We start from the raw sequence: 114,430 nt of genomic DNA, 5'->3' as shown, positions 1-114,430 counted from the left end.
GTGTTAGGGGTTGGGTACTTCTCCCGGACTGCATCTGCTAACACACTCTGCACCTCATGGTATGGCAGGTCATTTGCGTATCTGGTTGTTTGCGTTATCTCCTCTACATCTGCTAACCCACCACCCAGCATACAACGTCCGGCTAAGGCACGAAAATCGCCAACAGCGAGTTCTTCTCCTTCGGTCAGTGCGCCCAGCTTTCTCAGCCAGCTAGCTCCTCCCTCAGTTATTGGTGGAAGTTGTTTAACCAATGCTTCCAAATCTCTTACCTTATAGGCGCGATAAACTGGTTCGTTCTTTGGACCTGCTATTAAAGGCAGATTTAAAGCAGGGTCAGCAGCTCCTCGTTCAAAACTCACTTTTCTACTCTTCCTCAACTTTCCCTTTCCCTTTGAGCTCTCAAACATGGGCCGTCCCTGTGCTCGGTCTCTCTCCACACTTCTTCCCCTCAAATCTAGGCTTGTACCTGGTTGGGACTCAGCTCCTCCTCCGTCTCCGTCCTCCTCATCGGCCTCTTCTTCCGATGAAGTCACACACTCTTCATTCTCCTCTTCTGACACTCCCTTCATTACTCTCTGCTTTATGACATCCAGTGCCTTCAATGCCTCTAATAGCGCACGTGGGGCCTCATGCATTCGTCCATACACTTCTCCTTCCCAGGGTTCCCCCTTGGTTGTTATCTCAGGTCTTGCTGACCTACTGGTTTGGGCCTGCCCTTCTTTTGCCAATTTTGACAACTCGTGAGACGTTGGGTGTGCCATTGCGTCCCCTGGTGGTATCATGTCCTCCATTCTAGGGGTCCTTTTGGCCTCTCTCTCCTGCCTTGGCTGTTCCACCATTGACACTTCGGCCCGTATCATGTCTCCACCATCCAGCAAACTGGGAGGCGAGGTCGAGCCTTCATCTGCAGCTGAGGCTATCATTCTCCCTCCCATGTTTTGGGACTGGCCTTCCACTGCCCTTGTCCCTTCTTCGGGGATAGTTTGGCGTGCGCTAGTATATTCTACGTCTACTACTCCTCCAAGAACAACTCCAGTTTGTCCGTCTGGACCACGAACTTGTCCCCCTCCAAGGGTCATTACAGGCATGACATACGGTGGTGGTGGGGCACTAGGCGTCAATGCGGCCCAAGGATATAGTTTCGGTGTGTGATACCTGTTAGCTTCTTCTACCTTCGGAGTCAAATCCGTCATTCGGTCCTCTAGCTTCTTATTTTCCTCCTTCAAGTGTTTCAAAGACTCCATTATACTCACCATGTCTCCTGATTTTCCTGTGTCATCCTCCCCCTCTCTGTCTGGTCCAGTCATCTCCGCCTCTTCCTTCATCCAGAAAGAGGCTGCCTTCCACAGGAACAGCCACTTACAGCACTTGGCATGATTTTCTTTTAGGTCCTTAATTTCTCCTTTGGCTTTCCTGTTCACTGAACGTCCCTCGGACTCCTCTTCTAATTGTTTCAATCTCTGTTCGCATCTCTCTCCTTCAGTTTTTAACACAAAGCTCAGAGCTATTTTGCCACCCAGCCCTTTCTGTTGGGACATAATGAGTTTGCTTACCTCAACCTCCATCGTTTGGCGCTCCTTCTCTGCTGATTTTAATGCTCCAGGGGAAGCCAAACAAATAGCTTTCTTAAGAGAATATGGCCGTGCAGTCTTTCAGTACAACTTTGTCCAGCCACTGGTAGGATTTCTGGATATCAGCCATCTCCTCTATCTGCCGGTGGTACATATTGTGCATGGGCCTGTCCTTCCATGATAGTTCCTCCTTTTCCTCCTCTTTCTTGGGTTTCTGCTGCCTGAGGTATTCACTGAGCATGCGGCCGGTCAGGGCCATCTTCCTGATGTATTAATGGATGTTCGTTGTCTCATCCCGGACTATGATGCGGACACTCACTAGTCCCCGGCCTCCTTCCTTCCGTGTAGCATACAGCCTCCAGGTGCTGGACTTGAGGTGAAACCGTCCATGGGGAAGAGCTTCCTTGTTTTGATGTCGATGGCTTCTATCTCCTCCATTGGCTAGCTTATTATCCCAGCAGGGTACCTGATCATGGGCAGGTTGTAGGTCTGGATAGCCCGGATCTTGTTCTTACCATCCAGCTGACTCCTCAGGAGTTGCCTGACCGTCTGCAGGTACTTGGTGGTTGCAGCTTTCCTAGCGGCCTCTTCATGGTTCCCATTTGCCTGTGGGATCCCCAAGTACTTATAGCTGTCTATCACAGGTGCAAAATACCAAGGGCTCAGGGAAGAGTTCGAGAAGATGTGGAGGTTGAAGGTAATAGTGGTCCCAGTGGTAATCGGAGCAATTTAGTGTTTCCAATTAACCTAACCCTACTAACTGCATGTCTTTGGACTGTGGGAGGAAGACAGAGTACCCGGAGTGAACCCACACAGACACGGGTGTAAAACACCCAGCACGCCCCTGCGGGCGGTTTATCCTTCAAGCTCGGGTCCTCTACCAGAGGCCTGGGAGCTTGAGGGTCCTGCGCAGTATCTTAGCTGTTCCCAGGACTGCGCTCTTCTGGACAGAGATCTCCGATGTTGTTCCCGGGATCTGCTGGAGCCACTCGCCTAGCTTGGGAGTCACCGCACCTAGTGCTCCGATTACCACGGGGACCACCGTTACCTTCACCCTCCACATCCTCTCGAGCTCTTCTCTGAGCCCTTGGTATTTCTCCAGCTTCTCGTGTTCCTTCTTCCTGATATTGCTGTCATTCGGAACCGCTACATCGATCACTACGGCCGTCTTCTTCTGTTTGTCTACCACCACTATGTCCGGTTGGTTAGCCACCACCATTTTGTCCGTCTGTATCTGGAAGTCCCACAGGATCTTAGCTCGGTCATTCTCCACCACCCTTGGGGGCATCTCCCATTTTGACCTCGGGACTTCCAGGTTATACTCGGCACAGATGTTCCTGTACACTATGCCGGCCACTTGCTTATGGCGTTCCATGTATGCCTTGCCTGCTAGCATCTTGCACCCTGCTGTTATGTGCTGGATTGTCTCTGGGGCATCTTTACACAGCCTGCACCTGGGGTCTTGCCTGGTGTGATAGACCCCAGCCTCTATGGATCTTGTGCTCAGAGCTTGTTCTTGTGCTGCCATGATTAGTGCCTCTGTGCTGTCTTTCAGTCCAGCTTTGTCCAGCCACTGGTAGGATTTCTGGATATCAGCCACCTCCTCTATCTGCCGGTGGTACATACCGTGCAGGGGCCTGTCCTTCCATGATGGTTCCTCGTCTCCCTCCTCTTTCTTGGGTTTCTGCTGCCTGAGGTATTCACTGAGCACTCGGTCAGTTGGGGCCATCTTCCCAATGTATTCTTGGATGTTCCTTGTCTCATCCTGGACTGTGGTGCTGACACTCACCAGTCCCCGGCCCCCTTCCTTCCGCTTAGCGTACAGCCTCAGGGTGCTGGACTTGGGGTGAAACCCTCCATGCATGGTAAGGAGCTTTCTTGTCTTTATGTCAGTGGCTTCTATCTCCTCCTTTGGCCAGCCTATTACCCCAGCAGGGTACCTGATCACGGGCAGGGCGTACGTGTTGATGGCCCGGATCTTGTTCTTACCATTCAGCTGACTCCTCAGGACTTGCCTGACCCTCTGCAGGTACTTGGTGGTTGCAGCTTTTCTAGCGGCCTCTTCATGGTTCCCATTCGCCTGCGGGATCCCCAAGTACTTGTAACTGTCCTCTATGTCTGCAATGTTGCCTTCTGGTAGTTCAATCCCCTCAGTTCTGACTACCTTCCCTCTCTTTGTTACCATCCGACTACACTTCTCCAGTCCGAACGACATTCCAATGTCATTGCTGTATAGCCTGGTAGTGTGGATCAGTGAATCAATGTCTCGTTCACTCTTGGCATACAGCTTGATGTCATCCATGTACAGGAGGTGGCTGACAACTGCTCCGTTCCGTAGTCGGTATCCGTAGCCAGTCTTGTTAATGATCTCACTGAGGGGGTTCAGGCCTATGCAGAACAGCAGTGGGGACAGAGCATCTCCTTGGTAGATCCCGCACTTGATGGTGACTTGTGCTATGGGCTTGGAGTTGGCCTCTAGTGTTGTACGCCACATCCCCATTGAGTTCCTGATGAAGGCTCTTAGGGTCCCATTGATCTTGTACAATTCTAGGCATTCCAGTATCCAGCTGTGGGGCATTGAGTCATAGGCCTTCTTGTAATCAATCCAGGCAATGCACAGGTTGGTCAGTCTGGTCTTGCAGTCTCGGCTGATTGTTCTGTCTACCAGTAGCTGGTGTTTTGCGCCTCTGGTATTCTTGCCAATTCCTTTCTGCATCCCGCTCATGTATTGACCCATGTGCCTGTTCATCTTAGCCGATATGATGCCTGACAGGAGCTTCCATGTAGTACTGAGGCAGGTTATTGGTCGGTTATATATATATATTTATATATATTTATATATATATATATATATATATATATATATATATATACATACAATTTTTTGCTATTTTAAACTCAAAAGTAAACATTTTCAAGTATCTAAATCCTGCTTCAAATGTTTTTTTGATCCAGTGGTTTACCTCAGTACCTCCAGTCTACAGTTTTTGTTCTTCAGCCCATCTGAGAGGATCTTCATTTCCGAGTCTTTAAACTGGGTGTAGTTTAGTTCCAGTTCTCTCAGGTAAAAAGGTTTGGATGTGAATGCTGTCACCAGCATTTTGCAGATTTCCGCAGTCCTATAATGTCGGTTCATTCTTTTGGCACAGAGGATAAAAAACATTAGATTAGATATAAACATAGATTATACTATCCAAGTTTTAGCAAACGTCCTTCTAATCTAAGAAAACAAGACACTAAGTTGTGAATTTTAGTGACTGTGGGGGGAGACACTTTTACATAGAAGATTTTGACTAATTGTTAATCTTTTAAACACTGTTTACAATTAGAGTTACTGTATGGTGTCACCTCACATGTATCCACTTAAATCAGCAAAGGCTGTTTCTCCTCTGCCAAACAGGACCCACTACTGCAGATTAGTGCTCCTATTCTGAGCCAAAGCACTTTACATGAACACAAAATTCATTCATCCCCAGAAAACTTGGTGATCCACAATCTTCTCCTTTAGCTACAGGGAAGAAGAAGCTCTAATTCTGACCACTGGGTATTTTTAGAAGGTTCAATTCAATTTCACTATCTACACCCAGGCCTGGTTACTTCCGGACCTGTTGAATCAAGACTTCCTTTAACTAGAACCTGTCCGACAAAGTAAAGTAGGCTAAAAGATTTCAAAAAGCAACACATCATACCACGATATCTTAAACTGACCTGAGCTTCTCAAGTTTAGGGCAGCCTAGACCAACAGACAGTACAGAGAACAATGAGTCCTCAAGTATGTCACCACTCAACTCTAGTTCTCTTAGATTTGAGATGACTGATTTTATGGCTGATGCAAAATCTTCCATCTCTCTTTCTGCAAGCCCTTTGCCAGAAAGACTGCAAGACCAAAGGACACAAAATCAAAAGAAATCAGTACAAGATGTTACAAAACAATCATATAAATATGATAATTTTACTAACCTTAGAGCTTCTAGTTTACACTGAGAATTTTTCAGTCCATCAGCCAAGGTTTCTGCACATTTATCCGCCCTACTGCCAAAAGTACTATTCACTATGTGCAATTCAGTTAACACAGAGTGTGGCATGCAAAGAGCTGAAGAGATAGTTTTATATTCCCAAACACCAACATTTACACCTGAGATTCTGTAGAATTAATAAAAGGACAATTGTTTAAATATCAGATACAGTTTTTAAAAGCATACATTATTTCTTAACTTAATAGAAAATTGTGAACTCAATAAACCCCTTTTCCATCTGCACCCTGACACAGTCCAATATTACGGGATTTCCATAGGGGAAAGGATTTAGTTTTCCCTAATTGAACATTTAAAAAAAAAAAAGATCAATTAGATCTTACAATTTCATTTTACTTATATAGAACCAGTCCACAACAACATACCAAATCAAAATAAGCATTAGATGTTTCAAATATTCCTTTTGTGGCACACAAAATGGTAAAGGCGCTGATTAGCTAACTGTAACACCTCCTCCAGCGTGAAAAGAACAATATTTTAAACAGATGATTGATGTCAAAATGCCAGATAAATCAGTTAACATGAATGTATGGATTAAAAAGTCCGGTCCTAGGTAAAACTGCATAGGACAGGGTATTCAGGAACTGAGCATAAAAGTCACATAGTTGGTATCTGGTTCTGTTCAATAACAATAATTGTAAAAAACAAAACAAAACAACAACATACAATTATAGATAAAGTGCGGTAAACTGAATAACATTCTTGTATAAAGCACCAACTCACCTTGCTTTTCTGCAGTTTCTCACAGCTGGAAGAAGTCTAAAGATACCTTTTCCTGATGGTCTGTATTTCTTGAGATTGAATTCATCCAGAGGTGTGTTTGACATCAGAATCAAGTCAGCCAGAGCTGAACACTCAACAGGAGAGAGCGGTGATTCAGGAAAACAATTTGGTTTCAGATACTTTCGTACTGAATCATGTAGGGAATTGTCTTTCAACTCAGTCAGGCAGTGGACAAGGTTTAGACATCTTTCAGCTGAGCAGTCAAACAAATCTATTTCTAATAGACTTGACCGAATTTCCTCAATATTTGTTGAATGCTCTTCAGTCTGCTGAATCAGGCTTTGAAGTGGTTCTTCTGATGATTGTAGAGACAAGCCAATAAGGAACCTGAGGAACATGTCCAGTTCTCCGGTCGTTCTAGGAGCCGAATTAGCTATTGTAATTTCAATCAGTTCATTCAAAGGTAGATCCACTGGAACTGTTTCCAAGATAGACTTGAGCTCTTCATCAGACCCTTTTAGCATGAAATCCTTGAGACTTTCAGAATCAATTTTTTTATTTACAAAACTGTGATATACAAAGAGAGCAGCAAAATACTCTTGAACTGTGAGATGCACAAAGCAGTAAAGTTTCTTTGTTAGGAACACACTCTCTTCTTTGAATATTGCTGTACACAACCCACATTAAACTCCAGCTTTCGTTATATCTATGTCATACTTCTTCAGATCTTTAGCAGTGAATATGATCCGGCCTTTTTCTAGTTGCTCAAAAGCCAACCTGCCTAATTTCAAAATGAACTCTTCATTTGACTTAAAGATCTCTGCTGTATCAGGCTCTTCCTGGTCGCCATATTTTCCATTAGCTATCGTTGTCTGAATAAGAAGGAAGTGTGTGTACATCCCAGTAAGAGTTGTGGGTATTTTTTGGTTTCCATCTTTGGTGTTTCTCATTTTACGCATCAAATACTCAAAAACATCTACAGCAATCCAACAGAAGATAGGTATGTGACACATAATGTACAGGCTCCGTGACATTGTCATGTGTTCAATTATTTTTTTCAGCGACTGCTTTGTCTTCAACTCTCTTTCTATTTTTTGTGGATCATCAAATCCTCTGACCTCAGTCCACTGGTAAACATACTCACGAGAAATGCGTTGAACTGCTCCTGGTCTTGAGGTAATCCAAACAAGTGCAGAGGGAAGAAGATATTTCCTGATAAGGTTGGTCACCAGAGTGTCCACTGAGGACACCTTCGTAGCATCATCCAGTATTGTGGTCGTTTTGAATTTCAGCTGAAGTTGACTTTCATCGAGACCATCAAAGATGAACAAAACTTCACGATCAGCCAAAGCTCTCGCAACTGCTATGGTTTTAAGTTCTGGATGGAATGTTTTCACAAGGTTCTCAAAGCTAATCTGATAATCTTGGACCAGATTTAGCTCCCTGAATGGAAACATAAAGATGAAGTCCAAGTCCTGATTGGCTTTTCCATCTGCCCAGTCAAGGATGAATTTCTTCACAGAGACAGTTTTTCCAATGCCAGCAATTCCCTTTGTCATCACAGTCCGAATTGCTGTCATGTCCTTGTCGCCTTGCACATGTTTAAAGATATCATTACAGTTGATTCAAGTACACTCAACAGTTTGATTTCTCGCTTTATCTTCAATCTCCCAGATCTCATGTTGTTTATTGACATGTTCACTCTCTCCTTGTATAATGTAGAGCTGTGTGTAAATTTTATCCAATGATTTTTCATCCATACGAGACTTTTCATTGCCTTCCAACTCCCACTGACACTTTTGCCTTAGATATTCTTTGTTCTTTTTAAAGACCTCCTTGATGACATCTTCTGCTGTAGGTAAAGAGGAAAACCACCAATTTCATCCAAAACACATAATTTTAACGTTAACTTGGTCATTTTGACCTTGGTAAAGGATAAAAAGCCCTCAGAATGGCCGCAATAAGTATCTTAAATAAAGCCTCAAATCCAAACCTGTATTTTATTCACAATAGAGCATATAAAAAATGATCATCAAATGTTTAAACTGTTGTCTGATACATCATTAAATGTTTCATTTAATAATTTATCAAATGTTTCAGTTGTTTTAAGGTCTTGATTGTAGGCAAAAAACCTCTTCTATTATGAAGCCATGCCACAATGCCGTTATAGATGAGGAAACTGCCAATTCCTTAGGCAATAATATAGTTGGTCCCTCTCCTTAATTGGTCAAGAGGATATGGTGTCCATGTTTTCAAAGAATGAATTCAAGGCTACGTCCACACGTACCTGGGTATTTTTGAAAACGCAGATTTTTCTATGCGTTTGCGCCTTTCGTCCACACGTAAACGGCGTTTTCGGTCACTGAACATATACAAAGATGGCGCCGGTGAGGTCGGCTGCCGTCACGACTTCTCCGACCACTTTTTCTTTGTCTTTGTTTTTTAAGTTAGTTTTCAGCGTTTCTAAATCGGCAAAATCATCACCATTGGGTACATTAGGTATGACAGTGACACTCTTGTTTCTATTGGGATACAATGTACTCACAATTCGAAGATTTTAACTCCGGATCCGAGCTGGCCGAGTGAGATCTTGAGGGCGAACAAAGGGAAGTGGCGGCGGCCTAGAGGGAAGCAAGCCGGCATCAGGAAACAGGCTGAGAGCTCGTGCACACCGCACACCTCTGCCTAGCATCCTGCTCGCCAACGTCCAGTCACTGGAGAACAAGCTTGATGACCTCAGGGCCAGGATAAAGTTCCAGAGAGACATTCGGGACTGCAATCTCCTCTGCTTCACCGAGACATGGCTGAACCCTGCGGTGCCGGACCACGCCATCCAGCCGGCCGAGTTCTTCTATCCATCATGTGTCGTCCTTTTTATCTACCTCGGGAATTTAAATAGGTCATTGTAAGTGCCGTTTATATTCCACCACAAGCGGACACGGTCACCGCCTTATCCGAGCTGCATGAGGCACCCACACAGCACCAGACACAACACCGGGACGCTGCGCTTATTGTGACGGGGGACTTTAATAGTGCCAACCTCAAACGCGCAGCGCCGAACTTTTATCAACACATCATCTGCCCCACCAGAGGTGAAAGGACACTGGACCACTGCTACACTACGGTCAAGGACGACTACAAGGCACAATCCCGCCCTCCATTTGGCAAATCCGATCACGCCGCCATCTTCCTCATGCCAAAATACAAACAAAGGCTGAAACAGGAAGTTCCGGTTCAGAGGAAGGTCGCGCACTGGACGGATCAATCGGTGGCCGCGTTACAGGACGCACTCGATGACGTAGACTGGGGCATGTTCAGAAACAGCTCCGATGATGATGCCAACGTGTTTACGGAAACGGTTGTGGGATTCATCAGGAAACTAGCGGATGATACCGTGGAGACAAAGACTATCACAACGTTTCCCAACCAGAAGCCGTGGGTGGATAAAACCATCCGCGACGCTCTGAGATCCCGCACCGCTGCCTACAACACGGGACTCACGACGGGGGACATGGACCCGTACAAAGCCGCGTCATATAACGTGCGGAGGGCGGTGAAAGAGGCGAAGCAGCGCTACGGGAGGAAACTAGAGTCACAACTCCAACAGAGTGACTCTAGGAGCCTATGGCGGGGACTAAGGACAATAACGGACTATAAAGCACCAACAACCGGTATGACGAACGCGGCCGTGACTCTGGCAGACGAGCTGAACACTTTCTATGCTCGCTTCGAGGCTGCAGCTAAGGACTCCAACAATGCTAGTGCTAGCGGCGCTAACGGCTGCAGACAGGAAGATACTGCCAGCACCGGAAAAGTGCTCGTCATCTCTGAGCATGAAGTAAGGAGAGCCTTCAAGAGAGTGAACACCAGGAAAGCAGCAGGACCAGACGGCATCCCAGGTCGTATCCTCAGAGACTGCGCATACCAGCTAGCTCCTGTGTTCACTGAGATATTCAACATCTCTTTATCTCAGTCGGTGATCCCCACATGCTTCAAAGAGTCCATCATTGTTCCTGTCCTGAAGAAACCCCACCCTGCTTCTCTCAATGACTATCGCCCTGTAGCCCTCACCTCAGTAGTGATGAAGTGTTTTGAACACCTGGTCAGAGACTTCATCATTTCTTCACTACCAGACACACTGGACCCACTACAGTTTGCTTACCGTCCAAATCGTTCCACAGACGATGCCATCTCTCATCTCCTCCACACATCACTCACTCACTTGGACACTAGAAGGGGGAATTATGTTAAAATGCTCTTCATAGACTACAGCTCTGCATTTAACACCATAATTCCCTCCACACTCACCACCAAGCTGGAGCATCTGGGACTCAGCTCATCTATGTGTCAGTGGATCTCCAACTTCCTAACTGGCAGACCACAGGCAGTAAGGATGGGCGGACATGTCTCAGCCTCCACCCCTCTCAGCACTGGAGCCCCCCAGGGGTGTGTTCTGAGCCCCCTGCTGTACTCTCTGTACACATATGACTGTGTGGCCACTACCAGCTCCACCACCATCATCAAGTTTGCTGACGACACCGTCGTGGTGGGCCTGATCTCTGATGTCAACGAGACGGCCTACCTGAAGGAGATTAGGAATCTGGAGAACTGGTGCCAGAGGAACAACCTCCTTCTAAACGTCAGTAAGACAAAGGAGCTGATAGTGGACTTCAGCACTAAGCAGGAGAGGAACTACCAGACCCCCGTCATCAACGAGTGCCCAGTGGAGAGAGTGGACAGCTTCAAATACCTCGGAGTTCACATCACGCAGGACCTGTCATGGTCCTGTCACATCAACACCGTGGTGAAAAACGCCCGTCAGCGTCTCTACCACCTCAGACGCTTGAGAGACTTCCAACTGCCCTCCAAGGTGCTCAGGAACTTTTACTCGTGCACCATAGAGAGCATCCTGACGGGAAACATCTTAACCTAGTTCGGGAACAGCACCATGCAGGACAGACGAGCTCTACGGTCAGCTGAGCGCACCATCCGCTCCGAGCTCCCTGACCTGCACTCAATCTACAGCAGGCGGTGCTGGACCAAGGCCAGGAAGATCGTGAAGGACCTCTGCCATCCCAACAACAGACTGTTCTCTCTGTTGAGGTCAGGAAAGCGATTCCGCTCCCTGAAGACCAACACAGAGAGACTGAGGAGGAGCTTCTTCCCGCAGGCGATACGGTCTCTCAATCACACCACCACACAGTACTGACCCACACATATGGTTCTTACACACACACTGGACATTCTGGACATTGTTTTCACTTCATCACTTAAATCACTTTAAGCATATTTGCACTGCACAAGACATAATGTGGATTCCACAACACTGGTCACTATATTCTTCATTTCCACTTAATACTTGTACAGCTGCTGTTATTGTGTGTGTATATATATATATATTTATTTATTTATATTTCTTCATACATTCTTATATAGTTCTATACTGTGTATTGTGTATTTTGTTGTACAGTTATTTTATTTTCAACTTTAATTTATATATTTTATCTTATTCTTTCCCAGTTAAATTTACCCTTCATTCTAATTTGTGTTGTACAGTTATTTCATTTTTTATATTTTATATTCTTATATTTTATTCCTTCCTAGTTAAATTTACACATTTCTTAATTTTTCATATTTATTTCCTATCTTATTCATAGCCCTTTCCTTTTTTTTTCTTTTTTTCTTTAGGTCACGAGCAGTTGTCTGAGCATTTCACTGCATATCGTACTGTGTATGACTGTGTACGTGACAAATAAAATTTGAATTTGAATTTGATTTGAAAACTGAGATTTTTAAAAACTCCGGCCAGGGTGGATATTTTTGAAAACTCAGTTTTTGCATTTACGTGTGGATGAGAAAAACGGAGAAAACGCAGCGTCAAAGGTGTGCGCCTTTTTTGACGTCACACTGTGCACCGCGTTATTGTTTCGGTGAAATGAATTTCTACAATACTGTTACTGTTAATTGTACTCTCTGCAGTGTTTAAATGCTTACATATTGTGGAGCAGGGAAATTATTTTACTGCTATTGTTAAATAATCATCATTATTACCATTGCATTAATAATATAATCTGGAGTTTATATTGCATTCAGGGGTTGAACAGTGTGTGTCTTTCAGAAAGGCTAAAAGTAACAGGACAGGAAACAGGCTTGGAGAGTTTTGCAGAAGTGAAAGTTATTTTGAGCAGCAGGCTAAGACGAGGCTTTAACAATGTAACAGATAGCTTTAAGAAGGCCTTAAGATGTTATGCATACAGTTATTATGTTGACCTTGTATTTCAGATGCAGTTATAACTATTTTATACACAATGCATATCTGTGCTTATTAAAGAGTTGGAGCTCGGTCAATTAATTGGGGGTTGGAAGCTTTGTTCGGCGCGATGTCCGGACAATCTATTGTGCAAGTGACTTGGAGCCATAGAAGGAATTGCAATACATGCTTACAAAACACTTATATCAGGTCATTTCATATTAAGGTTTTAGTAGAAGTTCTTGGTTAAAACATTTATTTAGTAGAAGACATACATATAGTCTCAGTGAGCCTCTGGTCTGGTGAAAGGTCAGAAGTGCAACAGGTGAATTGAGAAAGAGCATGTGAGGTCGTGACACACACACATGAGTTAGATTTATTTAGAGGAGAGATTAGTCATGTCTCGGTAAAAGAGGAACCGTCCTTGTTGTCTCGGCAAGAAAGAGGAACAATTCACTTTAAGACAAGAACGGAAAGTACCAGCCATGAAAATAGAAGATGATCTTCTGGGTTAAAAGTCATTGTGGTGTTGATCTGATCTATGTATAAAATGTATCTGTGACGCATGAAGGGGCGTCAGTAAATCAAACCCTGATGCTATAAAATATCTGTTCATGCTTTGATTAAGTCGAGGACTACTTGCTGTCGGCGTACAGGGTTGTCTTCCCACACGTGTGTTCATTAAAAATCATTGTTTGACCAAGATCCTCTGGACCAAGGGTGGTTTGTACTCTCCTTCCTCAATTTTGAACCTTAACATTTGGGGGCTCGTCCGGTGGTTGAGGAGGGAGAATTGGAGGTGTAGATGGAGAAATTTGGTCTTAGGTGGTCTGACGGGCAGACATGAATTCCAGTGGTCGAAGTGAGTGGGCATAAGCCGGCTTATCCAAAAGGTAAGGCACTACCTGTTGAATTATTTCCAAAGTGTGCCAAATTGGATATGATAAAATTTAAGTCTACTCACTGAAATTACTGGTGCATGTCTGTTTTGATTTTGATGAAAATTTCATGAGTTGAAGCAGTTAAGAGTCTGATAAGAAAAGTTTAAATACTGGGTTGAAGTCCCAAAGAAATTGAGTTAGAGTCTGAAGTAGTTTGGTAGGGAATTGGTTATTGTGTTGGTTAGAGTCCAAATTTGGTCATAAGAGTGGACCTGAGCGGTCATGTTGTGAGTTGGAGTCTCCATTGACCACTAGGTTGCACCTGCCTCAGTTATACACTTGTTTTGGGTGTTGATTGTTGTTTCAAAGTATTATAAATTATTTTAGAACGGAACCGTGGGGGTTCTAGGAAGCGCAGTGCTCAGAGGTAACGCTTGCCAATGCCAAGGACGCTTAGGCATTGTCCTCGAAGAGGGATAGTCAGTTGGTCACTGTGGAGTTTGGGGCACTCCAGAATCACTAGGAGTTAGAGTCTCCTTACCGTTTGGAACGGTATCTGCGCTTTTTTGGCCAGCAGAAGTGGACTTCGGGCGTGTAACTTTAACTTAAAACTTCGGGGTAAGCCTTGGCTGTGAAACGCCAAAAATAGAGCTTCAGGCAAAGTTTGGGTTGGTTGACGCTTTTAAATTGAGTTAGGGATTTTAGAGATGAGGCCAGAAACAGTTAAAGTCTTGATACTGGTTAATTGGTCGCAAAAAACTCAGGGAGTTTATCCGCTGGGCGGTTATTTTAAATTTGTCGAAATTGTGTAGGCGCTAAAGCTGACAGATCTGACAGTGGTTGTAAATATAAGATGTCTTTGTAATATAAAATAAGAGATCTCTGTGTGAAAGGAGTCTGAGGCAATGCTGGAGCTATTTTTAGATGGTGTGTGTGTGAGTGAAAATGCAAATGAGTAAGTAGTGAACTGTTTAAACCACAGTTGGTTTTACATATACTGCTGCAAACATTGCTGAGTGTGTGTTTCAAATGCCATTTATGTTCATTAGAGGGTTATAAATAAAGTTTTGAGTTGCCGTAGTGGATGTATAGTAATTGACTGAGTTTGGATGCAGATATATAAATATATTGAGTGTACTGTATATGTGACACCGGAGCGGAAAGGCTAATTTTATCTTTCAAGATGTTTATGGGTTTTTTGTTTTTTTTTTTAAAAGGAAAGAAACCTTCCTCTAAACGGACAGAGCAGTGGAGCCGCCGAGGGAAAAGCACACGTTACAAAACTGTAAGATTAAAAATATAATTTATTATGTTTAAATAGTTAAAAATATAAAATGAATTAAAACAACCTTGGCCAAGGGAAGACACAATAAAAATCAATAACACACAACATTAAAAGTCCAGTGGAAATCCACCACGGCCTAAAAGTCACAGAAAACTAAAAGGTCCAGCGTAGTAAAAACAGGAAACCCAGCGGAGTCCTCGCCTTCCTCCCCGCATCCCACGTCTTGGTGCACTGAAGAAAGGGAGGGAGCGGCAGTCACTATTCCTTTGGCAGTTTTACTTTATAAAAAGGATAAGTCACAGACTTACCCGGGTGGGCAGAGCTCTCAACTCCGCCCACCGCTTCCTCAAACTGCAATCGGCACCGCGGTCTCACTGCTTCTGTTCTCTCCGCGGTGCACGAACTGGCTCTTGTCGCTCTTGTCACCTGACTGCCGCTACGCGTCTCTAGTCGCTGGTCATCTGCCTTTCCTCCGCTGATCGCTTCCCCTTTCCAGTCGCTGGTCGTCTCCCCCCTAATCGTCTCGCTTCCTCTGCTTTAAACACCAGCTCCAACCCTCTTATCTGTCATTCAGCACTCTGTAAATTACTTTCCTTTCCTCACAGGTGTGTCCAATTAGTAAAAACAGGGGAAAGGGCGGAGTCTCTCCAGGACAATTTGCCGGCAACTAAAACATGCAACTAAATAAAACACTGCACAAAATACATGCAATATAAAAAAATAAATATATACACTTCACATAAAAATACAGCACAGCAAACAACATCCGTCCTTCCCTGGATGACATCCCCCCACACTAAAATATTAGCAGACCCTGCTAATGCTCTCTCTCTCAATAACGCTCTGGTGGGATCCCACGCGTGGTCCTAATGGACCGTCTAAGGGAGATACCTGAATCACTCTGGTGAGGTGACACACATTCAGTAAGGGGTAAAAACCCATAAAACACTGGCGCTGGGTAATCCGAAGGGCCGGTGGTCGGCTCCTCCGTAGGAGGGGTAAAATCTGTTTGAGGAGCAAGGCACACTTTTAAGGCATTCCTATGTAAAGTTTGTATATTACCCCCCTTTTCTGGTTTGACCTTATACACTAAGCCCGTATCTCCCACCTGTTCCAACACCACATACGGCTCAGGAGACCACCAGGGACACAGTTTTCCTTTGCCCTGTCTGTTTCGATCCCGTACCCAGACTCTCTCCCCGGGCAACAATGGGAAGGTACAGCCCCTTTTTTCATACTGACTTTTGTATTGGGAGGCCGCACGATGCATCCTCTGTCCCGCCAAGCGGTAAGCTAGGGAGAGTTTCTGTTGATGAGAACGCACCCACTCACTTACACCCTGCCTCATCTGCTGTGGCGCCACGCCTAAGGCCACGTCCACAGGAAGTCGCAAGTGTCGCCCAAACATCAAATAGGCAGGCGCATAGCCTGTGGAACTATGGACAGTATTGTTGTAAGCATGAACAAGTTCCGGCAAATTTCCTACCCACTGGCTCTGCCTAACCGATTCTAGTGAGCGGAGCATGTTCAGTAGGGTCTGATTGAACCGTTCTACACTACCATTCCCCGCAGGGTGGTAAGGTGTCGTGCGGCTTTTAGTTATACCATAGGTATCACAGAGTTGTTTCATTAATGCAGATTCAAAATTAGACCCACGGTCGGAATGGAGTCGGCCTGGGCAACCAAACGGCTGTATCACATACTTCCATAAAGCCTTTACTGTAGTCTCTGCTGTTTGGTTTATTGTAGGGATAGCCCAAGCGAACCGCGTAAACAGATCAGTCACCACAAGTATGTTTTGATAAGTGTCAGTTGGTCGGCCTAAGGACAAAAAATCCATGCCTACAATCTCCAGAGGGTACGAGACTGAAATAGGGTGCAGTGGGGCCCTAGGTTCTACTCTCTCCTTTTGTAGACTACAGGGGACACAACCCAGATGAAACTGACGTACCTGCGCTTCCATGCTAACCCAATAGAACCGCTGCCGTATCCGGGAGAGGGTTCGATCTACCCCTGCATGGGCAGCAGCCTCATGGACCTTCCGCCACACCTCATGGCACCTGGAACTAGGACACACCACTTGATAACAAGTCTCCTGGGTATATTCATCCAACACCCTACGGCACAGTACTCCGTCTTTAAGAAGAAGTCTTTTTCGCTGCTGCAGGAGTCGCCGCACACCATGTGACAATGCCTGACGTTCTGACTTTGTGGGTGCAACCTGGCCTTCCAGAAGTTGTTTTACCACTTGAATATCCGGATCGTGAACTTGTGCTTCTGCCCAGTCACTCCCCTCTACCTCACAGGTCAATTCAATGGCCGCTGACGTGACTCCACGCTCCGATCCAGCCCCCTCCGGGTGCTCTGCTGGGACAGTGGGGAATCGAGAAAGGGCATCAGCATTAATATTGCTCTTACCCGAACGATACTTGATCTCATAGTCAAAAGAGGCCAGCTGGGCAACCCAACGTTGTTCCACTGCACCCAAACGGGCAGTCTGTAAATGGGCCACGGATTATTATCAGTATACACAACGAATCGTGCACCAGTCAAATAGTCTTTGAACTTTTCGGCAACTGCCCACTTAAGGGCTAACAGCTCCAACTTGAAGGAACTATAGTTCGCGTCATTCCGTTCCGCGCGGTGTAAGCTTCTGCTGGCGTACGCTATTACCCTTTCTTGGCCCTCTTGAGCCTGCGCCAGAACGGCTCCCAGCCCACAACCACTGGCATCAGTGTACACAATAAAGGGAAGGGAGTAGTCTGCGTACGCTAAAACAGGTGCCTGCGTTAAAGCTGCTTTGAGGGCTTCAAATGCCGCTTGACACTCTGGGGACCACTGTACTTTGCGACGGTCTGTTCTCTTGTTTACAGGGACCCCCGTCAATAATGCATTTAAAGGGCGTGCGATCTTAGCAAAGCCGGACACAAAACGTCTATAGTAGCCAGCTAGGCCCAAAAAGGCTCTGACTTGTCTGATGGCATCAGGAACCGGCCAATCCATCACTGCAGAAATCTTATCAGGGTCTGGTCTTACACCGTCCTTATCCACTACATGCCCCAGAAATTTCACCTCCTGTTGCAGGAACTCGCACTTGTTCGGCTGTAACTTCAACCCATGACGCCACAGCTTCCGAAACACTTCATCGAGATGCTGTAAATGAGACGAGAAGTCAGGTGAATAAATGATAATGTCATCTAAGTACACCAACAAAGACTCCGCAATCTGTCCACTCAGACAGTGTTGCATCAGGCGTTGAAATGTAGCGGGTGCATTGCACAGACCAAACGGCATCCGCTCGAACTCAAACAACCCAACGGGGGTCGTAAAAGCAGTCTTTTCTCTGTCCTTCGGGTCCATTTGGACCTGCCAGTATCCACTGGCTAAGTCCAGGGTGGAAAACCACTTCGCCCGAGTAAGGCTTGTCAATGTCTCTTCTATTCGTGGCAAGGGGAAAGCATCCTTATGCGTCACCGCATTCAATTTTCTGTAGTCCACACAGAACCTCCAGGCGCCATCCTTTTTTCTCACCAAAACAATGGGTGCAGCCCACGGGCTACAGCTTTCCCGGATAACTCCCTTTGCCATCATATCTGCCAAGAGACTCCTCATTTCCTTATACATTGCGGGGGGCAAAGGACGATACCTCTCTCTAATGGGAGCTGCATCACCTGTGGGGATACAATGATGCACCAGGTCAGTCCTCCCAAAATCTTCGTCATCTTTAGAGAACACCTTCTCCCATTTAAGCAATAAAGCACGTAGCTCGCCCTGTTGCAGTTCAGACAGATCAGGTCTTTCAATCAGTTTATTCATCTCCTCAGGTAATCCCTCCTCCTCCGTGGGGGCGCCACTATCGACCAGAGCCACCTCCACCACACCGTCCGTCCCAAGGGACAGGCTCAGGTCTTGGGAGCCATGTACGTCAGCTTCATCCACACAGGATAGCTTTCCCAGCTTCTGGTAGCGACCTATAGAAAGAGGATAGGGGTGTGGGTTACAAATCCTCACTGGCACTCTCCCGGCCCTCACCACGACAAGGGTTCTCGCCACCCCCACATCGGGGGTTTCAGACAGTGCCTCCACCAGGGCACAATAATCTGTTCCTTGCGGACCCATCTGAGTCCGGCCCCACACCATTATTTCACTCTTCGGGGGAACTTTAATTTTGCATCGGCCAGCTAGCCGTACATACCCCACCATTCCGTCCTCCACTGTACTTGCTTCTATCCGTCTGCATGTTGCGAAGGCAACCCTCCAGGCCTGTTGATTCATTAATTGCTGTGGGACAGGAGCAGTCCTTTCTGGTCACTTAAATACATTCCAACAGGCAGCCACAACATTCATACCAACGATCAGTGGGTGCGTGCAATGGTCATCTTTTACCACCACAACCCCGCGTCCAGGAACTTTAATACCTTCTACTTCCATGTCCAGGACAGCATAGGTGGTATAGGGAATTTCCAGACCATTTGCAGCTCTCAGCTTAAAGGCGGTTGGAGTTTTCTCAAGCTTAGCCTGGAAGAAATGCTCATTAAACAGACTCTCCTGTATCAAAGTCACTTGTGATCCTGTATCCAACAAGCCCTGAAGCTCCACCCCCTCGATCACTATCTTCACTGTTGGACACTGCCCAATAAATGTTTCTGTGGCCCTTAATTCCTTAGGTGAACCAAAAGCCCCCGCCCCTCGGACCTCAGCAGCAGGGTCATCTAGTTTAAACTTGGCTGGGAAGACATGGAGGTCTGGCAAAACCTAGCTATATGTCCTGCTTGTTTACACCTCCGACAAATAGGCTGTCCTTGTGCATCCCAGCTAGCACTCGATTGTCGCGGTCTTCTCCTAAACTGAGGTGCAGGCGGCAGAGTAGCTGCAGCTGGCTGAGTGGAGCCTCTAATTTCCCTTACTAGCTCTTGTGCCAATCCTTTCATTTGTGTCTTAACCTCCTCCAGTATCTCCTGTTTTAACACCTGTCTCCAATCTTCTTTCTGTTCGACCTTAAAAGGAACATGAGACTTATTTACAGACAGGCAGGTTACTTCAGACTGGGGCTGTACATGTTCTGAGTCTAGGAGCAGTGCCTCCTGGCGTATGGCAGCAAAATCTTGATCTGGATTACGCCGCACATAGACCTTCAGTGCCTGACTTACAGGGCCCTCCCGCAATCCTAGCAACAATTGATCTCGCAGAGCTGCATCAGAGGGAACATTATCTGGATCATGCTTTCGCAACCTACAGTATAATTCTCTCAACCGCAAAATAAATGAAGATACAGTTTCACTTAAGTTCTGAGTACAACTAAAAAACTGTGACCTAAGAACTGGGATGGGGACACGATCACCATATAAGGAGTCTAAAAAAGAAAAGATTTTTTGTACTTTATCTCTTTCATAGGTTTCAAGGACACTGACCTGACGTTTAGCTTCCCCTGCTAGCGCTCCCAACACAATAGCAACTTTCCTCACTTCAGACAAATCTTGCGATCCCAGCAGCCCCCGCATCTGTTCCTTCCAATCCTGATATTGCACATCTTGATCAGGCCCTTTAAATTTCGGCAGCCACGGGGCTCCGGGATATACAGGCATCATCATCTTTGCTATTCCCTCAGCTACCCCAACTGCTCTTGCTCCGTATCACTGTCGACAACGCCAATTATGTGACACCGGAGCGGAAAGGCTAATTTTATCTTTCAAGATGTTTATGGGTTTTTTTTTTTTTTTTTTTAAAGGAAAGAAACCTTCCTCTAAACGGACAGAGCAGTGGAGCCGCCGAGGGAAAAGCACACGTTACAAAACTGTAAGATTAAAAATATAATTTATTATGTTTAAATAGTTAAAAATATAAAATGAATTAAAACAACCTTGGCCAAGGGAAGACACAATAAAAATCAATAACACACAACATTAAAAGTCCAGTGGAAATCCACCACGGCCTAAAAGTCACAGAAAACTAAAAGGTCCAGCGTAGTAAAAACAGGAAACCCAGCGGAGTCCTCGCCTTCCTCCCCGCATCCCACGTCTTGGTGCACTGAAGAAAGGGAGGGAGCGGCAGTCACTATTCCTTTGGCAGTTTTACTTTATAAAAAGGATAAGTCACAGACTTACCCGGGTGGGCAGAGCTCTCAACTCCGCCCGCCGCTTCCTCAAACTGCAATCGGCACCGCGGTCTCACTGCTTCTGTTCTCTCCGCGGTGCACGAACTGGCTCTTGTCGCTCTTGTCACCTGACTGCCGCTACGCGTCTCTAGTCGCTGGTCATCTGCCTTTCCTCCGCTGATCGCTTCCCCTTTCCAGTCGCTGGTCGTCTCCCCCCTAATCGTCTCGCTTCCTCTGCTTTAAACACCAGCTCCAACCCTCTTATCTGTCATTCAGCACTCTGTAAATTACTTTCCTTTCCTCACAGGTGTGTCCAATTAGTAAAAACAGGGGAAAGGGCGGAGTCTCTCCAGGACAATTTGCCGGCAACTAAAACATGCAACTAAATAAAACACTGCACAAAATACATGCAATATAAAAAAATAAATATATACACTTCACATAAAAATACAGCACAGCAAACAACATCCGTCCTTCCCTGGATGACATATATACTTAAGACTAACACATTACTTGCAGTAGTAACTTTTCTCCAACATTAGTTGCTGGTGTGGTTTATTTTTTCAATTTCTTGTGTGTGCGGTGAGAATTAATGGAGGTTTCAATTTTCCGTTTGTTTGTTTTTGACTTGCTCTTTTTGATTATGACAAGCATGTCTAAAATACTCTTAGGAAAGTGTGTTTTGAGTTATGTTCCTCAACTCTGGTCACAGTTTAAGTGTGTGAATGCGGTGACTAGAAGGTTTTGAATGATGAATAAAGGTGTGAGAGGTATTACTTTGGTGATGCAAAGTAGGATGTTTTAAAGTTTGAAAGTGTTTTTAATTTGAGAGAGGCATGAGTGATGTTATAAGAGTTTGAGTTTCTTTTCTTTCAGTTCAAGAACGCATAAGTACATACACTTGGTACACCTGTTTACTCTTTGACTTTATTAAAACAGACGGTGTATTTGAGTTTGAATTTCAGTAATTGTATGTTGATAATGGTAATTTAGTTTTATGTTAGGTGAAGGAGATGTCCATCTCTGCGTCTTGCAGGATTGAAAGTGAGCACGTTGAAGGTTGTGATGTGAATGCTGTGAGTACTCGATTTGAATGATTCTGTGTGATTTGAACAAAATAATAAATAACTAATAATTATAACTCATAGGCGAGTGTGTGAACAGAGGAAGTCTGCAGAGTGTGTGTGCGTGAAATAAGGGCGTATTGTTTTTACGTCAAGATTTAGTAGAACTAAAGTAGAACGTTACAAACAAACAGATAAAAAGTAAAATGAAGCGAGAAAATAACTGACAATTACATTAATGAATAGAAAACACACATACACAAAGTGCCATATGTGAAATTATTCTAGGAAGGAGACAGAAGTGAGATAGTTTAATATAAGATGCAATGAAGGAAGCAGCTTACACTCCTTTAATTTCCAGAGCCAGTGTGTTCCCTCCCCTGCCCACTTGGGCCCCGTATCAGGCGAGTATAGAAGGCTGGATAGCCCATGACGGGTAAGATCCCACCTCGAAACCCTGGGACAACCTAAGGCAGGCACAGTCACGATTACTCGGCCTCACTCAGTCCCTGTGAGCTCAGACTCACTGGTGAGATGAAGTGAAGAAGACGGGACCTTAAGGGTAAAGCCGCTGGGCTGAGGCAGAGGGGGTAAGTGGCAAGTGGAGCCCTACCTTCTGGCTGAGGACAAGGAATGCTGCTATTTAAGGTAGGAAATCAGAATTTGGGTTAGTAAATTTGGGGAGGAGAAAATTGACTGTTTAAAGGCAAAATTATGAAGGAGTCTGACACACTGCAAAAGCAACATATGCAAATTCACACACACAAACAGAAAATGCATTAACCTTATAAAGACAAGACAAGCTCATGGAGTTTAATGCATAGACACTGATTAAACCTGGCTAAGAACACAAACATATGCAATGAAGAACAGCTTGCTATTTTGTATGAATGATACAATGGTGTGAATGTTTAATAAAATACATTTGAGTTTGTAATTGAGGAATAGAAGAAGCCATATGACAAAGGGAGTGAGTTATGTAAACAAAAAGTGATTAAAGTAGTTTTAAAAGAGTGACTTAGGAGTGCTCTCGTACTGAGTGATCAACACTAGTGATCACTGTAGAAAGAAATAAAATGATTTAATGAGTTGGTAATGTTTAAACATATGTTTCTGTTGTTACAGCAACTCATTGAGAGATGACTCAGTATGCAAATTAGTTGGAGTGAGTGGTGACGAAGGAACTTCCTGTGTGTGTGTGTGACTGAGGAAGTGACTTTCAGAAGAGGAAGCATGGCAGACAAGAGAAGTACAGATTTGGGTAGGAAATAGTTTATAGTTTAGTGATTATATGTTGTCGTAAGGGGGTTTTATGCTGAATTTAAGTATGTTAAAGGGGGTGATTTTTGTGTGCAAATTGTGTGGTTTTAATGAGACTTTCGGTGTATTGAGGAGGTGAAATTATGTGGTGGCAAGACTTGTGTGTTTAAGGTTGTTGAGGTTGTTGTGGTGAGGGGTTGATTCTGTCAGTTAGGTTGTTGTTGTTGTTTTTGTTTTTAATAGAGGGAGTTTTAGGAAACATGGACATGTCTAAAAATTGGGCCCATTATTTTGTAACAGTGCACTTAAAGAAAACCTGTCAGGTGATTTTGTTTTGTGTTTTGTGAGCTAACAATCAGCTCTATTTTTTCATTTCTGTTCTAAGCAGGCCTGAAACAGCGCTGAAAATTCTCGGGAAGAGCAAATATAAGGGGGCTTTCCAGATTACAATTGGCTGAGGAGAAAGCTACCTGTAAAAAGGATTTTATGCGAGTCAATCCAGTCCAAAAGCATAAAGAAATATTTTCCTATGGAAAATAAAAATGACTGAGCTCATTTTGCTGAGGGTGGAGAATCTGACGCGGGAAGCTCCACTATTAGCAAAAATATGGAGTGAATGTGTGAGTGAATGTGAGGATGAATAAATGTGGACAAACAATTTGTTTTTACCAGAGAAAATTTCTGTTTTGTTTTATTAAGTGGGGTTAGATTATGGGATTATAGTATATTGTTGGGAGAATGCCAAATGCTAAAGGGGAAATATTTTTTGATGTAACTCAGTTACCATTAATTGAAGAAACACATGACTGATAACTGTTCTGTTTTAAGTTTATTTTCATGACATAGATTGGATCATGAGTGGGGAAACTGAGCATTTTTAAGTTTTGTATAGTATCTTGACACATGAAATGTATCAAGATAAAGGGGGGTTTAGGGTTTAATAATTTAATTGTTTAATAATTTAGGATCATTTCAGGACCTTTTGGGTTTTTGATCATTTGGATATGGTAAAACTGAAACTGTTATTTTTAAGTTAAGGTTAAAGGATTAAAGTGAACTTGTCACGGTTTGCGGGGCAAGCCGTGTGGAGTTGTAGAAAAGGACCCAAAAGGCGGCAGCTCTGGTGCAGGTGAATATTTATTTACAACGGTGGGCACAAAACAGCACTGGTGGAAAAACAAGAAACCGGAAACCTAAACTGGGTAAGCTAATAACACAAACCAGAAACGAGGATGCAGGGAGGTCCGGGGAAATACACAAGAGACGCAGGGAGACCGAGGGGAAACAACACAGACGAACCAGCAACTACCATAACAGAAGACACAACTTAAATACACCCAGAGAACACAGGGAGATTACACACAGGTGGGGAACACAGGTGATACTGATAAACATAACGAGACAGGGCAGGAGTGAACACAACATTACGCATACTGACGAGAGACTGTCAAAGTAAAACAGGAAGTACACAGAGGTTCAGACAGGAGGAGAGAGAGCACGGGGAGAACACAGACATAACAGGCTGGGGGAAACATGGAATAAACACAAAGAGAGACGAGAGCTCATAAATACACAGAGGGGCACAAGGGGGTAAGAGTCACAAAGGGAAAAAACACTTAGGGAACACCACAACAGGACACCTCAGAAAACCTGGCCTAAATAAGGAGCGAAAATACAAGGAACCAAGAATACTGGGCCAACATGGCCCAGGACCATGACAGAACTGAATCCTGTTTAGAAGATACAATGCCGGTTTTTCAAAGCTGTGAATAATTCTTAGAGGGAAAATTAGTGAGGGTTGAAGGAGTAGAACAGCTTTGATTTCTTTTTGATTTCTAGAAGTAGTGGTTATAATATAGGCTTACACATACAGATATTACATAGGAGGTATTTTTAGGATAAAGGGGAGAGCTTGTAAATAGAAATGATTTTTATACATATTGCATTTTTTGATATGAGTTATTGAAGTTATTGAAGGATTGCACACGCTTACAGACACAGAGTTAAGAAACACACATGACAGTATTGATTCCAGGCAAAAGGCCTCAAATTCATTTAGCTTTTTGACTGAACTTAAAGAAGGACCAAAGAGGACGGAAAGCATATATTTTGGTTAAGTCTGATAAATTAGAATTAGAAGGTATTGTTACATTAAAGGGAGCAAATGAAATAAAAAGGCTATACCAAAAACAGGTGATAACATAGGAAATGTGAGGTTTTAAAATGAAGTTAGTGTTAACACACAGGAGTTGTTTCAAGGCAGCATTTAGCTATGATGAAATGTATACAGGAGTAATTGCTTATATGCTTAAACTTAATTGATTAAAGTGGTTGTTTTTCTTTTGGAGCTTTTAGTAGAATAGGCTGGTTCTAATGATTTTTTGTTAAAAAGGTGGACAGTTTGTGTGTACAGGATGTTGATGATCATATAGGGAAAATAGAGCGAGCAACCGGACGTAAAAGCAGGGCTTAAAGAGTTTTAAAGTGATGAGTAACGTTGAAGAATATACATAAATACAAGTCAATAAGTTAAGAAGATAATTAGGATCAGGCTTTTGATTAAAGAGTCCCAGATAGGATAAGTTAGGGAGGTGCAGGAAAAGGTGTTTTGTTTCCTTTACAGAAGATCTCGGCGACCACAGGAGGGGCGAGGATGCTGGAGATCTCGAGGCCTCATGAACCAAAAGAGAGGGACCGAGAAAACCTAAGCTTACACATGGAGTGTTCTCGAATGGGAGCTGGTTGAGCCAGAGGACGGCTAGAGAGGGTCTGAGCGAGGACACAATGTATTGCGACCTCTGGTGTTCCAGAGGTCGAGAGAGGGAGTGTGGAGCAGGGAAATTATTTTACTGCTATTGTTAAATAATCATCATTATTACCATTGCATTAATAATATAATCTGGAGTTTATATTGCATTCAGGTGTTGAACAGTGTGGGTCTTTCAGAAAGGCTAAAAGTAACAGGACAGGAAACAGGCTTGGAGAGTTTTGCAGAAGTGAAAGTTATTTTGAGCAGCAGGCTAAGACGAGGCTTTAACAATGTAACAGATAGCTTTAAGAAGGCCTTAAGATGTTATGCATACAGTTATTATGTTGACCTTGTATTTCAGATGCAGTTATAACTATTTTATACACAATGCATATCTGTGCTTATTAAAGAGTTGGAGCTCGGTCAATTAATTGGGGGTTGGAAGCTTTGTTCGGCGCGATGTCCGGACAATCTATTGTGCAAGTGACTTGGAGCCATAGAAGGAATTGCAATACATGCTTACAAAACACTTATATCAGGTCATTTCATATTAAGGTTTTAGTAGAAGTTCTTGGTTAAAACATTTATTTAGTAGAAGACATACATATAGTCTCAGTGAGCCTCTGGTCTGGTGAAAGGTCAGAAGTGCAACAGGTGAATTGAGAAAGAGCATGTGAGGTCGTGACACACACACATGAGTTAGATTTATTTAGAGGAGAGATTAGTCATGTCTCGGTAAAAGAGGAACCGTCCTTGTTGTCTCGGCAAGAAAGAGGAACAATTCACTTTAAGACAAGAACGGAAAGTACCAGCCATGAAAATAGAAGATGATCTTCTGGGTTAAAAGTCATTGTGGTGTTGATCTGATCTATGTATAAAATGTATCTGTGACGCATGAAGGGGCGTCAGTAAATCAAACCCTGATGCTATAAAATATCTGTTCATGCTTTGATTAAGTCGAGGACTACTTGCTGTCGGCGTACAGAGTTGTCTTCCCACACGTGTGTTCATTAAAAATCATTGTTTGACCAAGATCCTCTGGACCAAGGGTGGTTTGTACTCTCCTTCCTCAATTTTGAACCTTAACAATATACACACACAGTTACTGTCCCTCCACACATAGGACTCGGTTCTGCTTCTATGCCCCATCCTTGTTTACTATTTCCCACCGAGGCTTCTAGACTTCTGATTGGCCAACATTTCTACACTGTCAGGAACATATTGCCACCTGTTGCTTTGGCATGTTCCTAGCAGCGTTTTCGTTCATTTCTGCATTTACGTGTGGACGGGATTATTTTTTAAAACGAAAACGGAAAATCTCCCCCCAGGGGGGCCTGGCTAAACTTTCTGGGAAAAGGGGGGCACAAAGACATACTTTTCTTTCTTATTCTCATTTAAAATGTCTAGCTTTTAATAAATAAATTATCCGAATTTTACACCCAAAGTTTTAATCTGATGTAAAATGTATAGAAGTCCATTACTGTATATAGTAACTATTGAGTCTAATATACCCTAGTAAGCTATAGTACTTTTTCCTTTGGGAAGGTACAATCTGTGCAGTCTCCAATTCTGTTGAAGAAAGATGTTGAATCTATTTAATTATTCTTGAAAAAGAATTGATTTCTGTGCATTTTTTTTCACACTGCATCAAATGAAAGTTTATTACGTCGATTAAGCACCACGAGGTGGTGGGTGGTTCCCTTTTTTTTTTTTTTGCTGGGTGTTTTAAAGCCCTATTAGTTAGGTTGCTTACTCTTTAAAATACCAGAATAGGGAGGATGGAGTAGGTTTAAGTTTATTAGATTGATCAGTATTGCTGAACTATGAAATATTTTGGGTGCAGTGTATTTTTTGCATACAGGTATAACAGAATAGCTTTAGTGGTTTTTTGTTTTTTTTTGTTTTTTTTAAACTTGAGTATTAACTTATACAAAAAGCAGCAAGATATTGAATAAAACAGTTTTATTGATTAAAAAACACACTATATCGGATTCATATCGGTATCGGCAGATATCCAAATTTATGATATCAGTATCGGACATAAAAATGTTGTATCGTGCCATCTCTAAAATATATATGTTAGATTTGTATTGTTGATTGTCATTTATGCTTAGAAATATTTACTTATATATGCTTAGAGTTTTGTAATTAGTTGTAGATTGGTAGAGGTTTTGATCCTTGATAGTCTGCAAACCTTGTGTGTATTAGACAGCACTCTGGGAGCATGAGAGGTCGTACCGTGTCTTATTGTTTTATGGTAGGATTAACGTAGTTGCGTCTGTTCTAGTCTAAGTGCTTTAACTGCTTGACTTCCTCACCGTGTTATCTAGGGTGAGGGGGGGTCTAGCCTCTTCCTGACCAAGGATGTTTGCCTTCGTGCTTTCATGTTATATGACCCTTTGAAAAGCAGTAACACACACACACACACACACAGTATTCTTTGTTCACATGTATACCTATGTAAGATGCTATATGTTAATGACCCTATGCATATTCATGTAACCACAATAAAAGGAGTGCTATGGGGAGCCTGGCTGAGAGTCTGACGGAGGTCAAGTGGTGGAACGACACTTGGCTCCAGGCAGGTCTCCCTCATGCATGAGTAACATGAAGAACTTTGCCTACTTTGTGTCTTGCTTGCTGTGTAATTATATTGTCCTCAACGTTCCAGCGAATAGGTTCAAGCTACAAACCTATATATATATATATATATATATATATATATATATATATATATATATATATATATATATATATATGTATATATGTGGAAAAAAAACTCCACTCAGACTGAGCTCCTAGTGGGAGAACAGCTTGATAACAGAAAAAACACCTCAGCACAAAAGCACATGACTATCAATACACCATAGAAACACAAGACAAGCAACAGGGGCGGGTAAAGGGTAAGAGAGAGCCGGTGTAGACAGCGCATCCGGTTCTGCAGCATCTGTGCTGGTCCAGTTGACTGCTATCTTCCCCGGTAGGACACAAGCATCGAAGGCGTTGGAAAGGGAGAGGGGATGAGTGAGTGCTTATCAGTGTAAGTGTGTGTGTGTGCGTGTCCATAGTTTAGCTGAGCCAGTGTCCTTCGGCCTATCAGGCTAAGTAAACAGTCCTCCAGCCAATCCAGGTGTCCTTGCATGGGATGGGAAGAATAGCCGTAACACAGTCATTATCAGGGAGTGATTGTTCGGCTCCAGCCTTGGGCCTAAATCCATAATTCTCTTTTAGGTTTTAGAGAACGACAGTGGGAGGCTATTCCAGGGAAAGTAATGCACACAAGACAAGACAAGGACAGGGAAGATAAGGGTGAGGAGGAGAGGAGAAAAGTGCGACCGCCTTCGCTGAGAGCTAAAGAAGAAGATATATATATATATATATATATATATATATATATATAGCCACCTCCTGTACATGGATGACATCAAGCTGTATGCCAAGAGTGAACGAGACATTGATTCACTGATCCACACTACCAGGCTATACAGCAATGACATTGGAATGTCGTTCGGACTGGAGAAGTGTAGTCGGATGGTAGCAAAGAGAGGGAAGGTAGTCAGAACTGAGGGGATTGAACTACCAGAAGGCAACATTGCAGACATAGAGGACAGTTACAAGTACCTGGGGATCCCACAGGCGAATGGGAACCATGAAGAGGCCGCTAGAAAAGCTGCAACCACCAAGTACCTGCAGAGGGTCAGGCAACTCCTGAGGAGTCAGCTGAATGGTAAGAACAAGATCTGGGCCATCAACACGTACGCCCTGCCCGTGATCAGGGCCCTGCTGGGGTAATAGGCTGGCCAAAGGAGGAGATAGAAGCCACTGACATAAAGACAAGACAGCTCCTTACCATGCATGGAGGGTTTCACCCCAAGTCCAGCACCCTGAGGCTGTACGCTAAGCGGAAGGAAGGGGGCCGGGGACTAGTGAGTGTCAGCACCACAGTCCAGGATGAGACAACGAACATCCAAGAATACATTGGGAAGATGGCCCCAACTGACCGAGTGCTCAGTGAATACCTCAGGCAGCAGAAACCCAAGAAAGAGGAGGGAGACGAGGAACCATCATGGAAGGACAGGCCCCTGCACGGTATGTACCACCGGCAGATAGAGGAGGTGGCTGATATCCAGAAATCCTACCAGTGGCTGGACAAAGCTGGACTGAAAGACAGCACAGAGGCACTAATCATGGCAGCACAGGAACAAGCTTGAGTACAAGATCCATAGAGGCTGGGGTCTATCACACCAGGCAAGACCCCAGGTGCAGGCTGTGTAAAGATGCCCCAGAGACAATCCAGCACATAACAGCAGGGTGCAAGATGCTAGCAGGCAAGGCATACATGGAATGCCATAACCAAGTGGCTGGCATAGTGTACAGGAACATCTGTGCCGAGTATAACCTGGAAGTCCTGAGGTCAAAATGGGAGATGCCTCCAAGGGTGGTGGAGAATGACCGAGCTAAGATCCTGTGGGACTTCCAGATACAGACGGACAAAATGGTGGTGGCTAACCAACCGGACATAGTGGTGGTAGACAAACAGAAGAAGATGGCCGTAGTGACCGATGTAGCGGTTCCTAATGACAGCAATTTAAGGAAGAAGGAACACGAGAAGCTGGAGAAATACCAAGGGCTCAGAGAAGAGCTCGAGAGGATGTGGACGGTGAAGGTGACGGTGGTCCCCGTGGTAATCGGAGCACTAGGTGCAGTGACTCCGTAGCTAGGCGAGTGGCTCCAGCAGATCCCGGGAACAACATCGGAGATCTCTGTCCAGAAGAGCGCAGTCCTGGGAACAGCTAAGATACTGCGCAGGACCCTCAAGCTCCCAGGCCTCTGGTAGAGGACCCGAGCTTGAAGGATAAACCGCCCGCAGGGGCGTGCTGGGTGTTTATATATATATATATATAAAATCTTTTTTCTTATCTTTCTGTCCTGTAAATGCTGCAATGAAACAGCCATGTTGCATTCTGAAGCTGTGGCTGGATTTTAAAAAAAAAAAAAAAGCAAGACAGGAAGTGAACAGTTGTCAGGCTGAGCGGATACATCAGAATTTTCTATATATGTAGCTCACTTCTGCTCTGTGAGTGACTCGTGTGAGGTGGAAAAAAAGTCTGTGCATTTTGTATAATTTTCATAAGCTTTATTATTTGTTTGAAGTGAACTGAATAATAAATTGAAATTGTACATAAGAACATTCATGGTAAGGTGTAATATGACATGATGAACAACAGATTGCTTCCACTTTCACTAGTATATAACAAAGTTATATACAATTAAATATCCTGTGCACTGAAGTCAGGGTTGATCTTTTTTTTTTGTTTGTTTTTACCCCCAGGGTTCATCTGTCATGGTGGCCTAGAAATATTGATTCACAAAGTACTACTGGTGACACTGCTGATGACTTGTGACTCTTCTTATGCATCCACTTATTATTTTACCACTGTGCTTTTCTTTCAGTCTTTTCCTCTTGTGACACTGCTGGGTGGTATAAGGCACATCTGTCAGTGAAGCTCCTGGAAGTCAGTGAGAAACCACAGGATGTTTTTTTTTACTCTGCAAATTTAATTTGTTAGTGTCTAGTGTATTTTACTAATAGATATGGAAGTGGTGGATAAAAATTTTTATCGTGTAGTTTTGTAACTTTTTAAAGCATGTTGCTGTGTCTTTGTACTCTGCACTTGTATCCTGAACTCTCATTTAACAATACAAACTAAAGTCTATTGAAGTCTGTTTACTTCTTTTCATGTAAATGAACTTTGTCACAAATGAAATTTCTCAGTTTGTGATATTGATTCTCATTAATGTGTTATATGTACACAGTTCACAGCAAAATTTCCCATCAGCAGTTAACCGTATTAGTTGACCTGCTGGTATGTATGAGGTGGGACGTGGTTTGCGGTGCAGTGCAGGGAAGGCAGACGCACCCACTCTGCATCCGCAATCACACCCACTGGCTACAAGAAGGGGAATCAGGGTTGTGTTTGGGTTGGTGTTGTGGTGTGATGCATCTGCAGCTGAGAGCTGAGAGCTGCAGCTGAACTAATAAAGATGGCCCAAATCCTTGATCTGTGGACTCGTCGTGTCTCATTCACACCACAATGTATTTAAATAATAGCTAGCAACCCAATCACTAGTCTCAATGTTTGTCATGCTTGCACATTATTAACAATGTTAGCAAACAAGCTAATACAATACTTAATAAACAGAGATTTGTTTGTGACTCTTCTAACTGTAACTACTACTATTGGAAATATTACTATTTTAAAAAAAATAGCTAGGTTAACTGCACATAAACTGTCATTAGCCTTCAGCTTGGTTGGCTAGCTACAGCTGCAGGGAAAACTCATCCATCCAATCTCTTCTATTTATCCAATTCAGGGTTGTGGAGTGGCTGAAGCCCATCTTAACTGCCATAAGACAAGAAGCAGGGTACAGCCTGGACAGGTCACCAGTTTATCACAGGGCTAGCACAGTGACTCAGACAACTATTTGCACCTATATTCACACCTATATCCAATTTAGACTCACCAATTAACCTAACAACACTAACAAGCTATTGAAAAGATGGGAAAACCCCCTTTTTTTAAATACTTTTTTAATACTTTTCATGCCATAATATTTGACAGACTTACAGTGTCATGACCAGAGCTTTGGTAAAAAGATGGACTGACTGAATTTGAGGGGTATGGCATTCTATAATGAAAATGACTTGTCAAATCCTGAAAGACATAACAAAGGGTGATTGGTTTTTATAATTTATGGTGGTGGACGACCATATAATTGTGGTTGAATTTTGTTCGTAATAAGGAAAGTTATCGGCTCTAATGTGGATTTACTTCTTTTGCTGTCACCCATGGGCATGCTCACTGTTGTACAGGAAATCCGATGTGTACAAAATAACCAGGAATGGAGATAAGACCGTCCCCTTTGGTCCCCCAGTGTTACTAAACATCACATCACTCTTAATGTGCCAGTAGGTTGAAGTAAACCTAACAGTCTTCATTTTTGTTGAAACTGCATTCACCACTGTTTGGAGAGATTAATATTACATTTCTGCAACAACTTTTAAACCAAATTTCAATATGTTTACAAATATGCCATCCCATTTTTTCTGAATCTCTTTTGAAAACAGTATATCAGAATATGAAAAATTTTGTACTAGTCATGTTCTGCAGGTGTGTGGCTTTTGAATGAGAAGAGATTAAGGGCTTTGGAATATGAGATCATTGGATGTATTTTATGTGAAAACAATCAAACACGATCTCCACATTGGTCCATACAGATGTCTGGTTTGCTCACTGTGTAAAAAATTTCATGTTGGTTGCAATATATTGTTGTTGCAGTCAGGGGGAAAAAGACAGAGACAGATAAACACCCAGTGTCTTTCACTCGTGGTTTCTCTTATCATTAAAAGTAAATAACAAGGTAGACTAGTAATCCAAATCAAAAATTGCCACAATATTTTTCTGTTATCTGACCTATCAGGTTGATAAAATTCATGCAAAATCAAATGCAGTCTGTACAAGCTGTGTGCAGCCACTATTGGGGTCATCCTAGGAAGAAGCTAAGAATTACAATAAATATGTGACTTTTTAATTTGCAAATTTTGTTCCCTACAAATTATTATTGTTGTTGTTGTTAGGAGGTGTATAAATATAAAATGGAAAAGATACATGAGTACAAATCAGTAAATATACAATTTTAAAGAAAGATAATACATTTATTTATACAGCACCTTTCAAAAAATGTTACAACACAGCACAACTGAAACATTAAAAATGAATGTATAAAAAAAGTCATGTTTAACATTTTACAAAATGTACAGTCAACACAGTTGGGATAAACATATACTGCCTTTGATAGGTCGTTAGAGTCCCACACATTTGGTCTGGCAAATTTCTGAAGTCTGCTAAAAAGTGAGCCCACATTTTTAGTGTTGTTGAAGGCATGCAGGACATGAAACCATGTCTTTATTATATGCAGCTGAGCACGACATAATATAAAGAGATATCATAAACCTTCCAATCCAGTTTTTTTTCCTGTATAATCTTTCTTTCCTTTCATCTAAAATTTTCTTCTTTTCTTTGTTTACAAAGGTAAATTGATCCCAACTGATCCAGAGAGAAACCAGGATGGAGTGGTTCAGTGAAAGCTGTGTGTATGGTGTAGAGATGAGTAACTGTGTCAGCAGAGACTTTAAAGAAGGACAAAATACCTGCCGGCCAGTCCAGATACATTCCTATGGTACACCTCAGTGGTGTACTTTTCAAAAGTGTTAAGTTATTGTTATGACTAAAAACACCACCATTCATCCAGCACCAAGACTTTTCATTTTTTCCAAAAGAAAATTCAGAGGAAGAGTCTCCCACCCGGTCAATGCTTTTATATGCCACTCCAACATCAGCCCGTAAACACTCAACCTCCCAGTAATGGCGACTTGTCAGACCTTCTTCACAGAGAACCTGATCAAGATCAAATCTGTCTGGATGATCAGGATATGGTTGCTTCTCTTGAACACATTCTGCCATTTTTTTCTCCTTGGTTAAAATAATATTCACACCTGCTGTGTTGGGATCAAGTGTTAGGTCACAGGCATCTGCAATCAAAACAGTAGAAAAACGTTAACTGTTTGTGCCGTTCTTGATCTCAGATAATGTTGCTATGAAACTTAAACCAAAAGTGGTTTAGTTATTATTTACAGGTGCCACCAAATAACTGCATGTACATTGTGTCTGTAAACAAAATACACACAACACACTTTGATTTAAGATTAAATGTTGCTCCGTTGCTCAGTCAATGTGGACTCCATCTTAGTGTATTGTGCATCAGCATTTCTAATTTGTTTATGACTTTAAACCAACTAATCATTTATCTTTTGAGGTATAAAATAAAATTTAAAGCCAGCAAATTCAGTGTTTTTGTCTGCTATTTATGTTCTCTATCAGGACACCTTGTTGATAATTCTCATTGAGTAGTAAACACTAATAAATCCAACTGATTTTTCTTCTTTTTCAAACCCCCCGCCCCCCGATTTAAAACAAATTTTTATATTTCAAAATATAGATTACAACCTGCACACAAATCACATCACATGCAGTGTTTCTTGAACATATTTTTCTTACACTGTCTCAGTAGCTTCAGATCGACCCAACATTCTTCATTGTGGTCCACACTAATGGGAAAAATAAACAAAAGCACTGTTGTTTACGAAGAACAATAATAGATCTTGCAATATTAAAATGACTGAAAAACTGATAATAAATTAAGCATAAAGCATTCTTTTTAAGACAGGATTTTTTTCCATACTTGACATTTTCCAGACTGCAGTATGTATCTCTCTTTTTTTCATTTAGCAGCTTGACTATTTCTTGATTGAGGTTATTAAAGCTGAGGTCCAGATCTTTGAGGCTGCAGTAGTTCGAGTCAAGAGCTGAGACCAACGAGGAGCCTCCACGTTGTGTCACTTTACAAAATGACAGCCTACAGAAATCAAACAGTGGGTGTGGTAGATGATCTTATCAAGACCAGTTTTAATGTGTGCATTTATACCTCACAAACTAAATTCATACGTAATCATATGATTATTTCAGAGATTAAAACAAAAAAAATCATCCATTGAAAGTAACAAAGGGACTTGGTGGTGGTTATATATAAATATCTCAAGCATATTAAATGTACAAATTATTGCAAGGCATTGTAACTGCACGATAACAGACCATCTCTTAAACTGTCTGAAAAACGTTGAATTCAGTAAGACTTTTGTTATACTGCAGGAGGCTCCATGTACACTGGAGAAAATAATTATTTGATACCTTGCTGAATTGATGTTTTGTCAAGTTTTGAAGTTTTTACAAAGAAATGAACAGTCTCCAATTTTATGGTAGTTTCATTTTAATGGAATTAGTTTTATTTTCTGTAGGATTAAAGCTACTCTGTGATATTAATGTGATTATTTTCTTCTTTAGCCACTCTTGTTTCCATGGCAGTATGTTTTGGGTCATTGTTCCGCTGGACGACTGATTCGCGAACCATATTCAGTGTTCTAGCTGAGAGACGGAGGTTCTTGTCCAAGCTTGGAATGGAATAAACTGAATCTGTGGATAGGTGCGCTTTATACAGATAATAAGTTGAGGTCAGGAGTATCTGTAATTGGCTGATTGATTGACTGTAATCTGCTAATTTGTGGGAGCCAGAATTCTGGTTAGGCAGTAGTGGATCAAAAAGTTCTTTTATTCCATGACATGCAAATGAATTTATAACTTTTATGAAACATCTTTTCTTCTGGATTTTTGATTGATATTCTGTCTCTTTCAGTAAAAATGGGACTACCATAAAATCTGGAGACTGTTCATTTGTTTGTAAATGAGCAAACTTACAAATTGAGCAGGAGATCGATTATTTACTTCCCTTATGGGAGATTTATTGTGATAACATCATGTGAACTGACCTTAGTGTTTTTAATCCACACTGTGGGTTTGTCAGTGCATTACACAGTGCTATCACCCCTGAATCCAGCAGGTCATTATAACTCATGTCCAGGTGTTTCAGGTGGGAAGCTCTGAAGCTGAGCAAAGAAGCCAGTGTCTCACAGCCTTTCTCGGTGAGTTTGTTGTGACTGAGACTGAATGAAAAAATGCAGGAAATTTTTTTTAGCTTAATAATATAGGAAATTGCACATTTGAAAAATATTAAAAACTAATTATTTTATAACATATATAAGCAATATACCATATAAAATGCAAAAGCCCAAAACAAAAATTAATATCCGTTTCTTTTCATCTAGCAAAAATAATAAAAGTTTTGTGCAAGATGAAATAAAATAGTATAATAGAATTAACCAAGTGCATGGTCTTTGTTTGAAACCATGTTTGAAGATGGCCAGTTAGAATACCACAACAGCTGTCAAATGTGTGCTTACATCAAGATGGCACTGGAGTGACGGCAGCCTTTCCAAGTAGCTCTACAACACCGCACCTTTTTCTTAACTTTAACTTTTTTTTAGACTAGGTTTTCAAACTTTATTTCACCTTCCTCTAGTTACTCTACTTATACCTCTTAGATATAGCGATACAAGATGGATAATGCACTTTTTTAAACTTCTGGAACCAGCTCCTTCATCTATTCGAGAGCGGAGCTGCTGGCACTAAGAACAAAGGGACAGACTGGCATGCGACACAACATCCCGGCTGAGATAAAGAGGAGCTACAGAGGCTGCAAAGCTGGAGCGAGGAGAGCGGATCACCGGAGGCGATTCAAACCATCAATCCCGACAGTGATAATGGGCAACGTGAACTCATTACAGAATAAGATTGATGAACTGTGCGCTCTGAACAACCACAGACTATACCGTGAGTGCAGCTTGTTTATCTTCACGGAGACGTGGCTAACCAAGCTAACGCCACAGGCTAACGTAGACCTATGCGGTTTCACATCCATGAGATCTTATCGGGACACGCAGGCCAGCGGAAAAAGCAGAGGTGGGGGACTCATTGTCTATGTTAACAACAGATACTGTAACCCTGGACACGTCTCTGTTAAAGTTTCGGTATGCCGTCCGGACCTGGAGCTGCTAGCTGTTAGCTTGCGGCCATATTATCTACATCGGGAGTTCAGTCATGTGATCTGTGTGTGTGTTTACTCCGAGGGCTGACTCAACAGCTGCCTGTGAGAAAATACACACAGTCACAGCAAGACTTCAGACACAAAACCCCGAGGCTTTCATTATTATATCTGGAGACTTTAATCATGCCACACTGGATTCTACTCTGGCTGCTTTTCACCAGTTTGTGAATTGTCCCACAAGGAGCAACAGGACAATTGACCTACTGTATGCCAATGTGAGAGATGCATACAGAGCCACCCCCCTCCCCCCACTAGGGAAGTCAGACCACAACCTGGTTTACCTACAGCCACAATACACACCCCTCGTCCAAAGGCAGCTTGTCACAACGCGCTCCATCCGGAGATGGACCCCAGAAAAGGAGGATGCTCTGAGAGACTGCTATGACACCGCAGACTGGGATGTGCTTCTGAGCCCACATGGTGAGGACATAGAGGGGGCGACACACTGTCTTACAGACTACCTCAACTTTTGTGTGGACACAGTCGCCCCCGCTAAGACGGTACAGTGTTATCCTAATAACAAACCGTGGGTAACACAGGAAGTCAAAGCTGTCCTCAACATGAAGAAGGCGGCTTTCAGGAGCAAAGTGAAGGAGGAGATGAAAGCAGCACAGCAGGAGGTGAAACGCTGCCTGAGGGAAGCAAAGGACACCTACAGGAGGAAGGTGGAGCAGAAGTTGGAGAGGAACAATATGAGGGAGGTCTGGAATGGTGTGAAAACCATCACAGGCCACAACACCAAGAAAAGCACAGTGGGGGGGACTGTGGAGAAGGCAAACGAACTCAACAACTTCTTCAACAGGTTTGACCAGCCCACAACCCCCCCACCCTCACCCTCACCTTTACTACAGAGTCCTCTCCCCACTCTCCTACCTCCCTCGCTTCCCCCCCTTCCTGACACTATGACACCCCCCTCCTCCAATCCCTCTCTCAGCAGCAAGACATCTTCCCCCCCCCCCCTCCTCCCAAACATCTCCCAGTGTCACAGTGGATCAGGTCAGGAGACAACTAAGGAAGCTTCGCCCCAGAAAGGCAGCAGGCCCAGACAAGGTGTGTCCTAGGATGCTAAAGGCATGTGCTGCTGAACTTGGGGAGCCGCTACAACGAGTCTTCAACCTCAGCCTGCGACTGGGGAGAGTGCCCGCCCTCTGGAAGACATCCTGCATCATCCCAGTCCCCAAAAGGAACCGGCCCAATGAGCTGAATGACTTCCGACCGGTGGCACTGACGTCACATCTTATGAAGACTCTAGAGCGGCTCTTCCTCAACCTCCTCCGACCACAGGTACAACATGCCCAGGACCCACTACAGTTTGCATACAAGGCGGATGTCGGCGTGGAGGATGCCATCCTGTACCTCCTGCATAGAGCCCACTCACACCTGGATGGGGGAAAAGGCACGGTCAGGATCCTGTTTCTTGACTTTTCCAGTGCCTTTAATACCATCCAGCCCTGTATGCTTCAGGAAAAACTGAACAGGATGGAGGTGGACCCCTGCCTGGTGGCTTGGATCTCCGACTACCTCACAGACAGACCGCAGTACATCAGGCTGAAGGACATCACGTCTGACACAGTGGTCAGCAGCACAGGAGCACCACAGGGAACTGTGCTGTCCCCTCTTCTCTTCACCCTGTACACCTCTGACTTCTGCTACAACTCTGAATTATGCCACATTCAGAAGTTTGCAGATGACACAGCCATCATGGGGTGTATCTGGGATGATCAGGAAGAGGAGTACAGAAGTCTGGTGAGGAACTTTGTCGCATGGAGTCACACAAACCACCTGCAACTCAACACCTCAAAGACTAAGGAACTGGTTGTGGACTTCGGGAGGTCCAGAGAAGGTCCACTGCCGGTTCAGATAGAGGGGGAGGAGGTGGAGGTGGTCAACAAGTACAAGTACCTCGGGCTGTGGGTGGACAATAAACTTGACTGGTCATGCAACACAGAGCACCTGTATAAAAAAGCCCAAAGCCGACTGTACTTCCTCAGGAGGCTGAGGTCTTTTAACATCTGCAGGAAGCTCCTGAGGATGTTTTACCAGTCAGTGGTTGCTGGAGTATGTTTCTATGCTGTGGTGTGCTGGGGGAGCAGCACAGCAAAGAAGGACTCATCCAGGCTGGAGAAACTGATCAGGAAGGCTATCTCTGTGGTCGGCATGAAGCTGGACATTCTGGTGACAGTGGCAGAGAAAAGGACACTAAAGAAACTGCTGGACATTATGGACAATGCTGGGCATCCTCTGCACACGGCCATTAACAACCAGAAGAGTCTGTTCAGTGACAGGTTGCTTCTCCCCAAGACAAGAACTAACAGACTTAAAAACTCCTATATCCCACACGCCATCAAACTGCTTAACTCCTCTCTGGAGGGGAGAGGGAGGGGAGACAGGAGGACAAAGGAGGGGGGACCAACTAAGCTGTAGTACCTCTTCACTTCACTGTGCAATACCTTTTGTGCAATACTTTTGTTAATAATCAATGGTGCAATAGACCTCAATACTTTAAATGTGCAATTCACTTGTATTTTTATTTTTATTCCTATTTATTCTATTTATCCCCTTCGTATATTTTATTTATATATGTCTCTGTATTTATATGTGTGTGTGTGTGTGTGTGTGTGTGTGTGTGTGTGTGTGTGTGTGTGTATATAATATTCTGTAACTCTGTAACTTCTGTCAGTGCTGTGCTTTTTGGAAACCGAATTTCCCAGAGGAACCCACCCGAGGGATTAATAAAGTTTTATCTTATCTTATCTCTTAAAAGAAATCAAATAGCACTCTCTCCCTGCTGACTGCTAAAATAAACTTGAGGTGGGAGGTTTCTCTTCTCTGTAAAGCTCTAAAATGTAACAGAAATTTTTTAGTTTGTACTTAAAAGTTGTTGTTGTTGTTTTAATGCAGTGTTGTACCTTAATGCCTCCAATCTACAGTTTGTGTTCTTCAGCCCATCAGAGAGGCTCTCCATTTCTGAGTCTTTTAAATCAGTGTAGCTTAGTTCCAGTTCTTTCAGGTAACTGGTGCTGGATGTGAATGCCGTTACTAACTTCTCACAGATTTCTGCAATCCTACAATTTCGGTTCAACCTTTTGATACAGAGGATAAAACAGCATTAGATTAGATAGATATCCATAGATACAGTAAATCACCCACTTTTACAAAAATTGGCTGTTACTCTTATGCAATGAGACCAATGAAGGCTGTTAGTTGAAGCAGAAAAAAGTCTTGGAAGAAATGGGTAGTCTATTCAAGACAATTTTACACTGTAGAGAAGAATTTGACTCAACTGTTAATATGGTTTAAAAAAAGCCCATGTACAGCCCAAAATGCCTGTTATAATTCATTGTCCCTGCCAGTAACATAATAAGGTCATCTGTGCTGTGTAACTGTTGATTGACCCACATCTCTACAAGTCCTGTGTTGTTTTACATCATAGACTGCATGCTCTAACAAGTGATTCATTCAGTTAATTACAGTCAAGGCAGACTTTTTGACACAGAAGTCTGGCTGCTCCTATGTACTTGCCATTAGCCGCAAAGCCAACAAGTAACAACCGTAGTATTTCTTTTTAAGTCCACTCTGTGTTAAAGTGTTGTACCAGGATGTCACAGGATGATGAATACACAAGTTAAAATAAGTTGTGGTTTCTTTTTGGTCAGCTCACTCAGTACAATACATGAGTGTGTTCTTACAGGACTAAGCTGATGTAAACACTACAAAGAAGAACAATGAAATCTGGGCATGCATGAAAGGCTCAACCTCTCCCAAAGTGTATCTGGCAAATTGTTTCCTCGCAAAGTGGGAGCATCCCCTTTGCTCTCCTTATCATTCATGTTGTTTTTGGACCTAGACAATATGGAGCAAGTAGAGCTAGCTAACATTAATCCTATGGATGAAACATTGACTTTTCAGCTACAAACCCGATGTGCTCAGTAAGCAATTCTAGTTGGCACGTCTGGAGGACCACCAATTTTTTCCCCTGGATGTCTATTCCAGCGGTAAAACCCACAGAAAATTCATGGCCAAAATAGTAGTAGTAGTAGAGTCACCTGTGGTTCTTCAAAGTCACTAAAATCAGCTTTGTGTAGATTAGTTCCACCATATCTACATGTCTAAATGCACTAAGTTGCCGGGTGATTGGCTGATTAGATATGAAGCCAAACAAAGGTCAAAGGTTTCTTGTTTTCCACTCTTTAAATCATTTCAGGTTGTCATTTGGCTGTAATAGGATAGGCTCATTACTCATTCATGAAATCTTTGATGCAAAAACCACCGCACAAAAGAATATAGTGTAAAACAATGGTTATTCAGTGAGTCCTGCATCAGTTTTGCCAGTGCAAAATCATATGCATTCTTTGTATTGACCAAACATGGAAAGGGCATTTTTTTGTTGTTAGTGGGCTTACCCACACACAGTCATGAAAGGTTATTGCCTAGACATCCAAGCAGGACTGAAAGCCAGTAATGGTATAAATAACTTCTGATCAAAGCCGTGTCATCTCAGGCTATAATGCTAAGTCCCAGATAAGGAATAACATCTGAATAACATCTAACACTGACCTGAGGTTCTCCAGGTTAGTGCAGCCCAGTCCGGTGGAGAGCACAGAGAGTAATGAGTCTCTCAGTATGTTGTCACTCAACTCCAGTTCTTTTAAATTTGAGATGATTGATTTGATGGCTGAAGCTAGATTTTCACTCTGTGTTTCTGAAAGCCCGTGACCAGAAAGACTGCAAATATAAAGGATAATAGGTGAAAAGTGACTGATGAACACAGTCATGGGAAAAAAGTTTTCACACAGTTCTATAAAAACAAAATACTCAATAGCTTTTAGAACTACATTAAACAGCAATAATTCAAAGTAATTTTTTTGTAATGTTAAGTAATGAGTTCATCAAATCATTGTGGAGGAATTTTGGCCCACTCTTCTTTACATTATTACTTTTGTACATTTGTACATTAAGCACAAGGCTCCACACACGAGCCTTGTGCTTTGCGCTGGGAAGAGGGGGGAGGGGCGGTAGTTACACTCGCAGTAGCACAGGAACAGAGCAGGAGGGAGAGAAAGAGAGCCAGGGACAACAACATCACATTAGAAAGGTATAGTGATCATCCACAACTATTTTCAGTTGCAGATGATAAAGGATTCAGAAAGTTTATTCATGCAGGCCGAAATGACAGAGATGTGCATCTTCTTTTTGTTTTCATATTTTAATTTATATTTAATTGTGCTGTGGTCCTTTTTGTTGCTTCACTTTAAATTTATTTAAAAAGGAAAAAGCTGAAAATTTAAATAGTTAAAAGTTGAAATGTGAATAGTTGGTTTTTGTATTATATGATTTATTTATTACATTTTATGTGGAGTGAATAAATAAAAGTATATTTACCGTGGCCCCTAGAGACAAAGCACACACGAACTCCAAAACACGTGCAAACTCCGAAGCACATACAAACTCCAAAACACATAAAAACTACAAAACACATAAAAACTCCAAAACACGTAAAAACTCCAAAAAACGTACAAACTCCGAAGCACGTACAAAACCCCAGAAGTGCTCCAGGATGCTAGGCGCAGTGTTGAGGTTTTGTTACCTAGTGGCTACACAAGCCAGGAAGTACCAACGACTGGATTTGGTGTGTGGTAGTAACAGGTAAATGAAAAATTTTTTTAATTATTTGAATATATATGCGTGCTTGTGTATTAATACACAAACCATACACATATGCTTTCAATTGTGTAATTCAAGTGATCTAGGTAGCTCAGTTAACGCTAGAAATGTGTTTTGGAATTTGTACGTGCTTTTTGGAGTTTGTACATGTTTTGTCTCTAGGGGCCAGCGCATATATTTATATATAAATATTAATTAATAATTAATAATAAATTAATAAATATTAATAATAAATTAATTAAAGTAACAAAACAACCTGAAGAGCCAGTTCAGAGCCGAAAGAGCCGGCTCTTTTTAGTGAGCCGAGCCGAAAGAGCCGGTTCTCTAAAAAGAGACGGAAATCCCATCACTACTGTTCATGTGCTACTGTGAGTGTAACTACTGCCCCTCCCCCCTCTGCTCAGTGCAAGCACAAGGCTGGCGTGCGGAGTGAAGCAAAAAAAAGTGCGAGAGAGAGGGTGAGAGAGAGAAAACAAAAACCACGGCTCGCGACGTTCACTTCAAAGAGCCATTTCTTTCGCGACAGACACATCACTACTGCTTATCAGTTCCACTTGCACAGAATAGATAAGAGAATCGATAAAAAATTGAATCGGTAAGTGATGTCGATAATGAAATTGGAACTTCTTAATTCTTATCTATTCCCATCCCTATATGCAATGCCTGCAAAAAAAAATCACAAAATTATTATGAAATCAGTTTCATTCAAATAAATGATAACAAAACATAACGAAAAATAATACTCTTACTAACCTAAGAGTTTTCAGTTTACACTGGCAATTCCCCAGTCCATCAATCAATATCTCTGCACCTTCGTCATTTCTGCTGTAAAATGTATTATTGACCAGGTGCAGTTCAGTCAGCACAGAACGTGGCATACGAAGAGCTGAAACGATAGTTTTATATTCCCAAACAGAAAGATCCAAGCCTGAAATTCTGAAGAGATGGGAAAAAAAGATGGTTCTTCAGTATCTGATAATGTTTTAGAAGCATGCAAATGATTTACTTGACTGAAATCACTGCAATAGGAGTAATAGCACCCATAACACTTCACAGCATGACCTGAATAGGTTGGGCTTTTTCATTCTTTTTTTCTTTTCTTAGGTGTTTAATGTCACAGTGTGAGATTAATCAGTTAACAGGCAGAGTGCATGGATTCAAAGGTCTGGTCTGGCAGATATGACACACTTGAGAGGTACATTAGGTTTAGTCCTACAGGCTGTATTTATTTATTTCATGTCCTCATATAGCTCTGATTGGTAGGTCAGTACTTTAACTTGGTCTGCTCATGCCTTGTACTAGTTTTTCTTCAGCTCCCAGAGCTCTAGCAACAGGTATTACGTCAGCTGGAGCCAGTGGCTCACACTGATAGGGCTTCTGTACTTGTGGAGCTTATACTGGAGTCTGTACTGTGGTGGGAGTCAGTCATTTGTTTACATTAGCAAGCTTCATTCCTTTGCTAGCTAGTGTTGCAAAACATTGCTGCTGTGAAGCCTCAAACACTCTATAGTAAAATGGGATGGTAATCTTGCGATGGAAAAACTCAATTGTTACTGAGCGACTGCACTGAATTCTTTGGGGTTTGCAAACTATTACAAGTAGCTGGAGCAACCAACTTGTTATCCAGTAAATTCAACCCAGCAATGTGTTTCCAAACAATCACAGTCTGACTTTGACCAACTGCAGTCATTTTTAGACAGACAAGCTAAAGTTTGTAAATGTAAGAAGATGCATCAAGAAAGTTAGCGTGCACCAATGAGTGCAACTCTTCTGCTTCACTATTATCTCTCGAAGTGAAGATTTTAACTCCTACGAAGGTGAATTACTGAGATTTGAGGTGAGCAATTTCCTGTAATTTGTGCTGAATTTAAAATGAAATGTGTGTCTTGTGTTTTTTGGAATGAGAGGGTGAAATGTTATCAGTACAATTGCGTAACTGGATGGCTCAAAGCTGTGAGCACAGTGCTAAAACTCAGGATGTGTTCTGTAACTCTTTATCTGAGTGCTTAGAGCCCGTGCCCACATATTCCTACAGTACAATAGTACTGGTGTTTTATTGAAACAAAGCCAAACTCAATATGGAGGATAAGAGTAAAGGAAGGAGAGATTCATGTCACAAGACATGTACAAGGTACCCATTTCTGCGTGTCTTTTCTCAGCAGTGCGTACACACAGTGGTTTCCATATTTCTTTATAACACATTGATGTTGTTAATGATACCACAGGTCTGTCAAAAAGCAGCTCTTGATGGGGCTGTGTTAGTGTGCTAGACTAATGTGTTTAATGTTATAGTGTGCAATATTGACTTCAAGTACTTATGGTTGTACACAGGCACATTTACACATATGGAACTGTAGCAGCATCTTCATTAACACATATCTGTTGTTGTAACACATGTGTTCTTGTAAAAGTCTGTTGTTACTCACAGACTTCAGGTTCGTGTAATAAAATGGATTTTAACAAAACATATCTCTTCTGAATAAATCCTGCGCTCCACCTGAGTCTCAGTCCTCAGAACCATACAGCAGCAATTTCAGGAGAAGAATTTACCCTTACATCGAAACATTATAATTCTTCTTCAGTCTCCTTTCATTTATTTTATTATATTTATTTTAAATTTACTGCTTTATTGTATTATAGTTGTTAGGACGTTACTTAGTCCCTTACATTAAAGCTTACTGATAAGCTTGCTTATCAAGTTGACTGTTCATAGGAGCACAAGAGGAGGAACAAAGCACTGCCCAAATATTGCAGTGCTCGTAAGTTGCTGAACTTAATAACATTCTTGTATAAAGAACCAACTTACCTTGCTTTCCTGCAGTTCCTCACAGCTGGAAGAAGTCTAAAGATACCTTTTCCTGATGGTCTGTATTTCTTGAGATTGAATTCATCCAGAGGTGTGTTTGACATCAGAATCAAGTCAGCCAGAGCTGAACACTCAACAGGAGAGAGCGGTGATTCAGGAAAACAATTTGGTTTCAGATACTTTCGTACTGAATCATGTAGGGAATTGTCTTTCAACTCAGTCAGGCAGTGGACAAGGTTTAGACATCTTTCAGCTGAGCAATCCAATAAATCTATATCTAAAAGACTTGACCGAATTTGCTCAATATTCGTTGAGTGTTCTTCAGTCTGTTGAATCAGACCTTGAAGCAGGTCTTGTGTTGATTGTAGAGACAAGCCAATAAGGAACCTGAGGAACATGTCCAGTTCTCCAGTCGTTCTAAGAGCCGAATTAGCTATTGTAATTTCAATCAGTTCATTCAAAGGTAGATCCACTGGAACTGTTTCCAAGATAGACTTGAGCTCTTCATCAGACCCTTTTAGCATGAAATCCTTGAGACTTTCAGAATCAATTTTTTTATTTACAAAACTGTGATATACAAAGAGAGCAGCAAAATACTCTTGAACTGTGAGATGCACAAAGCAGTAAAGTTTCTTTGTTAGGAACACACTCTCTTCTTTGAATATTGCTGTACACAACCCGCAGTAAACTCCAGCTTTCGTTATATCTATGTCATACTTCTTCAGATCTCCAGCAGTGAATATGATCCGGCCTTTTTCCAGTTGTTCAAAAGCCAACCTGCCTAATTTCAAAATGAACTCTTCATTTGACTTAAAGATCTCTGCTGTATCAGGCTCTTCCTGGTCGCCATATTTTTCATTAGCTATCATCATCTGAATAAGAAGGAAGTGTGTGTACATCCCAGTAAGAGTTGTGGGTATTTTTTGGTTTTCATCTTTGGTGTTTCCCATTTTACGCATCAAGTACTCAAAAACATCTACAGCAATCCAACAGAAGATAGGTATGTGACACATAATGTACAGGCTCCGTGACATTGTCATGTGTTCAATTATTTTTTCAGCGACTGCTTTGTCCTCAACTCTCTTTCTGAAGTACTCTATTTTTTGTGGATCATCAAATCCTCTGACCTCGGTCCACTGGTCGACATAATTAATAGGGATGCGTCGAACTGCTCCTGGTCTTGAGGTAATCCAAACAAGTGCAGAGCGAAGAAGATGTTTCCTGATAAGGTTGGTCACCAGAGTGTCCACTGAGGACACCTTCGTAGCATCATCCAGTATTGTGGTCGTTTTGAATTTCAGCTGAAGTTGACTTTCATCGAGACCATCAAAGATGAACAAAACTTCACGATCAGCCAAAGCTTTCGCAACTGCTATGGTTTTAAGTTCTGGATGGAATGTTTTCACAAGGTTCTCAAAGCTAATCTGATCATCTTGGACCAAATTTAGCTCCCTAAATGGAAACATAAGGATGAAGTCCAAGTCCTGATTGGCTTTTCCATCTGCCCAGTCAAGGATGAACTTCTTCACAGAGACAGTTTTTCCAATGCCAGCGACCCCCTTTGTCATCACAGTCCTAATTGCTTTCACTTCTTTGTCATCTTTCTCATGTTTAAAGATGTCATTAGAGTTGATTTTTGTACACTCAACAGTTTGATTTCTCGCTTTATCTTCAATCTCCCAGATCTCATGTTGTTTATTGACATGTTCACTCTCTCCTTGTATAATGTGAAGCTCTGTGTAAATTTTATCCAATGATTTTTCATCCTTACGAGATTTCCCAGTGCCTTCCAACTCCCATTGACACTTCTGCCTCAGATATTCTTTGTTCTTTTTGATGACCTCCTTGATGACATCTTCTGCTGTAGGTAAAGAGGAAAACCACCAATTTCAAAATAAAGCATGTGTTTTCTATTGTCTTCTATTGTCTAAATAAAATGTGGATATGCGATTTAAAAACCATTGCATTTTGTGTTTATTTGCAGTTTACGCAAATTTGTAACATTATATTAATTGTATTTAATAATTGTACAGTGCACCCGAAAAGTATTCACAGCAGTTCACGTGTTCCACATTTCGTCCTATTCCAAAATAGATAATTTTTTTTACTTTAAAAAAATTCTACACAGAGAAGGATACATAAAGTGAAAACTGTTTGGTTCACATTCACATGAATGTATTAGAAATTTGGGAAAAAAATTATTGTTTTTTAAGGTGAAAAATGACTTTAATCCATTTTGGATTAAGACTGTAACATGACAAAATGTCAAATGCTGTAAATGCTTTCCCTATGCACTGTATACATAGTTACCAAACAACTGAAACATACTTTCACATGCCTGTGGCTCAATTTCTTTGAGGATTTTGTAGAAGGCAAATTTGACTTCTCTAGTAGTCAGTGAATTGTAGAGCTCCCTCATCTGATCCTGGCTAGTCCCAGCAGCTTTGATTTTGTTGTATATCTCCGGATGGATCATACCCCGCTGTCTCAATTCATCAGCTATAGCCATCACCAAAGTGACGCTTTGAATGAGCTTAGTGCGGTTCTTGTCCACCAAGGCTGCATCTATGAAAAGGTTAAAAAAAAATGTAAGACATGTTGTTTAGAACTTTAGAAGACAAAGAATGAAAGCATCTGCATTTTATGATCAGAGTTAATCATAAAATTATAATTATTAACTTACCTTTCATTTCTGTTACTGCTGAAGCAGACAGACAAGGACTAGAAAAAGGCAAAACTGCTTTAGCGATACATGGTTTATAAATCTACGCTAATACTTTATTTCATCTTTTACCTTAGAAATACTGATTGTATATTTACTTATAAGAAGATAATAAAGGTCTCACCTGAGGGCACTGAGTTCAGCAGTATCATTGCTGTTCTCACTGCAGTCATTTTCCCCAGAAGTTTCTTGAGCATGTGTGCATGCAGGCTCCTCCCTTCTTTCCTTCACTGTGTTTCCCCCCCTCTGCTGTCCAACAGGGAGGAGTGAACTTTCTTCACTCTTCTCAGCAGTAGAAATGTTGTCTTGCTCACAACTGTTTTCTTTCGTTTTTGCACAGCAATGTGCAGACCATAGGCTCCCCATGATGTTATTTCTTCACAGTCAGCTCAGTGACTCTGTCATTTGCATCTAAATATGAGTATTATTACATAGAAGTTCTGTTGTATTGCTACTGTCTTGAGAACAGCCAGACTTTCTTTTCCCTTTTCACCTAATGCAGAATTTATCATAGATATTTCAGTTTAACTAGAAACATTTATTTTGCTATATTCTTAATCGTCACTATGTAAAATATCTGACCGAACTACTCGCTGTTCAAAATATGTTTATTTTTTCTTACCTTTGTGTCTGATTTCCAGTAGCTGCTGCAGTAAAGCAAAGATGTATGTTGCTGGATCCAAACGATAGCAAGACAGGAAGTGAACCGTTGGCAGGATGGGCGGAAATTGAATTCTCTCTCTCTCTCTCTCTCACTGTTTGTGAATACTGCAACAACAACAAAAAAGTACTGAAAACGCTTTTTGATGGTTAGTGCTTTATGCTATTACACCATTACACTACAGATGCTCTGAAAATGATTTTTTATTAATCAACTGATACATTTCAAAATGCTTAACTTTGTACAGACATGACAAGAATAACACCAAGGCTGTTCTTTTTAGGAGGTTAGACTGTTAATTAGTAACTTGTTACGGTAAAGTGAAAGTATTCAGGACAGACTAGCGCCTGCTCTTTTTTTAGATAAATTTTATCAAAACTCTTTAACTTTTGTACACAGAGAGGAAATGTGCAGCTAAGTAAAAGCATTTAAACCATTTTCACGGCTGCTTATCTAAGGTTTGCACAATATCAGTGTAGCTGTACCTCTTGCAAATCTTCTGTACATATACAAAAAAAAAACAAACTCATTCACAAAGTTTTTGCAACTTCCTAATGCAAAGTGCCAAATACTTACTTCGTATAAGTGTAGTCTCTCATTTTCAGCTGTTCAAGAAGAATCTTTGGTTTTATTGCTAAACTGACTAATGTTATCCAAGACAGACTACTTTATAGACTGCAATAAACGTTTATTATGACTTAGCTTTTTGTTAAAGAGAAGCAGTTTGTAGTGGGCGGGTAAATAATTGCATAACATGTGCTGTGGTGTTACTACTTTTAAATGGAGTGTAACTCTTTAATCCTGAAACCTGGGGAAAATGAATAATGTTTCAATGTTTGACACACGTAATGTGTAAAAGACACAGACGATCTGCTGACTTGGTAACTGCAAAGCGCCAAAGCTCCTCTGGCATTAAAATCAGCACAAAAACCATCCACCTGGAGCATCCATGGCCGAGCAGCTCCTGAAGGTGTCCCAGTGCTTTTGTCCCTCAAGTGTGGGTATTCGGCGACAGTCTGCAAATGCAACACCGAAGAGGGAGAGACTACACAAATATTTGAAAACCTTGGTAACCAACATCCCTTGAGTTTGCTTTTGCTGTAGCAGAACTAGAGGAAAAATTCAATTGTCCAAGCTTCACACTCATGCAGAGGTCTCATTTTGTTGATACTGTAAGTTTTTGGTTGGGCAAAAAGAAAAAGAGCCTTACGTTTTTTGGTTTGTTTGTTTTTTCGAGCTTTGTTTTTAATCGGGAAAGAAACATTGAATCCTTTCACGCTTAGTCTGCCATCACAGAAATCACTTCACACAAACCTGTGTATATTTGCATTTATTGAAAGTTTTCCTGAAACTCACTTCTTGAACACACCTTTGTGATGTGTGCAGCTTTAGAGTAATCCAATTCCAAAGTATTCATGAAAGAAACCAAAGTACTAGTCATTGTCAAGAGATGTATTCTAAGACACTTCTTCAGCTGAGAATCAGAGAGGAGAAAGACACAGTTTTACTTGTATACAAGGGCAGCACAGAGTACTCGAACTGAGACTGAGGGCTCTGATACTCGCCCTGAGAGACTACCCTGGTCTTTATTTATAGATCAGTGGGCGTTTGTTCCTTACATTGGAATGCGGAAGTGTATATGTGTGTGTGTCAGAGTGTGACCCCATAAACAACTTCCCTTAACCTGCTGGTCTGAAAAATCCAACAGTTCATCTATATGTAAAAAAGGCACTTAGACTAAAACGGACATAGCTACGTTAATCCTACCGTAAAACAATAAGACAAGGTACGACCTTTCCCATGCTCCTAGGATCTGGGGGTGAACGCCAGAACACCCTGGAATGTACACCAAGTTGTTACAGACCTCCTAGGATGAGACATTCTTTCAGTATGCCACCAACTATATACTTCTAAACGCAAATGATTACATGCAGTATTCTACCATATGCAAACTTATATCATTAAAAGATTATACTGACTACTAAGTACAATTTTCCATTGACAGTCAAAGAATAAAACCCCACAAAGAGCACAATAAAGTTTTATTAACAACAATAATAATAACAATAATAATAATGCAACATTGTTTTGGAGATGTATATTAGAGGTAAACTGTACTATATTTTGAAGTAATGCACTAATTGAATCATGGTGACCTTAACAGTGATATGCAACACTGTCCTTAACAATCTGAAAGCAGACAAAGAAAGAAGAGCTTGAAACAAAAGTTCACCGTTTTCCATCTGAACCGAAAATACTGATGAAAGGCACAAGTTACAAAGTGCAGCTTCTTTAGCTTTATGTGACCATTAAGGTTTATGGTACTTAAAAACTATGTGAGCAAAACACTGGCCCCGAAACAACATCAGCACAAGGACTGTCCATGCTGTCCAGCACAAACTCAAGAGTGAGCAGCTGGAAATTTAAATAGGCGGCTTCATGTCCTCTTCCCAACTACTCGGGTATGACTGAAGTAGCGACTGCACTATAAGGTCCATACCGGCCAAATACATCTTTACCCACCACAGCCGCACACACCCTGTGACCAGGCTTATACTTTCTGACCAGCACACACATGGGCAAATTCAAGGCCTTCACCTCACCGAGGATATTCCAGTCTGGGAAAGCGCCACTGCCCTTAACCTTTTCCATAGTTAGGAAGATCCTGCAACAGGGACAAAGAACAGAAAAAAACAATATCATCAGTGAGTAACTTAAAGTCAAGATTACTAGTAAAGCCTAAGAACTCACTGACTGCTTCCATCAGGTGGTTACAAAAACTGGCAACAGCGTCACAGTGAGATCCTCATGAGGACCTTTTGTTTTTCATATTGGTCGTAGGGCTGAGAAACTACACGCTCGACACACAGTGATGAGTTCAACACTGCTTCTTACGTGTAACTGTCCATGGGTGGAGCAGATGGGTCTTCCTCCAGCACTTTCCAGAGGATAGAGAGGCCGCTGGGGTTTCTGATGAGGGCCAGATTTACTTCAAGTTTCTGAGGGATGCTATACGAGGCCGCTTCCATGTTCAGGACGGAGGGGAAGGGTCTAGAAGGAAGAGGAGGTAACGAGAGTCCGTTCTGAGGAAGGAAGGAAACTTAAGTGAGTGGGTGTGATGTACCTCAAAGAGTGGAATGAACCAAATGTATTTTCAGCATGGGTGTATTACCTGCTCCGAGTCAGTGTGACTGGGACTCCTCGTGGCGACAGAAGAGACACATTCTGTTTTCACCTTTCGATGCTTCGGCTCTTCAAACTCTTCTTCACTGTTTTCTTTTTCTTGCTTAGCTGTGTACTCATGCTGGTTTTACACATGCCAAAATGGAAGATGTCAGTAATGATTTAAAAAAAAAAATGAAAAGACATTTAAAAGAACTATTTTTTGCTTGCTCAAATAGCCTCCACACATTCATTTGTGGCAAAATAAATAAAAGAGCGCATAGTAAAGCATCCCACCTTAAGCTGAAAAGGCCGTTGAGGAGTCAGAACTGGAGGCAGCCGCTCCTCATTTGAATCAGGCGTGGCAGCTGTCATAATTTAATACAGATTATTTAAAATGTGAAGGAGGAGAAGGGAAGAAACAGGAGGAAGTAGGAAAAGGGGGATTTTTGTTATAAAAATTAAAAATGGTTGACTTTTCTTCATTACCTTCATGCGTCCTCTTTACTCCTCTTCTCGTGGTTTCCTGGGCAGAAAGAAAGCCACTAAATTAGAGGTGAAATTATTACGACAATAATAATAATAAATAATAATTAAAGCTGCAAGCAGCGTTATGAGGGCCCTCGCACCCCCGGCACGTCGAGCCACTGCCAACACCTCAAACCGGCACGTCCGATGTGATGTCACATTGATGGATTTCATGCTTTTAATCACCAGCTAACATTTCATCTTATTCAACCAGGATTATAGTCATGCCACTAGGTGGCGCTCTAACCATTATTGACAAATAGCATAACAAACATTTCCAAGCTCGAGTCTCATCACACCTGCGACCTTTGGGAGAGATTGGACATTGTGTTTTTTAGTGACAGCAGATTACTGCTTTTTGCGAGTGATTGAAACTCTACGTGCCGCCATGACCACCCCGTTTCCCTGAACGGAAAAAGCTTCGCAATTTAACATCACAAAGGTCTTTAGATTCTACACACTGAAGAATGCTTCAATATGATGAAATCCCTTGGAGGAGTTCGTCAAAGAATGATGCCTGAAAAGGGGGGAAAATGTTGCCAAAATTGCACATTAATTTTAAAATGGCTGACTTCCTGTTGGATTTGGGATATTGCTCCAAGAGACTTTTTTGTACATCTTGATATCTCCTATAAGCTTACCAGGTTTCAGACTCATACATAAAACACAGAGCAGGGGCTGTGATTTTGAAATTTTGTAGGGGGCGCTGTGGAGCCATTTTGGGATATTCAATGAAAATGATCACATAACAACAAAGCCTTAATCACATTGGAGGTGTGCGCCAAATTTCAAGACTTTTTAAACTTTCCAAGCCCCTCAAAAGCCACTTCATCTTTCATGGTGAACAGCGTTGCCACCAGGGTGCGCCGTTCAGTTTAAAGTCACAATTTTTGCACTGAAGCATCACAAGGGACTGATGGTGATATTCACCGCTTTTGAGGTGGCCACGATGAACCTGTGAAAATCAGTACAACAAAATTAAAGCCATGACATTTCCTGTTGCCACTAGGTGGCGCTGTCCGTATTCCCGACAATGGGCACATCAATCTGTTCAGGGCGGGTCTGACATCATGCCTGTAAAGTCTGGTACTGATCAGACTGGATTTCATTGAGTTATACTAATTTGTTTCTTCATGGCGTGACATCAAAGTTCGCCATGCTGCTGGGGTCACACCCTTTCACGAAAACTCACAGTTTTCACTGTAACCCAAGACCAACTCCTTAAGGCTTTTCTGGAGAAATTTGAGGCTGCAGATGTCACCCATCACTATACTGTACCCCAAAGTGTAAAACATGACATTTCCTGTTCCCACTAGGTGGCGCTGTCCTTGAGGTCAAATATGGCAGTTGAAATATGTTCAGGGGTGGAGCCTTATCATATGTGTTCACTTTGGTCAAGGTCAGAAAATGTATGACAAAATGAGAGGCAATAAGATTTTCATGGCGAGTCATCGAAATTCGCCATGGCGCCACGGCCTCATAGTATTGTGAAAACTCAAAAGCTCCGCAATTTAACATGGCACAAGGGTGTAGTTGACACTGTCCAAATTTGAAGGTTAAGAAATGAAACCCCAAGGAGGAGTTCGCAAAAGTTCGAGGCATGGAAATGGCAAAATTAGAGCCAAAATGTCACCTTCTCTTCCAAATGGCGGACTTCCTGTTGGGTTTGCGTCAATGGGCCCACAGACTTTTTTGTTCGTCTTGACATGATACACATGTGTGCCAAATTTCATACATGTAGCTCAAACGATGTGGTCGTAGGGCTGCATTTAACAAGGCATAGGTGGCGCTGTAGAGCCATTTCCCAGTGCTCATATGTAAAACCATTAAAATACAAAATTTTTCACCAGACCTGGCATGTGTGCAAAATTTCATGAGTTTTTGAGCATGTTTAGGCCCTCAAAAAGGCCCTTGTTTCGCCTGAATAATAATAATAATAATAATAATAATAATTAAAGCTGCAAGCAGCGTTATGAGGGCCCTCGCACCCCCGGCGCGTCGAGCCACGCCCAACACCTAAAACCAGCACGTCCGATCTGATGTCACATTGATGGAATTCATGCATTTAACCACCAGCTAACATTTCAACTCATTCATTCATGATTAGTTAGTCGTTCCACTAGGTGGCGCTCTAACCATTATGTACAAATGGCATAACAAACACTTCCAAGCTCAAGTCTCATCACACCTGCGACCTTTGGGAGAGATTGGACATTGTGTTTTTGAGTGACAGCAGATTACTGCTTTTTGGCGAGTGATTCAAACTCTAAGTGCCGCCATAACCACCCCGTTTCCTTGAACGTAAAAAGCTTCGCAATTTAACATCACAAAGGTCTTTAGATTCCACACACTGGAGAATGGTTCAATATGATGAAATCCCTTGGAGGAGTTCGTCAAAGTATGAAGCCTGAAAAGAGGGGAAAATGTCGCCAAAATTGCACATTCATTTTAAAATGGCTGACTTCCTGTTGGATTTGGGATATTGCTCCAAGAGACTTTTTTGTACATCTTGATATTTTCCATAAGCTTACCAGGTTTCAGACTCATAGATGAAACACAGAGCAGGGGCTGTTGTTTTGAAATTTTGTAGGGGGCGCTGTGGAGCAATTTCGCGCTATTCAATGAAAATGATCACATGACAACAAAGCCTTCAACCATTTGGAGGTGTGGGCCAAATTTCAAGCCTCTATAAACTTGCAAGCCCCTCAAAAGCCACTTCATCTTTCATGTTGAACAGCGTTGCCACCAGGGTGCGCCGTTCAGTTTAAAGTCACAATTTTTGCACTGAAGCATCACGAGGGACTGATGTTGATATTCACCGCTTTTGAGGTGGCCACGATGAACCTGTGAAAATCAGTACAACAAAATTAAAGCCATGACATTTCCTGTTGCCACTAGGTGGCGCTGTACGTATTCCCGACAATGGGCACATCAATCTGTTCAGGGCGGGTCTGACATCATGCCTGTAAAGTCTGGTACTGAACAGACTGGATTTCATTGAGTTATACTAATTTGTTTCTTCATGGCGTGACATCAAAGTTCGCCATGCTGCTGGGGTCACACCCTTTTGCGAAAAGTCACAGTTTTCACTGTAACCCAAGACCAACTCCTTAAGGCTTTCCTGGAGAAATTTGAGGCTGCAGGTGTCACCCATCACTATACTGTACCCCAAAGTGTAAAACATGACATTTCCTGTTGCCACTAGGTGGCGCTGTCCCTGGTGTCAAATATGGCAGTTGAAATATGTTCAGGGGTGGAGCCTTATCATATGTGTTCACTTTGGTCAAGGTCAGAAAATGTATGACAAAATGAGAGGCAATAAGATTTTCATGGCGAGTCATCGAAATTCGCCATGGCGCCACGGCCTCATAGTATTGTGAAAACTCAAAAGCTCCGCAATTTAACATGGCCCAGGTGTGTAGTTGACACTGACCAAAGATGAAGCTTATACGACCAAATCCCAAGGAGGAGTTCGCAAAAGTTCGAGGCATGGAAATGGCAAAATTAGAGCCAAAATGTCACCTTCTCTTCCAAATGGCGGACTTCCTGTTGGGTTTGCATCAATGGGCCCACAGACTTTTTTGTTCGACTCGGCATGATACACATGTGTGCCAAATTTCATACATGTAGCTGAAACCATGTGGTCGTAGGGCTGCATTTAACAAGGCATAGGTGGCGCTGTAGAGCCATTTCCCAGTGCTCATATGTAAAACCATTAAAATACAAAATTTTTCACCAGACCTGGCATGTGTGCAAAATTTCATGAGTTTTTGAGCATGTTTAGGCCCTCAAAAAGGCCCTTGTTTGGGGTGAATAATAATAATAATAATAATTAAAGCTGCAAGCAGCGTTATGAGGGCCCTCGCACCCCCGGCGCGTCGAGCCACGCCCAACACCTAAAACCAGCACGTCCGATCGATGTCACATTGATGGAATTCATGCATTTAACCACCAGCTAACATTTCAACTCATTCATTCATGATTAGCTAGTCGTTCCACTAGGTGGCACTCTAACCATTATTTACAAATGGCATAACAAACATTTCCGAACTCGAGTCTCATTATGCCTGCGACCTTTGGGTGAGATTGGACATTGTGTTTTTGAGTAACAGCAGATTACTGCGTTTTGGCGAGTGATTGAGAGTCTATGTGCCGCCATAACCACCCCGTTTCCCTGAACGTAAAAAGCTTCGCAATTTAACAACACAAAGGTCTTTGGATTCCACACACTGAAGAATAGTGCAATATGATGAAATCCCTTGGAGGAGTTCGTCAAAGAACGATGCCTGAAAAGAGGGGAAAATGTTGCCAAAATTGCACATTAATTTTAAAATGGCTGACTTCCTGTTGGATTTGGGATATTGCTCCAAGAGACTTTTTTGTACATCTTGATATCTCCTATAAGCTTACCAGGTTTCAGACTCATACATAAAACACAGAGCAGGGGCTGTGATTTTGAAATTTTGTAGGGGGCGCTGTGGAGCCATTTTGGGATATTCAATGTAAATGATCACATAACAACAAAGCCTTAACCACATTGGAGGTGTGCGCCAAATTTCAAGACTTTTTAAACTTTCCAAGCCCCTCAAAAGCCACTTCATCTTTCATGGTGAACCGCGTTGCCACCAGGGTGCGGCGTTCAGTTTAAAGTCACAATTTTTGCACTGAAGCATCACAAGGGACTGATGGTGATATTCACCGCTTTTGAGGTGGCCACGATGAACCTGTGAAAATCAGTACAACAAAATTAAAGCCATGACATTTCCTGTTCCCACTAGGTGGCGCTGTCCGTATTCCCGACAATGGGCACATCAATCTGTTCAGGGCGGGTCTGACATCATGCCTGTAAAGTCTGGTACTGATCAGACTGGATTTCATTGAGTTATACTAATTTGTTTCTTCATGGCGTGACATCAAAGTTCGCCATGCCGCTGGGGTCACACCCTTTTGCGAAAAGTCACAGTTTTCACTGTAACCCAAGACCAACTCCTTAAGGCTTTCCTGGAGAAATTTGAGGCTGCAGATGTCACCCATCACAATACTGTACCCCAAAGTGTAAAACATGACATTTCCTGTTCCCACTAGGTGGCGCTGTCCCTGGTGTCAAATATGGCAGTTGAAATATGTTCAGGGGTGGAGCCTTATCATATGTGTGCTCTTTGGTCCAGATCGGAACATGTATGACAGAATGAGAGGCAATAAGATTTTCATGGCGAGTCATCGAAATTCGCCATGGCGCCACGGCCTCATAGTATTGTGAAAACTCAAAAGCTCCGCAATTTAACATGGCACAAGGGTGTAGTTGACACTGTCCAAATTTGAAGCTTATACGACCAAATCCCAAGGAGGAGTTCGTTAAAGTTCGAGGCATGGAAATGGCAAAATCAGACCCAAAATGTCACCTTCTCTTCCAAATGGCGGACTTCCTGTTGGGTTTGCGTCAATGGGCCCACAGACTTTTTTGTTCGTCTTGGCATGATACACATGTGTGCCAAATTTCATACATGTAGCTTAAACGATGTGGTCGTAGGGCTGCATTTAACAAGGCATAGGTGGCGCTGTAGAGCCATTTCCCAGTGCTCATATGTAAAACCATTAAAATACAAAATTTTTCACCAGACCTGGCATGTGTGCAAAATTTCATGAGTTTTTGAGCATGTTTAGGCCCTCAAAAAGGCCCTTGTTTGGGGTGAATAATAATAATAATAATAATAATAATAATAATAATAATAATAATAATAATAATAAGAAACGGAGCAGATACAATAGGGCCTTCGCACTCTCAGTGCTCGGGCCCTAATAAGAAACGGAGCAGATACAATAGGGCCTTCGCACTCTCGGTGCTCGGGCCCTAATAAGAAACGGAGCAGATACAATAGGGCCTTCGCACTCTCGGTGCTCGGGCCCTAATAATTATAATAACGAGTAAGTAAAGCTTATTTATATAGCATGTTACAAAAATCAAAGTGCTTTAAAATATAAAGTATTAATATTGACCTCAAATTAAAATTATGCAAAATTAAATTTATGTATTGTTATTATTATTATTATTATTATTATTATTATTATTATTATTATCATCATCATCATCATCATCATCATTATACACTACCAGTCAAAAGTTTGGACACACCTTCTCATTGTACAGCTTTTATTTTTACTACTTTCTACATTGTAGATACAAACTAAAGACATTAAAATATATATATAGCAAGATATCTGGAATTATGTAGCAAAGAAAAATGGATAAATAATAAGTTTTATATTTTAGATTCCTTTGATTTGTTGTCAGCGCTGCAAACCCTTGGCCTTCTCTCAATGAGCTTCCTGATGTAGTCACCTAAAATGGTTTTCACTTGACAGGTGTGTCAGGGTTCATTTGTGGAATTTCTTGCCTTCTTAATGGGGTTGTGCAGAAGTCAGGTTGGTACACAGCTGACTATTTCACAACTGTTAAAATGTATATTAGGGCAAGAACCAATAGGCTAAGAAACGAGAAATGAGAGTTTGGGATCTGAAGCGGAGTTTGCACCCAGATTACTACGGTAGACGTACTGCTCCGACAATCCATCAAGTGGTGCAGCTTACCAAAGTTATACTAAAACATTTTTTGACCAATTTTTGAGTGCTGTGTACCACATAAAATCGGTTCGAGGTCAATAAGCATAACCAGGAATTCATAAATAGGCACACTGTCGATGTTTGAGAAAATTATAGGATTTTAAGTGTGCCTTATAGTGCTGAAAATACCGTATATATTAAACACCTCTCAAAGGTCAGAAAGATAAAACCCCAACTATCTGACTGAAGAGCTCTCTTTAGAAAAAAAAAAAGACCTCCAACAGATTCAGGATAAGGGAGGAGGCGGGTATCTGCTATCACCAGTTGGGAGGGAAAGAGATATATGCTGACAAAGATGCCAACATGCAGTCTACTTGAATTACATGCTCTGTGTCTCTATCAATGTCTCTCGTCTTGTCATGAAAGATACCGTCTACTTTCACTCTTTGACCCTTTGGATTCTCAAACTGCATCAACTCCTCAACTCAGAGACCAAAAACAAAGATGGACAAATGAACTCAAGACAGAAAACAGACAAAGATTCAGCTGGTAGGTGATTTATTATCTTATGGAACCAGCATTACTTTTGTGTGCTTCTGTAGTTCTCATAACTGGCATATACAATCACTGGCTACTTCATTGGACAACTGAGTAATCAGCCAAACCCATAGCAGCAACTTATTCCATTTAGACATGGTCAAGACAAACTGCTGATGTTCAAACTTGGCAAAAGGGATGCCAATAACCACTTTTTCCAACAAAAGGTATGCAGAAGAGCATCTCTAAATGCACAACAAGGTAAACCTTATAGCAGATGGGTTATAACATCAAAAGACCACAGGGGCTGCCACTCATATCAGCTAAGAACAGGAAAGTGAGCTTAAACCAATACTGGAAAATACAAAAATGGGAAAAATGTTGTTTGCTCTGTATCGTGGCTTCTGCTCCAACATTCAGACAGCAGGTTCAAAATGTGACGTAAACAACGTGAAAACATGAACCCATGGATCCTACCTTCTATCAATAGTTTGGGCTGGTGGTGACGCACTAGTGTGGGACACACTGGGCCACTTAGCACCCAGTGAGCATTGTTTAAATGACACAGCCTCTCTTACTATTCTTTCTTTGTTCATCCCTTTATAACCCCAGTATAACAATCTTCTGATGGCGGCCAAGATTCACCAAGATAACTCACCATGTCACCAACCTCAAACTAGTTTCTTAAACATCAAATCTCAATCCAGTAGAGCACCTTTGGGATGTGGTGGAACTGGAGATAGAAGTGCAACTGACTAATCTGCAGCAACTGTGTGACTCATCATGTCAATATGGACCAAAATCTCGGAGCAATCTTTCCAGCACCTTGTCATGAAGAATGAAGCCAAAGCGAGACCAATCCAGTACTAACAAGGTTTACCTAGTAAAGGGTCATATGAGTGTACGTGCAGTTATGTAATATTGCTTATTTTTAAAGGCTCCTACCTCATACTCCAATGGGCTGTTAGGAGTTGGAGGACGCTGCTCCTCATTTAAATCTGCCATGGCAGCCATCAAAGCTTATGTGGATTATGTAAAATAACAAGTGACAGAAGGGATGGGAAATAGCAGGAAAAGGGATATAGTTTATTCATATGCTGATTCATATTATTACATTTCAAGGTATTATAACAGCTTATTGTATCTGCAGAGAAAGAACGTTAGCACAAGCAAAATAAGATACGCATTTTAGATTTGAGGTACACAAACATTTACATGTATGAAACCAAAATACTCTTGTTTTACAAAGTAAAGACATTTTATAAATGAGACATGACAATCTAAGAACTTCTTAGTAAAAATCATCTTAAAGGATCTGCATCATCGCCATGATAACAAAGACGCTAGCTGCCCAACTTGTGCCCAACTTATTAATCTATTTAAATATTTCCCTGAGACAGACTTAACTGGTTATTCTATCATTGGTGAAATAGAAGTATATCCCTTTCTTCTTTTGGGGTTCAAAATAAAAGCTTATAACTGGTAGCATTACCAGAATACATACAGAAATGAGTAAATCTCAATTTTCACATGTGCACATATACTACACAGGTCATGCCCATCCATACAAATGCAAAACTATATACCTTAACACATAAAAACTCCTGCATGTGAATAAACTTACCTTTACCGTCAGCACGCATCTTCTTAAGTGTCTGTCTTGTGATTTCCTGGATAGAAAGAACCAATAAGCTTTGAATATGAACCCCAATGCAGATGTTTTACTGTGAAATTTTACCCTGAGACCTTTCAAGAAGCTGCTGACCCCAACAAAATTTTAAATCAATAAGTGATTTTAAACTATTTTTAAAAAACTGACTAAATAAACAATGGCATATTTACCATCATCTGAAAGAGCCCTCCGTTCTTGGTTGCATCTATTGAGAAATAAAATGGCATTGAATAAATATTAATTTCAGCAAGAAATACTCAGTGATATTAATGTGCTTGGTAGGTTCTTACTCTGTGAAACAGCTTCCATGTCTCTTTCTTCTGAATTTGTTCTGCGGATTAAATGAAATTGTAACAAAACTGATAAAATAAATGTCAAAGAAGCTTGGAAAGAAAAGCGTCTGGACTTCTTTAAGTTGCTTGAAGACGTTTCACCTCTCATCCGAGAAGCTTCTTCAGTTCTAAGGTCAAATGGTGGAGAGTCCCAGATATAAACCTAGTGGGAGTATCCCCCCACAGAGGGACAAAAGGACCCCCTGATGATCCTCTAATCGCCTGAGCCAAGGTGTGAAACTGGGCGTGGGTCCCAATCAGCCAGAGTTTCGGGTGTGTTCACATTTTGGACAGAGAGGACAGATGGTTCGAAAGAGGAGTGAAAGAAGCCATCTATGTCCACTGTGAGCGACCATCTTTGAACAGAGGCGGGGGTTTACGACACCAACTCTCTGCCATCTATAATCCAGTTTTGAGATCCCTTCCCAGACGCCTTAATGCCCACTCACATCCTGGGCCATCTGACCTCAGGAATTCGCATGATAAGGTGGGGCCAGGTTTCACAATGAACACACCCGAAACTCTGGCTGATTGGGAACCACGCCCAGTTTCACACCTTGGCTCAGGCGATTAGAGGATCATCAGGGGGTCCTTTTGTCCCTCTGTGGGGGGTTACTCCCACTAGGTTTATATCTGGGACTCTCCACCATTTGACCTTAGAACTGAAGAAGCTTCTCGGATGAGAGGTGAAACGTCTTCAAGCAACTTAAAGAAGTCCAGACGCTTTTCTTTCCAAGCTCCTTTGACTACGATGACCTGGATGACTGAGAACCATCACAGACTGATAAAATAAATCACAACCATAAAGTCACATCAGGGTCTTCATTTTGATGGTATACTTAAACCCCTACACTGGACACTGATGTGTCACTCCAAGCCCTGCCTGGTCTTTTAATGTTACTATAGATGTATGATGTGTTTCTTTGTAATTATTGTTATTTAGCTGTTTCATGCATGAATTATGATAACCTCAGTCAGGATTTTTATTCATCTTTTCATGCCTAAGGATGAATGGGGGTCCTGATTGAGGTTGGCATAGTTCATGCATGACAGGGTTAATAAGTTCACATGACCACCTCATTCATTAAGTCCTGAAAAGAAGGAGGAAAAAGAAAACGAAAGAAAAAAAGAGGAAAAAGAAAAGAAAGAAAAGAGAAAAAAAAAGGAGAAAGTAAAAGAAAAAAAAAGAGAAGGGTCTTCATTTTTAAAGATTAATATATTAGAGCTGGTTCTACATACCTGACCAGAGTGGGCGCTGCATTCTGAAAGTTAAAATGGTAAAATTGATCATGTTGCGTTAGGATTTTTAAATTACTGCATGTACACAATGAATAGTGTTTCAATATTAAATTCCATAAAATTAAAAAATGTGATTAATTCTACTGTGCATTTTGTCTTTGTTACCTTTTTTTGCATCTTTGTCACATAGTCAATAGCAGCTTCTGCTCTTTTAGACAATATTTTAACTCGTGCCTGTGGGGGGAAAAAAAGTGTGTTAGGGTTTGTTTGGATTTTTTTTGTTTGTTTTTTCTTTTTTTATTTAAACACTACTTCGTCTTAGGCCCCAGTCACACAGGCCTAGAGACTGGCTGGAAACCACTGATTGCTATGAAATTAGAAAGAAAAAAAAAAAGTGGAATCCCCAGTCTCAGTCATGCAGACCAGTTAGTAAAACTGGCATCACATTGTGGGAGGTTACTTGCTGTTGCTAGGTGAAACTAATTGCAAAGAGGTATATGGTTCGGCACCGAAAACCTCCGTGATTGCTTCGATGGCTTAGTTTGGATGCAAGACACTGACTTATTTACAGCGCCAACTACTCGCTAAGCAGTACCGAAACTGTAAGGAGTACTACAGCAACAGGAAATTAAGACAGCTTATCTTCAAAAGTTAGACTTTTTGAAAAGCATTGGTTTCAGAGATATTCAAAAATACAACTTTTACTTTAATGGCAGTGTTCACGCTTCTTCAAGTTTCACTCCTGCTCATTTTTTAGTTAGCAAGTGTTAGGAGACAGGCCGTCGTCTCACATTCAAACTACAGGCAACCATGGCAATCTGGTAGAGACCAGAGGAGGTTCTGTGGCACAGCACACTCTTTACAACCATTTTTACCAATTAACAGCAAGCAACCTGCCACAAACACTTGCTCAGTGATTGGGGAATAAACAATATTTTCCCCAAGTAACTGGAGTTGCAGACTCTCTAGACCTGCAAAAAAAAAAAAAAGGTGCGCACACAAATTTAGCTCGATTCCCTCTAATCAAGAAATAAACTAAGAAACAATATAAGAAAGCAGAGCCTAAGTATAGATGCCCAAAAGTTTTACCGCTTGCTCTAAAATTTAGGAACAAATGCACACAAAAAAAGAACATGACAGACCTAGAGACTGATTTTAAGATAGCTTGGTGACATTAAAACAGGGAAGCATGGAGAGAGACAAGAAGAAAGACTGGAAAAAAGAAAACCACAATGGGCGGCGATGAATATGTCCACACGTGAGATGGCATTAATTAAAAACTGGACAGATATGTAAACATATGCAGTACTGACCTCAAGTTTTTCAATGGACCTTTCAAAGTTCACTCCATGTTCAAGCTTTTGAATACTCTCTATTAAACCCTGGAGTTTAGTTTCAGTTGCACTGGGAACCTCCTGCTCCATCAGCTTTTGCACCTGTACGCAAAATCACATGTATACTGCTGTGTTCATTTTTCAAGTGAAAAAAATATATATTTTGTAGCTGTCTTGCACACACAGCATATTTATGATCAACAGATTTTCAAGGCTCCTTCAGGAAGGGGCTGTGAAGGTAATCTAAGAGCTATCGCCTGAATGTCTTGGGGTAATTTACAAAAAGTCTTGTTTACATCATTGTTCAGGAGTAGAACATTTTCCCCTTAAGCGTTCCCATAATAGGGTGCCCAAATTTTTAGACATACCATAATTAACAGGAATCCACACAGGATCAATTAAAAATGATTGTTTGTTAATGAACAAAAAATAAAGTGTTTTGACTGTTTGTTTTTTAATGTTTTTTGGGTTTTTTTAAATTGTGTGCACACAACTGTATACAGATGTTTATCTAACAGAAACAAAGGGCAGAACTGCATGCAGTAGACTCAGATGTTAGTGCTATCCAGCAGATAAAATGGCATGTACAACCATGCACAAAAAAGCAACAGTCTGTTAGAGTGATTTTGTTAAAAGTTGTCATTGTTGTGCTTTAAATTTGTAAACTTGGGGTCCGTTCTTCGTACCTCGCTTACTACATCCAAGATCAAATGACACATCCAAGATCAAATCATCGCGCCAACTTTGAGCTCGCTATTCCGGTTCTCCGACCACACCTGTTGTTGACGATTAGTACAGCTGGATGAAGTAATGTGAGATCACTGGGTGTCGTAAAAGGGGCTACGCATCGATAGTAGAAACATTGATCGGCAACCCTCTGATTGGTCGGCGAAAATGTCGAAGGAGCGCGCTCGGTATTTTTCGGCAGCAGAGCAAGAACTCTTGAGTGAGGGATTTCAGGAGTTTCAGAGTTTAATTAAAATGCAAGGGAACACTGCAAAGGCTGCAAAAGCAAGGAGAGAGGGCTGGCAGAAAGTTGCTGACAAATTAAACTCGGAAGTAATTTAATAATAATAATAATAATAATAATAATAATAATAATAGATTGGATTTATATAGCGCTTTTCAAGGCACCCAAAGCGCTTTACAATGTCACTATTCATTCACTCTCACATTCACACACTGGTGGAAGCAGCTACGGTTGTAGCCACAGCTGCCCTGCGGCAGACTGACAGAAGCGAGGCTGCCATATCGCGCCATCGGCCCCTCTGGCCAACACCAGTAGGCAGTAGGGTAAATTTATTATATTATATTACATTATATCATATTATATTATATTACATTATATCCTCTTTCACATTAGAGCCACAACAGGACCCACTAGAACATGGGAACAAGTAAAAGTGAAATATAAGAATATTCTACAGAATGGTAATATTTATCACTTATATTGCTTTTAGTCTCTTGAAAAGAGACCCTGAAATAATCTGTTTGTTTGTTCATAACAGCAACCAAGAAAAGGGCAGAGCAAAAAAAGACAGGTGGTGGTCCTGCACCCCCTCGTCAACAAGTTGGTTAAGTAAATAATACCCTCACGGGAAAATCGATATCTCTCTATGAGCACACTGTCGCGCTGAGCTAAAGGATCCTGTCTGTCCCGCAATATACGCGGAATTCTGAAAACTCTCCTTATCAATCTTGCACCTTCCGCAATGGGTTGCTCGCGTATACGGACAGGACATGGCTGCGACAGACTTCCCAAATCCACCTTCGCTTTTATAGCCGTGGTCTCTCATCTTGATTACACGAAGTAATTTACTATTACTACTCTAAAATATGAATTACATCTGTAATAATCAAATACATGAAATAGAATGATTAATAGTACATTTCCCTTTTTTTTTTAGGAAATGACCTGTATGTATCTGTATGAAATCAATAAAAGAATCAAATACTGCATTATCTTTAGTTACATTGATAATATTTATTTATGGTAAAACGGTGGTAAAATATCGCTGTTGCTTTCGTATACATGAAGCGGACATACCTGAGTGGCCGCGATCTAATCTTGTTTGCATAAAGTAAACCTGCTCCCGAGCAGGTTTACGCTTACGGATCTGTTGCTATGACAGCAAGTCCCGGATGAGCTTCGGAGAACCGAATGATCCAAGATCACGCAAAATCGTCAACAATCAAATCCAGCTAACTTACTTAGCGAGGTACGAAGAACGGACCCCTTGTCTTGAACTGCATGATTAGATATTTTTCTGTTAAGCCTTAAATGTAGGAATTTGGGGCAAGCTTTTTAGCTATAGTTTCCAACTGCAGGCACACTTGCATATAAGGTTCTGGTTTCCTTATCTGGTAAGGAATGTTCACTTCCTGCCCTTTGTGGGCTCACCTATGCTTGTATATGGTGGACCATTAACGGGGTTAAGTCAGATATGGGGTGACGGGAGATGCCCCTTTTATGACTTGAGATGTTGTTAAACGGTTGTAACCAGGAAGTCACGTATACAAACACACATACACACGCACTCACATGCACATGTATGCACACACACACAGTGCCTTAGCTTTTATGACACACCATATGGGTTTTACAATGGGGTGTTTGTGCTTTCACTGAAAAGAAAAAAAAAAAAAAAAGGCTGTAAGGGAAGGCTGGAGTTTGAAGTTGGCTGGGATCAGGTGAGGAGCTTGGAGCTCCAAGATCCTGATCGGACTTCACTTGCAACTAAAAACCGATTGAGCTCTGACTGTCTTGCTTTTGTTCACAGTGATAAGTCTCTGAGCTAGCAAGGCCTGCGAGTGCAGAACTAACACAGTCACACAAACTCAAACGTTGTTTCTTACCTCTGACTGGGAGAAGTCCATCTTCATGTTATCGGCTCCAGCAGAAGCTAGAGTCAGGGGTCGCCGCTTCATTCTTCATCCAGACGCACAAACAGAACATTAGTTAGTGACGTGTGTAACTCTGCATCAAGTAGCAAGAGTGTAACTCATAGGTTGTGCCTTGCAGAGAAAGATTGAAAGGTGCTTGCATTAAAACAGTTTAAAATGTTGCCCATACCTTGCAACATTTAACATATTACATGTATATTACCCATTAGCCTTTTCCAATCATGATTATCATACAATGAAAACAAGACATTAAGTTCAAGAATGAAAAGTATCTGAATATTGCCCTCTGCTCCTAAAATCCCTTTACTGCCTGAAGAAAAGGTTCATAGCGGAGGTGTCAAACATAGAGCCTGTGGGCCAAAAGCAGCCCACCAAATCACTGGATAGCTTTGGAAAATGTTTACATTTCAAAGAAGGAGGGGTGTATAACTGTATTTTGATCAATTTTAAAGGTTTTCTTACTCCCTTATTAGTATTAGCCTCTTATTTCTTTATTTTTTACAGTGTGAGCTTAAAGAGCCCTGATGCAGGTTTCTTCTGTTCATTAGTGCTGCAACGATTCGTTGACATAATCAATGATGTTGACTATAAAACGTTTTTTGACATATAATTTTATTGTCAGCACGTCTTAATACTAATACATAAAAGTATTTTTGTAAGTGCAGTATACTACAGGAAACTATTGGGACAGTATCATCGACATCGTCTGTAAAGACTACACTTAACGCTAACGAAAAAGAACGCTGCACAAACGGCGAAATGGCAGAAAATGGAAACTAAGAATTGTTAAAAATCTGAAAGCATTTCACAGAAAACAAAAACAAAGAAAAAACAAAGTTAAATGCAGACTGCTTTCCATCTTTGACAGCAACACTGCAGTGCACGAGCATTTGATATGCCGGCACCCTGGAGCTGTGACATCAACTCTGATTGGGTCAGTTTTCAGGGGTTACGGTTTTTTTATCTAATGAGTGAAATGAGACCGTAAAACATTAAACAGGAGTAGCTGTTTTGGCGTTTTGTCTTTCGGGTGAACCAGTTTCTGTCTGAGCGTGTACACGCTCAAAACGCCAAAACACAAACTTAACAATGTGGTGTATGCTGTACAGTGCAGCGAGGAATGCTCAGACCTCTACATTGGAGAGACCAAACAGCCACTTCACAAGCGCATGGCACAACACAGAAGAGCCACCTCCACAGGACAAGACTCAGCAGTCCATCTGCATCTTAAGGATAAAGGACACTCTTTCGAGGATGCCAATGTTCACATTTTGGACAGAGAGGACAGATGGTTTGAAAGAGGAGTGAAAGAAGACATCTATGTCCACTGTGAGCGACCATCTTTGAACAGAGGCGGACAGAGATCTCCGAGAGGGAAGTGACGGGTATGGTAAGCGACCCATGTTGTAGGTGACGTCAGACGCCGGAGATTTTGGCGGAGAAAAAGCAAATGGTAGCATAGAGTTTAACAAAGGTTTTTCAAGCTTCAGTATTACCAAATGTACTCAATTGTCATATAACTAACAACATCTGTTTTATCATCTCTAACACCCTGGAGGACAACGGGGAGAGTTTAGACGCTCTCCAAGATTACATCGACCGCTGTTTTCAAGATTTAGTAATGAAGAAGGCCCAGAGTGCATCTTCCCCGGCCAAAATTGAGACGCCGTCATCGAAGAGATATCGCAGACTCCCCCGGTACAACATCGCCTGCCGGCAAAGACATCGCAGACATCCTGGAGTCAATCGACAAGCGATTGTCCAGTTTCGATGCGAGGCTGTCCCTGGTGGAGATTTTACACCGGGAATTTAAATCTCTGAGAGAATCCCTGGAATTCAGCCAGCAGCAGGTGGAAACGCTTGCCGCTGAAAATGCCACGCTACGGGAGTCGGTCAAATCTCTCACCGATAACGTGACCCAACTAAACATTGAAAATAAAAAAATAAAAGAGTCCGTTATAGATCTACAAGCCCGTAGCATGAGAGATAATCTTGTGTTTTCTGTTATTCCAGAAACTGCCGGAGAGGACGCAGAGGCAACGGTGAAAAACTTCATTAAAATCCACCTGAAGCTGCCGGAGGACACCGTAAAGAACATCAACTTCGATAGAGTACATCGCTTGGGGGGCGCGCGGTCGCGGACCGGGAGACCACGGCCTATTGTGGCCAAATTCGGTCAATTCAAACAGAAGGAACAGGTGAAGAGTCGCGGCAGAGAGCTGAAAGGAACGGACTTCAGCGTGAACGACCAGTTCCCCAAAGAGATCCTGGAACGATGCAAGGTCCTGTTCCCAGTTCGACGTAGCTTCATCCAGAAAGGCTCCCGTGCTGTCATCGCCGTGGACCGGCTCTACATGGACGGACAGCTCTACCGCGACCCCGGCACCACACCGTGGTTATATTGACTGCACTCCAGATAAGAACCCGCTACACTCTTTTCTTATTCATTCACACTTTCTCTTTTAACATGGGTTTAACCTAGTAATATCAATATGATGTCATAGCAGATATAACACCGTCACCCTCCGTCATTGCTTTAATTGGAATGTTTCCGTTTCATTTCTTTTTTGTTGTTGTTACTCACAGTTCATGTGGTTTCTTTCTCTTGTCTTTCACTGCTGTGGTCACCTACTTCCCCACTCACCTACAAACAACACCCTCTATTTCTCCATATTTTCACACCACGATCACGCAAACACATCAGCTCAACGGCAGCACATTCACAACAGCCTCACAGCACGCACAGACTTGCAGGACACATAAGCAAGCCACGCTTGTTCATATTAGTGAATATTCACACACATAGTCAGACTTATGGAACCTCTCACCACACTTCTTTTTCTCTTTCTATTTACAAACAAGGGATGTTTCCACATTCTCTCCACCTGTCTAAACGAAACACCCAGCGTACATCATTAGACATACACAGACAATTATGGGCATGCTGAGGTTTGTCACATGGAATGTAAATGGAGCTGGCACCAGAGGAAAGAGGTTAAAGATATTTAACCAGCTTAAAAAACTACAGGCAGATGTTGTTTTATTACAAGAAAATCATAAACCTGTCACAGGTTTAAACGAACTTAAAACACCTGAGTTTCCTAACGTGTTTGCAGCCTGTTATAATTCTAGACAACGGGGAGTAGCAATTTTAATACATAAAAATTTTAATTTTACAGTACTCGATACAGTTATAGATCCAGAGGGTAGATTTCTAATTATTAAACTATCAATATTGAACAAAAAACTATGTATTGTCAGTATATACGGTCCAAATGTTGATGAACCCTCATTCTTCCACGGATTTTTTAGTGCACTCTCTGAACACCTTGATTGCACACTCATTCTTGGCGGTGACCTCAACCTTGGACTAAATGAAGACATGGATAGGCTCAACACAACAGGAACTCAGCGCAATTGGCAGTCCACAAATATAATCAAACAGTATATGAGCGACTTTAGTCTTTGCGATGCATGGCGCTCTCTTCACCCCACCAGTAAGGAATATACTTTTTTCTCGCATGTTCATCACTCTTACTCTCGTCTGGATTATTTTTTGGTCAGCAGCTCACTGCTGTGTGACATTTCAGACACTGAGATTCATCCTATAGCTGTCAGCGATCATGCTCCTGTATCTTTAACACTAATGCACAAGAATAACACTACGCCAAGAAAAAACTGGAGATTTAATATATCACTACTTAAAGATGAAGACTTTATTAAATATTTTAAAAAGGAATGGACTTCATATTTAGACTTTAATGACACTCCCGGAATATCTGCTTCTGTTCTATGGGAAGCAGGGAAAGCTGTGATGAGAGGTAAAATAATTTCTTTCTCATCACACAAAAAGAAAGAAGAAAACAAAAATATTCAGGAATTAGAAAAAAACATCAAATCACTAGAAGAAGCCTACGCGTGCAACCAAGATCAGGAAACATTGAACAAAATACGCAAAACAAAACTAGAATTAAATGAAATTATTAATAAAAAAAAACACAATTCCTTATACAAAGACTACGCTTGCAGAATTTTGAACACAGTAACAAATCAGGTCGATTTCTAGCTAACCAGCTAAAAATAAATAAAGAAAAAACAACTATATGTGCTGCTAAAGATTTATCGGGGAACACAATATATGATCCTGGAAGAATAAACAACATTTTTAGGGATTTCTATGAAACTTTATACTCACCACAAATAAACCCATCTAAAAATGAAATTGATCTGTTTCTTGACAACGTAACTCTTCCAAAATTACTAGACAGTCAAGCAATGGAACTGGATTCGCCACTGACGCCAAGTGAACTCCAGGAAGCCCTGATAAGTATGCCCAATAATAAGGCTCCAGGTCCAGACGGCTTCCCTGCAGAATTCTACAAAGAATTCTGGACAATTTTGGCACCAGTATTCCATGGCATGTTGCAGGAAATCGAGGAAAATGGCAGACTACCACCAAATATGAATTCTGCCAACATTAGTCTCCTGCTAAAACCAGGCAAAGACCCTTTATTTCCCTCAAGCTATCGTCCAATTTCTCTTTTAAATGTAGACCTTAAAATAATCTGCAAAGCTCTCTCAAAGAGATTAGAGAAAATGACCCCCCTCTTAATTCATCCTGACCAAAATGGTTTCATAAAAGGTCGGCACTCCTCAACAAACACTCGTAGATTACTTAATTTAATAGACTACTCATACGATAAAAACATCGAAACCATAATATTATCTCTAGATGCAGAAAAAGCATTTGACAGAGTTAACTGGAAATTGTTATTCGCAACTTTACACAAATTTGGTTTTGGAAACTCTTTCATAAACTGGATAAGAATATTATACAATTCCCCAACAGCTCGTATCAGAACAAATGACCAGACATCCTCCAGCTTCTGTCTCCTGAGGGGAACCAGACAGGGATGCCCACTCTCCCCTTCACTTTTTGCAATTTTTATCGAACCTCTAGCAGCAGCATTTAGACAGGCTACAACAATTAAGGGCATAAAATGTAAGAACATAGAACATAAAATCAGTCTCTATGCGGATGATGTGTTGCTTTTTCTGCAAAACACACAAACCAACCTCTCTGAGGTAATTACTTTAATGAACTGGTTTTCAAGAGTTTCAGGTTATTCAATTAACTGGCCAAAATCTACAGCTCTCCCCATTAACTGCTCCTTCCATAATTCTTCCTCTGCCCCACTGCAATCCGGAAATATTAAATATTTAGGTATTAATGTCTCTCCTAAGCTTTCAGACCTAACTAAATTAAACCACATCCCACTTCTAAAGAAAGTAGAAGGCGATCTGACTAGATGGAAATCTTTACCCATATCACTCATGGGAAGGGTCGCCACTATAAAAATGATGATCTTGCCAAAAATAAATTACTTATTTTTGATGATCCCTAACAAACCATCACAAGATTGGTTCAAATCTCTGGATTCATACATTTCCAAATTCCTTTGGAAAGATAAACCCCCGCGTGTCTCCTTCTGTCACCTGAAAGTACAGAGATTTTAAAACCTTCTAGTAAACAGGGTCCCAGCTTCTCCTGGAAAAAGTCACCACTGCCATAATCCTCGCAGCTCGGACCCTCCACACATCACACATCAGACTGCGGAGACAAAGCATGAAGGTGGTAAGGAGGAACTAAGGGGGGCGTGGCTGGGCAATGTGACTTCAATCGCTCTGTTGAGGGTGGGGCTCAATGGCGAACCTTTGGCTGCTCTGGTGGGGGGTTTATGGGGGACAAAAAGGGATTGGGTCGGGGGGGTAGATCTGAGCCCAGCATTGACCTGCTCCATCATCTCCTCAGTGAATTTCAGGTGTGGGGAGGAGGGAGAAAGGGAGGGGGAGGAGGGTGATGGGGGTGATGGCCTGTCAGGGGTTTGGGGGACTGGGGAAGATCGTGGTCCCTGGTCCTGGTCGTTGGTGTTGAGAGAGTTGGAGGCAAATAGGGACCCCTCTATTTGCCTCAGATGTCTCTCCTTTCTGAGGCTCTTCCCGGGTGGGGGCAGATGGAGCTGCTCCTCAAGGTTTCTGCTGGGCTTTGTCTGTTCTTGGAGTACTGTTTGTTCCTCTTTATGAGATAACTCCTCGTTTATCTCATCCTTGGCACCAAGCACAGATGAATGACGTATGGAATAAAACAAGTTGGAGGTGAACAGTTTCACCCCTGACTTGTTAAAATTAAATCCATTTTCTTTAAACAGATGCCTGCGTTCCCAAAAAAATATTAAAGGATTACTCAATATCAAATGTCAGGTAATACATATTAAAGTGCTACTAGTATTTAATTTAAAAAAAAAGTGCTCTGGAGTGACGCTTGCTCTAATCTTTGAGATGATGCTCTCTGTCATGTCTTCAGTAGGGATGGGTATGGTTTAGGTTTTATCCGATACCAGTACCAAACCGGTACTTTTGAAACGGTGCCGGTGCTTAAACTGTGCTCGAACCGGTGCTTAAAGAATGGAGAACACACACTTTGTCCAAAAACCTCTCATGTTTAGCTGTTTTATTGTAAAAAGATAACAATGTTAGCCTTTTCTGCAGCTATGGGGCATATATGGTATCACTCTTGGCTGGAAGCAGTGCTTAAACAATGGAAAAAAAACCCACAAACTTTATCTCTGTGAAGGTTCTCAGTCATCCAGGTCATCGTAGTCAAAGGAGCTTGCAAAGAAAAGCGTCTGGACTTCTTTAAGTTGCTTGAAGACGTTTCACCTCTCATCCGAGAAGCTTCTTCAGTTCTAAGGTCAAATGGTGGAGAGTCCCAGATATAAACCTAGTGGGAGTGACCCCCCCACAGAGGGACAAAAGGACCCCCTGATGATCCTCTAATCGCCTGAGCCAAGGTGGGAAACTGGGCGTGGGTCCCAATCAGCCAGAGTTTCGGGTGTGTTCATTGTGAAACCTGGCCCCACCTTATCATGCGAATTCCTGAGGTCAGATGGCCCAGGATGTGAGTGGGCGTTAAGGCGTCTGGGAAGGGATCTCAAAACTGGATTATAGATGGCAGAGAGTTGGTGTCGTAAACCCCCGCCTCTGTTCTTTTTTTTTTTTTTTTTTTTTTTTCTGCCTGTCCCATTTGGTTCTTTAGCCATCAGAATTGTTGTCTGAAGACCAACAAGGATACCCAATGGATTTACTTTGCCAAATGGATCATCGTGGCATTGCCGTATTGGTCCATTTGGTCGATCTTTGTTTTTATTATTTATTATATTTTATTTTCAGATGTTACAGACGGGACAGACATGAGTGAGGGATAGGAAAGGGAGAAAGAAAGAGGAAGGAAAGGAAAAACAGAAGGGGAGAGGGACAGTGAGAAAGGGGGGGAGAAAAAAAATCTCCTGGATCACCTGTTGAGAGAAGAATAGAAAACAAGCAAAAAAAACAAAAAAACAAACAAAAACAAAGCAACATACTAAACACAACACCATCGCATTAACCTAGCTAAGTGTAAACAGCAGTAAATACTAAATATTCAATGTTGTTGTGCAGCACGCAGGACAGATGTGCTTCGAAGTAGCAGCCAAGAAAGGTGTAATTTGGGTCTACGAGCAGTGAACACCTGTGTGTATACCTGTGTGGATCAGCGCGCTTGTATTCCAAAGGTTTCTCCATGTAATGATCTGCTAGGGAGTGTGGGGGGGCCACAGCCCCGTCCTCCAGGGTGTGAAGCGGGTATGGAGGAGATCAAAACTCTAGACATCCAGAGGCCCCCAGAACACAAGAGACCATGGAAGACCAACAGAGGGGCAGCCGCGCCACTGTTCCAGTAAGAGCTGAGGAGAGTCCCAGATGAGGGTCCACTCAGCAGCCGCGGAGCAGAAGCCAGGGGGAGTTGCAGTGACGCGCCCATGAGCTCCGCCGGCCCCCAGCTGCGCCTGAGTGACCGAGCCCCAGGCCGAGAGGCCGGGGGCACCCCACCTCCGAAGGGGCCCGAGCGAGCCCCAGGCTCCAGGCCCCGACAAGCGGCCGCCAAGGAGTGAGCCGGTGTGTACCTGGACGCCCACCCCCAGACACAAAGAACCACCAACGCACCGACACCTGAGGGAGTCCGCCACTGGCAGGGGAAGTGGTGGTGGGTGGAGATAGGCCTCCAAACCTTGGAGGGCCTGAGGTGTCCCCAGAGAGGTGGCGTCTGATACCCAACCTGACATATAGACACAGACATACAGGCACACACAGACACAAACATCCATTCCCCCCCTCATGCTCTCATATGCACTCGCTCCACACTCAACCAACGTGGAGACAGACATAAAGAGACGCTGTACACACAGTCACACTCCCCAAGCGTACTCTACAAACCGGGTCTAGGTACCCTTGCCCCTGGAGGGGGTGTGAGATTATTTTGTTATCATATGTTACCTTATATGTGAGATCAAAGTAGTTGCATTAGGATACTGTTGTAGATCATATTATACCCTTAATATAGAGGGGGTGATCAGTATGTAGTTTTAGTTTGCCTTAGACCTCTGACTTTAAAGAGTGTGAAAATCATTAGATCTGTTGGATTGACCTGTATTATGTTGAATGTCTTACATTGTTTCAAAGGAGTTGATAGGATAAAGTATGTTATTTTAATCTCACTGATATCATTTACATGCACTGTTATTATTTCATTATTACTTCATTAGTCTGCATCAGTTTATCAGCAATATATCATTGTATCATTCATCATATCATTCTTAGTAAATCGGCTACAAGGTAATTCTCTACCAGCAATAGCTGTAGCTCCAGGCGGACCCAGTAAGTCAGATAAGGACACTCAACTTTCTTTGGCCTAAACCCACAATTACACAGAGTACACACATTTAAGTCCACACTACACGCACTTACATAGTCATGTAGGACACGCACACACTCATGGAGAACTGTGGGGTCGGCTCAGGACATGCTCTCTGTTTGACATACACACACAATAGACACGAATAGAGATACACACCACACACACACACTGTTGTCTCTGAGTGCTGGGCTGAGTGGAAACATCTGGAGGCCATATAAGGTGAACTTTTGGAGGGAACTTCCTGAGTTCTGAGAACTGACCTAGACCCGGTTTGTAGAGTACGCTTGGGGAGTGTGACTGTGTGTACAGCGTCTCTTTATGTCTGTCTCCACGTTGGTTGAGTGTGGAGTAAGTGCATATGAGAGCATGAGGGGGGGAATGGATGTTTGTGTCTGTGTGTGCCTGTATGTCTGTGTCTATATGTCAGGTTGGGTATCAGACGCCACCTCTCTGGGGACACCTCAGGCCCTCCAAGGTTTGGAGGCCTATCTCCACCCACCACCACTTCCCCTGCCAGTGGCGGACTCCCTCAGGTGTCGGTGCGTTGGTGGTTCTTTGTGTCTGGGGGTGGGCGTCCAGGTACACACCGGCTCACTCCTTGGCGGCCGCTTGTCGGGGCCTGGAGCCTGGGGCTCGCTCGGGCCCCTTCGGAGGTGGGGTGCCCCCGGCCTCTCGGCCTGGGGCTCGGTCACTCAGGCGCAGCTGGGGGCCGGCGGAGCTCATGGGCGCGTCACTGCAACTCCCCCTGGCTTCTGCTCCGCGGCTGCTGAGTGGACCCTCATCTGGGACTCTCCTCAGCTCTTACTGGAACAGTGGCGCGGCTGCCCCTCTGTTGGTCTTCCATGGTCTCTTGTGTTCTGGGGGCCTCTGGATGTCTAGAGTTTTGATCTCCTCCATACCCGCTTCACACCCTGGAGGACGGGGCTGTGGCCCCCCCACACTCCCTAGCAGATCATTACATGGAGAAACCTTTGGAATACAAGCGCGCTGATCCACACAGGTATACACACAGGTGTTCACTGCTCGTAGACCCAAATTACACCTTTCTTGGCTGCTACTTCGAAGCACATCTGTCCTGCGTGCTGCACAACAACATTGAATATTTAGTATTTACTGCTGTTTACACTTAGCTAGGTTAATGCGATGGTGTTGTGTTTAGTATGTTGCTTTGTTTTTGTTTGTTTTTTTGTTTTTTTTGCTTGTTTTCTATTCTTCTCTCAACAGGTGATCCAGGAGATTTTTTTTCTCCCCCCCTTTCTCACTGTCCCTCTCCCCTTCTGTTTTTCCTTTCCTTCCTCTTTCTTTCTCCCTTTCCTATCCCTCACTCATGTCTGTCCCGTCTGTAACATCTGAAAATAAAATATAATAAATAATAAAAACAAAGATCGACCAAATGGACCAATACGGCAATGCCACGATGATCCATTTGGCAAAGTAAATCCATTGGGTATCCTTGTTGGTCTTCAGACAACAATTCTGATGGCTAAAGAACCAAATGGGACAGGCAGAAAAAAAAAAAAAAAAAAAAAAAGAACAGAGGCGGGGGTTTACGACACCAACTCTCTGCCATCTATAATCCAGTTTTGAGATCCCTTCCCAGACGCCTTAACGCCCACTCACATCCTGGGCCATCTGACCTCAGGAATTCGCATGATAAGGTGGGGCCAGGTTTCACAATGAACACACCCGAAACTCTGGCTGATTGGGACCCACGCCCAGTTTCCCACCTTGGCTCAGGCGATTAGAGGATCATCAGGGGGTCCTTTTGTCCCTCTGTGGGGGGGTCACTCCCACTAGGTTTATATCTGGGACTCTCCACCATTTGACCTTAGAACTGAAGAAGCTTCTCGGATGAGAGGTGAAACGTCTTCAAGCAACTTAAAGAAGTCCAGATGCTTTTCTTTGCAAGCTCCTTTGACTACGATGACCTGGATGACTGAGAACCTTCACAGAGATAAAGTTTGTGGGTTTTTTTTCCATTGTTTAAGCACTGCTTCCAGCCAAGAGTGATACCATATATGCCCCATAGCTGCAGAAAAGGCTAACATTGTTATCTTTTTACAATAAAACAGCTAAACATGAGAGGTTTTTGGACAAAGTGTGTGTTCTCCATTCTTTAAGCACCGGTTCGAGCACAGTTTAAGCACCGGCACCGTTTCAAAAGTACCGGTTTGGTACTGGTATCGGATAAAACCTAAACCATACCCATCCCTACTGAAGACATGACAGAGAGCATCATCTCAAAGATTAGAGCAAGCGTCACTCCAGAGCACTTTTTTTTTAAATTAAATACTAGTAGCACTTTAATATGTATTACCTGACATTTGATATTGAGTAATCCTTTAATATTTTTTTGGGAACGCAGGCATCTGTTTAAAGAAAATGGATTTAATTTTAACAAGTCAGGGGTGAAACTGTTCACCTCCAACTTGTTTTATTCCATACGTCATTCATCTGTGCTTGGTGCCAAGGATGAGATAAACGAGGAGTTATCTCATAAAGAGGAACAAACAGTACTCCAAGAACAGACAAAGCCCAGCAGAAACCTTGAGGAGCAGCTCCATCTGCCCCCACCCGGGAAGAGCCTCAGAAAGGAGAGACATCTGAGGCAAGAAGAGGGGTCCCTATTTGCCTCCAACTCTCTCAACAACACCAACGACCAGGACCAGGACCAGGGACCACGATCTTCCCCAGTCCCCCAAACCCCTGACAGGCCATCACCCCCATCACCCTCCTCCCCCTCCCTTTCTCCCTCCTCCCCACACCTGAAATTCACTGAGGAGATGATGGAGCAGGTCAATGCTGGGCTCAGATCTACCCCCCCGACCCAATCCCTTTTTGTCCCCCATAAACCCCCCACCAGAGCAGCCAAAGGTTCGCCATTGAGCCCCACCCTCAACAGAGCGATTGAAGTCACATTGCCCAGCCACGCCCCCCTTAGTTCCTCCTTACCACCTTCATGCTTTGTCTCTGCAGTCTGATGTGTGATGTGTGGAGGGTCCGAGCTGCAAGGATTATGGCAGTGGTGACTTTTTCCAGGAGAAGCTGGGACCCTGTTTACTAGAAGGTTTTAAAATCTCTGTACTTTCAGGTGACAGGAGGAGACATGTGGCCTGGTCAAAACACAGAGAGCTGCACTCTAAAAGATCTTTAAATATAGTAAACATACCTTGTGCCACAGACTGCTCCCAAACACGAGGGGACAAGTAATGCCTCTAAAACACTTAAGTTGGCTTTATTAAACGTTAGATCTTTAGCTGGGAAAACATTTTTAATTAATGATTTAATCACTGAGCACAGCCTTGATTTTATGTTTTTAACTGAAACTTGGTTGGACCAAAGTAACAGTGGAGCTGTTCTCATCGAGACGACCCCTCCTAACTACAGTTTTATCAGTGAGGCCAGGGTGAGCAGGAGAGGAGGAGGGGTTGCTGTCTTATTTAATGAATCATTTCAATGTAAGCAGCTATCTCCTGGAAGTTTTCAGTCTTTTGAATATGTGGCTTTACAGCTGAAGGCCCCATCCAAAATTGTGTTTCTTAATGTTTACAGGCCTCCCAAATACTGCACAGACTTTTTTAATGACCTCAGTGAACTGCTGGCTGTGATCTGTGTTGATTTCGACTGTGTAATTATTGTTGGGGATTTTAACATCCATGTGAACAACCCTCAGGACAAAGGGACTAAAGACCAGAGTAACACTCTGGGCAACTTTGGGCTGACTCAGCATGTAACAGAGGCCACACATGATAGAGGACACACTCTTGACCTACTGATCTCCAAGAGCCTGAGCATTTCAAACATTACTGTGTCTGATGTGGGCCTGTCTGATCATTACTGTGTTTTCTTTGAAAGTAAAATCTCAGCCCACACAAATATATCAACAGCAGTGATCACAAAACGGTGTATAACTGAAGACAGTAGTGAGATCTTTAACCAGGTCTTCCCATTAACACCTGGGCCCTATTTCAGGAAGCCGGTTTAGAAAACTCAGAGTGGAAAAACGATACTCAGGGTTGAGTAACCCCGAACTGTCCAACTCGGAATATTCGGTTTCAGAAAGGCTGATAACAATTAGTTCAATCAACGCGGAGTTGCTTTAACCCCAAATTAAGCGCGCGCACGAGGATACATAAAGCCCTGATTAGTGGAGCACAGATTAAGCGAGTCACCATGGAGACGGAGGGAAAGAAGGCGCGGTCAATGCATTTTACAGCGCTTGAGGCCGAAATTCTGATGGCAGCATATGCCGATAACATGCAAATTTTGCAGAAAAAAAGTAACACAGCCTCAGCTGCAAAAGAAAGGGAGCATGCATGGCAAAACATAGCCGACAGAGTCAATGCGTGAGTGTTAATTTAAACATTGATCTAGGGATTTCCACCCATTTAACACGTTATTTTATTATTTTTTATTTTTTATTTCATACATTTGATTTTGTGATGTGATGTGAGCGCAGGTGCAACCCAACAGGCCCCAAACGTTCCTGGCAGCAAGTAAAAATGAAATATAAAAATATAGTCCAAACAGGTAAGGTGTAATTGTATTATGAGCCATAGTGCTTGGTCTGTTTGTCCGATGTAAATCAATTGCAGTTAGAGGCTACATTAATTACCTCTCTGTAAGCACTTATTGAAATTATCTGAGCACATTACAAGTACATATTTGCTTACTCTGTATGCTCAAATGTGACCCGTTATGGCCACTAGAAAAAAAGCGGAGGCCCGAAAAACAGGTGGGGGTCCTCCACCACCACCACTCACAGAGCCTGGCCACTTGGCTTCCACATTTGTGATAATGTTGGCAGCATCACATATGATCTTCACAGTGCAGAGAACGCAAATTAGCATCCATTACTAATAATGAAATAATTTGTTAGTTTGAAATGCTACAGGGAACTATGTACCTGTACATTAATGCTGTGGAAAGACTTCCTGTTCACATAGTCTCCTTCATTTACTGAAGGAGCAATGATTGGAATGTGAGTGCCATCTATACAGCCAATCACGCCTGGGAACCGTGAAAATAAATGTAAAATTTAAGTAGTAGTTCAAGTATCACCACATCATGAATTAAGTTTTGTTCATCCTGCTACCTGCAATTTTGTGGAATCCCTCTTTGATGAATCTTGTGGGTCTATGACCGGGGAACACCACAAACGAGTACAGGAGACGTTTCAGTGCAACTGTAACATTCCTGACTGCCCGACAGACGGTAGCCTTGGAAACGTGCTCAGCGTCACCAATATTATACAGAAAGCTCCCGTTTGCAAAAAACCGAAGTGCGATACAAATAATATGTACAGAACTGAGAGGATGTCCACGATGTGTCACATGAGCAATATTAGGCCTGAGGATGTTATTCAAATAAATTGTAGATTGTGCTGAAAAATAGTAACGTTCACACAGGAAATCATCAGGAAATGATAAAATGTCCAAACGCGCTCTAATCACTCTCTCCCGGCGGAGAGCTCTGCGGAGAATTTGGGCTTCAACATCTACTGGCTCTTCAAGGAAGGGACACGCCATGTCTGACACTTCCTACAGTCAGGTTTCCGACAAAGAGGCGGAGAACGTCAGGGTTAGTTGAAGTAAACCTGCTAGGGAGTAGGTTAGCTTCACGGAGTGTGTCGTCATAGTAACTCACTCAGAATTAATCTAAACTCGCTTTGTGAAACCGAAAACCCAGAGTTTTCGTTAACTAAGGGTATACTTACTCAGAGTTTGCACTAAACCGGCTTCCTGAAATAGGGCCCTGACCTGTCCAGAGGTTCAGTCAATGAGCTCGTCAATAGCTTCAATTTAAAAATGTTAAATGTAATGGATACAATTGCTCCCATTAAGGTGAAGGTTATCTCTGGAAGGAAAAAGTCTCCATGGAGAAACTCCACACTAGTGAAAAATGAAAAAAGAGAGTGTAGGAAAGCTGAGCGCAGAGGGAGAAAAACAAACCTCCAGGTTCACTATGACATCTATAAAGAGAAACTTCACAATTATAATTTACAACTGAGGAGTGCAAGAAGGTCCTACTTCTCTGACATCATCACTAAAAACAGCCATAATGCTCGGGTCTTATTTTCTACAGTTGACAGGCTAACAAACCCTCCTGTGCCAGTGGCAGCTGAACTTCATTCAACCATGGCCTGCAATGACTTTGCCAAATTCTTCACAGACAAAATCCAAAAGATTAGACAAGCAATTGGTACATCAACAGCAGATCCAGACTATGTACTGTGTCCACCGAAAAACTGTTTAAACACCATGAAACAGTTTGACCCTATTAACAGCAAAGACCTGGAGGACATCTTAGGTCAACTGAACTCCTCCTCCTGCTGTTTAGATGTCCTGCCAACAAGTTTTTTCAAAAAGGTCTCAAAGACTTTAGAGTCAGACCTATTACAGATTGTCAACTTTTCTTTAATATCAGGTGTGTTTCCGGAACCACTAAAAACTGCTGTAATCAAACCTATACTGAAAAAGGACAATCTTGACAAGACACAAATGAACAACTACAGGCCGATCTCAAATCTCCCATTTTTAAGTAAGATCATTGAAAAAGCAGTTTCTCAACAGCTCAGTTACTTCTTAAAACAGAATAACTGCTATGATGCCTTCCAGTCAGGTTTTAGACAGAACCACAGCACTGAAACCGCTCTGACCAAAGTGTTTAATGACATATGTCTGAATACAGACAGTGGAAAAATGTCAGTCCTAGTTTTACTGGATCTCAGTGCAGCATTTGATACAGTTGACCACAACATATTACTCAAACGACTGGAGAACTGGGCAGGTCTTTCAGGAACTGTACTGAACTGGTTCAAAACATACTTAGAAAACAGGAAATACTTTGTATCAATAGGTAACTTCACATCTGAGCAGACAAGTATCACGTGTGGAGTTCCCCAAGGTTCAATCTTGGGACCCCCTCTGTTTAACATTTACATGCTCCCACTTGCACAGATTATAAAGAACAACAAAATAAACTACCACAGCTATGCAGATGACACACAAATATATACCACAATGTCACCAGGAGACCGAGGCCCTGTACAGGCTCTTGGTAAATGCATTGAGGAAATTAATGACTTGTTGTGCCACAATTTTCTCCAGCTAAACAAAAACAAAACTGAGGTAATAGTCTTTGGCGCCAAAGAAAAACGATTACAGGTCACCAGAGAACTTCAATCTATACACCTAAACACCACAAACCAGGCGAGAAATTTGGGTGTAGTGATGGATGCAGACCTAAACTTAGAAAAACACATTAAGACAATAACAAAATCAGCTTACTATCGCCTCAAAAATATATCAAGAATAAAAGATCTGATGTCTCAACAGGACCTGGAAAAACTAGTCCATGCATTCATCTTTAGTAGGCTTGATTACTGTAACAGCATCTTTACAGGTCTACCTAAAAAAAATCAGTCAAACAACTACAGCTCATTCAGAACTCTGCTGCTCGAGTCCTCACTAAGACCAAAAAAGTGGACCACATCAGTCCAGGTCTGAGGTCTTTACACTGGCTGCCTGTCCGTCAGAGGATAGACTTTAAAGTCCTGATGCTGGTCTATAAAGCTCTGAATGGTTTAGGACCAAAATACATCAGTGACCTCCTGACCCAGTATGAACCTTCCAGATCCCTCAGGTCATCTGGATCTGGTCTTTTATCAGTTCCCAGAGTCAGAACCAGACACGGAGAAGCGGCATTCAGCTTTTATGCTCCTTATATCTGGAACAAACTCCCAGAAAGCCTCAGATCAGCTGAAACACTCAGTTTATTTAAATCCAGGTTGAAGACTCACCTGTTCTCAGCTGCATTTGAATAAAGCACCAAATCCACACTTTAAGCTTAAATTTCAAAACTAACATTTTAACTACTGATTTTATCTATTGTTCTGATTTTATCTGTTTTGATTTTATATACTGTTTTGTTTGTTTGTTTGTTAATTAGTTAGTTTGTTTGTTTGCTTGTTTTAATCAATTTTAAATCATGCTTTTTATTTGTTTTTGTTTCTAATGTCTGTGTAAAGCACTTTGAATCACCCTGTTGTTGAATTGTGCTATACAAATAAACTCGCCTTGCCTTGCCTATAGATTCATTTGATTATTTTTCAATTCATATGTTTCCTAGATCATTATTTTAATTTGCTCTGGGATGAGACGGAGTGATAATCACAAGAGGGCAGACTTGAGCACGTGAGGTATGGAGGCTAGAACACATTAGATAAGAGTTACTGAAATAATCGTTGACTAATCAAAGAGAAATTGGCAGATTAGTTGACTACCAAAGTAATATTTAGTTGTAGCCCTACTATTTATTACACCAACATTTGTTTAATGTGACAGACCTACACTCCTGTAAATTAAAAGGTCTCCGGGGTTAAATATGCAGCTTCTCTACACTCACAGAAAGGGGAATTATGAGGAGGTGTGCATTTTGCCAGGTTCACTACTAGCAAGCTTGGGCTAAATGTTTGACATCTATGATTAACAGGAAGGCAGTCCACCAATCAAAGCGCATTCAGGGATCTGAATCTTTTTGCATCAATACACTGGTGGCAAAACAAGCGGCAGGACAAGCAGTAGCTACACAAACAAGCCACAATTATTCCCAAAGCCATACTACTGCTGCTGAGGTTAACTCACTCATCAAGAAGCCACAGGAGCGCTTTTCAAATGCCAATCCAGCGTTCACTCAAGCACACTTCCTTGTCGTGCCTGTCGCCTATCGACTTGTGCAAAAAAAAAAGAAAAAAAGCTTGCATTTCTTTAGTCTGGTGGAAGTTTGATCCTGTGGTGCTGACATGTTTTACTAAACCTACAGTGTCAAGAACGATTAGACAGCTATAATCAGTGTTGCCAACTTAGCGACTTTGTCGCTATATTTAGCGACTTTTTTTTTCTAAAAAGCGACTAGCGACAAATCTGGCGACTTTTTCTGGTGTGAAGGGAGACTTATTTATGACGACTTTTTGACGAGAAAGCGGGTATCGCCTTTACTCTCAACAAGCAGCGGTGCTGCCGTGGGCACCTCACCCGTGCCAAAGCGTTCACGGGCGGAGGATAGTCCTCCCCCAGCTGCTATCAGGGCAGGAGACGTTCACACCTGTGCGTCCAAACTGCAAATGAATCGCGCATGAGCGAAGCCGCTGCTCCCGCACTGATTGTAACGCAGTCAGTTCTTCCTTTACTGATATGCTGTTTTGTGGATCACAAGGTTTAAAACTACTTATAAACACACACACAAATTAATTCCACCAGAGTGCCAATCTCGGGTCACTTTTGCCAGTCCAGGCCCGGATAAAGGAGCAGGGTTGGAATTGAATCTAGCGACTTTTAGGACAATAAAAGACAATAGCGATTTTCCTTACTGAGGAGTTGGCAACACTGGCTATAATGTGCCAGTAACAACCGCCAATGCAGCTTTTGGGGGGGGGGGGGGGGGGTTCACTCCTATTATGCTGCAAAATGTATTTAGAGTATTGGTTCTAGTTTCCCCAGTAAACCCGCTGAGTATGCAGTAATACAGCGCTGAGCTCGGTTAGAGCTGCCTGTGCTTGTCTCGTGATACAGGAAGCTGCTCGTGTCTGTGAGGGCTCCGTTATTACTACTAATAATAATAATTACGAGCCATAATGTCATTTTCTTTGCACACAATGCTAACTTTTTTCACTCTTACGTAATGTTGGATAATTTAATGATGCTTTAAAAAGCAAACAAAAAAACACAGAACAATGAAACTGTTAAAAATGGATTAAACCCCTCGCTAACGTTTAGCTATTTGAAACCACTGGAAACCAGTCTACTGGTTAACCATTAAAAAGCAACAGACTCGCTGTTTATAGACAGAAAGGGCCGCTATCATATCATGCCGTAGTTTCAAAACAGAGAGTTAAAAAATAAATGAGCGTTTATAGCTGCAGTACCTGAAATTGTACTTGATTTCTTCTTAGCGTTCTTCGTCTTCTTCGTGTTCCTCTTATTGGTGGTTTGGAAAAACCGATTAGCGCCACCCACAGGATTAAACAGTACTGCAAATCAAGTGTAAACAAGCAATGAGTCTAGAAAATTATTCTTATCAACGTGTATGGATACAATAACAGGTCTCTAAATAGAAACATGATGTTAAACTTTAGTAAATTAATTGCAAATTGCAGTAATACATATGGTTCTACCCAGGTAATAACTGGAGGCGATTTTAACCTGGCACTTAACTCATGGCTTGACAGGCAACCACAGAGAGGGAAAGAACCAGAACACGATAGCATTATTTGTGATTTTTGTACAACAACTAATATGATGGATTATTGGAGGATGACAAACCCAAATACGAAGAAATACACTTGATTTAGTCCAACAAATAAGAACGTATGTTCAAGACTAGATTATTGGCTTGTCTCCCAAACAGTATCATCATATGTTACTAAATGTGAAACCCAAACAACTCCACTTACTGATCATTGTCTGATAAGTCTCTCATCATCTCTACGTAAATAACAAAGATCTGCGAACTTATGGAAATTTAACAATAGTTTATTACAAAACAAAGATTTCTGTACACAAGTTAAAAAAAATTCAATTAGAAATTAACAATTTGATGATGACTAATGTCAGTAAATGGGAATGGTTTAAATATAGTGTCAAACAACTAGCTATAGAAACGGGAAAGAAAGTGTCTGCCACACGCATATGTGAACAGAAAAATCTAATCGAACAAATACATTTATTATGTGGTAAGCCTTGTATGACTGCAGAAGAGTCAGAATGCTTACAATCTTTACAAAGTCAACTAGATGAGGTGTACTTGATTAAGGCTAAAGGAGCACATGTAAGGTCTAAAGCCAAGTGGATTGAACATGGGGAAAAAAAATCATCTTATTTCTATAGTCTTGAGAAGCGCAGAGAAACAAAGAAAAAAATAACTAAATTGAGTGAGGATGGCACTATGATAGAGGAACCAAACTAAATTAGTGAGGAAATTAACATATTCTATAGTAATCTGTATAAACCAAGAACCGAAAAAGAGAATGCAGACATCTTTTTTTGATATGATTAAAGACCAGGTAAAAAAAATTGGAAGAGGAAGATAAAATATGGTTAGAAAAAGATTTGAATATATCTGAATTAGAAACAGCTCTAAAACAAATGAAAAATGGAAAATCGCCTGGAATTGACGGCCTAACGATTGAATTCTATAAAACCTTTTGGCAAGACATTAAAGATTTGTTATTTAATGCCTTTTTGGATTGTTTAAAAAATGAAGAACTATCCCCAACAATGAAAACAGGATTAATAACCTTATTGCCCAAACCAAACAAAAATTTACAAGTGCTAGACAATTGGAGACCCATAACACTTTTATGTAATGATTACAAATTATTAGCCTTAGCATATGCAAATAGGATTAAGAGCGTCTTAACCAAATTAATCGATGAGTGTCAAAATAACATAAGTTTGATATTAGATATGATTGACTACCGATCCTTTATCAATTCAGAAAGTTTAATATTATTTATTGACTTTTTTAAAGCTTTTGATTCAATAGACCATAATTTTCTATTTAGATCTTTAGAACTTTTTGGATTTGGAAACAAATTTTGCAAAGTGATCAAACTGTTCTACAAGCAGATTTACAGTTATGTTTCGCTCAATCCAGGCATAACACCTAGGATAGACGTATTCCGTGGAATTCGACAGGGTTGCCCAATTTCTCCAAAATTATTTATTCTTTGCACTCAATTAATGGCCTACCTCACTGTGAACCATTCAGACATCAAAGGAATAAAAATTTTTGGTACTGAACTGAAAATGAGTCAGTTTGCATCATAGTAATATTTTTAAAGGATAAATTAATACTTGAGAAAGCGTTGAATGTAATTTCAATTTTTTCTAAAGCTTCAGGCTTGTGTCTGAATCTAAAGAAGTGTGGACTTTTGCCACTTTATGATTGTTTGGAAAATAACGAGGACAATTCCAGTGAAAAATGAAGTCAAATATCTAGTCATTTATTTAAATAGAGACATCAAAACTAGAGAGTCAAAAAACCTAAAAGACAAAATTGATGGTATGTCCAAAACACTAAATCATTGGTTAATGAGAGATATCACAATTTTTGGACGCAGTCTATTATCCAAATCAGAGGGCGTCTCAAAGATGGTTTATCCAGCTTACTCATTATACATTACCCCGAAAAGTATTAAAAAGATTAACTCCATAATCTATCAATTCATTTGGTGCAATAAAACACATTACATTAAAAAATCACAACTTGTCAAAGATTACACCAAAGGTGGTATAAAGACAATTGATTTTCAATCAATGGTTGGAGTATTTAAAATTAACTGGATAAAAGCCTTCCTCTTGAAACCTGACTCCATATGGTTCCATATCCCTAAAAATATTTTCAAAAAGGTGGGAGGGTTGGAGTTTCTCCTGAAATGTGATTTTGATATATTGAAGTTGCCTGTGAAACTGTCAGAATATCATAAGCAGGTCTTGTCTTATTGGAAGATGGTTTTTGCCCATAACTTCACGCCACATTGCTCCACCTTGTGGATTAACAGGACCATTACAATTAATAGGAAGTCATTGTTCATTAAAGAGTGGTATGGAAAAAAAACATCATCTTTATAACAGATTTACTTGATGAAAAGGGGCAGTTTCTCCCAGTGGGTGTTTTCACTGCAAAGTTTAACATTCAGTGTTCCCTTAGAGAATATAACAAGGTCTGTAAGGTGATCCTCTTACCTCTGTTAAGTTTGATACAAGGCTATTTATATTACTCTAAGGGACAAATTAGTTTACCTTCTTTACAGCTAAATCAGATTCCTTTAACTAATAAAAAGTGTAATAATAAAATCATAAACAATATATTTAAAAATGAATTATTTCACGATTTTAACAGTAACACAAAATTAAAAGGGAGTAACGTTAAAATAACTAACAAATATACACACTTTTTAAAATGGCCTATCCCCCCCAAAGTCAAAGAAATGCAATTTAAAATAATTAATGGATATTACCCAGCAGCTGAAATGCTTAAAAAAAGGTTTGGGTTTGAGGTGGAGCCATGTGGATTGTGTTTGCAAAATGAAGAAAGTATTGATTTGTTTTTTTCCTGCTCAGTAACGACTGACTTCTGGCAGGATTTGGTAGACTGGTTGAGTGTAAGAATAGATGGGATGACCCCACTGACTCTAACACAGGTTTTATACAATAATGGCGATCCGTCTAAGGAACTTGCCATGCTCCACAATATGGTAATAATTATGGGCAAATACCACATTCATAAGTGTAAATGGCAAAACAAAAGACCTTCACTAAATGCACTGAAGATTGAATTAAAGTCTTTTTTGTCATCTAATTACTGAAGGATTCATGTAAAGATGCTGCTTTGATATGTGAAAATGGGACCCAGTTTCTATTCTTTTAACTGTTTGGTGGTTCTTGAAATTTTGTGAGATGTCACCAGAGATTCTGGCATTTCGGGCAAAATAAATTTATATTAAAAAAATCGATTCAGGATTTTAATGAATCGATTTTACGTTATCCAAGCCAGAATCGATTTTAATCGATGAATCGATTATAAAAACCCACCCCTAATCTGCACCACGTTTGAATTCGTTTCATGCACAATACATTTGTACCTTTCAATTGTGTCTGTTTGTGCGTCATGCAAATAAACCTTTGAAAAGAATGAAATGATATCATATATTCCTTATTGGCCTACATTTGTACAAAATTCCAAATTATATACACAAAGTCATAGAAATCACCACTCCAATTGGTCATCATGATTTTGATATTCTCTTTTTCCATAACAATGAAATACGCCTTGGACAAATATGACACATCAATATTTCATTAGTGTTGTCACATCACATCCTGTAAGCATCGTTTGTCTGTGTCCTTTCTCTGGAAATTAATATTTCCAGCCAATATAGGCAATCCATCAACATGGCTCGAGAGTTGGTAGTTATATACAGTCTGTATAAGTGTGGTTAATCCAATGAAGATTTGTAAGGAGACGGCAGTTACTTTGAATTCACAGCAGTTACACAGTGATTAGTAATAAACAGAGCCAGTGAGAGTGAGTGGATTTAAGAAAGTCAGTGACTCAGGTGTGTCGCTTGGTTTGTCATCTGTGAGACTGGAGGAGACGTAGAAATCCTTTGTTTTAAATCTTAGTTAGGAAGATTCCTGTTTGAAAACAAGCACTTTTTGTGAGAAATGCAAGAAGCACACAGTTACATTCTGTCCATCATGTGGACAAAATAGAAAATGTTGAACATTGGAAAACTGAGAACGTTGGGCAAGTTCAAAATACGTGTTTGTAAGAACGAAAAACCAAATTGTTCCTAAAATAGTTATGGAAAGTCACTGTTGTATGTCTGTGTTCTACATGTTTATCTGATGGAAAATAAAGTTGCTATTGTTTTATTGCAGTTTATTGCAGTTTCTTGACAATTCTGAGTGGATTTACACAGTACGGGTCAAAATGACCCGCAACAAAATCAATGTCACTTTTTTGTTTTTCAACATAATACAAGGGTTAATTTCCAAAACTTCCATATGATCTTCAATTTGTAGCAGATCCACTATCACACAGCAGCTGGAGCAGTTTCAAATGGAGGTCAGTCCACTACTACCATAGCCTACTACTAGATTAACTTGTGACACATCTGCACCTGCTGCTATGATCACAGTGAGTAGAGGCTGAGTGTCTGCACTTACCCCTGGTACATCCAAATCTACCCACAAACATGTTGAAAGATGCAATGCCAGCAATGTGGATTGTCAACACTGAAAACAATCAGTAAGCAAAGACAACAGGGATCATTTGTTTCTGTTTATTTAGCATGCACAACATTTGTTGTCGCCTTCTGCACAGGGGAAGTCCACACACACTGTGTGGTACCACTTTCCACAGAAGGTGCATTCAGTCTGCAAGATTGAATGAGATTGTCAGAGTCATTGTCTGACTGTTTATTACTAATCACTGTGTAAATGCTGTACATTCACAGTAACTGCCATCTCCTTACAAATGTTTATTAGATTAATCACACTTATACAGACTGTATATAACAACCAACTCTAACATGTTTGTTCGCAGAGAAAAGACACAGACTACGCTAACGACATGTGATGTTACAACACTAGTGAAATATTAGTGTCATTTCATTCATTTCAAAGGTTTATTTGCATGACGCACAAACAGACACAGTTGAAAGGTACAAATGTGTTGTGCATGAAACGAATTCAAACGTGGTGCAGATGTGTGTCACAAGTTGATCTGGCTGTAGGCTGCGGCACTTGGCCAGAGGTGGCGCTGGTTGACTCGAGTCCATGTTAGTGCACAAAGTAAACTGCTCGCTTTAGTTGTGAAGCAAAAACGCTGAATTCGGAGAAATAAACCGTGCGAGGGGAACGATAACGACGACAACAGTCTCCCGATCGTTTACTCTTGCTGTCCTGTGAACAACATCGGCGTAGTATTACTTGTTTGCTGTTTTCGCGATCGCGTCGCGCATGAGGATATCACCAGGTAAACTCGCCACATTTTTATACATTTTGTTGTTCAACAGCATCAAGACTGACGGAGTGTGTTTGACATAACCTCACAAGTGTCACAGATGACACATTTGCCGTTTTTTTGCTGGTTTGTCGGTAGCAGCTCCTGAAACGCAAGACTGCCACACATCTGTTCGACCAACGCCAGTTGATCTAAACGCCAGTAGATCTGGAACACCGGACAGGAGGACCTGAGGCCTCACCGCATTATTTTTGGTAAGTTAAATGTGTTTGTAAGCTAATCCGTAATTTAGGTCCTTAAAGCATCAACAACTCAAAGGTAAACATGATATTAGAAAATGTGTTAGTATATAAGGCCTTTAAAACAACTAAAAAATAAACAGCTGTTGGCAGAACTGTAGGACTGAACAACTTCAGATCCCGAATGTGTGAGGACAGAGAAGGATCAGCTCTATTTCAGATTTGAGATAAACTTTATATTTCAGTTTGTGATGGTTCTGTTTGTGATTACAGGAGCTGTCCTCAGATTCAGACCTCAGCACCACCCAGTGACAGCAGACAGATCATCCTATATCTTCAATCTTTGTAGTAACTCCAAAATTAACTGAAGAAAACAGTACAAAGGTTAAAGTACCACATGTGCTGTCAGTGAAAGCTGCAGCTGTTTTATTGATAAATTTAAAGACAAAAAGTCAAAAGGATTAATCACCCCAGTAACTGTGTCACTATACATCAGCATTAACAGTACCTCAGTTTGGTGTTTCAGAAAACTGCTGATCTCAGACCTGCACAACTTCTGTTTTAAACACTGAATGTACTCAGCTACATGAAGAGCACATGATGTTTTCTCTGACACAATTAAATAAAACCTGATTAAAGTCAAAGGTTGTTACTTGTATTTGAACTAAAAACTTGTGATCTGGAATTCTTTCACTGTTTTTGACAATAGTGTGTTATTTATCATAAAGTAATTCAGAGTCATTCATACCAGAGTAACCAGAGAGCACAACATATGTTTAACTTTCTACAGGACTTAAAGATATTCCTCTGAGGATTATCTGAGTACTTCTAACATTACACAAAGCAAAGGTCTCCATCAGTGTTCATGAAATGCTGGGTTTATCCTTCTTGTGAGGGAGCTGCTGGTGAAGATCACGAGCCCTGCTTGATCCCGGCGATGAGTTTCAGTCTTCCTGGTGTTTATGAAATGATGCCTCTCACTGTGGGTCAACAGAACATCTGGCACAGGACAGCTATAATGAAAGAAATTGAAGTTTTGAAAAAAAAAAAAAAATCTTGGAAATGCCCTAAATGTGAGAAGCAGATTTTGTATTTACTTTTCTTTTGCCAATCAAGATAACTAAAAGTATAATTTTCACCATACAATTACTAACCTTGTCATATCCTGGACTGTCTGTTTTGGGCTCTGGGCTTGTCCTTCCCAGCACTCATGAGACTGCTTTGCTGCACTGTGGTATGAGGTGCTAACCTGTTGACAGTGTTGCGAAGGTTAATTTTAAAATGTATTCCACCAAAGATTATAGAAGTAATGTATTCTGAATACTTTACAACTACATGAATGTACTATTGCTGTGTGATTTGTTACTATTACTGAAGGCTACTTGCCATACCAATACCAACTAGGTGTTAAAATCATAATATAAATGAGTAACAGTAGGTGGACATTAGGTAAGGCTGCACTTTTTGCTGTGATCTCGTATAGAAAACTATCCCACGCGTATATAAAACAGGTCCGCGGCTCCGAACTGTAGTAAAGGGACCTCTGGCTAATACGTCGGGTTCGTGTCGGGCTCGTAGCTGAAAACTAGCTTTACTTTGTTGTCTGGGTCAACTCTGCTTGCCAGAGACAGAGAGAGGCGTTGAAAGGCTGCTCCAACGGGACTTATTGTTTCAGAGGAAAACACGAACACAGTGTACAGTCGAGACTTGATAGCTTACTTACAGATGGGCTTGTCAGGCACTCTTTTTGGCTGCAGTGGTTATTATTATATTTACATGCTTCCAGCTCCCGTTTCTGCCCCGTGACAGCTCGTACTTTTCCTTTCTCTCCCTCCCTCGCTCACAGACACATAACGGGTATGGCAGTCCATTCTCCCTGCAGCACAGACTACACTGCCCATGAGGCTACATTGTTTAGGGCGATGCCTGTAACACTCTGCTATTGCCTTCATATTAAATCATTTTTGTATAATAATTTTTAGAGGCTCTTATTGCGTGCTTTGTTTGGGTTTCCACCAGCGTGGAATTACCAAAAATTGAGAGACCATTGCCTAACATATGAAACAGGAAAATACCGCCATGTAATCCATTTATTTCAACAAACTAACTGTATTCTCAACATCACCTATTGAACGATAACTGTAACAGATACATTTACTCATATTTTGTATTTTAAATACGTAACGCCGGTGCATGTATTACGTTACTGCCCAACACTGCCTGTTGATGAGATCTTGTGCCGTTCCTAAAACACCGGCCTCCAACTCCTAAAGAGACACAGGTGTCCCTAAATTTAGCAAATATTAGCTTCAGGCTAGCTTGCTACGACGAATAGGCTAATACCAGTATTTTACCACAACTTCACCAGATGTAGCTAAAAAAAACTAAACTAATGTCCAGTCCAGTGGGACAGCAAGAAAGATGACAAAAAATGATTACTTACTTGCGGTTTGGAGGGTCAAGCTGAAATTGAAGCAGCCATTGAAAGACGGGAAGAGAGAAAGATGGCAGCTTGGTCAGCGCTAGTGGCCTCCATAATATATGCAAATACATGGGGGCCGGAATCCCCCCCCCCCCAGCGCGCCCCTGGACGCCAAAACAGTGCCAGCAGATTGAAACTGAAAAATGGTTTGAAACCGAAAAAAAATGGATTGAAACTGAAAAAAATATATATATATAAGCGAAAACAAAAAAATTACAGTTTCAATTAATTGTTTTTCACTATCAATTTTTTTTTCGGTTTCAATACAAGATTTTTCAGTACATTTATTTCAGTTACAATATTTTTTTCGGTTTCAATATTTTTTTCGGTTTCGTTTCAAGGTGGCATTGTTCTGATTCCATATTTAAGTTGCTTGAAGACGTTTCACCTCTCATCCAAGAAGCTTCTTTAGTTCTAAGGTCAAATGGTGGAGAGTCCAAGATATAAACCTAGTGGGAGTATCCCCCCACAGAGGGACAAAAGGACCCCTGATGATCCTCTAATCACCTGAGCCAAGGTGTGAAACTGGGTGTGAGTCCCAATCAGCCAGGGTTTCGGGTGAGTTCATTGTGAAACCTGGCCCCACCTTATCATGCGAATTCCTGAGGTCAGATGGCCCAGGATGTGAGTGGGCGTTAAGGCGTCTGGGGAGGGAACTCAAAACTGGATTATAGATGGCAGAGAGTTGGTGTCGTAAACCACCGCCTCTGTTCAAAGATGGTCACTCACAGTGGACATAGATGGCTTCTTTCACTCCCCTTTCAAACCATCTGTCCTCTCTGTCCAAAATGTGAACATTGGCATCCTCGAAAGAGTGTCCTTTATCCTTAAGATGCAGATGGACAGCTGAGTCTTGTCCTGTGGAGGTGGTGACTCTTTCGCTGGTGTCAGCCCCCTCCCTCACCCGAGGGAGGATAAGAAGGACAGACGCAACAACATTGTCATCCCCTATGTAGCCGGTGTATCAGAAAAACTCAGGAGGGTTTTCTCCAAGCATTTCAGACCCAGCAACACGCTCAGACAAAAACTGGTTCACCCGAAAGACAAAACTCCAAAACACAGACTTAACAATGTGGTGTATGCTGTACAGTGCAGCGAGGAATGCCCAGACCTTTACATTGGAGAGACCAAACAGCCACTTCACAAGCGCATGGCACAACACACTATCTTTTTATTTTTTTGTTTTTGTCTACATTATATTAAATGTTTCATTATCGGAAACATTTTAAGAGATACTTGTTATTCTTAACATCGTAACAGATACCCTGACCTGTAACTATCGTAAAATGCTTTGACCGGAAGTAGACACCTTTCGCGCAAGTCTTACACATCATGCGTGGACCCTCATTTATAAACACAACTTCTCACCTCACAAATACCTTATCTGGAACAACAGAGATATTTTATAGAAAAATAAATCACTTTTCCTGGAAACTTGGGTCCAAAATGGCATCCTATTGGTGGCTCAGCTGGTTAATAAAGAGGGACAACTACTTACTTACAATGACTTTATTGCACTATATTATTTTCCAATCAGTGTTCAGGAATTCTCAATGGTGCTTGGTGCCATACCCTCAGGGACTTTAATGTTATATAAAAACACTGACAGCTCAATATTTACCTCAGTCACTCTCCCTGATCCAGCTGAGTCACCAATAGGAAAAATCTGCTTTTCACAAGAACTTGGTAACAGCAATAAGAAAATACGTAGTTTATTCCAAGAAGATATCATCTCTCTCCCATATATAATATCTTATTGGAACCGATATGTTCCAGATATCAAGTGGAAGACAGTCTGGATGATCCCCCATAAATATTTGATTGTAAATAAGGTGAAAGAAGTCTCATATAAAATTCTTCATAAATGTTATCCAGCCAGTCACTACATGGTAAACGTGTCTACTTGAAAATCTCCCATGTACGCCATTTCTTTCTTATTGTTGTAATCATGAATCCTTTTCCAAACTTGCTGTGTTCTATTTTAAGATCTTCGTCCATTTCACTTTGTCAGGCAGGTTCTACTTAATTGATTTCTTGGTCTTGCAGAAATCACACCTGATGAATCAATGTCTTTCTCACACAGGGCCTGGTAGATTTGGACATATTTTTTTTCCCTTATTAAAAACCTGAAACAAAACTGCACTCAGAGTGTAATTCCCATGAAATTTTACAATAAAGCCTAAAATATGGTAAGTAGTACACTGCAACATGGGAAAAGAGAAAAAGACAAGACACTGGAGAGCAAGTACGTATGCACACATTAATACCCAGTAGAACACTAGTTACAAACAAATATGTTTTATTTATTCAAAGGCATTTTTCGAAAGGTAAAAGAAAAATAAGCACAGATAAATTGATGTGTTGAGGCTGAGTATTTGTTCATAAATCTACTGGATGTTTGACCAGTGTGCCGCTTGAAGAATAAAATAAACGAGCTCGTACACATGATGTAGTTTTCTGCCGGTCCACTAGGTGTCGGTAGCAGACAAACGTTCAATCTGATGATGTGACCACAGGACAAAAAATGTTAACAAATCACCAAAGCTGCCACAGAAGCTGCAACAGAGGACAAAATAACTAGTATATTGTAATTTAATTGGCTTTTAAAACAATACAAGGAAATGAGCCGTTAACAAGCAGAAACTGGAAATTGAAAAACTGCTAGCCTGCGGAAAACAACTCCACGCAGCAAAATATACACTGACAACATTATGGAGCAACATGAGACTTTAAATCAATTTGGAATTAATACTTCATTAAACATTAGAAATATTTCAGATGCAAAAAAGAAAGAAATCCCCATAAATACAGTTTTGGTTTCAACAACTCAATTTTTTCTGTCAGTATGACCTTATGACATCTACATGGGTATAAAACACACTACAAGAAAAGTATACTAATAAATTCACTCTAAAGATAATAACGTGTTTTATGTTGAATATCTACAACTGAAATGAAAGGGACAAACTATTTCATTTTTACTTTGTAGTGCCATAAAGACTGATTTGGTATGAGTTGCCCAGTTTTAGAGCCATCTGCTGTAGAAATATTCTTTCTTTGGATAAAATAAAACCAGATAACAAGGTGACTGCTTTGTGGTGCTAAAGATGGCTTTCTCAGAATCATAACCCAGTTACTCAAAAAAAAAACAAAAACCACAAACCTTGTTACGAATAGTTTTTTTTTTCTATAACTGGGCCATGACTTCTTAAAAGGAAAAGACCAGAGTATTTTTATTTGTTTTGGTTAAAGGCGGGGGAATTTGCTCTGAGGAGGTGGCCATTTCTAGGGCGACTCATTCCAAAGCAATTTAGATGAATAAATAACAACACACTCAATTGGGAAAATATGTTAATTTAACTTATCTGATCAGATGCCATGTTCAAAACGTTGATTTATCCACAGTTAAATATTGGTCTGCTTTAAAAATCATTACATCATAACTAAAGTAGAGTCAACATTAACAAACATTTTTGATAAAAGGCATTTAATTACATGAGGCTTTTTACCAAGTGAAACACTAATGATGACAACTTGACAAAACGCATGAATATCATGGTAATCTTGGCCTTTAACACGCTGTTTTGTTCATTTTCAAGTATCGACTTGGGATAGTAAAGCTTAATAACTTCAATTCCACGCCTTTTCCACAAATCTTCATCACCGGTGAGTTAGCAGGTTACAAACTTCTGTGTTCCAAGCTTTATCTAACATTTCTCTTTACAACAAAAACAGCACAGTGCATCTCTGAAGTAATCCAGCACAACTATAATCGCTGATGCCCATGATGGTTTCAGTTCTTTTAAAGTAATGCAAGGAACTGCTGGCAGGTATAACATCTAGCTTACTATTAAAAGCTGACACATGAGTAAGTGCAGAGATGCTAGAAATGTTCCAGTAATGGACCAAGCAGTAACCCAGCCAGAGAGGGGAAAATATGGTAATTACTTCATACATCGCCAGTCGCATGATGCTATAATCTAATAAACAGTGGTTTCAAAAGAATAGCTTCAAAGAAGCTGTGAACAAAACAAGCATAGTAATAACAAAGAAATGTTCATTCTTCTTTGAAGTTTACACATTTCTATGTCGTTTTAAATCCCAAATCTCACAGCAAATCACTGGTTCCTTTCTAACCATGAAAACACAAAAAGTAACATAAGAACATAACAAAAAGGTTAAAATCCTACATCTTGTATCTCTAACTACTGATTCACTACACTTCTATGCTGTGGTTAATATTTGTTTATTTATATGCCTTTTATTTTATAGATAAAATTTTTATCATTTGAATCTAGCCTTAAACTATACACACACAGCAAATATGTACAAAATAAAGTCTGTCAACTATAGATTCACAAAAAAAAAAAAAGCCTTTAGCAAGTCTAGGAGATGTCAGACAAGCCTCCACACTTTTTCCTTCTTCCACTATTATCCTTTTGGATAAAACAGTCCTGTGACTGGAGTTGGTGGAAAGCAGGAGACAGCGACACAACAGGGGGAGACAAAGCAGAGCTCTCTTCCTGTGTTTTTGCCAAGGGAAAGGGAGGAAGGTGAAGGTAAGTTCTCACAAAATGCAGCAAGGGTCCTCTGGAGCCTCGTCTATGCAGAGCAGTGGATGGGTGATGAAGTCACCTAGGCTCTTGTGGTGTGCATTTGCATCGAGCTGATTTGACCTTATGTAAATGGAGCTAGCCAGCACAGTGTGCCATGCTGGCAAAGGTAAGGTTACACTGTTTAAACAAGGCACTGCAGATCAAATGTGAATCACGGTGCACTTCTCGCCTTAGATAATTGCAGAAACATACTGCAGTGGCTACCACAGACGTAAGCAGGGGAAAAATTGGACTGCCATGTCTCTAAAGGACTTGAATCCGAAGAGTCATCTTTGCCACACTCAGTAAGAACAATGTACCATCAGGAACAAGAAGCTCATGCATAAGATGGACCAAAAAAGTACTAAATGTTTTCTAGATTTGCACCTGTGATTTGAAATGATGCAGAATTTGAAGCAGATTCCAATAGAAAATAAAAAATAAGGGTTAAAAAAAGAATGTTAGATGAGAAAAATTGTTTGTTTGTACTCATATGTTCAAGTTTCCATTTATAGAATTTGAATATTGTTTATATAAGCCTATTATGTCTATTTGCGTTTCCTGAGCACCAGGTACACGAGGCCACTGATGAGAGTCATGGGGAAGCTGATCCACGCCACAACATAAGAGGAGCCGAATGAGCCTTCCTGAAGGTCATGCTTATGAAAGCTTTTGTTCTCGGCCGTGTAGATGGACACCGCGATCATCACACATAAAGCTGGGAGATGAGAGAAGAGATAAGGAAAAGGATGGAAATCATACACACGGATAGTGGATATAAGTTGCATTAGAACATTAAAAGTTAGATGTGTTTTACATACATGCCAATATCTGGATAATGGCTGTGAAAATGAATCGCTCTCCCTGTTTGATCCTGAAGAGCTGAAGGATGAAGACGAAGAAGCTGACGCAACACAATATAGTGGCAAGGATCATGGTAGCCTGGACTGCCTGCAGATAAGCTGAGGAGAGAGAAGTTAGAAGTTGTAGCATACCCAGACATACATTTACAGAGATATAGGAAGTATACACACTGTCTTACCTGCATTCACAGTGTGACTGTCCTCAATCGATTCGCAAGTGGTGTTACATGCGTACCATAAGTCACTAATAATGTTAATGCCAGGTCTTGATACCACCCACCACGCCTACATCAGGGATAGACACAAGCATTGTTAAAAAAAGTGAAATGATTTATGTTAAAGGAGTATTTATTTTCAGTGTGTACTTACATTGTGAATGGTGGCAACGAAGAGCAGGATGGCTGCAGCCAGATGAAAGAGTATGATGAAAGCCAAGACGATCAACATGACTGCCCTTCCGTCTAACTTCTATCTGCTTTTTGTCACCTGTCGGTCAAACTGGTTAAATACCCTGCAGGCCGTTTCCCCTCGCTGTTTGTTTCTCCCACTGGCTGATTGTCAGTTTTGGTGGAACCACTTCTGTATGTTTATGCTGGCTGTCAGACAGGCGGGGTTGCAGACTGATAGTGAGGAATGGATCAAGGCCGCTCACATGAAAAGAACCTGTTGGAAGCAACATGAGTGTAATAGCTGAGCAAATGAAAAAAAAGAAATGATTTCTTTAATCATCATCATCATGCATGATCGATACCAATATCGATATTTGGTGATGTAAAAATTCAGCTCGTATAGATACACAAAACATGGTCAGGTGATAAGTAATAGCCTCCGTAATTTCTTTGTGCCTGCGGGAGTTCGACGGGTATAGGGAAGCGCTGTATAAGGTTCCCGTTATTGATGTTTGGGTGGTTGACCGGGACGGATTTTCTCCTGTCACTTTCTCGTCATCCCTGACATGTTCTCAGTTGTTTTTTCCCTGCTAATTTTAGCATCACACGGCACAGCTTCTGTATCACGTGGTATAAGGCTCCGCCCTCGTCATTTGTTGAGCAGGAAGAGTGAGCGCTTGTTTTCATGCAGATTACGTCCCAGATCAAAATGCAATACAATCATTGTCGTCTGTGTTTTGTTTTGTTTTTTGTTTTTTTAAATCGTTGTCATTTGGAAATGAGATCGCACATAAGTATAAATCGAGATCGCGATTTTCTAACGATTAATTGTGCAGCTCTACAATGTCGTTTAAAAATAATCTTCCTTTATTTTCACAAGTGGTCGATTACTCTCGATTACTAGTCGTCGTTGACTGTCGAGTGCAGAGTTGCAGCGTGGTGGACAAACTAAGCAAGATCAGCACTCATGGTTTGAAGGGCGTTTCTCCCGTGTCATCTTTATTTTTTTCATTTTAATTTATGAGCTAATATGTGCCAACATACATATAATGCCAAATAACTAATATTGGCAATGTCAACACAGTCTTTAACTGTTTATGGTCATTGCACAGTCATACCTTGTACAATAGTACAATGAAACTGGAGTACTGTCCAATATCAGCCTTCAAAGAAAAGCAAGCAGTAATTACAATATCGACAGAATAACATACATACAGAACAAAATATAAATTATGTATAGAAATGAAATGTATAATAATATAGCACTGACAGGATTTTTTTAACTATTTAGAAAATATGTAGATAAAGCATCGCTAAAAACTTCAATTACAATCCGTCTATGTATGTTCTGTTACATTGTGTCCAAATAGCTGTCAAAGAAACAGTCAGAAGCCTCAGAGTCTTCCCTTAAATGAAAGAAAACACACATCTTATGTTTTGTCCAGCAAATCATGTGTACATGTGTGTCAAAGAAAGAGTGGGTGTTTTACACAGTATATATATACACACATTTACAATGTGTGGGAGTGTAGTGTATACTTTGCAGTGATTAAAGGCCTTCATTCAGACTTTATGGCAGCGAGGACTCAGCAGTAAACTTTTGGGGGGGGGGGGGGGGGGGGGTGTGTGTGTGTGTGTGTGTGTGTGTGTAAATCTGTGTTTTGTTCAAACCTGAGATTAACCAACACAATGATACACAATTATCAGTTACAAATTTGATAAAAAGAATGCCAGTAAATCAAGACGCACTGCCATGGATACATTTCAGTAAAGTTTACATATTTCAAATGAACCAAGGGCACTCAGTGTGCAGGTTCAAATACCAGCCTATTCTACTTCTTCTGCAGTGTGACCTTAGCCTTTGTAGCAGTATGATTCAAACTAAATGTCCAGAAGTGTATGGTTTCACAAATCACTGTTGACAGTCATAACAGGTTGGGTGTATCTGTTAGGATAAGACGTATTTGTGTCTGAACAGGCAGTTATTTGAACAATAAGTTACTGTGTTCTCTTTCTGCAAGGTTGCGCCTGATTTATTTTCTTTTGTTATTTTCATTAGTTTTTATTTGTGTATTCTACAGACAAATTCCTCAGAGTGAATAAAAATGTGGATTCTATTAAAAACAAAAAAACAAAAACAAACTCAAGCATACCCAGAAAACCATGTGTGAGAAAATCCAGGGTTGAGTTTTGCTCAGCATAAAAAAAATGCCTTGTCAGCATCATTCGGTTATTTGGCTGCAAATGCTCACATAACACAGGATTCCAAAATCTACAATTCAACTGTGACATTTTACAGCACAGCTTTAATGGCACTTTATAATATAATGTGTCTGCAAATGTAGGCCTACATTTCTGAAACACATACTGACTAGCATCTGCGTCACACACACACACACACACACACACACACACACACACACACACACACACACACACACACACACAGCCCCAGCCAGACTGCAGAGGAATTAGTCTTCCCCGCCAAAATGGAGTCACAGTAAAAACAGTCTCTGCCCACCAACAGGAAGCAGGTCACAGTTTTTGTGTGCGAGTATGCGGTTGTGTGATGTGCCAAAGGATAGGTCCTCCCTGTCTGGGTAGGGGGGAAGGGGGCACCAGGTGGTAAATAGTAAAAAGGAAGCGGGAAAATAACAACAGCCATCTAAAAGCACAGGGTTCAGGTTTCCAACAAGTATGCGAACAGCAAGGGCTTTTCAAGCCAAAAGATCATAATGATACTGTTCTGAAAATCAAACTGGAGAAGACAAAGGCTTGGTAAGACTCATTTAAACCGAGACCAGAGGTTGTGAGGAAAAAAAAACTACAAAGAAATGGAAGTGAAAATCCTGTCGCACGTGAGCCTGCAAAATGTTTATTCTCAACATAAACGCTTTGAGGCAATAAAAGCCTGCGATGTCTGTGTTTATATGGTAGTTTGGTGTCGTTGTGTGTTTATATGTGACACCTTATATATAAAGTAGCTACTGTATGCCAACTCTCTCAATATCCACACAAAGTAGTGAATAGCACACATATAACACTTTATAATAAATCTGTTTCTGTAAATCTGATTTTAGTTTTTGATTTTACAGAGAAACGCTAGCACAGTGAAGGAAGCATCGAAAGACATTTGGGAAAAAGGGCGGCCAAAGTTAAAAATAAAAGATAATTTAATTCACTTCCAGTGCAATGCATCTCTTTGAGCCTAATCTGACCTGCAGGGACATTCTTTGGAGTGGAAAATAATCCCCAGACATGCACATGTGGGCACACACAGCTGGATCTTCTACTGTCTGCAGCTGCCTTCTCATCTCAGCAAAGAGAGGAGGAGCACGGGAGGAGGGTGGGATCAGAGAAACAAGGAAGGGAACCCAATTGGAGGGAAATGGAGGGAAGGCAGAAAAACAAAAACATGAGCCTAGAGGCACATACTGAGTACAGTCGTGCAGACTTTGATGTATGCACACATACACAGAATGCAAAATCGCAAACATTTGGGAGCTGAGTTAAATATAAGAAAAACATACGATTCGCATAAGGAAAATGTAGATAATTGAAAGTAAATGAAATAAGTGTCTTTTGTGTTGGTGAGTGCTTGCACTGTAAAGATCTTCATTACTTTGACTGCCAGGCCCCGATTATCATGAGCATGATTAAAGAAAAGAAAACAACACTTACTACAAACATACCCTAACATTAGCCTAATGTGGACCCTGCACTCCCAGCGACCCTAATGGGTTTCCCTCAGCGCTGATAGTAGAGTGTGAATTGTCGTTCCTCTGACATCAGGCAACAGCTGACACACAGACACACACACTATCCACATTCATGTTGCATACATTAGCCATGCTTCTTTGACCTGCTTCACACCAACACGGCACAATTTGTCACACCTTATCTATCATAACAGACAGATTTTATTTGCCTCAACTGTGAGGTGTGCGCCACCAGAACAAGTAATAACAAATCTATTGTAACACCATCTTTGTCGTGGTCATTAACAAATGTAATCTGAACTAAGATGTGATGTTCACAAGCGAAATGTAGCTGCTAAAGGGTAACCTACAGAAGTTGAATTTTTGCTGTTATGTTTTCCCTGTGAGGCTAGTGTTTTTAGAGCTATTCAAAGTGGGTTTACATGGTTTAGGGGCTTTAGTTTTGTGAGACCTTCTCAGCACAAAAAAAATGACCATGGAAAGTCTCTAGTCGGAAAAAAGAACAAAGTGAAGCTTAGCTTTTCTCCACATCAGCAGCAGTATAACTCAGGTCATTTTACAGTAAGTATATTATCCTGTGTTTTGTTTGTACAAGATGTGACAGTTCCCTTTGTGTTTAACTTTAGGAAAGTCTGGCATACGGCTAGGTGTAAGCAGAGAAACACAATGACAGATAACTCCAGTTACCTTCCCTGTCACACAGATACACACACGCTGACAAACACCACAAATGAAGCCATTCCTCCTCTCCACTCAGCCTTATAATAGGAGACTGGGGGGAGACTCAGTCAGTGGAAGAGTGCAAGTGTGTATATGTGTGTGCTCATGTCGACTGATTCCCTTGTCTGGTGGAAAATGCTGACTTTTAATGTCCTTTTTTTCCCTCTTTTCATAAAACACAAAGCCACAGACTTAACTGGGCCTCTGCATCTCACTCCCCCGCCTCTCTCACTGTCCCATTCTCCCTTTCTCTCTACTTATCTCTCTCTCTGTGTCTTTGGCCATGGAAAATTGGATTGAGGAAAAAAAAGAAGAGAGAAGGGATAGAAGACTTCCAGTGGAGCCCTCTGGCCCTCATCTGCCTTTACTCTTGAATACTCCTTTTTGTGTATGCACAAATATTCAAAGAAGCTTAAGCTGACAATTGAGAAACATTTGCTCATGAAAAACTCAATCTCCATGAGAAATTAAGACTCATTTTCAGTGCTTTGGTCATAGACTTGGTCATAATGTTAAATTTATATATCATAAGATTCACTTATAGCAAAGGGGAACCAAATCTTTCTGTGTGTATACGACTTACAGGCCAAGCTTTGGATTACCTTTACACAAAAGGTACACTTTCCCAGGACCGATGGCAGAAATCAAGCATTATGTATCTATAAGAGGTCTTTTTTAGATATGATGCTGCATTCTAGATGCAACTTTACAATTACTACAAGGGGAAACATTTTAGTTCATCCTTAGGGACAGTGTTTGGCTACATTTGTAGACCAAACCCTGTATATTGTGTAGCAAGTCAACAGTACTGTGCTGTTTTAGGGGGATTTAAATGACTCAAAGTCATGCAGCATCTGACTGAATTTGAAGGACACAACAAGGATTGGTGAGACTTTAAATGTCTGTGTTGAGGAGACCCAACCTGGCTTCATCTTTCAGGGACTAGCTTTAATGGGACAACACAACATTAGGCTTCAAATATTCAATAAAAGTGGTACTCTGGACTGACTGTTGCTCTATTCCTTGCCATCCATACTAAAATATTAGGAGAGTGTACAATACAGTCTATGAAATTGCAGATAGACCAGTTACTTCGGTGGTTATTTGTGTTATTTGTCTGTGAATGCATACAAATGACATATTCACATCCCAAATAGACAAAAAGACTCACACAATATCAAGTTTTTCTGAGTACTAGAGAAGGGTAACATGAAGTTACAAAAGAGCCCAAAAAATAAGAAGAATCTGCACACATATACACAACTGTTTTCCTTCTGGCTTCAAATACTTCAACACAGGCATTCTTTCATGTTGGACGCTAACATGGTTTTTAGGTGTGTGTGTGTGTGTGTGTGTGTGTGTGTGTGTGTGTACGTGCTTTTCTTCACACATTCCTCATGTGACAGTGCTGAGTAATAACTTCCACATGGAGAGACAGAGGGAGAGAGAGGTTAAGTAACACCTGACAGAGAGATGAAAAGGAGACCTCCACTCACATCTCCATCCCTATTTATTTATATTGTTCATCTTTTTCTGTTCTTCTGTCAGTCACTTCACACTTGTTCCCTAATCGCTTTCATCTGTCAGCGACGCTTAAAATCTCTCCATAAGCCTGCTGTCTAATTCCCCTCCTATCATATGTCACTCATGTCTTTCCGCGTGCCACATTCTGTATGAGGGGAAATGCTTGTGGCTCGCTACCTCGTATCACAAAACATAAGTGTAAGAGGGAAAATGCTTCAGGAGTTATTCTGCCTGAATTATACATCCAAACCCTCTTGCACTCTAAAACTTGACTCTGATGGGATGAAAACACACCACCTTCAATATGGTGGGATGATGGTATCCATCAAAATGCAGCCACGTTTAGCTTCACTCCTGTATTTAGCAATTTATCCATCCATTTGCTCACTCAGTCTCTTGCTTAACGCACTTGTTCACATGTATATTCCCTGTATGTGATTATTAAGAGATATGGAAACCAGATTTCTACTCAAAATATAGCTTAATGTGGGGCGATCGTGGCTCAAGAGTTGGCAGTTCGTCTTGTAATCGGAAGGTTGCCGGTTCGAGCCCCGGCTCCGACAGTCTCTGTCGTTGTGTCCTTGGACAAGACACTTCACCCGTTGCCTACAGGTGGTGGTCAGAGGGCCCGGTGGCGCCAGTGTCCGGCAGCCTCACCTCTGTCAGTGCGCCCCAGGGTGGCTGTGGCTACAATGTAGCTTGCCATCACCAGTGTGTGAATGGGTGGATGACCGAATGTAGTGTAAAGCACTTTGGGATCTATAGGGACTAAGTAAAGCGCTATAGAAATACAGGCCATTTAGCATTTACCATATTGTGATTGCAGCATGGTCTATACCACAAGTGGCATTGAGGCTGGAGTAAATAATGCTTTGATGCCTCAGTTCCTATTTTCAGGAGCGTGTTGCAACTTGACAGAGCCCCCTCCCGCCAATTTAACTTTGCCCACGCCATCCAGTGTATCCACATTATTGCAGTTCAACTGTAACCCTCCCATTTCATATGTCCTCATATCTTTCTCTATACTTTTATCTTATTTGTTGCTGGAGCTAAAAAAAAATCTGTAACCACAGAAACCTAAAATAACATAGTCTAATGTTATTTTCTATCCACAAGAGGGCGACAGGCATGAAGAGAAACAGGGATCTACCCCATTGAAAACTTAAAGACAGGGATAAAGGCATTACAGTGTGTGTACTGCATTTAGATGGCACCCCTTAAATATATTATAAGCAACATATATAAAGCATAGTCCCGGAAACCACAACCACAGCAACATAACAGCCTTCTGTGTCATGTTGCAGGAAGCCCGATCTTTAAGTCCCAGAGTTCACAGGCGCATATTTTCAGCGTCCATTGAAAAAAACGAAAGAAAAAACTAAATGTTTATCCTCCTTCCCAAAACACTAAAGTTTCTTTCACTGGACTTAAAAATACGTTTTACTCCCACACACATTATCAAAGTGGCTGACAACGCCCCTTTTATTTCCAATGTCTGAACTTGGAGCTGAGTTACAATCTGTGTAAAAATACCCACAGGGCAAAACACGGCAGTAAGGGACCCTTAAACCCTGCAACAAACAGTAAGAGACGGCCTAATGTCCAAATACGCTTAAACAGACATACCATAAAATATATTTTTTAAGGTTCTGTTTATTTATATATTTTGTTGTTGTTGTTGTTGTTTTAATGTATTAATTCATGTATTTATTTATATTTTTTAGACAGCTGTCTTCTAGAGCAGTAAACACGTTACGCTGCACTTCAAACACATAAAGTTGCTCTGAGTGATGCCACAACTCCCACATAGAAAGTTCTGTTTGGCATTTAAGCGCCAAACTAAACTTAAAATAAAAGTTATCAGGAAAGAAAAGTTCGCTCACCGAATTTGGTCCAAGCACGAAAAACAACTCTTCTGTGGAAGAAACAGCCTCGAACGTGAGAAAACAGCAGCTGTCGTTCTCACTAGTAATAAAAAAAAACAAAAAAGTACAAATGCACGTCCGCTAGGCGGGCCGTCGAGAGCGCGCGAGGGAGGGAGACCTGGAGCTGGGTGTGGTTTGGACTCGATGTACTGGGAGGTCTACGTGTGCGCGCGCGCGCGTGTCGATGATAGGTGACAGGAATTTGGGGCCCGGCGGGAAAAAGAAAAGAAAAGTATGGTGAAAAAAATAGAAAGTTTATATTTCCTCACATGGCTACAGTCTGAATGAGAAAAAACAAGCGGAAGGAGTCCGAGGACAGGGAGGGAGACAAAAGGAAATTAAAGAGATAAAAGGGGATGAAAAGTGAAGGAAAGGAAGGAATGAAGAAGGAATACTGAAAAGGGGCGAGGAGCGGAAAAACAGTTGACTCTGTTACCTGTGTTTTCTTTAATTTAGATTTTTTAAGTATTCCTTCATTTTAGAGGTCAAAATATTTGACCCAGGACCCCCCCCCCCCCCCTGTATTCTTATCCACCTTAAACACTCCTTTTTCATTGTTGTGGTATTTCTGGACTTTACCTCCGAGGCCCAGTGTGGGCAGCGTTTGGATTTTCTGCTCATAAAGTTTGGTTTCCAAGTATAGCACTGCTTTCTTGGCGGGCTGCCACAGCTTGTTATAATTAAAAGTTCTTTCTCTTAGGTTCTGCCACAAATTTAAAACAACTGCTTCTTGGAAGGCCCACAGTTTACATCCACACAAAGAGCAATCATGAAAAGACAAGCACAGAAAATGAGATCTCCCTCTTTAAGCTCTCACAAGTCACTGCTTTGCAATCAGAATCCTGCCCTGTGTCTGTTTGCTGACAAGCACTACCAATCTCTAACACTCCAATATGTCATGCAAAAATACACTATAATGCCCAAAATTTTCACTCACCCATTTAAATCATTGAATTCAGGTGTTCCAATCACTTCCACATTCACAAACATTTTTTTTAAAGAATGGGTTGCTCTCATGAGCTCGGTGAGTTCCAGCGTGGTACTTTCATAGGATGCCACCTGTGCATCATATCTAGTCATGAAACTTTCTCACTACTAAATATTCCACAGTCAGCTATTAGTGGTATTAAAACAAAGTGAAAGCGATTGGGAACAACATGAACTGGTTGGCAATGTAAAATCACAGCGTGAAGTCCACGGATGCTGAGGCTCATAGTGCACAGAGGTCACCAACCTTCTGCCGACTTGGTCGCTACAGACTTCCAAAGTCCATGTGAGTTTGAAATTAGCTCAAGACCGTGTATCAGACACTACTGGACTCTATGGAGACATGTTCTCTGGAGTGATAAATCATGCTTCTCTGCCTGGCAATCTGATGGACGAGTCAGGGTTTTCCAGGACAATGGTACTTGTGTGACTGCATTGTGCCAAGTGTAAAGTTTGATGGAGGGGGATTATGGTGTAGGGTTGTTTTTCAGGAGTTGTACAGTTTGGGGATGGTCCCTTCCTGTTCCAACATGGCTGCACAACAGCACACAAAGCACAGTCCATAAAGACATGGATGAGCAGGTTTGGTTTGGAAGAACGTGACTGGCCTGCATAAAGTCCTGATCTCAACCCAATAAAATATCTTTGGGATGAATTAGAGCAGAGACTGTAACCCAGGCCTTCTCATTCAACATCAGTGTCTGATCTCACAAATTTGCTTCTGGAAAAATGGTCAGAATTTCCCACAAACACTTCTAAACCTTGGTAACCTGGGCAGCACGGTGGCACGGTGGTTAGCACTGTTGCCGCACAGCAAGAAGGTCCTGAGTTCAATTCCACGATCGGGCTGGTGGAGTTTGCATGTGTGGAGTTTGCATGTTCTCCCCGTGTTTGCGTGGGTTCCCTCCGGGTACTCCGGCTTCCTCCTACTGTCCAAAGACATGCAGCTTGTGGGGATAGGTTAATTGGATAATCCAAATTGCCACTAGGTCTGAATGTTAGTACGAATGGTTGTTTGTCCCTGTGTGTTGGCTGTGCGACAGACTGGCGACCTGTCCAGGGTGTACGCTGCCTCTCGCCCTATAACAGCTGGGATAGGCTCCAGCGCCCCCTGCGACCCTGAAAAGGATAAGTGGAAGTGAATGGATGGATGGGAACTCTTCTTCCCTGAAAAGTTGAAGCTGTTATAGCTGCAAAGGGTGGGCCGACATCCTATTAAACTCCATGGATTAAGAATGGGATGTCACTCAAGGCAGATGTGCAAATACTTTTGGTAATTTAATGTATTTTTGTATGGTATGCAGTTGATGTAGTTTTAGTTAAGGTTAGCATAGTTCCATTGGTCTGCAACATTCGCCTAATTTAACAGAACAATCTAGTAATTTATGTGTGATGGTGTCTTGCAAAGATGTAGATGAGATAATGAAACATAGAGGCTGTTTGGTAGATATGAGGTTAAAGTCAGAAGCTGAACATCAGAATTAACTGTCTACTTAAAGGGTGTGGCGATAACAAGACTGCATGAAGAGATCTGGAATATTAAAGATCATGGTGCCATAGTTCTTGTTTATATTGTTGAACAAAGCTTCCTCTTGTTTCCAGTATTCATACCAAGCTAGAGGTTGGAGTGCCTTACTCATCTGTCTCAGCCCAGAAGCACAAAATGAGCATCAAGCAAGTTCACAAAAGGGTTCAAAAGTAAATCTATTCACTCATTTTGCTAATCTCAATAGGTCCAATAAATGCAAACACAGAAAGTCTTGAGGAATCATAGAAAGTAATTCAACAATCCTCATTGCTAGTTTTTCTTTTGTGGGGTGAATGAAGCCTTCAGTAATACGGATGCAAAATGAGAATAAACATTAAAAAAATTTTTTAAATGTGCTGCATAAGAGAACAGTTTGATTTCAGCAGAATGCACCTATTCATAAATGTGCTAACAGGGGTGATGCCATGTGCTGAAGAGGCATGTAAAGGTAAGATGAATAAACAGAAATAATTTCTCACTTTGTTTTACTTACTCCGTTGTTCCCACATAAGTGTTTTCATTTATTTACCACTAAGGGCGTTTATATAATGTCACACCCATCTCTAAAGGCGTATCTGCTGTGGGACTGGGTCTGCAAACAACTCTCCCATCAAGACTTGCCATTTGCAAATAATTGACAGCCTAACTTAAACCTCAACAACTATCAGGAATCCCATCTCTTGTTACCACTTCTTTTACACTCGCCAATCTTACATCGTGAGTTTAGGGCATCTTTGTCTCGCCTGCCTTGCTGGCTGGCGTAACCGCTCTGACAAGGTGGAATTCTTTCCTGTGGTCATAAGGAAGTAGTTGGTAAAGACAAGCACGAGGTAATGAAGAAGGCATTGTCCGAGCTCATTGTGCAGCTCATAATTCCGTGCATTTTCCTGGCAGCCGCAGCTCGTGACTGCTGCCAGTGTGACAATGGCTGCAAATGCAAAAAGAGCTGATGTTAAGCATCACCTTCATAGTGAGGCAGCAGTGTTATGCCAGCCAGACACATGGCATTGGGCTGCTTCGTTCAAGAGCTCCACTGATTTAAAACAATAGAAGGAAATGGAGCTTAGAGGCATAACGCTAATATCCTGGTTAAATAAAGCTTCAAAGCTCATGTCCAGACAGTGTAAGATTTTCATTGAAATGAATGTGTGTTCAGGATGTCCTGGTTAAACTTACACATGGATATAATTAAAACAGACAATTCAAGAGCTTTTTGGAAGAAATTAATTGCTTTGATGTATCTTGATGCCATTATTTGTTATCACAAAGTGGGCAGGGCTGGGCAGGAAAGCTGCCAGGATCGTTTTAGAATAAAGCCTGAGGTCATGTTGCTGTGTGAGAAGAAGGTTATTGTGGGCAAAGAAAACACTGGGCTTCGCTTGTTTTGCAAATAATGTATGCATATTTTTAAAGAATGCACACATAATGTGTTGTGCAGGACGGGATAGGATGGATGTAATCTGCTGTGCAGCTGATGGTGCCACATTCCAATTAATACAATGGATTATCCCTCATTTGCTGGCATTACTTTTTCTCCTTATTGGATTCCTTTCAGCAAGCGTGTCACCACAGAAACGCGCTTTTTTTTTTTTTTAAGCAAAGCATCATGCTACAATTTTAAGAGAGCAACTTAAAAACAATATTCCTGGATGTTTTGGTCATCTTTGTAATTTTTCTATTTATTTTGTCTGCCTGCTTTGGTTTAAGCCTGGTGAACATTTGTTGTTCATTTCAACATCCCTTGTTGCACAGCAAACACACACATTCGCACGCAGATGCACGCACATCCAAAGCCTGTGCCTGTTTAAACAACAAAGCAGTCCCATCCTCTTTAGCCCCTCAGGTGTCCGACCCCTATACCACTGCTATAACGCATAAACACATCATGCAAACTGGTTTCACCTCTCTGCAAGGTGTTGGGTGTCCATCACACATACGACAAAAATGAGAGACTTACTCATGTTAATACACACACACCCACTTACAAGTATGTCACTATGGACACATATCAGTGGCCTGCTATTGTTGTAGACATATAGGTGGTAACAAAAAGCTAAAACCCATCTCCGCCCAAAACCCTGCAGCAAGGAATGTTACTAAAGCAGAATTAGATTTCCGCTCTCTTACTGCTGCCATGTTTGTACAAAATTGAGATGTGATGTGAAGCTGTTTGGGAAGATTTGCAAATAATTTCAAACTTTAAATAAGAATACCCTCATCCACTAATGGGGTTAAATCTTAACCATCCAAAGAAAGAAGAAAAAAGTATAAAAACAAGATCCAGAAGGTCAAAAGCAGCATCTGTAGTGGTCTGTCTGGGAGCTAGTGGACATGGCATGGTTAGCTTGCACCCCAGTGATAGCATGTGCTGCCATTCAGATAATGTTTTGTTTGTTTATCTCAGCAGGACAATGCCAAACTGTATTTTGCATATATTACAGCAGCGTGGCAGCAATGCTAAACTGGCCTGCTTGTGGTTCAGACCTGGAGCATTATGAAATGAAAAAATATGACAAATGGGGCCCGAGACTGTGAACCACAGCAACTGCTCTTGTTCTCCTCCAGAGGAAGTGACGTAGCAACATAAAAAACATGGGACATCCCAACATTTTTGGAAGTGTAAATTCAATACGAGGACATACGCTCACTGGACACTCTATTAGTTACACCTTGCTAGTACTAGCATGGTGCCTTTGGAACTGACTTAATTTTCTGTGGCATAGATCCAACAAGGCTCTTCAGAGATTTTGGTCCATACTGACATGATGGCATCATGCAGTTGCTGCACATCCATGATGTCAATCTTCTATTACACCACATCCCAAAGGCGCTCTATTGGATTGAGATCTGATGACTGGGGAAGCCATCTGAGTAGTAAACTCATTGTCATGGTCAAAAAACCACTTCAAGATTATGTTAGTCTAGTGTGTGTGCATTACACTGTGGTTATAAAGCGACAGGCGTGACCAGCAACAGCGCTCACATAGGCTATGTTGTTTAAATAATGCTAAAGGGCCCGAAGTCTGCCAAGAAAATAGCCCCCACGCTATTGCACCATCACCACCAGCCTGAACCGCTTTAATGAGGCTGGTTAAGATAAGATGACCTTTATTAGTCCCACAGGTGGGAAATTTGTTTCGTTACAGCAAAAGTGCAAAGGTATGTAGCAGAAATTAGAAAACACTGGAATGCAATAAAATAAAATAAAATACTATATACAATAGAATCAAATAGAATAATATATACAATAGAATAAAATAGAATACAAATGCTATATACAACTGAGTAAGAAAATACAAAAGTACAACTTTGTCAGAGAAAGAATTGCACATATAGGAGTCTTATTGCTCATGTGTGGGTTTGATCAGCTGCAAAAGTCTTTGTTGTGGAGTCTGACAGCAGTGGGGAGGAAAGACCTGCAAAATCTTTCCGTCCCACACCGTGGGTGCCCCAGGCTTCCACTGAAGGAGCTGCTCAGTGCTGTC

At 41.4% G+C, this 114,430-nt stretch overlaps 3 protein-coding genes, 2 long non-coding RNA genes and 1 other non-coding gene across 8 annotated transcripts; 1 reads left to right on the top strand and 5 right to left on the bottom strand.

The window, feature by feature from the left end:
* Positions 1 to 4,547: 4,547 nt before the first annotated feature.
* Positions 4,548 to 6,621, bottom strand: LOC112434710 (uncharacterized). The gene is made up of 4 exons (XR_013098489.1): positions 6,329 to 6,621; positions 5,532 to 5,714; positions 5,280 to 5,447; positions 4,548 to 4,708 (listed from the first exon to the last, which is right to left on the bottom strand). It is a non-coding gene; the product is annotated as an uncharacterized LOC112434710 (transcript).
* Positions 6,622 to 33,607: 26,986 nt separating this feature from the next.
* LOC101487192 (NACHT, LRR and PYD domains-containing protein 3) lies at positions 33,608 to 49,985 on the bottom strand. Of its 2 annotated transcripts, none has more exons than XM_004560708.5 (13): positions 49,960 to 49,985; positions 49,345 to 49,490; positions 48,847 to 49,120; positions 48,684 to 48,721; positions 48,329 to 48,565; positions 46,001 to 47,861; positions 43,948 to 44,130; positions 42,088 to 42,255; positions 40,440 to 40,613; positions 36,356 to 36,529; positions 35,215 to 35,388; positions 35,031 to 35,080; positions 33,608 to 34,504 (listed from the first exon to the last, which is right to left on the bottom strand). In XM_004560708.5, the coding sequence occupies exons 3-13, from the start codon at positions 49,086 to 49,088 to the stop codon at positions 33,969 to 33,971; spliced, it is 3,837 nt and encodes a 1,278-aa protein (XP_004560765.3). In that variant the 5' UTR covers positions 49,089 to 49,120; positions 49,345 to 49,490; positions 49,960 to 49,985; the 3' UTR covers positions 33,608 to 33,968. The 2 variants fall into 2 exon arrangements, with proteins under 2 accessions (XP_004560765.3, XP_004560764.3); XM_004560707.4 differs by having other exon boundaries at positions 48,847 to 49,215; positions 49,960 to 49,984.
* Positions 49,986 to 51,408: 1,423 nt separating this feature from the next.
* atf7ip2 (activating transcription factor 7 interacting protein 2) lies at positions 51,409 to 86,473 on the bottom strand. 2 transcript variants are annotated; one of them, XM_004560705.3, is made up of 14 exons: positions 86,369 to 86,473; positions 67,605 to 67,677; positions 64,728 to 64,850; positions 63,580 to 63,648; positions 63,415 to 63,437; positions 62,134 to 62,174; positions 62,014 to 62,048; positions 61,796 to 61,841; positions 61,117 to 61,190; positions 53,035 to 53,071; positions 52,843 to 52,913; positions 52,556 to 52,687; positions 52,279 to 52,466; positions 51,409 to 52,048 (listed from the first exon to the last, which is right to left on the bottom strand). In XM_004560705.3, the coding sequence occupies exons 2-14, from the start codon at positions 67,674 to 67,676 to the stop codon at positions 51,838 to 51,840; spliced, it is 1,122 nt and encodes a 373-aa protein (XP_004560762.2). In that variant the 5' UTR covers position 67,677; positions 86,369 to 86,473; the 3' UTR covers positions 51,409 to 51,837. The 2 variants fall into 2 exon arrangements, with proteins under 2 accessions (XP_004560762.2, XP_004560761.2); XM_004560704.3 differs by having other exon boundaries at positions 62,134 to 62,178; positions 63,416 to 63,437.
* A 5,301-nt stretch (positions 86,474 to 91,774) lies between these two features.
* On the top strand, positions 91,775 to 92,612 carry LOC143418494 (uncharacterized). Its single transcript, XR_013098487.1, has 3 exons — positions 91,775 to 91,986; positions 92,113 to 92,228; positions 92,487 to 92,612. It is a non-coding gene; the product is annotated as an uncharacterized LOC143418494 (long non-coding RNA).
* On the bottom strand, positions 92,486 to 94,193 carry LOC143418495 (uncharacterized). The gene is made up of 2 exons (XR_013098488.1): positions 93,368 to 94,193; positions 92,486 to 93,226 (listed from the first exon to the last, which is right to left on the bottom strand). It is a non-coding gene; the product is annotated as an uncharacterized LOC143418495 (long non-coding RNA).
* A 2,784-nt stretch (positions 94,194 to 96,977) lies between these two features.
* On the bottom strand, positions 96,978 to 108,545 carry emp2 (epithelial membrane protein 2). The gene is made up of 5 exons (XM_004560709.5): positions 108,389 to 108,545; positions 100,523 to 100,816; positions 100,333 to 100,438; positions 100,112 to 100,252; positions 96,978 to 100,008 (listed from the first exon to the last, which is right to left on the bottom strand). The coding sequence occupies exons 2-5, from the start codon at positions 100,598 to 100,600 to the stop codon at positions 99,839 to 99,841; spliced, it is 495 nt and encodes a 164-aa protein (XP_004560766.1). The 5' UTR covers positions 100,601 to 100,816; positions 108,389 to 108,545; the 3' UTR covers positions 96,978 to 99,838.
* Between the last annotated feature and the right edge of the window lie 5,885 nt (positions 108,546 to 114,430).

This window comes from Maylandia zebra, linkage group LG4 (genome assembly GCF_041146795.1).
Source record: "Maylandia zebra isolate NMK-2024a linkage group LG4, Mzebra_GT3a, whole genome shotgun sequence".
Taxonomy (NCBI): Eukaryota; Metazoa; Chordata; class Actinopteri; order Cichliformes; family Cichlidae; genus Maylandia; species Maylandia zebra.
This window is presented reverse-complemented; position numbering and strand designations above follow the sequence as displayed.

Bases quoted from the DNA above. Each gene is read 5' to 3' on its own strand.
- LOC101487192 (XM_004560708.5), bottom strand. From the start codon at position 49,088: ATGGGGAGCCTATGGTCTGCACATTGCTGTGCAAAAACGAAAGAAAAC. The intron at 47,862-48,328 runs GTATGTTTCAGT...CTTTACCTACAG, and splicing joins TGAGCCACAGGCATGTGAAA to CAGAAGATGTCATCAAGGAG. The intron at 35,081-35,214 runs GTATGGAAAAAA...TTTTCCCATTAG, and splicing joins TGCAGTCTGGAAAATGTCAA to TGTGGACCACAATGAAGAAT.
- atf7ip2 (XM_004560704.3), bottom strand. From the start codon at position 67,676: ATGAAGCGGCGACCCCTGACTCTAGCTTCTGCTGGAGCCGATAACATG. The intron at 63,438-63,579 runs GTAACAAAGACA...TTTAACTTTCAG, and splicing joins TGACAAAGATGCAAAAAAAG to AATGCAGCGCCCACTCTGGT. The intron at 52,688-52,842 runs GTGGGATGCTTT...GTGTAAAACCAG, and splicing joins AACGGCCTTTTCAGCTTAAG to CATGAGTACACAGCTAAGCA.
- emp2 (XM_004560709.5), bottom strand. From the start codon at position 100,600: ATGTTGATCGTCTTGGCTTTCATCATACTCTTTCATCTGGCTGCAGCC. The intron at 100,439-100,522 runs GTAAGTACACAC...TCCCTGATGTAG, and splicing joins TCGTTGCCACCATTCACAAT to GCGTGGTGGGTGGTATCAAG. The intron at 100,253-100,332 runs GTAAGACAGTGT...CTCTCTCCTCAG, and splicing joins CAGTCACACTGTGAATGCAG to CTTATCTGCAGGCAGTCCAG.